The sequence below is a fragment of the Rattus norvegicus genome, chromosome 6 (genome assembly GCF_021556685.1).
Source record: "Rattus norvegicus strain SHRSP/BbbUtx chromosome 6, alternate assembly SHRSP_T2T, whole genome shotgun sequence".
In the NCBI taxonomy this organism is placed as follows: Eukaryota; Metazoa; Chordata; class Mammalia; order Rodentia; family Muridae; genus Rattus; species Rattus norvegicus.
In genome coordinates this window covers 16,052,131-16,174,026 of record NC_141539.1, presented here as the reverse complement: position 1 = coordinate 16,174,026, position 121,896 = coordinate 16,052,131, and the positions used below count along the sequence as shown (strand labels likewise).

Genomic DNA, 121,896 nt, shown 5'->3' with positions numbered 1-121,896 from the left:
ATTGGATTAGTGTGAGGGGCGTTTTGTTTGAAGGCCATCCTGACTTTAGCTGCACTGCTTTTTGTAATCTCATGGTTACTTCTTTTGAGACAGGGTCTGTATAGCCACGGTTGGCCTTGAACTCAACATCTACCTGCCTCTCAAATGCTGGGATTAAAGGAATCCACAACAATGCCCAGTGGGAAAGACTTTGAGAAACATTTTTATTTTACATTTGTTTGGCCGGCATTTAAATGCACCACGTGCGTGCAGCATCTAAGGAGACCAGAAAGAGGCGCTGGGCACCCTGGAAGTGTATGGGTGCTGGGTGGGGACTGAACCCTGGTCCTTTGCAAGAGCATTAAGTTCTTTAACCACCCGGCCATCTCTCTAGCCCAAGAAAAAAAAAACTTTTTAGGAAGTCGTGGCCATTTGACTTATGCTGCAAACCTACACAAACCGACTTCGGTTTTCTCATCCAGATAATCAGGCAACAGTGGTCCTGGGTATGGCAGTCAGTTCTTAGGAGCCACAGAACTTAAATACAGATGGCTCAACTTAATGTGTTCCTGCAGGTCTGAGGATAGACTAGGGGACCAGGGGCCAGAGTTCACAATGTGTCCAGAATGAGAGATGCGTGCAGCCACAGGTAATAACTGATGGCCCAGAGAGTGCTCCAGGAAAGAGCAGAGGTATTGAAGAACCTGGGGAATGCAGATTCTATGACCATCTCTGCAGTGCCGAGAAGATGCTCGTCCCCTCGGAGTGTCAATATGTATCTGAACTCAATTGTTTTTGCCTGAGACAGTTTCTCTCTGTAACTCTGGGTGTCCTAGAACTAAATACATAAATGAGGTTGGTTTAGAACTCCGAGATCTTCCTGCCTCTGCTTCTGGGATTAAATGTGTACCACCTGTGTCTATTTCTCAATTCTTGGCAACTTTGCTCCTCAGAGACCTCGGACACAGAATAGCCAGGAAGCAGCTGACTAAGCCACTGGGTCCTCACAACAAGCCAGACAGCTGATGAGGAAATTCTTCCTAGGATGGAGGTCACCACACTGCCACTAAAAGTTCAAGACTACAGTCCTTTGAGATGGCTTCCAGCCAGCATATAAATATTTATAGGATTTTAAAAAGCGGCAGTTCACAAGTACCAACATATACCTTATTCAGAGAAATTCTCATTTAAATGATATTGGCTTTGGTACAGGAACACACATTTACATACACAAGAGTTTAGCGTGATGGTTACTTTGTAGAAGGCCTTTCTTGCTTACTCTGAGGGAAATTCCCAACAAACATTTCTAACACTTTGCTGATGACTCACCATTTTAACTCTGTTTCAAAGTCTTACCTGTAGACTCTAACAAGCATTGGCAGAAGACAGGACCACTGTCTACTTTTAAATCTGATTACAAACCAGTATTTTGCTTATTCCCTTATGAATCACAGTAGCTGTACCAACAAAATCGTGAACCCAGAAGTCATGACCGAGAATCCATGTAGAAGGGGATGCTCTAGCCACCATGTTCATTCAAGTAAGGGGAGACCCCTTGGATTTCGGAGACCTTGAAGAAAATGTCATCAATTTGTGTTTTAGAAAAAAGGGGGAAAAAAAACAAAAAAAAAAAAAAACCCCAAACCAAAAAAAGCCCAGTGCCTAAGTGTATGTTGTTAGTGGCGATACAGTGGTGAATGGCGTATTTATACATAAAAGAATACATAGATGCTATAATCTTCAGTTGTTTATTTTTCCTAAGTACATTTTAGAAATAACATTGAGACACAGGCGCGTGCACACAGACACAGACACACAGACACACAGACACACACAGACACACACAGCTGCTTCTTTCATGAGGGGTTTTCTCTCGCTTCCTTTAGTTGCTTTATGTAAAATCCAAAGCTTTCCTGTAAAGGAGGAAAGGAGAGAGTGATGACACTTATGAGCAGGCAGAGCACAGATTTGGAGGCAGCGGTCAGTGAGCACAGGGCCGCTGCCTTGCACAGCTGAGTGCCTGCTCTTTAGGCCTGGGCATTCCTCTGGGTTTTACACAACACCAAGTTCAAAAGCCTCGAGTCCTGAGTTAATCCGAGCACCAGGGCTGAGTCATACCTCATGTAGAAACTGCCTAAGAGGGCTGGAGAGATGGCTCAGCGGCTAAGAGCACTGACTGCTCTTCCAGAAGTCCTGAGTTCAATTCCCAGCATCCACATGGTGGCTCACAACCATCTGTAATGGGATCTGATGCCCTCTTCTGGTACACTTAAAAGCATAAAATAAAAATTTAAACCTTAAAAAAAAAAAATGCCTAAGAAAGTTTGATAGAGCCACAGCTGGCTGCAGGTCTGTAACACACAGGCCACTCCACCCGAGCCAAGGCCACTGCTTAGGGCCTTAGCCTTCTCACGGAAGGTAACTAAGTATTAGCCTGTTTCCTCTTCAGTCTTAGGCACACTCAGAGCATCCTGAGGCATACATAAATCCACGGAGTACTTTCTCTCGTAATTAAGACTACTCACAGGGGGCTCAGTGAAGGGGACCGGCTCGCCCACATCCTTGAGCAAAGATGCGTAGCGCTTCAGAAAGAGGTCGTCCAGCTTCATGTTCTTTGCTGTCAAATGCTCATACAGCGCTTTAGCGGAGGCCACGTCTTTGTCTGCGACTGAAGGAGTCAGACCAGAGAGATGAGGAAGAGACCCTCTTCCTTCCCTCAACCCTTTGCTGCCCAGGCACTCCAGGGTCCAAGACAAGGGACTGAAAGCTCCCCTCGGAGGCCCTCAGAACCTACAGCTCGCCCACTCCCCCACAGCCCGCCTCCCCTGGTGCTCACTGTGAGGGGCAGGGGAAGGCGGGCATGGGAAGCTGAAGAACACCCACGATGACATCAGCTGGATCTGCTGAGGACTGGGCAGTCAGCTTCCCTGTGGAAGGGGTGCTCCTGCTGCCAGGACCCTCATTCTCTATGACTCCTGTGCAGAGCTCTAGGGCCTTGTTCTGCATCTTTATCCACCCACATCCTAATCCATCAGTGACCCCACCCCCTTTTACAGTTTTTGATACTATGTTACGTTACTTACATAAGAAGGTCTGTGATTTCAGTGTTTTTAAACACTGCAAAACTCCTTGTGGGAACAAAGAAGCTATTTACTAGTTCTGACTCTAGTGTAGTGCGCAGGTCTGAGGGTGGGACCTGCACACACTAGCATTTTATCTGCCCAGTGACAAACCTGAGACTGGCTCCCTTCTCATGTCTCACTGAGGACACTGATGGCCAACAGACTGCACTCCAGCTGGGACATGAGAACAAGCCTGGACCTCAGTGGAGCTACATGGAAGGGCCCTGAGGGAGCTCAGAGGCAGGAGGAGGCCATGCTTCTGCCCTGCAGGGCAGGCCTTGCGGAGGGAGGGGGAGCAGCTTCCTCATACGGAGTCCAGGCTGCCTGGGACATTCTGAAGGTGCCTGGGAATATTTTCAATTGTTAAAGCTCTGGAGTAATTTCATGCTTTGCAATAGTTTAAAAACATATTCTAGAGCTAAGTGAATAATTATCTGAAATTTAGGATTATTCCTCTGAGCTGAACTCCCAGTTGACTATACTTAGAAATATTTACATCACTTGAATATGCAGTAAGATTAGATTTATTACCATAGCTTTTCATGCTGCAGGAGTACACTCTGTCATTCTCACGTAACTCGGGAATCAGCTCTAACAAGGTCTTCAGAACCGGGGCCTAGGAAGATAAACAAAGGTAACAACACCTAAAAACAAACTACAGAGTGTAATACACACAGTGTAACAGAGCAGAGCCTCACATGACACACACAATGTAACAATGTAACGAAAGATCACTCACAGCACAGTCGACCCCTCAACGGGATGGCTCATTTGACTTCTGTGTATCTCAGCCTTTGATGTTAGTTTGATAAATCGTAGCCAGATAAAAATCATCATTTTTAATAATTAAAGGCATTTCATTTACATTTCTGAGTGATTTCAAAAATCGATATTGAAAAAAAAATCAAAAAACTAAACACTTGTTTTATCAACTGTTAACTTATCAAAAAGTTGTAAGATCAACTTTACAGAAATAAGTTGTATTTTAATGTAAAAAAAAAAAAATCCAGGATAAATTAGAGGCTAGAAAGCTCTGCGGCGCCTCCTGCTGGGTGCGCCACGTGCGTCTTAGTGCCTCAGTCCTGGAAGGCTCCTGCAGAAGCATGCCCTGCTTCCCGCAGAGGACAATGGGCTCCATTGAGGGAATCAGCAGCGACCTCCACATATTTCTTAGCCAAGTCCAAGCTGGCTTACTAACCCACTGTACTCCACTGCCCTGTGGTCACCACTTTCAGCATTTCAGCAGACCACACACGGACCCATCAAAGGCTCTCTTGAGCTCCTTTCTGCCCATCTCCTGAGGACCTAAGACTGAGGGTCATGTCGGGATTTGGTGCACACTAAGAAGGTTCTACCATCTAACTACCCACCAGCATCCAAAACATAAAATAGGGCCTGTTGTCTTACCCATGTACATGTCTGTGTGTGCTTGTGTGCACGTGCAGACACACACACACACACACACACACACACACACACACACACACACACACACAGAGACACACACACAATTTTTAAAAGTAGCCAAATATAGACAGGCTATGTCTTCCGTGTCTGTGGAGTTTTCAGGAAGGTTCTGAGCCATCATGGATCACGGCCATCTGACAAACCAGCTAGTAACAGAGCGCCGTACCTTTTTTGGTTTCTGAGACGTCCTGAGACAGAACACCGACAGAATTGAGGTCTGCTCGGCAATGGCGCCGCATCTCTAAAAAGTACAACAGTGTCAATGGAGGTTTTAAATAAGATGGTCAAGCCGAATCTTCCCAACTAAGGAAGCCTGCAGTGACACGGCAATGCGTCACACCCACCAGGAGCCCACCAGCCAGGTTTGTTTAGGCACAAAGGGGACGACAGAGACGAACTGTGCCAAGCCCTGGTGAGTGTGGTTCTCTGCATCAAGGATGAAGTTTGTTTAAAGAGAAAAGGGAAAAATTAAACTAATGTTTCAACCACCACAGAACAAGGCTCAGGACTGCAGAGAAAGAGGGAGGAAGGACCACCGCTCCTCACCAATTACTCTGCCAAGCATTCACAAGTGAGGTAGGGATCATAAGGTTAATTATACATTTAATAAGGTGTCAGGGAGATAACTGCTCGTTTCTTTATAAAAATTAAAATGTACAAAGCAAGTTCTCTTTAAAGTATAATTACCTACATTACGCATACAAAAGGACTGATTTCAATCTCTGCAGTTATAAAAGGCTTTCACTGCAACAGACAGCCAGTGCTTGAGAAAGACAAAAGTTAAACTAAAAAAAAGTTTATATGACAGACCAGATAAATCAAGTGTCTATCCAGTCCTAGATGCTTTAGTCAAATGAAATACGGCAAGACAATATTTTAGTTTACACTCATCGCAGATGTCATCCTCCAAGTTTCTAAGAGCGCAGTGTTTCAAAGCTTTAAAACACTGTCAATGCCAAGATGATTGCATAAAAAAAACTTTTGGGACTCGCAGAACATTTATGTTATAAACTGATGTTTTTGACATCTGGGAACCAAGTGCTCCTCACTCAGAGAAAGCACAGCACTAAGAGAAAGTGCAGCAGCTAAAGATGGAGCTGCAGTCAGATCTGCAGGAGCTCCTCGGTTGGCACCATGGCTAGAGGCAGCTCTGAGCACGGGCGCTGACAACTCTGCTTCTAGGGAAGGCATGAAGATGACGGCTCACAATGAGCTGGGAGGGCAAGCAAGGCCTCCTCTGGAGAACAGTCAGAGAGTGACTGGGTGTCTGTGCTTACAGCCCTGGGTAACCGGTTAGCTACAGGCACAGGGAGATACAGCACGGAACCGCTCATGAGAGAACAATGCAGATTCCTATACAACCACTGCATTTCCTACAAAGGAACCAACCAAACTGCAAGAACCTGAGAAAGCAGAAGCAATTTGCATTTTTATGTAACTGTTAAAGCAGAGAACGCCTCTGTGAATGGCTTAGCTTATGCTGTCAAGCTAGACAAACTTGGATCAAACCTGGAGCTCAAGCCAGTGGCTAGAGCATCCCCGTCCACATCTCCTGCTTACCACACCTCCCAGCTGGTAGGAACGTAAGTGAATGTAACAGTACTTACAATCAGAAATTGGTCCCAGGCCTCAATCTGACACAGGGAGTCTACACAAACACCGCGCTGGCGGGATCACCGTGACTGTTTGACTGCCACCTGCTGGGAAGGGGCTCCCAGCGGCGCCTGTTTGTGTACACTGCCAGTAGCAGCTCGATCACCCACCGCTCCAGCGCACTTGGCACAGCTTTATATTTAGAGCTGTTAAAGTGGCATGAATGCAGTTGTCTCCTTCCCTCCAGATTGCTGATTTAACTGAGTGTGGGCCACAGAGAGCCACATTTGTCATTTAATGTGTCTGTGACACATTAGTGAATAGAAAGCAAATTCAACTCTTAATAAACCTTGAATAAGGTACTGAGAATGTTTGAGTATTTGAGTGAGAAGCTGTACGCGAAAAGCAAACATTTCCTGCTTCTTGTTTGCAAACTGTGTTGCCATGGTGATGTGCACTATTTAGAGCATTAAAGAAATTAGGAAAGCAAAGGATTTGTCGCTTTGCATTACCCATCTTTGCAGAAACACTTGTCTCGGTTTCCTACCCAATGGTTGTCTTAATTACTAGGATTTCCAGTTCTACCTGACATCTTTAAAAGTGGCATCCTACAGTCACAGGGAGTCACAATCTGGAGTCACACTGAACTTGAGGGTTCAGCAGGAGTGTCCTCCATCCTGTCTAGTCCTCTCTCTGATCCCTCTCACGAGCCACAGCCCCGATGAGGAGTCCTTACCTCCAAGAGGGCTCTGGCCTCATCCACCTTGCCTGAATCCACAAGCTGAAGGAAGAGATCAGTGACGGGTTTGTAAAGTGCAAACTGATTGGCCAACCTCTCAGACATGATGCTTACTGCAAGAAAAACAGGTAAGAAAAAGCTTTCACTGAAATGGGTATGGCTCACCTGCCAAAGAGATCTGGGCCAACTTCACCCAAGAAAAAGTGAGCATCCACGCTCTTTAACAAGCAAAACAACTCACACTTTTCGAGCGCTGGCTCCATCTGCTCCTCTATCACTTTCCTGAATAAGTACGACAAGCCAAAGTACTGGTGTTCCACGGTCTGATTCTCTGAGGCAAGCATGTGCTCGATATTTTCTATGGCAGCATCAATTTCATTACTGTAAGGGAAAACAAAATCATGCAAATACTTCAGGATAAAAGGGACTATATTTATAAGCAACCAGATTAATAACAAGCATATCATGTATCATAACCTAGCTATACAGATATATAGTGCTATAATTTTGGCTTTATGAACCACAATGGGCACCAGAATGCGAAGCAAAGACGATACAGGACATTTGGAGATTAAAACATAAAAGAGTCACACAGCTAAAGCTGCATTTTCACAGCCGATGCCAGAGACGTTGATGAGGTGATCTATGACTGCTCTGTGCAGTTACAAAGTGGTGCCATAAATCAATTCCATGTTGAAATTAGTACATTAAGAATAAGAATTCTAATTAAAAACAAGCATCTTATGGGCTTAGGTAGAAGAATTATTAAGTGACTAAAAACATGTTTTCTAGAGCATAATATATAAATCTATACATTGCAGCTTTAAAACATTTGTCACCTAGCTCTTACACAGATTTTGATATTAAAAATCATATGTTCTTATTAAAAATGAAATTTGACACTATTTGGGAAATAGTTTAAATCTGTATATGGCTGCTTTGCCTGCCTGTCTGTATGGACATCAGGGAAAGTGTCAGTGGCCACAAGGTCGGGAGCCTCAGTGGTGCTGGGAACTAAGCCAGGGTCTGCTAAAGAGACAAGCCATCTCTCCAGCCCTCAGTAAACAGTTTAAAGTTAAAAATTAAAACATTTCCTACTAAAATTAATAGGAATAAACAGACAGAACTGCCCCTTGCAAAACCGTATTTAAATACCATATCCATACACCCAAGATTAACCACTAAAGAACATTTCCCTCAAAAGTGTTATGAATATCAACTCTAGGATCACTCTTAATACTTGTTTTTGTTTTTTTTGTTTTTTTGTTTTTTTTGAGAAAGTTTCATTGAATAGCCCAGACTGTCCTCAATTCATGATCCCCCTGCCACAGCCTTGAGCTCTGGGGTTATAGGCCTGAATCATCCTGTTCACTCTCTGACAAGTCACTGTGTGCAAGGCATCAGCGACATCAAAGACGACGGTCTGCCTGTCTCTCTATGACAGGGAGGACTCAAGTCTGAACTCCTCTTCTTGGGATGTATGTACTGACAGGAGGAAATGTTGAGCCATTTTTTTTTTTTTTAAATGCTTGCAACAGAACTCAGGATCTTATTTTTCTGACCAGGCTCTCCACCGCAAAGCTATGCATCACAACTGTGGGAACATGTATGTTTACCAAGCTTCCTGAGTCCTGAGTACTATTCTAGTGGTGTGTTGAGACGCTAAAGAATCACTAGTTGACTAGGAAAAGATTTCACTTTAACTGCTGATTAGAAAAAGAAATCACCTTCATTTTTGTAAAAGAAATGTTTTAAATAATGAGGCACATGTGTATATCTGTGTACATATTTTATACACAAAAACATATATGTATATATGAACACAAACATATAACTTGTGCATAACATACATTATACATATACACATGCATATGAGTTGGCAACGGTGGAGTATATTTTATGAATTATAAATGTTTAGTCTAAGACTGAAGAGAAGACATATTGTAATTAGTTTTAATAGTAAATAATCAACATAATAATTAGGATTGAAAATTTCCTATGATTGACATGTTTCTCAAAAGCTGCAAAGAATGGCAAAAGCATTTTAAAGGTGGTTATCGTTATCTGAAATAAGCCTTAGTCAAGAAAGCTTGGAAAACAGGGTTGGGGATTTAGCTCAGTGGTAGAGCACTTGCCTAGCAAGCGCAAGGCCCTGGGTTCGGTCCCCAGCTCCGGGGGGAAAAAAAAGAAAGCTTGGAAATACTCACTTCTTCATCTGGGCCAGAGCAATGTTGTTGATGAAGACCATTCTTGAGAGCTCAATCGCGTCGAGCCCTTTCACCATCTTCTGAATGGTCTCTATGCTTTTCACATCACCCTGCAAGGCCAGTGCCTGGATAAGGCGGGTCACGGCCAGCTCAGAAGGCACCTGTTCCAGATCCAAGGCTGCCTTCAGAGTTTCTAGAGCCACTAAAACGAAAAGTGGAGGACTGAGTTTATCCTGAAATCGACACATACTGACTTTAACACATCTTGAAAACCACCTTTTAAACAAGAGCATCAGATGGCTAAACTAAAAAAAAAAAATATATAAGTAATTCATTTTAGATCACAGAAAATACTGATACTTTATGAAGTCTATTTAAAAATGATGCACCTGACTGTGAAGTGTGAGGAAGGAGGTAGGTGTCACAGAGTTCCACCCAGAGGAACTATTTCATGACTCATCCAGGAAGTGGAGAAGTCTAAAAAACATAAGGAAGGAAGACCTTTTGTCCCCCAATATGTATTGGGGTTCTGTGTGCAGATGTGTCTGTGTGATCATGGCAGAGCCCCTGGAACAGGGGTTACAAACAGCTGTGCGCTGCCTTGTGGGTGCTGGGAATTGAACCCGGGTCCTCTGGAAGAGCAGCCAGAGCTCTCAACCACTGAGCCATCTATCTCTCCAGCACCGAAAGGAAGAACTTTAAAATATATATATATATATATATATATATATATATATATATATATCGAAAACAAAAAGCAAAAACCTTCTATACACATTAACAATTTCCTAAGTTTTACTAACTCAAAGCCCACAAAATTATCAAAAAATTTTAACATCATCTTCATTCTTGAAGATGGTCCAAACAGGACCAAATCCCCCACAAAAGCAGCCCAGCCGGAGTGTCAGGAAACTGCATATCCACACATGGCTCTCCACGAGCAGACTACCTGCGGGTATTTGCTGCCTTCAGTTTTGAAAAGAAAATAAAGCAATGGACTCTTAGGGACACAGTCACGGGTTTGCTTGCGTAAATGCTCAGAATTACAGACACTTGCTTTCAGAGAAACACGGACTGCCCTTCCACTCTACAGGCAGCCTCGCATGCTAGTGTGGGGAGTCCTGGAATCGGGGAGGCACTCATACTTAGCATAACAACCACCTTCACCACAGAAGAAAACCCCTGGAGCCTAGACAAAGCTGGGGGTCCCAGGTCCTTCCAGAATGAGAGCAGCTTATCCTCACTGGGGAAGGGAGAGGGAAGGAATTAACATCTATTAAAGCAATGAAGTAAAAGACACGATCAATTTAGTCTTCTTTACTGAATAAACTATTATAATTTCAAATTTACACACGATCCAGACCACTGTCAAATACAGAAATGGGAAAACAGATTAAAAAGTGGTGGATGTTACAAATATGTATGCACACACCAGAAACAAAACTGCCTATACTATTCTAAAATATGATGCAGGGAAAATCAGCTTAATAGTATCTTATTAAAGGGAGGTCATACACAGGCTATTATGCTCAAAACCCTTGGCATCTAAGCACACATGTAAGGAAAGAGCTTTCTGCTTAGTGGGTAAAAGTCGAGAAAAAAAAAAAAAAGGAGGAGGACAGCGTGGATTGACTCAGCATTGACTGCAGAGAGGGTGCGGGCTCAGGAGCCAGGCTCAGAGAAGCCCTGAGCTCAGGACCACTGAGGCTTGGCAGTTCAGAACGCCCAGGGTTAGAGGCCAGAGCCGGCCTAAGAGCCGGTGCTGCACCGGGAGGAACAGGAGGGTGGAGGCGAGCAGAGCAGAGCAGAGCAGTCTGTGCCCGTCCCAGGGGATACAGAAGTTCTGACATAAACCATGCGGCAGAGCGTGCCATCTCTGCGTGAATGACGGAAGGAACACCAAGGGCAACCCTCTACCCACACCCTAGTCTCCAAGTCTGTCTCGGCCTCACTCAAGTCCAACAGTTCTTGCAATTACTCTCTAGTAGGACTGAGCGGACAGCCACACAGCAGCTACTGACAGTGCCAGAGTTTTAGTTTTTCAATTTCTCTAAGATTTAATTGGTTGTTTACTGCCATAGATAAGTTTGATTAAATAAAGCTGAGGAGGCATCAAATCTGAAAGACGGAAGGAAATCAGGAACTGTCTTTGGCTACAGAGCAAATGTGAACACAGGAACAGGGCCAGAGCAGCCTGCCTTGATGAACGCTGTGCCTCCACCAGCCGTCAGCATGGTGAGGCCTGGGCAGCAAGGGCTGTGGAAGTGGAAGGAGGTGTCACTGGGTGTGTGGATCCTCTGTGTGTGCACACACCTGACAGCAGATGAGACCCCACACCACGGCACCGAGGAAGGGGTAGGTGTCAGTAAAGGGCCTGGCGACACATTTAGTTCCAAACTGAACTCTTAAATTTAATTAAGTCTTATTCTTTGTGTCTGTAGAAACTTAAAGTAGACTTTAATCCCTTCTTTGTTCCTGAGACAGCCTCACTTTGCAGTCCAGTGTCTTGGTAGTCAAGGCTGGTTCAAATCCGAGCAATCTTCCTGCCTCAGCCTCTCACATGCTAGGATTACAGTGTACACTACCATGCCCAGTCAAGTTTCAATGTCTTAAAATCTACATAAAAAAAACCTCACAAAATCATTTCCATTGATAATAAAAACCTACAAAATTTAAAAACAAGCCTATCGCATCTCCCAAAGACAATTCCAAACTGTCCAAAAGCCCGCCGGCGTGCGGACTGCCTCAGGAACAGAGTTGCGGAAAAAGTCCTTGTTAGGAAGACAGCTTAAGTACAGTAAGGAACGCTAAGACTGAGGGGGCGGGGGGGGGGGGGGGGGGGAATCGCCCAGCCAGCTTCCTCTCAGGAGACGGAAACTATTTGATGAATTGCAAAGCAAAGAGAACATTATTATCACAGCCCGGGGAAGAGACCAACACGGCAGGTAGAGCTGAGAGCGGAGCTTCTAGCCTAAGCCTCCTAAGCAGTGTTTGTTGTACTGTTGCCATACTGACTAAAATTCAGCCCTGAAAGTTAATTGAAAGCTACTTACTTAACCTCAAGAGTCGTCAGTGTCCCCCTTGAGAGCCAGTCTACCCCACTGTAAGCCATCAGCTCCCAGTCCTCCTCAAAGTCATCCCTGCCCTCCTAGTGTTGCCCTTGCCACACTCAACTCCAAACAAACGCTGCGTCTTACCACTCTAGGTATTACGAGTTATTAAAAAAGTATCAGATTAGGTTTTCCAAAAATCAATATTGCAATCATTTGGTGCACAATCTCACACACTTAACACTCAATTTAACTCATTTGCTATCTCACATACAACCAACACAACATGCAGGAAATAACTGCGGGGAATTGTTTCAGACCTCCAAAGTATGTTAATTTCCAAAGCAAAATGACTTGTGCTGTGAATTTTAACGCACTTGAAAGCCTGTACTTCCCCTCGCTCTGGAACACGAATTTTGCATGTCTGAAGAGCTGTGATTCATCTTAAGAAAGCCCATCTTGTGTTAAATGGGATGGAAACTGGACTAAGTGGTCAGATGACAGCACATTCATATTCAAGCCGTATTATAAATGCATGTACAGTAATTTACGTCTCTCAGCTACCACAAAAGGCTCTTGATAAGCAGGTAATTTGCTAAATGGACTCCTTTATCCAAGTACTCGAAGGGCGTTACAAGAAAAATCCGCAGAGGCATTAATGTGACGTAAAGGTCAAGCATTCTGACATACCTTTCAAATAATCCCGCCTAACTTGCGCGATGATGAGGAGGCTGCTGGCAGCACCGTTCAGTGTGAAGCCCTTGATGTGGGTCTCAGCGCTAAAAGAAGCAGACATTTAGAAAGGAATTACTGACATGCTTCTGATACGATAATAAATGGTTGAGCACCAAGGTGAAATTATAAAAACTACTGTTCGTATGTTAAAAATATTGCTGCAAAATATCGACCTGGAGACAGCTTTTGTGTTCTCCTGTCAATGGTTATAGAAGGATAATTTTTTTTTGCATTCTGACAGATGACAAAGTTGGAAATGAGCAACAAAAGAAACAAAGTACAAGATTTTTTTTAAACAATCGGTTCAGATTCTTGAGTACTGACATATTAGGTGACTGAAATAACCACCGCGTGCCCTTCATTGTTCCCTGTATCCCAGGCTGGGTCGGTCGGTCTCTCTCTCTCTCTCTCTCTCTCTCTCTCTCTCTCTCTCCCCTTGCCTCTCTCCCTGTCTCTCTCTCTCCCCCTCTCTCCTATATTCACCATAATTATAAAATGTAAAAACTATTCTTCCAGCAACAAAAATGAACATTTTCTTTTCAGTACTGTATACTTTACATATAAACTAATGCATATTACTAACACCATATCATTTGGTTGATAAATTTTCAAATTTCTGTCATCTAGATACAGTTTTTAAAGGTTTTAAACAGATTATGGAACCAAAACCATTGTTATGCTAAAATTTAGACTTTTACATGACCATAGACTTAAAAACAAACTAAAACCCAAGAGCAAAGACTAGCTTTACTTAGCACCAAATCCTACAGGAATAACTAAATCCAGATGAGACAGACAGACAGGCAGAAGCCCTGAAGTCTAACCGGAAGCTCTTTGTTTGCTAAACTGTTTGTACATGTCTTGTGATGAAATGTTAGCTTCCCTAATGCCCTAGAACTAACTTCCAGTTAGGAAACAGTAAGAGGTCACAAGGAGCAACGGCTGCCTTGCCAGTTTAGCAGCGACCTTACTGTCAACCCTCCATGGCCGCCAGTACACGGCAAAACACCCCTGAGCAGAGGACAAGACCAGCAGGACCACTGTTCTTATCAGCCAGACACCATGCAGCACCCACACACAGGGCCTCCCCATTTCCCGTGACCAATCAACCCCCAGAGCTGCTGCTCAGTTTGACTTCCCCTTGTCCCGTTTGTCAGTCTTCTAAGGTGACTTCTACTGCTTACAGAGCCTGCATTCTCATGAGTAAATCAGGCAGGGTCACAAGCTCACTGCTCACGCCATTACTACTATATGTAGTACACCACATTCATCTAAGAGCATTCCTCATGCTGGGTGGCAGTGGAGCATGTCATTCCAGCATTCAGGAGGCAGAAGCAGGCAGATCTCCGAGTTCAAGGTCAGCCCGGTCTACAGAGCTAGTTTCAGGACAGCCAGGGCTACACACAGAAACACTATCTCAAACAAACAAACAAACAAACAAACAAACAAACACCAGAGAGAGAATATGAGTATTACTCAAAGTCTAAAACTTTAATCCTAGTGCCTGGTCTGTAGAGAGAATGGCCACACAGTGGGACAAAGTGTCCAAACCAAACAACCACCAAACCTCAAAATAAAAACACCAATCACAAAATCCATCTGAAACCATGAGGTAGGAAATCTGATAAGAATAAGCAATAAGCTTTTTGAAAACTGCATAACATCATTTAAATACTCTTCAAAGAGCTAGCTTTGAACACACAGAGATCCATTTGCCTTCTGAATGCTAAGATTATAGGCCACTATCTGGACTTCTCAAGAAAGGTACCCAACACAGGCTTCAAGTCACCATCCTACATAAGAATGAAACATTTTAATGGCTCAAGGTTGAAGCCTGTCATATTTCTATTGCTGCAATGAAACTCCATGACCAATAAGTGGGGGAGGAGAGGGTTTATTTTGGATTACACTTTCACACTGCTGTTCACCATTGAGGGAAGTCAGAGCAGGTACCAAACTAGGAGAGGAAGAACTCTAGTCCTGGGTCTTACCTCTAAGGCCAGCAACTGTTCCAGTATTGCTGACACATGGAGCTACTCCCACTCCCCACCTGCACTTCCTGTGCTCTAAGCACCACTCCTTATCAGATGAAGCCCTCAGGTCTAGGGCAGGAGTCAGGCCCCACCAGCCTGAACCCTGGGCATGTCAGATGGCACATGAGCTAAAGGGAAGAGGCTCCTGCTGGATAATCTGAGTACCAGAAATAACTAAAACAAAACAGGTTTTGGTTTTTTTTTTCTTTTTTCTTTTTTTCGGAGCTGGGGACCTTTGTTTGCTAGGCAAGCGCTCTACCACTGAGCTAAATCCCCAACCCCACAAAACAGGTTTTTAAAACCCACACACTCGTTAAGAAAAAAACCCCACCAATTTTGGAGGTTTCGAAGACACCAAAATCTAATCATTTCATATCATTAGCTTAAAAAAAAAAGTTACAGACGGGACCAGAACCTGGAGGCAGGAGCTGATACAGAGGCCATGGAGGATGCTGCTCACTGGCTTGCCCAGCCTGCTTTCTTATAGAACACAGGACCACCAGCCCAGAGATGGCACCACCCACTATGGGCTTGGCCTGAGAAAATGTCTTACAGCTGGGTCTTATGGAGGCATTTCCTCACTCGAGGCTCTTTTCTCTCTGACGATTCTAGCTTGTGCCAAGTTGATTTAGAAGCCAGCCGAAACAATGCCATGTAACCAATACCCTGTGGAAGGCTTTGGATCTTGGATTCTCTGGGGCCCACATAACTACGGGGGAAAGCAGCTATACGTAGACCATCACAGCTAGAACGTAAGCACTCTGAACTGCACAGGGCGTCTTGTCTATCTGTGGGGTCTAAAACCCGACTCAGAAGCAGAGCACAGATGGGGGTTGCTAGGGAAGAGAGGAACCGAGGAGATGACTGTGGAGTACCAGCGAGGCAGGTAAGCTCTAGAGTGCTAGAGATAGCAGTGCCTACCGTTAATAACACTGCTAAGAGTTACCTCGTCGGTGTAATTACACACACCGAGAAGCCCAACAATGATAGCGACGATGATGATAAAGAAGGTGGGAGGAACTCGGGATGGTGATGGATATGTTTACGGCCCTGATGCTGGCGGTGGCTTCACTGGTATACACTTATCCCCAAAGTTAATGAGATGTATACATTAAATATGTATCTTTTACTATGTCAATCATATTGTAGAACGGCCTCATAAAAACCTAGAGAGGAAAGAAAGAGTGTGGGCTTGTATTTTACAGGCTGTGGTGAAAGGAGAGCTATGCTTCTAACTAGTCAGGTCAGCTCTGTGGAATAAAGATCAAGACCATGGTGGGACTGCAGAAATGTCTCACAGCAGTGATACCTGAGCGAACCCATACACAGACACCCTCAATGGCACTCACTATTCTGCACCATGATCTTTAACCACCTGAAGTGCTTTGGCATCCTCCAGGCTATCTCATTTAAAAAGTGGTCCACTCTGCCCCACTAGATAGTACACCTACAGTTTCAAACTGTGCTAGGTCAGTAGCCTTTGAGAGGTAGGCATAGCACTGAACACCTTAAGAAGCAGGGTATCATGAAACACCCATGATATACAGTACAAGTGGCCATGAGGGAATGCTACTAAAGAGTCTGAGGCCCATGACTTATCTGTTATGTGGGATCTTTGTAAAATGCACAACCCTGGGTCACTCTGAGTCAGAACCTTAGCAGTGGGCTCTGGGAAGATGGCTCAGTCGACAGGGCTCAGTATGCACAAGCCCAATCAAGGAGTTTTGCATGAGTGTATATCTGCATATGTGTACAGATATGCACAGTTGACATCTGGCTTCTTCCTCAATTGCTCTCCACCTCACTGACTGAAGCAGGGTCTCTTGAACTTGAAGCCCATCAATCACAGCCAGTCTATCCAGCCAGCTTGTCCAGTGTCTCTGTGGGTTCTAGGGTCTGAACCAGAGTCTTCATGCTTGCACAGCAAGGACTTGACCCACTGAGTCAACTCCACAGCCCCAAGATGAAGACCATTACAGTCTACTTTGGGGAAATCTTTAGAGAATTTGTAACCAACTCTCAGGATTAAATGGTTTTTGACTTTTTACATTTTCTTTCTTAACAGGTTAAGTTTCCTACTTGTACTTCTCAGTATGGATTCTTCTGTTTTCTGCAAATTACTCATTTCAGAATACCTTTGGTTATGTACAGTAGGTGGAGTGCCACAATGATTTTGTGAAAAAAATAAATTAATCCACATCCTACACCACAGGGGTTAGAGCTGACAGGACACCATTTAAAAATGTTTTAGGGCATTAATTGAGGTGTAAATAAGGTCTAGGGGTAGATTATTCAATTTACAACCAAATAAACTTAAAGTCAGACAGAGTACATTAATAGGTGCAGGGTCCGAATGTGACTGTTGGTGTCAAAACAGACACATGAACCAGTCATGGTGACAAACATGCCTTTTATCCTAGCACTCAGGAGGCAGAGGATGGCTGCAAGTTTGAGGCCAGCCTGGAAAACATAGTGAGACCTGCTTTATACAAACAACTCATAAAATTAAGTAACTTTTAATGTTACTTTTCTGGGCTGCTGAGACATTAGTGGTTAGTGTTCCTTCAGAGTGAAGGTTTTCACAGATGGACAGACACTCACAAATCTTTCACATGCATGGCTCGTGTGAAGTCATCTTTGCTCAGCAGCAAGCCAACCAGGGTGCTGTAAGCCTCACTGCTGAAGACGACATCTTGCTTTTCGGCTTTGAGGAAGATATTATATGCATCTATAAGAGAGAAAAAGATAAAAAAAAAAAGGGGGGGGGGGGAGACAATATTATTCTGAACTAGTAAAACAAAAGGTCCCAAAATACACACCCACCCACTGTTCCCAGTCCTTAGACAGGCGCTGACCATGCAGCCGCTCTTCAATTTCCTAAGACAACTACTGAAAAGAATGGAGTCTTTTCCAAATTATTTCATACGTACTTTGGGCCAATAAATTATGTTCTTCCTAACAAAAATGAAAATCAGCTCTCCTGAATTCAAAAGATTGCAAAATAAATTGCAAAATATGTGTTAAAGTCCAAATAAAGCAGAGGTGTAATCTAGATTGAGGGCGCAAAAGACTCACTTTCAAGCTGTCTTTAATCTATAAGTGGGTGGTTACAATGGTTCACACTTCAACACAATAGCATTAAAGTGAATATAGCCTATAATTCTAAAATTAGAAGATCAAATTATTTGGCTACGACAGGACTTATACAAAAACATACAATTTTCAAATATACAGATACCTAACAAGTAAACTAGGCAACATTTGTTTGAGTGATTAACAGTTTTATTTCACTTGTTCACAATAACTGTCAGTGAATGAAAGGATGTTACCAAAAGAGAAGTACCTACACTTTTCAGTCACTTACTTTTCTGAAATAAAACTGCTGTGTATAAAGAGCCAACTGGAACTACGATCCACTCATGTGTGTAAACACATCACAACAGAGGTAAGTAAAAGCAATCTACCACAGATGGCCCTCAGCCAGAGAGAAAGGCAAGGCATTAAATAGGTACACACATAATGTCAATGACCACAAGAACACTCTAGAAACATCTGATCAGGCAGAAATAGTTCTGATTGTGTGTATAAGCTAGGGAAGTTTGTATTATCCCTTCAATAACACTTAAGCAGCAATGTCCAAGTCGCATTTAAAACTGGAAATTAAATTGAGAGGAAAAAAGAAAAGATAAGGTATGAGAAATATTAGTTGTATCTTAGTTGAGATTAGGTTTGTGTGAATGAATGCAACAGTCATGCAAGTTAACAGATTTTAAATAAGCTTTCTAAAGCAGAATCCCTTTCAGTGATCACGTGACTAACTACCTTGTATCAGATTTTTTTGCCTACATGAACCAGGAACTAATAAAAGGCAGAAAAACACAAGATACTCAAGAGAGAGTTGTTAATGGCTATGCTGACTGACAGATACTGATGAACCACTCTATTTTATCACTGAGAGTGTCCCCTTACTCTTTCATATATAATATACTTGAACCAGTCTTCCGGTCTTCTCCCTCTCCTCTTCTCAGCCCTTCAGTGTTTACAACAGGTCAACCCCTGCTTTCCTGACTTGGGTCACCCCAGCCTTGGGTGTGTGACCCCCTGCACTTAACCAGGGATGTTCTATGAGCATGACCATGTTATCTACGAGCAAACACCTTTCCAGAGAGGACGTAGCCAAGAAATGACTTCCCCAGGACCCAGTAAATGCTGCCTATGCCCTCTGAGATGGAGACAAGGAGCTCAGGAGTACCTGCTCCTGCTAAGATGCCAGGTTCAATCCATCATAAACTTAAAAAAAAAGCTTAACAAAATCAGTAATATTTAGTAAAACTCAATCATTTTATATCATGGCACAGAGCAAAGCCACAAAAGAACCTGGCACTTGGTACATGGTGCGCATGATCTCTTATACGGGGCTAAGGGGGTCCTTAGTTCATCTCCTCCCAGGTGGGAACAGTGAGGTCTGAGACAATAGTTGTGGTCCCCAGTCTCCTGTGTGCCCAGGCACTGGTGGGGGTTGGGAACAGAGGGCCCAGGTCTGTGCTTCCCCTCTGGGCATCCAAGCACCAGCAGGAAGGGGACGGCAGAGGGGATGGTACACTCAGGGTATATCTATTATCTCATCAGCATGAAGACCTCCCGAGTTTTCATGTCACCTACCTGACTGCCTCTGTCTACTCAGCGGGGTGCTGTGGTTATGTGTTTCAGAGCAGGTAGACGCAGGCAGGGAGTGGCCCCACTCCCATTCTGAGATTAGCAGGGTTTGGGCTCACTCAGTCTTGGCACAAAAGTTCTCCTGTGGCAAGGCCCATTGGCCTGACAAGTCACTTTTGTTTTTGTTTGTTTTTTGGAAACAGAGTTTCTTGGTGTAGCCCTGGCTGTTCTGGAACACACTCTGTAGAGCAGGTTAGCCTTGAACCACATGGATCCACTGCCTCTGCCTCCCTGTGCTAGGATTAAAGGCATGGGCCATCACAGCCCAGCTTCTAAAATTATTCTTAACATCTTAATTCCTTTGCCCTTGTTTTCATCCTTAAATACTTATACACATCTCAAAACTTAAGGACACTGGCTTATAAATGATAACGATGTAATCATAACAAGTTACTTAGCACCACCTGTGTTGTGTTGATAAAAGTACAGAGGCCGAGTGTGTGCCTCTCACCGTGGTCTGCGGCTACTCACCCTTACTCTTCTTCAGTCTGCAGTCAGACAACAACATCTTCTCAGTCACGGTGTCTCCTGCTGAGGGTGAGGATGAACTCAGGGAAGACCTGTCATCTCCAAACCACAACTTTAAAACAAAATGACTCAGTTCAACAAAAATGGTTACATCCAGCACCCTTTGCACTATAAAAGTGAGCCAAGCTATGCCAAGCTAGACAAGTCTGTCAGGCTTACGATACTGACTCACCTCAGGAACGTCAAAAGGAACCTCCTGGTTGCTGGTTTTCAGGATCCCAGCTAACAGTCGCAGTGTCCGTTCTCGAGGGATAAGATTCTCTTCTTGCATTTTATTCCAGACAGCATCCGCTCTTTGCCAGTCACCGCTTATTTCTACAGAATGCGATTAATCAAAACTCAGTGACTGTGCCAAGCCACGCTGGTAACTGCTTAGAATGTTCTTACTCTGTGCTGAAACATGCATTACTCTGCATGCTGTTGTTAGGGAGAGGAAGCATTAGTGACTGTAGCTCAGAGGGACGAGACTTCTCTGTGTATCTTTCTAATATGAGCCACAGAAACACTTTCTCTGCCAAACAAACTGAACAAAAGCAAACACAGTAACGAACACTCCCGAGCTTCTACCCAAAGCTTTGAGAACCATGTTGATAAAAAGGTTGTTTTAAAAGTAACTGAAGGGTTGGGGATTTAGCTCAGTGGTAGAGCGCTTGCCTAGGAAGTGCAAGGCCCTGGGTTCGGTCCCCAGCTCCGAAAAAAAAAAAAAAAAAAGGTAATTGAAAAATTGCCCAATGTAAAAGTCAAAAATCAGAAACAAGTAACCCATACCCTTCATTGTTTGCCAAGGGGACAAATACATATGCATTGCCTTGGGAATACTGAACACCTCTAAAATAATTGGGAAAGTTGGGATGTATGACTTTCTTCCTACACCAGATTTGTCTTGGGTGAGGAGAATCTGCACCTCACCTGCTGCCTCCCAGAGTTCCACATTTCTTGGGACAACAGATAACACTGCTGACTAAGTTTTAAGGAAGCAAGGGGTCTCTTGTAAAGGAAAGAGGTGGAGTTTTTGTACCAATGACCTAATTACTCTCTGTGGTGATACCCAGTGTTAACAAATGACAAGATAGTAGGGCTGTCCTACTTCTGACGTCCTTCTGTTTTAACTTGCAAACTTGCATGCAAGGGATATTTTAGGGAGATGAACTGACATTTTAGGGAGAATGTGAATATTTCTATCTCTCAGCACCTAGAGGGAATGTGTCACTACTGGCATTGGTGGGATTCCCTAGACTCTGTGTCTCCAAAAGGAAAAACTAAGTTTTCTGACCACTAATAAGTACTAGAAGTACAAACTTTAAAGAAAAAACAGTGTGAAGCAGTCGCACTGAATTAGATATCCGCACTAAGGAAAAGAGATGCAAGGGGAGGACGATTTCCCATACCGAACACAGGCTGCAAGCCCCCACTGTAACAGTAGAGCTTAACTAAAGCTCAGAGGATTTTATCAATACTTGACAATTAAGCCAATCTAACTAAAACTTACCTTTATTGTTAGCTTTTGAAGCAATATTTCTTTTGAGGGTGGGGTCAAGACAGGGTTTCTTGATATAACAGTCCTGGCTGTCTGTAGGCTGGCCTTGAACTCACGGAGGTCTGCCTACTTCTGCCTCCCTATGCTGAGACTAAAGGCAAGCATCATCATGCCCAACACAAAAGCAATATTCTTGTAAGCTAACTACACCTTACCTTTATCACAATGTCCTCCTACAATGTAAAACCTAAATATTATATTTTAAAATATAAAGCTTGATTACAAAAATAATCCAAGCCCAAGAATCTTTATCGTGTAGAAGGAAACACCTGAAGTGGTTCTTGCGTGGTGAAGTCACCCGCACACTGGGCAACACAAGGAAGGTTTCTAGGCCCCAAGGTGACAGTACAGCGTACTTGGAGGACGGCTCACTTTAAAGTCCGTACAAGTATTCTAAGCAATAAAGAAAAGTTGAATGGATACCTTACAGCTATATTCTGAAAAGGCAGACTGTCTTGGGTGGGCACTGAGCTGGAGGTGCACATCTTTAATCCCAGTGCCTGGGAGGCAGAGGCAGGCAGATCTCAGAGTTCAAGGCCAGGCTATAGAGTGAGTTCCAGGACAGCCAAGGATACACCACAGAGACTCTGTCTCAAAAAACAAAAATAACAAAACAACACAAAACGAAAACTGGGAGGAGGCTGCGGGAGTGCAGAGAGATGCCTGACGACAGCACTTGCTATTCTTCCAGAACTTTCTGACAACAGATGAAGCCGTGGGGCTACATTCCTGGGTGTTTCTAAGGTACCAAACTAGGAGAGGAAGAACTCTAGTCCTGGGTCTTACCTCTAAGGCCAGCAACTGTTCCAGTATTGCTGACACATGGAGCTACTCCCACTCCCCACCTGCACTTCCTGTGCTCTAAGCACCACTCCTTATCAGATGAAGCCCTCAGGTCTAGGGCAGGAGTCAGGCCCCACCAGCCTGAACCCTGGGCATGTCAGATGGCACATGAGCTAAAGGGAAGAGGCTCCTGCTGGATAATCTGAGTACCAGAAATAACTAAAACAAAACAGGTTTTTAAAACCCATACATTCATTAAGAAAAAACCCCCACCAATTTTGGAGGTTTCAAGGACACCAAACCCTAATTATTTCATATCATTAGCTTAAAAAAAAAAAAAAAAGCCACAGTGAATGGGGATTTCCAAAACAGACAGCTGCCAAGGACATCTTTGAGCAGGGGGTCTGTGCATGGAACACACGTGACAGTTTCACGCTCAGTCAGCAAACAGTTATGCTCTGTGAGTTCCTACTGCTCAGAATATAGCCGCTGTGCTAGTGTCATAACAGAAGAGAGGAAGGCCACACAGCATGAAATATGCCTATATGTGCTGGAAAGAAAAAACATAAATAACTTGGAGTATAGTAAAACATTAGGGTTGTAAAATTATAAAAGCCACCATTGAGGCATTTTTAATGCAAAGTAACAAATCAAAGGTAGCTGTGGGTAGCCACCAAGACCAAGTTCAATCCCTTCGTGACTTCTGAGTAAAGCACGAACTGAAAAAGCATGTCAATGCACCTTCTCACATCAGAAGACCATGTCTTCTCCTCCTTCCAAAGAGCTGAGACAGAAGTGTAATGTTCGGTCTATGCCCATTGGAAAGGATGATGATGTTCAGGTTGTTCAAGGACACTACAAAGGTCAGCAGACTGGCACAGTGGTCCAAGTGTACAGGAAGAAATACGTCCTCTACATTGAATGAGTCCAGCGAGAGAAGGTACAACTGTCCACGTGGGCATCCACCCCAGCAAGGTGGGTATCCCCAGGCTAAAGCTGGACAAGGATGGCGAGAAGATCCTGGAGAGGAAAGCCAAGTCCCAACAAGTAGGAAAGGAGAGGGGCAGATACAAGGAAGAAACGATCGAGAAGATGCAGGAGTAGAAATCTCATGCACAGCTATCACTAAAGACTGCTTGAGTTAAAAAAAAAATCAAAGGTGCTTTAGCACAAATGATAAACGAACGTCTACTCTTTATATACGAAGGCAGTGAGGCTGGGCCTGCTGGTGCAAGTCTCTGATCCCAGTATTCAGGAGGCAGAGCTGTCAAAGGCCACTCTGGAGTTGAGGAGAGCCAAGGTTATAGATTGAGACTTGTCTGAATACCACAGCAAAAGAAAAGTGCCATGTACAAACTGAAGTGCCTGTCAAGTCAGGAAGGGTCTGATTTGGGGCCAATAACGGCATGAAGGGAGGTTCTGCTGAGACATGTCCCCGAGAGAGTCACTGTCACACTTATTCACTGTGAGATGTGAAGCTGCCACAACAAAACGCAGCTCTAACTATAAAAGCAAAAAGGGAACCAATCGTCACTGGCTACACTCAGCCACTTCCTTCCCCTGACTACAGCAAGAACATCTAAACACGTCAGTGTATAAACAGACTCAGCATCATTTGCCTGTGAGAATCTCCACCACTCCTCAGCCTTAAGACACACACCAGGACGTCAGTCAGGAGGGAATTAAGGGTGTGAACCAAGATTCAGTATATGGAAAACTAGAATCTACTCACAGAAACAAGATGGATAAAATAAATTCTAAGAGAGCCAACCAGTTTATTAGTACTTACAGATGATTAAAATGGAGAAAACATTGTACTGTATGTAATATGTACCTGAATAAAAAATGTAATATGCTCATAGTAAACAACAGTTTGTACATAGGCACTCACACTCCTACAAGATCCACCTGAGTATATTATAGTTAGACACTATTGGAGAGACTGAGAAAGCTACTTCACAATTTACGTGAAACAGAAGAAAAAAGAAAAACACTTCTCAAAAGAGCCTACTAAGTTCTATTGCTTTGAATTGACTTAAAAGATTTGTGTGTGTGTGTTAAATATGAGTGAAGGTTGGCATTATAGACAGAAAAGAACCACACACAAAATAAACCAACTAAAAGAAAACAAAGCTCAGAGCAGGCACTCTCCTCACGTGTGTGTGTGTGTGTGTGTGTCTGTCTGTCTGTCTGTCTGTCTGTCTGTCTCTTGACTTCTTAGAAGGGAAAAGAAGGAATTCAGTTGGTTTGGTAGCATGAACCATCAGTCTGAGTAACTTCATTTTAGTTCAGTCTCTCAGGCCTAGCACAGAACAACACAGTACAAACCAATGGCTTCCTACATGGTTCATGAAACCCTAAAGAAAAGTAGAATCATTTTATGAACTGACTGGACTCACATTCAAGATACTACGTAGCCTGAGCACTACTTAGCTTTTCACATGACCAGAGAGCACCATGCATGTACACTTTGATTGTAGAATGTCCTCATTCTCAAGAATTAAAAACTATCTAAAAGACATCTTGCTTTTCACACAGACTTCCCAATCCCAGTGTCAGCCCAATTCCTTGCTCACACGTGTAGGCTGTGTCAGGGTGCACAGCCGTCTCAGATCTGGTAGCCTTGGATGAGTGCAATAGATCTTTAACACATGGTGTCACATGCAGGTGTGGGCTTCAGGAGCACGGCACGAAGATGACTGACCAAGCAGAGGCTGGTTCACCCTCATCACTGCAGTAAGGAGGTTGGCTCTGTAGACACCACACAGCATCTAACCACACAACACAGTGCTCTGCAGGAAGGCTCGCTCGCTCGGCTAGCCTTTGCTCGCTGTGGCTCACTCGCTTGGTTAGCCTTCACTGTGGCCTCTGCTGAACACTCCACACTTGACAATCCCCAAACTTCTTCCAAGCCCAACCTTCCTTCCCTGCTGTGGCCTCTGCAGACAGGACTGCGGAGAGGAGGAGTGTGCCACTTACTGTATAGTTTCAGTAAGTTGTAGTACATCTGGTCTCTGTCACATTCAAACAGCTTCTCGGTCAGCTCCACTAACTTCTCAAGAGTTTCAACCTTAAAAAAGATGTACAGACTGATTACACCATGTAAGAAGTGTACTTCACAGTTAACACAAGAATGACCCACTGGGTAAGTGTCCCCATAGGACGGGTTACCTTTACCAAGAGACTCAGGACCAAGCACAGTAGCAGGATATGCCTACTTTACCCACAGAGCTGCACACTGACAAGTAGTTAGAACACCAAATCGTTATGCTGTGAATACTACCACAGTAACGGGACTTTACAAAACAAAGGCCCCTAGCATGAGTGACTAAGTGAGAAAAATCTGTGAAGAGCACCTGCAGCCAGGAGCACACAGGTAAGACAACCTTGTCCCTGGACTGTGTGCACTGCCAATGGACTGATGGAGTGAGCTGAGAGAAGGATCACCTCTCGACACCACACAGCACACTCATCACACAGCACACTCACTGCCAGCTTACTTGCACCAGTACAAGAAGGGCAGGCGAAAACCTCCAGGGCTCAGACCAGCACTCTTAGGTCTTCTAATGTGCCCCAGGGACATCAAGCAGGCTGGCATTTGTCTGGAGAAGCACTGAGGGAACACTGTGTCCACAAGGACCTCTCGTAAACTCTCAATGTTAATGATGCTCACATGTTCCTAAGTGTTAGGTGCTTCAGACAGCAGAACTCAAATACCAACCTGATTATTGGCAATGCATCTATCACAAAACCACTGAAGTCGTGTAGGCCGAGCTCTAATGCCTGGAGTCTGTAAAACAGAACCACCATTCAATGCGTAAGACTCAGCTCAATCATCTCGTGGAGACAGTATATTCCATCTAATGAACTTGTTACCACACATATGTGCTAAAAAGTCTTATACTGTGACCCCCCACAGATATCACAGGCGTTTAATGAGGTTAGGTTCAAGCACCCAACAGAATTCATATTTAACACAAGACTTCAGAATTCATATTTTACAAGACTTAGGTTATCCCAAGATGCTGCTTCCCAGCTCAATATTCATTCAGGAAGAATAACTCAATCAACCCAAGAATATGTAAAGATAAACTCCTAAATGCCCATGCACACTCACACCATAGCACATGATCAAGGGCCCGCCTTCCCCCCATTCACTACAACATCCCAACAGACTCAGTAGATATGATGTACTAATTTGCCAAGTTGAATAACAAACAAGTCTTAGTCTTAATAAACACCAGCGGCTTTCAATTTTAGAAGACACATACTTTGATAAACGTATTCTACCAATCACTGGATATACTGCCTAGAATCTAAAATTAGCTGAATACATAACATTAGTTCAGTCTCGGTTTATTTTAATAACTGAGATGCATGTTAGTTAGATGGTCAATCAGGAATTCTGAGGGCTTAGCCAACAACACTGGCTTCAAGCACACGTTTCACAATGTTGGGTCCTGGAATAAAAGACAAACCATTTCATCATAATTCCAAGGATTTGTACCTGTAATGATAGCATTTGCATCATCTGTAAGAGGGTTTCACCATGGAACACTACTTTTCAATCACAGCATGGAGATAAGACAACTACATACTCATCTGCCCTGGCTGCGTGCCAAGTTAGAGGATGTCCCTGCCGCCCTCTCTCTCCACTGCTGCTGAGGAAGCCAGGTGTCCCCTGAGTGCCAGGGCTTATTTATAAACCCGAGGAATTTTGGTATTTTCAGAAATGGGGTATTGCTATGTGCCCTGACTGACCTCTAACCCCCAGGCTCAACCCACCCTCCTACCTAGGCTGTACTGGACAACGGCTGGACTACAGGAATGCACCATTACCCCTGCACCCCAGTAATTCTAGTCAAAAACAAGCACTGCACAATGGTAATGAAGAGAGTAGCATCTTGTAGCTTGGGTAGCAGGGCAGAAATTGTAGAGTTTAAATTGTGAGCACTCATTTTTTACTACATAAGTATCTATATTCTGGGGTATAAAATCAAATGGAGTAAACTGACCTTATCTTAAAACACACTTTCAAATGTTAACCTCTACATCTAGACTGTATCCAAAGATTCCCTCATATCTACAGTGCCACACACATCACAGCGGGTATGAAATCAACATCAATGTACATAGAGAGCCCTTGAAAAAGAACAAATAATCCTCTTTAGAACATGGCAAAATGCAAGAGCCACATTCACTTACAACTCCCAATGTTATTACAGATCCAAATCCACAAGATCTGAACAGCACAACTCCACGGTAACTCTTCCTGCTTGGGGCTGATTAATCCCTGCTGCTAGCAGGACAGCGGGCTTAAACACTAGATCTCCCCTATGTTTCATTTTGAAATTGAGAACTGTTTTCATATATAAATCTCAATCATCAAAAGAACATCTAGGTCAGATTAACTAAATCTCCTAGGCTGCTGGACCGGCAACGCTTCTGGCTTCCCTCTGAGCATCTTACTGAATGTTAAACACCGCAGTTGAAAGCAGCAATAAAAAATGCAGCAGAAACACAGGGAGAAATAACTGAGTCCTAATTGGGATGTTAAATATAACATCAAAGGCCAGCTAATGCACATTCAAATAAGAAGGTAACTTCATTCTTTCTGATTCTCCTTGCATATAATTTATTTAATGGAGGGCAAGGCTAAATAGTCTGATAGAAAGACTGCCATGTTTGTCTCTACGCACGTTACTGCATTATGGAGCACGGCTCTGCAGTTCTAATGCAACACTCAGCTCAACCGCATAGGCAGAGTTAAACAAGATATTGTCATTTCTCAATACTTCATTCCATCACTTCATGGGCACAATAAACATCTATGCATGCTAATAAAGATAAATGTAAAATAATTCTCAAGTGAGAAGACATGAAAATTCCTCTACTGTTTTTCAGACTTTACTTCATATAAACTTAAATTTGACTGAAACAGTAAAATTTTATTTGCTTTGGTTTTTCTTGCCAATACCAATGGGCTCCCCTAGAAGCTACTTCAACTATGCATCCCTCCAGCTAGGCTAGACACAGGAGGACAGTGACACCATGATACTCAGTGGGCCTTCTGGCCTTTGTCCCTTTCTCTAGAACCTTAAGATATACATTTAAAGATCAGGTCTCTCTCTCTCTCTCTCTCTCTCTCTCTCTCTCTCTCTCTCTCACACACACACACACACACACACACACACACACACACACACACACACACACGCTATGAGAATGGAATAAAGATCAGGTATATAAAGTGCAACATGCTGCTGAGCAGGTCAGAGGACAGTCTACCATCAATCAACAGCCATGGTCCTCTTCACAGGGGAAGGGAATGGAAGAGAATACTAAGGCAACTTCTAATTACACGTCAGGGGGACATGCATACATCTGAAAGCCAGACACAACACTAGCTTTTTAGCACAATGCATACATAAGGCAGACAAGGGGATAAAACTTTATGTCCAAGGGTTGGGGATTTAGCTCAGTGGTAGAGCGCTTGCCTAGCAAGAGCAAGGCCCTGGGTTCGGTCCCCAGCTCCGAAAAAAAGAAAAACAAAAAACAAAAAACAAAACAAAACAAACAAACAAACAAACAAAAAACAACTTTATGTCCATCAAGTAAAGAACAAAGTGTAACAACAACTGCACTGGACTCCAAATTCTAGTGTCTTACCCTGACGCCATCAAATGAAAGTTTCTGGCTGCACAGGATAGGACATTGACCTCTGATTCAATATAAAACGAAGGAAATGAGATGAGGAGACGGGAAGACAAAGTAAGAGAAGGCTGCTTTGATAATTCAAAGTTGGGGTGCGGCTAGAGAGTACGGAGATAGTCAGGGGCTGTGCTGAAAAAAGTTCCCACAGGAAGAGGGAACTGCCCTGATCATAGTCTAGAACCTATAATCTCAACTTCAATCTCTTTGCCCTGTTTCTCAGAGTTGTTTGCGAGGCTCAGGTGAAGATGTGCCTGAACGTCACTTAAGCATGACAGAGTCGGCTGCAGTCACTCGGTCTAGCTGGTGACACAGGTCTGAGTCCCAGGGTTTTGTTTGCAGTCCTGGACCCATTGCCAAGCAGTGAGCTACAATTGACCACTCGAGGGCTCAGGATGAAGTTAAATGGCAGACTTCTTCACAGAAACCCTTAAGAGATAGGTAAAATTTCACACCATTATGTAACCTTTCCCACTCCGTGTCATCTCTCCCGGAATTTAAATCTTGAAGTGGATCTCACAAAACACATTTTATCTTATGCTCTTAACTATGACTGTTTCGGAAAGTAAATGAAGTACTCAACCTCTAAAGGAACGAAGTAACATTTTGTTTTTCTTTACAGAAAAATACCATCTTATTTGATCATAATTTCTAAATAGGAATTCTAGGCTAAGACCTGGAGACCCGGTTGCTACTCAAATCTCTAGTGTGGTAAACCAGAAAGGGTGTGGGGTTCACCCATACGGACACATCTGTCTGATGAACTCACTGCCAAGAACCCACCTAAAGAAGATGGTCCAAAACCCGAAGATGGATGTGAGGATGTGAACGAAGGTGACAACTCTAGTCCCACAGTGGGAAAGTTTCTCAAGGGAGAGACAGACCAAATGTCTTCCTTTCTACACTGGAGCAATGTGACCATTCAGATTCTTAAGAGAAGTCTCTAATGGATTCCATGCAGGGAATGAAGAACAGTTGATTCCAGTGAAGTACTAAGCAAGATACATGAGCCCACTAATTCCGGTCTTATACAAATAAAATAACCCATTGAATTCAAGGTCCAGAAGGGTCACAGAAATGACTAGATGGGCAAGTATTCAAATTGAGCCTTCATAGCTGACACCCTTTAAAATCAGACCTGTAGTTTATACTTGGCTCTGGACGGGGGTGGAGGTTGGGGCAGGTTGGGGCTGGGAATATGACTGACCATTTGCATAAGGTATGGAATACACTTTACAGACTCTACCTTCCTGATATAACCAAGGAAGCGGTAGCATGTTCTCAGTGGTATGGTTTCTTTCAGACTGTGCCGTAGGCTGAAGTGAAGTCTGCGGAGAGTACGGTGCTAAGTGGGACAGGAGCTCACCACAGGGAAGGACACTGAGCAGGTGCTGACCGATGCATGGGTATCTAGGGCCGATGCCACACTGCCTGTGTTATTTAGGAACTATTCTAAGAGGTACAACCAAGAGGGAGCACTGTCCTTCCTCGTGCAGGGTCTCTGTGCTGCTGGCCTCCTTGGCCTAAATTACTTTAGGTTGTCAGTTCCCAGTTCACCTTTACTTCTCACCCAGACACCAATTCCTTAGGAAGACCCAGTCTGAAATAGCCCTCTTCCCGATAGCAATATATTCTGAAAAGGCTCATCTCACTGATGAGACCATGAGACATGATCAGTACTTAAGGAAGGAAAGAGAAACTGGCCAAAATGGGAAGGTGCTTGGATACTATCAATCACCTTAGCAAGAGGTTTCAGATGGCAGCTAAGGCCGGCCTGCCTGCCACTCACGGGAGGAGACGCTGCACACATCCGAGTCAGCCTCTGTTAATCCACATGACCTTCTGTGTCATTACCCTGAGTATATCAAGAAAAACATCCTATGCCAACAACCCTGAAATCCTCATTAATCTCACTGTCTCAGTCACCCCGCCCCCATAACCTACCCAGAATCCTTCTGTGTACACCCAGAATCTGTTATTCTTTGAATTAGCCCCATCTCCTTATTCTGTCCTGAGGGTTTCTAACGTCTGGAAGTAATTTACTCTGCCAAAGAGTCCTTTCCAGAGCAAAGGAAGAGCCTCCGTCCTCCTGTGCAGACCCTCCTTCTGCACCCCAAGCTTGTCTATGCTTCAACAGCATTGGTTCCTCCACACCGCAGGGTGAGGGATGGCTCTCCTACAGCTCAGGGCCCCCATTCCTCAAGCCAGGGAACACTTTCCTGCTGTAGACACCTCTCTCACACAGATCTGTCAGCTCCTAAAAAAGTCTTACTACACTTTTCCATTCTTTTTCCCTTAGAAGAAAACAATTTCCAAAGGTACACAGTAAAAATTTAGAAAATATCTAAGATGTGTTAAAAACCAGCTTGAGTTCACCTCCTATAATGACCTGTGTACAGAAATACAAGTCTATGTTAAAAGACTACATAGCACAAAGCATAAGTGTACACACCAGATCATTTTATAAACAAAATAGGGCATGTTGTTTATAAATTCAATGTTGTTTATAAGATCACTTTAACTTTAATAACAAAGTGTTAGAAATTCTCACCATAACTTAACCTCCATAGCCACAAAACAATTAATGTAAACAAAACAGACCTGTCCTTCGGTCTCAGCAATGGGATGGACCTTTAAAGCCATTCTCACCTACCACATCCCAGTCCCTTCTTGTCGCTGCCATTACAGTGGTTCTATGGCTATTTTTAGTTTTTCTGTGTATGCACACATGTGTGTACTGAAGTGTGAATGTCTACACTTGCTTGTATGTGTGGAGGCCAGAGGCTCACTCCAGATGTTCCCCCATTTCTGAGAATGTGTCTCTCTCTGAACCTGAAACTCACTGATTAGCTAGAGAGGCTGTTTGGCCTCATGTCAGCCTTCTAATTATGGAGTTTCAGGCACATGGTACAGGAGTGCTGCGGATAGGAACTCAGGTCTTCACGTCTGCAAGGAAAGCACTTGATCCACTGAATCATGTCCTGGGCCCCTACACAGAATTCTTTAATTCATCGAGCAATTCTATACACATGCACTGTTTTTTAAGTCATTCCTAATTGAGCCATGCGGCCACAGTTCTAAAGTATTAAAAGCTGGCCTTCTCCTGCCATTTATGTGACACTCAGGGACCTCACATTAAGCTTTACGTTGAAATCATGTAGAATAAAAGAGACAAAAAAATCCCTACCTTTGAGAGGCAAAGAAAATTAAAATTATTGTTCACGTACCATCCATAATCCAGGAAATGCACAAGCTGCTTTACACACATTAGTGATTGGGTCTTAGAGACAGATATTACATCCCCTCTTACAGATCAAACAGCTTAGGAAAGTTTAATAGATGCCAAAAGGAAACTGGCTCTCATGCCTCTGGCCTTTTTTACTGGGTTCTGCTTACCCTACAGAGGGAGGGCACAGATAGCCACAGCTACTGTGCTACAGAGGGAGGGCACAGATAGCCACAGATATTGTGCTACAGAGGAAGGGCACAGATAGCCACAGCTACTGTGCTACAGAGGGAGGGCACAGATAGCCACAGCTACTGTGCTACAGAGGGAGGGCAGAGATTCCTCAGCCAGCAGCCCACAGACACTGCCACAGACAGAGCAGGAGACAGTGCTCCCACCTTCAGACCTGCTGGACCATTTTCTAGACAACACAAAATAACTGAGTGCTAGAAGTACCATCTAGGACACCGGCAGGTATGTAGACAGAAAAAAGAAACCAAGTTGTGAATTTCACAATCTCCTGTGCTGTGGGGCTGGGGAGCAGGCTTGGAGCAAGAGTGGGGTAGGGCATGTTCAAAACCCTGAAATCTCATCCCAAGATCAAGGGAGCAGGCTTGCTACCCACACAACTCAAGGTCTGCATGTCCCAGACCACTGTGCCCCATGCACCCCCCGCCCCTGCCTTTGCCCCACTGGAGGCATGGGGCACTGGACCCTTATAAGGTCATGTCTACCAGCACATGGAATCCCTACTCATGCAAATGAGGTGTCCCCTGGCACTGGCCAATGATGTACACTCACCCTGAGAGGCTCTAGTCAGTCTTACAACCAAGCCTGTACGGGCAGGAGGAGTACCACACTGCAACCGTTCTACACTGCTCTCTTTTCTGAAAACACTGGAAGACATAAGCCAGGCATGGAGGGAGGTCCATGCCGTTAATCCCAGCACTTGGGAGGTGGAGGCAGGTGGATCTCTTTAAGCTCCAGGAACCAGAGCTACAAAGTGAGACACTGTCTGGAGGAAAAACCAAAGGAAACTGAAGACACAGTAAGGATGTTCTGGTCTGGCATCTACACCTTCAGCCCCACAATCCGGCATGTACAGTTCTGTTTATGTGAAAATAAGGAGACTAAGAGCCAACCTGGAACCCTGGACACTTTTAGAAAAAGACAGAGAGAGGTGGCAGGAAAACATGACTTGGAGCAACAAAATTCCTTAGGTGTTCATTACAGTTTGAAGACACGGTGCCCGCCCTGCTGCACCACGTGACTTCCTGAGAGCCTTCTCTTCCAGACACAGGGCTGTTTGGTAATTAAATTAACCACCACATGGACAGACTCCACATTAGCCTTTACCTTATGAATTTCAGTAAGAAACACCGAGTAAAGCCTAGATAATATACTAATCCTACAGAGGCCAGGTTTGTCACCTACTTCCTATAAGCTGCTTACATAGTAGGGACAAAAATAAGGAAGAAAGAAAATTTAAATTAAATGCCAGACCATTGCAGACAGTACTTGTTTGGTTGATTAACTTGTAGACAAGCATTACAAATAAATCTGAGCCTGGTCTTCAGTAAATTGAATTTTATTGCTTTTAAGAACAAAGAATTCTTTTGCAAAGAGGATTAGCAACCTTACGCCCAGGAATACCAATTTAATTTAATTGTTTTACAATTCAAGATTTAATATGCGAATATCATTTTGATATATAACTGAATTCAGCAAAGTGAGGAAACACTCGATAAACAAGCAGACTGCCTTTTCTGAGCTGTAATTATACTCAACAAAGCTGGCCAAGCCACATGCTTTCTACTATTACTGGGACCAAATTCTATTAACATGAATCAGAGCAAGGATAATTAAAGGTTAAAATTTTTAAATGTATTCCAATCAAGCGTCTAAATAGCTGTATTTTAGAATAGCAGAGTTAAAACTCATACCTCAATAATCTTCTTGGCCTCTTTGTAGTTTCCCGTCTGCAGGAAAGCAAAGAAGAGGTCGTAGAGCATCGACATCTCGCCCTGCTCTTGGCTGACAAAGTCCATCGCTGGGCAGCAGGGAAGGAAACCACACAGACCATGAGAAAGCATAAGACAGCGTCATGTAATTCTACACAGGTAAGAGAGCAGATACGGAGGCTAACAGAGTGTGGTTCTGTCTAATGTACAGTCACAGTCCTTATCTGACTGCATATACTGAAGACTAGCCTTAAAGAGAACCATGAAGGGAGGTTAGAAATTATATATCCAGAGAGGCACATCGGCAACAAGTGGAGTGCACATGAAATATGAGAAGGGCAACATCCCCAAAGCAACAGATCTCGGAAACCAGGGGTTTCTTCAACGCTTGGAATCACTTCCTTTCAGAAGTGTAACAGTTTCTCTGGAGGTATTTTCTAGTCTTAAATTTTCCTTTCACAGCTCAACATTCAGATTAAAGATGCAAGAAGGAAAAGATATTTGCTACCAACCTTTCTGGATTAAGTCAGTCTCGCCTTTTTCTATTAGCTTACATAAGACATCATGAATCCTGGGTAATACTTTATATTTTTCATGGCAGGCAATGCTGGCTTCAAGAGCAGCAGGTAAATCATCCCTTGAAAAATAAATTGAAAATGAAGAAAAAAATGTATCAAATTCTGTTGAGGCTCTCAAACACAACAGAGCTGAACCTGTCAGCAGCTGAACTTACTTAAGACATAAACCCCAATGCTGAAGGAGAAAACCCAAAATAACCCTACCTGTTCAGCTAACAGTTCACCCCCTCCCCGCTTGGTCTCCTACTTGCCTCCAAAACAGTGTTTGGGGAAGGGAGGACGATCCGAAAGAAGGCAGTCTCTAATTTCATACAGTCTCTAATATATACAGTGTGGATAATGAATTGCTATCAGGCTGCTGGTCCTAAAAGGACTACTGCCATTACATTTCCTTCCCCATACTTAGGGACTTTTGCTTCAGATTGGAAAGCTTTACTCTGCACTCAGGCATGTGCAAGCATTTAGCAATGCTATCATAGGGTTTTTCATCCTACGCCCTACGGGGGAGAGTACAGAACCGTCCTAGGCTTCAAATGTACAAAACCATACCTCCTCAAACTCCAATATTCTTACCCAGCAGTGAGTTGTACAATCCTAAACACTGTGTCTTCAGGATGGAAAAACTCGAAAAACTGCTTCATACTAAGTCATGACACTTTTCTAAATGTAGTACTTAACAAGTCATAGTTTCTTATGAGCTTTGAAAGGTATTTCTGTGGGTCTTCAAAAGTACTTGTATTCCCTTTGAAATGACAAGTGACAGTGTGAAGAAGAGCCCCAGAACAACCAGAGATGTCAGACACTTAAGTTCCATGGCTGGGTCTCCTCCTCTTTTTTCTTTTCTTTTCTTTTCCTTCCCTTCCTTTTTTTTTTTTTTTTTTAAAAGAGAAGAGCCAATGAGGCCCCTAGAACCATGGCTTTGCCTGAAGAACAGACAGCAGCACTGGAGGCACATTCCTGAGCCTCCCATTCTCACCCAGGCGCTTCCCTACACAGACTGTGACCTCACCACTGCTTATAGGGCAATTATGTGTTGTAAGAGATTACCCATTGAGAGAGAGAGAGAGAGAGAGAGAGAGAGAGAGAGAGAGAGAGCGCGACGCGAGCGCACGCATGAGTCTGGAGAGATGGCTCAGCAGTTAAGAATAGTGGCTTCAATTCCCAGCACCCACATGGTAGCTCAGAATTACCTACACATGTAGACAAACACACCAACACACATAAAATAAAAATAAATGTTTTTCAAAAGAGAGCATGAGATATATTTTAAAAGCATAGTTCAAGATATGGACAGAAAGTACAGCTCATGACACTTAGCGACAGTCCTCTGGACAGTGCATTCTCTCACACACCACTGACTGTTCTCACAGAAGAAGGAAGGCCTTTTACAATCTACTGCGAAAAGCCTTACATTTTGTCCATCCCACAAATGTTATGTTGCCCTAGATTAGACTCCTGTGTTATGTAGAGTAAGATTTTTAACTGTCCTAAGAAAGTACACAGCAGTGTGCACGGTGAGCGGCTGACACGGTGAGAAAGGAGCCCTCGGTAAAGGGAAGTCTGCCGTACAGCACCGAGCCCTGTTTACAGTGCATCTGGCACCCCACAGAGTCATTTGAATTTTTGTCATTTGGGGTGAAGACTAAATTGCAGGTTAATTTCAAACGGAAAGCAGATGCTGCAGGCTAGATTACTGTCACACGGAGCAGATGCTACAGGAGTTACGGCACACGCTACACGCTACACGCTTCATGTAATCAGCATTTCCCTTTGCTTTAGACACGGGCTTAGGTGCTGCCTTTCTGCAAGTCCCCTTCAGAGAAAACTGGGGACACACTTGGAAAGAAAAACTAAGACATACCATTTTTTTAAATGGCAAAATCTGCTTTTTCAGATTGACTCCCAAACTAGAACAGTACTGTCTCAACTGTATTTCCCTACATTAGGTCAAAACGATCAATAAATGAATGAATAATTATTCTGTCAATCAAAGCGACATGTTAATAGTCCTTAGTCTCCAAATAAGTGCTTCTAAAGATTATACAAACTCCAAACAACAGGAAAGACAAGAACAGAAAAACATGGAAATAACTCATATATTTGTTACTAACTTTAGACACCAATGTTACCACTCCTTAGGCTGCTGACAGAATAAATCCGATCTACAGACCACTCCCTACAAGTTGGACTGAAGACAGAAATAACGGAGATGACAGTTGGTCCCCTGCTGCTGCTATTTTCCATTTGCACCTTGCAGGTGCTTGGTGTCACTTAAAGATCTGCCTTCCTAAAGTCCTTTACGTCATGGTGATCTCTCTGGTGGAGCCTGGAAACGGGTGCTGGAATTAACAATCTCCGTTCCCAGGACTCCAGGTTCCGACCCTCACTGAGGAGTGTGGTACACACAGCAAACAGGGATGGTCCACTTCGTCTCAGCTGACCGGGCCGCCTGCCGCTCAACACCACTCCTGTCAAAATGAAAGCACCAGGAGCAGCAAACAGCAAAAGAAAAGGGGAGGCAAATCCTTCCTAGACACAATGTGACATGGCACACTGCCCGACAACCGGCACTCCACAGGCCCTGCGACCTAAAAGTACTCCACAACTTCCTTATTCACTTGGTACATCAAAAATGACTAGAAAATGCAATTTAAAATAATAGTTGTTTGAAAAAACTTTTAATCTGTTAAATCTATATTCAAAACCTTTAGTCTGTTATCTCAAGTCTGTTTGGTCCCTAGGGTTTTGTATAGAATTATAAAGTTTATTCCACAAAAACAAATTCCAGTCATTGTTTTCTCACAAACCAGGTAACACTAACACACACACACACACACACACACACACACACACACACACACACGCACGCACGCACGCACGCACACACAAATATATCTGCACTATCTTTAAAGACTAGAAACTCTATTAAAAATATATTTGAGGGACCACATAAAATAACTCTTATAACTAAAACCGTATGTTAATAAAGAGCAGTGGATTTTGAAAAGCAGTGTTCTGAATAACTCATAGTTAAAAGTGTTATCAAATATGTGAAACAAAGATAAAACTAGAGAAAAGGTGATTCTGTAATTCTAATTTTCAGGATACATATTCATAATAGAAATACAAACATCTAGAAGTAATTTGAAAACTTAAGAAAGCATTGTCTTTATTAACCATTGTGTCCCATACACTATTTATTTTAGAGTCTGTATTTCATTTTTAAGAAAATATGACTACACATATAAACTAATATAAACTATATATTTTCGTTAGTGTACAGAATTTTAAAAGGGCTGTGATACTTGCTAGCATGGCGAATCTACTGTTGTCCATTCTAGTCTTGAATAGGAAGTTAAGGTGTGCTACAGTATCAACAACAGAAAAACATACACTAGATCCGGTATAAGCGTGCATAGAAAGTTCTCCCTGAGGGGCTGGGGATTTAGTTCAGTGGTAGAGCGCTTACCTAGGAAGCGCAAGGCCCTGGGTTCGGTCCCCAGCTCCGAAAAAAAGAACCAAAAAAAAAAAAAAAAAAAAAAAAAAGAAAGAAAGTTCTCCCCGAGATAGCAAGAGGCAAGTTCTCATGGAAGGCTTCATGATGTTGTCACACACAAGCTGCACACCATTCTGACCTCCGGCAACTAGAAGACAACTGCCAATTCACATCTTTAGCTTGACTTGGTCTCCTCACACATCTATAGGTAATAAATTTCAAATCCAAGGTAGATACATAATTGAAGCAACAAAAAAATGACAAATATTGTTTTTTAATTGGAATAAAGTACTTCAACATTACATATGAATTACTAGTGAAGCAGCAGTTTCCTGAAGGGCTTATTGACTGACCAGCTCTTAAATCTCAACTCACTAGGGATAAGGAGATCAGGATGGAGATGGGAGGCATCAAATACAAACAAACAAAAGGCCAAACCCTAAAAGCACCCAGTGTTAGGATTGGGGGAAGATCGGTCAGGAGACGGTCGCCTTCACACAACTGTCGGTCAGCAGGACCAGCACCTTGAAGAGCTGAATAAATGGAGTTTTTTTGTTTTGTTTTTCTCCCATTCATCATCTATAAATGAGAAATCTTCAAGGAGACTGGTGTTGCAATTACAACTAATCCTCCCCAAAAAATTAACTGTGTTGAAGGCTTTGTAATTTCCCTAGGTACAATTTAGCTGTCACTTACTTTAAAATTTACTCAAACATGCGTTGGGAACAGCACTAACTTCACATGTCAAGTGCTTTCCAGCCAATTGAGTCTAAACTGGAAGTCGGTGTTAAACAACTGAGTGATTAGACAAGATAGCTCACTTCCCTGCTCTTTTGTTCAGAGTAAAATGCCACATTTACATTATCAGGCTCAACGGGATCTTCTGACAGAGGGAGAAAAGCGCTTCCTGCACACTGTCCGCAAGAAGCACGCGAAGCCTGTCATTTACCAATCATCCTTCAAAGAGCAATAGCCAGGAATGTAACTTAATTACGACCCAATGATCCTTGACGAAAAATCATCTTATCACTGTCCTGTCCCCCTAGGGCAAATGAAACACTTTTTGTCCTTTGGCACTGATGATGCTAAATTCTTAATTGCAATAATGGAGTAAAAGAGCCAAACCTCCTTAATTTCCTTTCAATATATAAAGAGTTTTACTCTGGAAGGCACACATTCCCACATATAATAAAAGTATCCAGTACAAATGAAGATGCTCAAATTGAAGGGGAGTGTTTACCAAAGAATAACCAGCATTTTGCAAGTGTGTCTCCCATTTATGTAAGATATACATAACTAGGCTACGCCATTTCAAAATTTAAATTTTTATGAGTTCATCTTAAGGAGATATAAGGACATTTATGATGAACTCTTATTAACTTCCCAAGAGCTCTGGGAAGAGAAGTAAACGCCATCTGTACATCTCTAGATTACAGTACAAATCAGCACACCAAAGACTCCTTAATAGAAAGCAGGGATCACAGCTCTCTACATATCCGTCCCCACAGAATCCAGTGCAGCAGCCTCCGACACTTTCCACAAGCACTGAAGCCCAACGGCTCATGTGAGACGAGCGAATCCGAGTCGGCATCTCACAGTCTTTTTCACCTCCTTCTCTAGACTCTAGCGGGAGGACTACTCAAAAGCTCCTCTAACTCATCTAAAACACGTCTTTCTCCTTTAATAAAAGAGGACCTCTGTCATCTCCTGAGTCAATTCGGAGTATAATAAGATATGTAAAATTCACAATAAAACAAAAAACATTTATAGGAACATTCAATTAGACTACATACAGATAAAAGGCTTAAAGATTGCAAAAATAGGAAGCACATGAAAAATTTAGTTCTATTTCCTTTTTGGTCAATGTTAAGTATTATCATGTGGATAATGTAAAACCAGGTTAGTTTACCAAATTCTTTATAATTACATTAATCTATGGTTTCCCTTGTCAAATGCATATAAACAAAATCACAAAGTAACATTATTTCTAAAACCACAAAGCACTTTTACAGTATGAGTAACATAGTAACAAGTAAGCTAACATAGTATTGTTTCAAACCTCTAGGTTTTATCCAAATATTGGAAGTCAGATCAACATGCAGGTCGGCAGACCCTGGACTTGCATTAGAACTGTAATGAAAATGACAGTCCCTTTAGTGATGCCCTGAAAAGATGCTACCCTTTAAATGAAATGAGCAAGATCTCTAAGACGATGTTCTGAAGTTTTTTATAGTCTTACCCCAAGTTTAAATAAGGCTCATTTTGCAGATGAGCTCATAACCTACAGAGTCAATTATGTGATATTACTGAAAATCGAATGTTATGAAATCAGATATTGTGGTCACCTGGGGAGCTTGGTAGAGTTAACCCTGGTACTTGTCACGATTCTGAATTAGTTAGCTTTCTTTCATCGGTCAGACAAAACATAATTGAGCAAGCTTCCAAGTCAGTGTTTTATCCCAGTTTTTCCTGATGGAATGCTACCAGAGGAGTTTGGGGGTGGGGGGTGGGGGGGTAGCACTTTAAATATGACGCTTCCTTTGTTCCATTTTTTATTATTTTCATGAATCTAGGACAGTCAACATAATGGTTTTGGTATGATAGATCAAACAGAAAGACCTTGACTGTCTCTATAAACACACACACACACACACACACACACACACACACACACACACACACACACACAGAATAATACAAAAACGAAGAAAACCTCACACAAGTGAAAACAGAAGGTAATAACTCCTGTAAGTATCTGGACATAACGGCGCCATTTAAAAAAGGTCCTGACTTAGATTTCCTCAAAGACAGCCAAACGCAACGGAGACAGCATCTGCTGGCTGTAAGCAAGGGCCAAGCAGCATACTGCTTCTTGGTTCAGAAGCCCCATCTGCAGACCTCTTTCGGAAAACTTTCACGTCTCCTCCATCTTCAAAGTGGCCCTGTGTGTAAGATACTTTTCTGCTGTGGCCTCATTTCTTTGTTAGTTATTTGGTTTTGCCCAGTGGCGCAGGAGGGCCTAACTCTTCTGGGCACTGGGCCCATTTCTTTCAAATCCCCGTGCAGAGTTCCACATGCGATTTGCAGAGATAGACCTTTTAAACAGTCAAGAAAAGCCACTAGGAAGCATATTAATTATAGGATTTCTAGTTAAAGTTGCTGTGAGTCTGAGAACTAGGAAGAAGCAATTGTTTGCATCACTGTTTCTTGAACAGATGTGAAGTGAAGATCTGTACGGTATCTAGCTTGAGAATTTATGAGCAGATGGCCAAGCAGCTATTTGGGGTCTGTGCAGGTCCAAATGTACAAACACACATTTTCTAATAGGAAGCTAGTTAGAAGAGCTTGTCAGCTCTATATTTAAAAGCCAACACTGTCAGTATTACCCACAGTCACTATACTACCTAATAAAACCAAACCCCCAGAAATGACGACAGGCAATGAGAACAAGTAGAGGATGAAAAGTCAGTTTTGTTGTAACACTGATAGGACAATATCACAGAAAAATTAGGAAATCCTGATCACAAAATAAGCAGAGTATAAACTACATTAAGCCATGGAATAAATTACAAGCAGGCAAGGTGTGGGAAATTAAAACAAATCTACAAGAAAAGGTAAGGGGTGACTGATCAACCTTACAGAAATGTCTCCTTGTTAGAAAGAACACTGACTTGCTCTGCAAATAATGCCTTAAATTGGGCACCAACCAAAAAGGGCATTTGCAAAAGAAAAATTTCAATCTCAGAAAATCTTGACTTATCAACAAAATTCATTTTTCCATAAAAAGAAACACTTGTCAGAGCTGGAGGAATGTCCTGGTGTGTGTGGTTAAACAGCAAATAGAGGAGGAGCACCAGGTCTGTTTACTTCCTGGGTAACAGTCATGGGTGCAGGAAGAGAACTCCAGAGGGTCCTAGTTTCTTATAGTCATTCGTAAGCAGCACTTATTAAGACTCAAAGGCTAGAGGAAACTTGTGTTTATATACTCAATTTTTTAGAGTTCTCACACTAAAGCTCTGGCTGGCCTAGGACTCGGAGATGTGCCAGCCTCTGCTTCTCACCTCCCATGTGCTGGGATTAAAGGCACGCACCACCACGTCTGTCTTGTTTTTAGATTTTGGAGTTAAGGCGTTGCTCTGTAGCTAAGGCTGGCCTAGAACTTACTACATAACTCAGACTGGTCTGAACTTGCTATCAGCCTCCAGCCCCAACCTCCAGAGTGCTGGGATTATAGGTGTGTGCCACCACACCCAACCACAGATAAAATTTCATATAAGACCATTATATGCTCTTTACAAAACAACTGTCACTGGAGACCTTCACTGATAGGTAAAAGGCAGCACTTGGGCTTCTGGTGTGTGAAAGGATACCTAGTCTACCTCAGTTCCTTTATATAGCAAATCACCAGAGTACTTGCAGAGTAAACCCCAGAACAATCAGGCGCATGCATTCTGCTAATTCCACCATCCCAAATCCAAAGTGCAAAGCGCTTACTTTTCCAGGTGCACAGTGACCAATGGGAAGCTTATGTTGCTGGATGGCTTTGCCAACCCAAGAGTCACGATGGCTTCATGCAACTGTTTTACTGTCTCAATTTCACCTCTTAAAGCTGCACCATTCAGGATGTGGAAGAAGGACAAGACTGCTGCATCTTTGATAACAACATCCTTCTCTTTCATCTCCTTTAGAATGTTAATAGCATCTACAATGAAGTAACACAAAAGACCCTTAGGTAATTTCATGTAGGGAAAACAAACTGCTATTAGAACAGCATTTCAAGCCCAGCAGGAATGTAAATTCTAGTGTATAATGCCGATTTCGAGTTAATTACTACTTGCATTTCTAAACGAGACTACAATTATAAATCCACAATAGCATGGTTTTATCATTTCCCTGCAACTTTGACTACAAATTATAGATAGAGACCGCGTGCCCACTCTGCACCACGGAGCCCTGTATGGTCTGCCCTGTAGCTGGAAGATCCTCCTAATGGATGCTTTTATCGCGCAGAGCTAACATCTGCTAAATCACACCATTGTTTCTTCGGCAGATGGCTTGTCAGGAGGCCAGATAATAAAGATGTGTTTACACTGTATCTTCAGCCAGACTAATGGTCTGATACCGATACGGCCTGTTTGCTATGTCGATACTAATTAGCCAAGCAGAGCCAATGAAAGCTTTCCAAAAGACTGCATGCTAATACATTAGATTCATTAAGCTTCATTAGGAAGGTACAAACAAACATTTTAGGATATGGAATAAGTGCGTTTTTATGATGTTTCTTCTCAAATATTATACAGACAAAATGTTTTAATCACTTTATAAAAACTGATTTTAAAAAACAGACTAATTTGTGTTAGAAAGACTTCCTACGAAAAATATCAACATTCAACATTCAAATCAAGTAAGTTCCCATTCTGTCTCTCCTGAAAATAAAAGAGAGGAAATGTTAAGGAGAAACTTCCGGTATAAAGCTAATAAGAATACCAGGAACAACATGGACTGACCCTGGACTCTGACCTCATAGGTAGCAATGAATATCCTAGTAAGATCACCAGTGTAAGGGGAGGCCCTTGGTCCTGCTAAGACTGAACCCCCAGTGAACGTGATTGTTGGGGGAAGGGCGGCAATGGGGGGAGGGTGGGGAGGGAAAAAAAAAAAGAATACCAGGAACAAGCAACAGGAAGACTGGTATCAAGTGCAATTAATTATTTTATAAGGGTTAGTAATTTTCCAACAAGGAAATTAGAGCATGCAAATCATTCAGTAATCAAATTCCCTTTTCACCTAAAATATCCATCTAGTTAATGTTACTAAAGGTTAAGACTAAGCTGCACAGTTCAGATCCTTATCTATCAGGTTGTGTTTGCAGGTTTTAGGTTCAGCCTTCAGATCTTTTTAAGCAAAAACAAAGCCATTAGTGCAGGCACATAAGCAAACTATGCCATAAGTCATGATCTTCAAACTCAATCCAAACAGCAATGCTAATAAAACGCTGCAGAAATGCGAAAGGCACTGAGCTGTGCAAATGTAAAGGACAAGCCTGTCACTCCATTAAAGCTAATGGCCTGAGCAGTCCACACAGCGCTAGTTGGATTCACATGCAAATGTGTATGCAAAGTGTCCAAGCACTTTGTAGAGCATGATATACCATTAGTATCAGTTCACATGTGCTTCCAGTGGCGAGGACTGGCATCGCCTATCTCCTCCATGTCCTGGGGCTCACTTACCTTGCACTCTGCCATGCTTTCCCAATACTTTTACCAGGGCTACATACTTGGCAGTGTCAAGAACAGCTGAAGGATCTAAGCGGTCACTATAAAATAAGCCAGGGTTACAGGGAGTCAGTTAACTGAAAAGAGACCAGTTATGGTCAATTGATTACTTTCTAAAAGCTAATCAAACAGTCTGAATTGTTTCGATACTGCCTTGACACATAACATGTTTGCAACCATGTACCAATTCAAAGTTAATTACAGCCATAAATGCAGAAATAAAAATGCAGAACCATATACATTGCCTTGCTGCACAGGAAAATACTGAAGACTCACTTTGCCTTTACAGCTCTTTCCATGATTCTAGCTTTCACTGCAAACGTTCAAATACCTAAATTACTTCTTTCCATATTAGAAATCTATTAGTAAGGAAAAACAAAAGATTCTTGGAACAGACAGGATTCTGTGTGCAACACTATACAGAAAGGGAAATGTGCTACAGCTTCTTGGAAAGCCGCCCTCACACTCCCTGGCTGGGAGAACTAGAATGTTTTACTAAACAGAAAAGACCCTGCAGAAAGCATGACATCATTAACTAGAGAGCCCTTCTAGCATGACACTTAAACACTGAATACAAAAGAATTTTTAAAATTCAGTAAGAGAAGTATTCTATCCACACACTGCACCAAGGGCACTTTACTCTGTGCTGGTTGGTTCCAGCCGCCGAGGCACTTACAATTCTTGTTTCAAGTTCAGTGCATCTTCTGCATTATCATGTCGACAGCACAAATTTATTAAAGCTGCATAGCCTCCAATAACCATGTCTGACTCGTATTTTGCTTTCACTTCAAGGGCCTTTTGCATATTCTACAATAAAAGGATTTAGTGAAAAAGAAAAAGATATATAAGGTAAAATACCATGTTTTTTGTTGTGCTGTTCAAGTTTCTAAAAAGTCAACACTATTTTAAAAACTAAATGGTTTCACACTCTTAACTCTGCCCCTAGGGGTGTGTGTGTGGTTGGTGTGTGTGTGTGTGTGTGTGTGTGTGTGTGTGTGTGTGTGTGTGTGCAAGGCTTAAAAGATGTCTTCTGAATAACTACATTGAAGCAGAAACTTTAAAATGTAGTGATAGGGCACAAACTGCAGATACACCAATGCAAACACGAGGTGCGGCTGCAGGCCTGCTGGAGAAGGCAAGGGACCCTTTATCGCAGAAAGCTTTTCCTAGCAGGAAAATGGAATCTCAATCCCCGCATTAACAAGCTCGTTATATTTGACTTGCAAATGACTACTGCGTGTATCAGTTGCTTGACAATCTGGATATGAGAGACCGGAGCCATGGCTTGAAAGGACATTTGGCATGTATGATAAACCTATCACGCTGGTACTATCATTCACTTTGCAGATTATCATAAACAGACTACAGCAACCCGAAAACATGCCATTCAAGGTGTCACTGAAATTAGTTAGCCTTTCACTTAATTGAACTGTTCTCAAGCATGACAGATAATAATAAAGTATAAAATTCATAAACATTATACTTGGTTCTACTTACTGTGGTCTATATAGACTATCTCCCCCAAAGCGTATGTGAAAAGGAAAGAAGCATCAGGGTTACCTCCTCAGAACAGAGCAGCAAGATGAGCTGCTTCAGGGGGTCTCCTACAGGATGGCCTTCAGCTTTAAGCTTCTCAAGGGTTGACTCCAAATCAGATGAGGTAAACTGGGAGGTCTACACGGGAAGAACAAAAGTTTACTATGGAAAGAAAATACAGTCCTTGTCATTCTGCCCTGTGAGCTGCCTCGCTTCTCTGTCATAAATGCTCCAAGAGATTTTAACCTCAGGTCTGTGGATGGGGAGAGTTCATAACTCTCTCCTAGATCATATGCTAACATCCTAGACTTACTGGTTCTTCTGAGATGGTGAGTAGTTTGACCAACTCAGAGATAGACAGGGTAACTATTTGGAATTCTCATCAGAAGAATTTAAAAAAAATAATTAAGATATTACTTACTTTTCGAGAATCTATCTTCTCTCTGTCAACCAGAACCTTAACATCCTAAAATTGGGATTCAAATTAATACAGAATTAGAAAACATAGGAAAAATGTTACTGAATATCAAAGGCACATTTTGCAGGCCCCCACCTCATTTCAATGCTACCTTTTCTAAAGCTTTGCGGGAATCCTATTCATACTGCATTAATCACTGTAATTAATGGTTTAGATGCACTCTTTAATATGTAAACACTTGCTACCAGCAAGCAATATAAGCTTTATTTATGGTTGTTTTGGGAAAAGAAAAAATTTGACCCTTCAAGTTACATTTAAGGAACATTTAAAAAAGTCTCTACATTATATAAATAAAGTAATTAACAAAGTTCGATGGATTAGACTCACACACCTTAATCAATTCAGGAACATGGTAGTTATCCAGCAAATTACAAATGCCTTTGTAGATGTTTTCAGAAACTTTAACATTCTGTGAGATGGAAAGGGAGGGGGGGAAAGAAAACACTAAGTTTGAGACAACCAACCTGAAATTTGTCTAACAGAAACTACCCAGACATAATTTAAGTCTCTAACTCTCGCGTGTCATTGAGAAGCGGTCTGGCTGTACTTAAAAGCAGCGTTGGAAACCTAATAGATACATGTCAGGCGAGACAGGCAGTGCGTAGCAAAAGTGAAACGGTACCATTTCTCGAAGCTGATGGAAGTATTGTCTCAAGCGCTCCTCCTTGGCCTGCACCTCTGAGTCACTCATGCTGTCAATCAAGTTATAAAGAAAATAGCCAACAGCTTCTGTGGAAAAAACAAGAGAAAGCATTCTACTGAAATTACCGAGACTGTCATGTTATCAAGATTAATTTATAAGAAATCACTTTGGTGTGCGATGTCACCCTGATGAGAGGCTCTGAGGTGGCAACAGTGATCACTGAGGCATAGACTGTGGTGTGGGAGCGCATCTCTAACTGCTGAGTGAAAGGAATATTAATTATGTTCAGACCGAGTGACAGCTTCTCAGTACTGAATCTTACTTCAATCTATTTTCTCCAACACTCTGTGACAGAAGTGGTCCTGCCCAGGTCTCACCCTCCCCCATCCAAAGCACAGGTAGTGAGTGTAAATAAATGTCTTCACATAGTTCTATACTAATTTTTTGTGGACAATATTTTGAAAATTAGAAACGACTGATAAATACTGAGCATAGAAAGTTAAAATAGTGTTAATGAGCAGATACAGTAATCCCATGGAGAGCTGCCTATTAGCCAATGAAAAACCAAGATTAACAAAGATGTTTTGTAACAACAGTAATTTTCTTATGCATTCAAGCATAAAAATTCATAGGGCCATGTGTCAATGCCTAGAAGAGGAGGTTTGAACTTTCAAGAGGGGCAGGAAGGGCACTTTCTTATAGGAAACTATATAGTCCTGACTTCATTAAATCATGAATTACGTCTTTTAGTTATTAAGTTATATTTAAGCGAAAAATCAAATACCTTTCCTACTTTGCATAAAGTTAACCACACATGCAAAACACTGAAATCATACAGACACGGAGATACACTGGTTTTTAACCCTATTGTGACGGATGCTACAGGGGCTCTGATTTATACCTCAAGGACTCCACATTCTGTCTTAAAAAATATATAATAAATCCACACACAATAGATCTCTCAAAATGTACTTATCTGTATAGATTATTATAACCAAATGTTTCAAATTTCCACTTTCACAATCACAGTGTTTACTGCTATAATTCTTCCAGCCCATCATTGCACAGAAGAGTGGATGTATGGATAAGTTACAATCATCTACATAGAAACGCTACCCGTTGGTCCTGGAGGTTTTTGGCAATAACGGTCATCCTTGTACAGCAATTCTGTTATCTGGTAAGGCAGGAAATCCATGCATTGCAGCAAGAGAAGCAAAAAACAAAACAAAACAAAACACAAGTACAATATGAGATTGGATTTTTGAATAGCAAAGCTCCCCCAGTGAAGGATTGTTCTCTTTCAGGGGAATCCCACCCCACCCCACCCACCACACAGATCATTCAGTTTTTAAATAGTACACTTGTTTTCTAAAAATAATAAAAAAATTTAAGAAAAACTGTATTATTATGAAACATCACAAAGAAAGGCTCTAATGTGATGTTTAAATTTGAATTTGGACACTGAAAACTAATTTTCATAAACAGAAAATCTCTTACAAGACGGTAAAGCATTGTTTCTCATCACAGTACTCAGAGTCTACTCAAAATGGATCAATTGCTCCCTTTTTGGGTAAAATATTAGGAAAATAATAAGTAAAATGTGCTAAACCCGGAAATAATATGCACTTTGTGTTTCTCAGTGACATTTTTTCATTCACTTCAATGATTTTAAAATGAGTCGAAGATTCAAATGTATTTGAACTCAAATTCTTATCTACTCAATACATAAATTTTTAACATAAAAATATCCACCAAGTATACACTTTACCATTAAAATTAATATACATCCCTGGTACTGACTTGTAGCCATCAATCGTGTTTGACCCTATATACAAATGCTCAGGCTGAAGGCAGATCAGAAGCATACAGCAGCTGTCTGAAACAGTCAGGACCAGACGCCGGCTGCTGTGTGTGGCCCACAGCTGAGCCTGCCTAGCACATAGCATTCGTGTTAACAAAAGCCAAGCTCCAATTGCTTCTACTATTGTGAAGGGTGTCTTCACCTAATGCAATCCAAAGGCAATATTAAAGAGAGTCAGCCTTCTGTAAGCTCTCTATAAAGCAACACATACAAAAAAGACTACTAGTAAATTCTCCAGAACTGTAGCTGCACACGGGATGTGATACAACTGTGGTATTTAGAAACAATTTTCCACAGACTTATTTAGTGAATACACCAATAAATGTCTCCTTGGTCAAGGAACTGTTTGTCTACATAACCCAACTAAATACTAAAATTAAGTATCGATTCTTAATGGCAGTTGCAGTAATGCTGGGCAGAGAAATGGATACAACTATACCTAAAAAACATACTTGGGCCTGATTTGCTTAGCATGTATAAGTCTCTGGGCTCACTTTTACACCAAACATACAAAACCTAACAGACTTAAACTGGAAAGCTTAGCTAATAGTGTCCATCCAGATCTTCTTGATCTAATGTTTTTTCATGCAATCATTAATAACCAGTTGACTTCTTTCAAAGCTATCAAGCAGTATTGGATTGGTCTGCATACCATTTACAGACAGAAATAAAAACCAACAGAGACACACATGAATATATCAAGAAAGCTGGGGAGCAATGAGCTCAGTGAAACAGCGCTCACTGAGAAAACGTCAAGACCCGTCCCAGCACCACCAAAAGATTACCAAGCCTGCAATATCAAATGCCACCACCACAATTCTAGCATTTCTGTCTTGAAAGATGAAAACCTTAGTAAGAATGTAATAGTAAGTCAAGGACTAATTGAGTAGCATTTGCCTGTTTTAAAACTACCAATCCATTAATGAACCCTTAATCCATTAGCTTGTAATAATATATCAGAAATGTGTGAGACTATTAAAACTTGGTTTTGATAGCTTTCCCCACATCACACTGTGTTTGCGGTATTAGGAATACGTACCTTGCTCCAAAGATCTATATTCATCGACCTGCAGAGGGCAGCAGAGGATCAGAAATAAGCCCAGAGGTTCAAGAAACAGTAATTATATTATGTAAACTGTTAAAAAAAAATCAATACCTTTAACAAGTAAATAAATAATGAATTGAACTACTCAAAAAAGCTATTAAAAAAAAAGCAACTTTAAATTTTTCAAAATTAACTTTGGCTTGGATAGGGACCACTTAAAAAGCCACCTACCTCTACATGTTGGGGTCCAAATCTGAAAGAGTAGGCTTATCTGCATGGGCCCCAAGTATCTGACTCACTTGTAATATGGAGAAGGTGACAGCCTTGCCTGAGTGATCAAGACTGGCATCACCCCCAGGTGCTAACAATGGGTAGCTAGGTCTCTGGATGCAACTCCCTAAAAGGGCAAGCTAGCACAGGACACACGGAAGCTTCAGGGAACTGCTGTGAGGTTCTCCTGTAACAAATTGCTAGTGTCTGTCATAAGACAAAGTTATTGCAGACCAGAGAAAATTTAAAGTAAATGGCAACTAATATTCATCCCTGAATAGGACTTTGTACAAAAGAGGAATAAGGCATGAAAAAGGACAGAAACTTTAAAATGGAGTCATAAACTGTATGTTAGCTAAAACTGGCCCAGGAATGCTTAACTTTCTGAGGTTACAGGAAAGAATAGCCTTGTCCCTTTGGATTGCATACTGAAATACGGAACGGCGGAAAATGGCCTGGTGATCAAGCTCAAATAACTCTGAACCCACCCCCTTCTCTCTCTCTGTCACACACACACACACACACACACACACACACACACACACACACACACACACAGAGTAATGAACATAGAAGCAGTACAAATGATGAGACAAGATACTGCACTCTAGAGGTTATAATACATGTGGATTCTTTGTATTATAAAACCTGAAATCAATTCAATGAAACAAAGAAAAACTTAGACTTAAAGATGGCTTGTTTCAATTTAGACACACCATTTTCAATACAGGACTACCAATGAATGAGGGCTTCCACACCGGCTGAGCTTTGATCTCAGGCCCAGCTGCACATACTCAGCTTCTGTGGTAATTCTACAATATTAAGAAAGCCTGTGTCTTAGGAAGATACAGAAGGATGCCCTCTACTACACACAAAGAAACAAGAAAAATATCTGGTGTGGAAGCAGAGATCCCTACGGGATAAAGGTCAAAGGGCAAGCAAGGCGAAGGGACAGCTTCTGTGCACAGCACCGGACTGTCCACATGACAGACATCAGCAGCACCCACACCTTTTTAGTGTAAGGCACTGATGGTTGATCTGTCTATCTCGGATGTAGACCACTGCCTTCTGTCTCCATGCCGTGTACTAGAAGCTCATAACTATGCTCATGGAAGCCTTTTCTTCGTGTCTGAGGAAGGCCAGGAGAGCTTGCAGAGATGCCTGCCTGTATTTGGAACCAGACTCCCCAAAGGTCTGACCCTTCTGCTTCTTCTTCTTCTTTTTTTTTTTTTTTTCCGGAGCTGGGGACCGAACCCAGGGCCTTGCGCTTGCTAGGCAAGAGCTCTACCACTGAGCTAAATCCCCAACCCCGACCCTTCTGCTTCTTAGGACTAACTCTTGAGCTCTTCCACTTCCCCCAGAAAAGGCTCAAGTCTGCCCTGCCCCAGAGCCTGTCAAATCCGTTTCCAGGGAGCTGGCACCAGAGCTGCACTATTTCCTTCCACGTCAGGACAGCATGTGGCTTCAGGAAAGCAACACAGAACTACGGAAGACCTGCAGAGAACTTACAGGACCACTGACACGGTGTTCCTAGACTCAGGGTGTTATATGATACACTCAACTTTGAAAGACTCCTCTGAATGTGTAATACATTTCACAACTAAAAAGTTCACAACTAAGAAAACCCTGGAACCATTTTGAACCCAGATAGCAAGGCTATGAACCTTGCTGTTTGCCATCTGTTAAGTTAACAAATAACTCTTGCTTCTGTTTTGCTGACAAAGAAAATAAATTTCTGAAAAGGCAGAACTTGTAAAGGACAGGGTTTTTTTTTTTTTGTTTTTTTTTTTCTATACTATCTTCAATTTAAGTCTGTCTTAATTAAGAATGGGTTTGTTTTGAAGAACAGGACTGAAAAACACACTGGCACTATTTCTGTTGCAGATTGACGGTAGGTTTTAAGCAAGCTTTTTCTAGATCGATAATGGAATTTGGAAGGACAATTTGTAAGAAAACATTAACATTTTGTTATGGAGTTAAAGGTCATGAGATGTCTGGTGACAAGGACCATGATGCTAATAGCTCTACACCAGCTCCTCTTTTAGAGTCTGTGTGGTAAAACAAGGAAGGGAGCTAGAGCAGACAGACTTTCTGACAGCCAAGAGGAGTAATAATGAGACGTAAGACAAAACTAAGGCCGTGACCCCGGCTTATTTCCCCATCACTTCTTCTGCTTAAGCCTTTGGCTCATTTCCTATACCAATTAGGAAGTAACTCATTAGGAACAAATGTCATCTCTCAGATCTCGTGAGGTCAGGATATCATTGAAGGCATCTTACTACCATTTACAGACAGGATTTGAAAATCTGGCATTAACTTGATGACTCCAGTAAGGCTAGTGTCTGGTCTTACACAGTTTAGGTTCAAAATCCGGATCTTTCATTTTAACACATGGCCAGCGACCCTCCCAAACAACAAGTTTAGATTGCTGTGAGTAAGTCAGAAAATCTCTCCTGACCACGGAGCTCTTCGTACGAAACCCTGGCCTGCCACCTCGCCAGTTCTCCAACAACTCTGCAACGTGCTACTGACTTCAGTGCAGATGCTACCTCGTGCAAAGGCTCAGGGTTTTGGAGGGCTCTCAATTATACACCAAGGGACCCTCTCTCTTAACGACATGCCAAAGGACCCCCCCTTCACGTACACTTTGCTTTCCTGTTGGTGAGAGGTGATGAGAGGGAAGGAGTCTTACTCTCTCTAAACACAACTGCACTCTACAGTGGACGGAGAACTCACTACCAGTCACTTCCAACCGTGACTTATTTACCTGTCTGACGACAGGGCCACACTTAGCCCAAAAAGATATGCTGACTGCTGATTCTCCTGCCTCCACCTTCAGAGGGTTGAGATCTCAGGCACAGATCACCCTGCTCCATTCACTTCATGTAGTGCCAGGAACTGAACCCACGAAAACATTCGTGCTAGGCAAGCAATCTACCAACCACGTCCTCCGTGTAGCGTCACTTTTTTTGAAACTTTAAAGTAGAAAATCTTTTTATAATAAACAAAAAGAGGCATTAAACTTAAATGACTGAACCTTAAGTGACTCTGCCTATGTATGTTAGTAAACAATTTATAAAGTTGAAAACCATATATAGAGACACCTAAACAATAAATGTTTTGTTTTTTGGTTAAAAAAAAAAAAAAAAAAGACATCACAGCACGTCTTAGGCTGCTGATCGTTCCCTAACAAGTGTCAGAAGGCCCAGAGCCACAGCCAGGCTGCTTGCGTCAGGAACTGTCAGACTGGTGATGCTCAACAGCCCTTTCCTGAGGGTCTCTCGTCTTAAACACCGCTCTTAAAAGATGTAAGAAAATAATGTTTCTCAAGATTACTATGAGATGGGCCTGGGAATGTATCTCAGGTGGCAGCACATACAGTGTAAGGGGTATGCTACCTGTAATCCCAGCATCCAAGGTGGGAGGAAGATCACAAGTTCAAGGCCATCCTCAGCTACATGGGAAGCTTAAGGTCTGCCTGGGCTTCAGAAGACTGTATACGGTGGGCCAGAGATGGAGACACGACCAGTCAGACGGCTCAGCAAGTAAAGGCTGCTCACTGCACCAGCCTGTGGCACATGTCTGATCCTCAGAGAGTAAGGTGAAGGGAGAAAACCAACATTTCTGAACTCCACATGCACTGTCCCCTACCCAACAATAATAATATATTTTTAAAAAGAAAATGTGTGGGTTAGACTTTTAACAACTCTCCACACAAGGCAGAGTCACCTGAAAAGAGGAAAGCCCAACTGAGAAATGCCTTCAGCTTGGCTTGTGGACAAACGGGGGCCTTTTTCTCTTTTGACGGTGGCTGACATGGAAGGACCTGGCTCCCCTGAGTAAGTGATCCTAGAGAGCTGTAAGAAAGGAAACTGAGCGAGTCACGGAGAACGAGTCATCGAGAAGCATTGCTACCATCTCTGCTTCAGTTCCTGCGCCCAGACCTTTCATCATGGAGTGAAATAAACTCAATAAACTCTTTCCTCTCCAAGTTGTTTCTGATCACAGTATTTTATAACAGCAATAGAAACTTAATACAGAACAAGAAAAACAAAACCCTATAGCCAACCAGACTGGGAACAATGGGTTTCATTAAGCCGCATGATAAAATGTGCCTCCATATCCCCATGGGTTTATCCAAAGTAACTTAGAAATCTAGTTACAATGGTCTGTGATTTCTGGATGTCTGATTGACTTACTTTTGGGAATAAGTCGCTTCTACTAAGCCTTTTATGTTAAGATAGGCACTTCATACGTTAACAGCATGGCTACCCACACATGAGCCAAGTATTACACTCTGCCATTTTGCCCTAGTCACTAAAAAAATTCTAAATTTGCTCACATACAACACAAATCTCCAAAGTACACAAAATAGGCAGCTTCACCACTATACAAAATGTTCTGAAGAGATTTTAAAATATATTGCTATTTATTCTGTCAACACATTAAAGACGACTATATTAATGCTGACATGAAGGACTCTAATTACCTTCATGTAATTTAATTTAAATTTGTTAAGTTTTGGGGTGAAGTAGAAATAAAGGAGTGACCCTAAGTTATAAATGTTTTCTGACCATGTCCATATTCTTATGGATATGCTGTTACTCCAACCTCAAACGTTATTGCATCTACAGCAAGCCACTGATAGAAAAGACCATGACTCAGAATTAATCAGCAGGGTCTGGGAAAACAAAACAGGCAGATAGCGTCTTCCAGGGAGGGCCAAGAGCTGTAAGCCTTCAGTCAGTTCAGCCTCTGCCCCAGGTACATAGCAGCACATACCATTTAGGATTTTTTGCTCGTGCCATATTGGCCTAGCTTTACGATGCAAGTACTTCCACGAGGCTAGGACTTTTGAAAAATGCCATTTAAACCAGCTAAAACATATTGAGATCAATAGACACACTGAGGACTCAGAGTGAGGGAAAGCCAGTTTTTGTCGTTCATCAAGGACAAAGTGAATGTCTTTTACACTTCATTACCAACATAGGAAACATTACTTCTTTAAACCGGGTTCTACTGCAGTTTTTCCTACTCAGTTACATCCTATGCTCTAAAATCCTATAATCATTCTGTAAGTGTGTATATGTGTGTAATGCAGCTCACATGCAGAGGTCTAAAGACAAGTTCTGTGGTGTTGTTAGTTCCAGGGACTAAGTCTGGCCATTGGGCTTTCCAATGTCTTTACCCACTGAAGCATTTCACTTTTTCAGATTTGGTCTTTTTTCCCCAAAGTGTGTGTGTGTGGGGGGTATGGGGTGGGTGTGTGTGTGTGTGTGTGTGTGTGTGTGTGTGTGTGTGTGGTATGTGTGTACTTGTGGGTGTGCATGCCCATGTATGTATACCCACAGAGCCCAGAGGCCACTGCAGGAATCTTTTTCAATCACTTTCCACTGTTTTTTTCGGGACAGAATGCTCACTGACCCCAGAGTTCACTAATCAGGCTAGGCTGGCCAGCCAATGAGCTTTAGGGATTTGTCTCTCACCTCCCAGCACTGGGAGTGCATCAGCTGCCATCACACTCAGCTTTGCACACATACATGAGCCTGGGGGAAAGTTGGGTTCTCCTTGTCCCAGGTAGGATCTGGAGATTGAATTCAGATGTCAGGCTTGGCAGCAGCGACTCTACATAAGGCCATCTTACTAGCACAACGAACACCTTAGACAAGAGTATCTAAGCACACACTGTGTGAGCAGAAGACAGTACAGGTTAAGTACCTTAGGAGACACTGATACTCTGAATGACAGCATATGCTACAACATCCAGTGGCACTATGTCTACAACTTAGAGTAGTTCAGCAAAAAGAAACCAACTTGTATCTGCACATTCAGCAGGAACTGGAACGGCAGTTAGTACACTGTGTAATCGTGGAATAGGGAGGCAATAATTCCCACTTCTTTGATTTTTCAGTGACTATTTAAAAAGTAACAACATTTGGAGGGTACTAAGATATGGTGTGAGTTTCTCCACAAGGGTCCACATAATGGAAGCTTGGCTCTCACTATGGCCTAAGGTAAGACTCCACGGAGGTCTTTCATCATTGGGCAATTGCCCTGGAAAGGAGTTATAGTAGTTCTCCGGAACTTCTTACTAGAACAAGTTGTTAAGAGAGTGAGCCCAAACCCCTGGGCTGCTCTGTGGCTTCCTCTCACTTTTGCTCCTCATGCTGTGAGGTGACATACTGTGTTCCAGCCCAAATACTCTCACCAGACCAAATCAACACCAGCACACACGTCTGAACCTCGCAAAAGAAGCTCACCTCTCCACAAGGTTTGCCTGCTTCTGTATCTCAATGTAGTAATGGACAACAAGGGAAAGTTCATTAATTGTCCTTAACATGTAATGGTAAGGTAGTAACATGTACAGAATAAAGCCACTAACACTGAATGCAGAGACAGGGATCTGAGCATGCATGCAGTTTCTGTCTGTGCATCTTTTAGGAAAGGAGTGGGAAGGATACCCTAACCCAACTCAGCCTAACCCTTCAAAGGCCAGAGCCTGTCTCAGAAGCAGTTTCCATCATTAGTAGGTCACAAGGACAAGGGAAATCAGTCCAATGACAGAGAATATTTAGGCTAATAATCTTACCTCCTAAAGCCTAGAATTAGGCTGCCTCTCAAAGAATTAAACGAGAAAGGCAATGCATTCGATTCCACTGCAAAAGAAAAACAATTGTCAAAACATCTCAGGCCAAGCAAACAAAATGACCCAGACTGAGCCACAGTGATTCGGTGACTTGGTTTACCTACCTTCTCCCTCTCAACTGGGAAACAAGACGCCCCACATAGTTACCTGACAAGGCAGTACACTTGTAACAAACACCCTTCAAAGCAGTTCTGCATAAAGTAGCAAGTTCATAATTATTCCTTAATATAAATAGTAATAAACTGCCCTGCTTATGTAACTGAAAGTGTATTTACTAGACACTGACACTGACATTGACACTGACACTGTAAGGACATTAGCAAGGTGATTTTCATCCTTCCCAAAGAGAAAACAAAGTTATTTTGCAAGAGTTGTGATAGAGCCCAGTGAACCATTCAGTTTTTGATCCATTTTCCACCGTGACCACTGTCTGCATTCACACTAAAGCAGCAGCCAGCTGCAAGAAGACAGGCCTCACGTCTGCCACATCACCCTTCCCCGCTCCTCCGTCCCTCCCCCTCTGCCTCCCTCTACCTGGAATGCTTCAATGCCGATCAGCAAGCTTCACTTTTCACGTAAAGCTTGCCATGGGGGCTGGGGATTTAGCTCAGTGGTAGAGCGCTTACCTAGGAAGCACAAGGCCCTGGGTTCGGTCCCCAGCTCCGAAAAAAAGAACCCAAAAAAAAAAAAAAAAAAAAAGCTTGCCATAAATACTTAAAAAAAAGGTACGGTTTAGACATGACGGAAGGCCACTGCTGGCATTTTCTGAACTTGGTTTGTGCTTACAGCTGTATTAAAATGGTCTAATTAATTGAACCCTTATTCTGTATGTAACATGGCTGTTGCATGGCAGAACGAATGGACTGAGAGAAATCCAAATAGAGTCAAGTCCTGAGCATGATAAATCCTGTATAAAGAGTACGATACTTGACTTAATTTTTAAAAGGCTATGGAAAGAAAATAATTTTTAATTTAAACTCATACATAAAATTTTTTCTCCCACATAAGTGTTTTAAACCAATTATAAAACCCTTGGACAAGAAACTTAAGTTTTCCATTAACCTCACAGCATTTAAATATTTCACTGAAATATCTAAAAATCATTTGCAGTATGACCAAATGTGAAATCGACACAACACACGCGTCTCAGCACCCTGCCGTGCCTACAAATGAGAGACTGTGTCCCACACAAATCTGACCCAGAGGAAACATCTGTTCCTCTTCACCGTGTGATGTTCTCGTGCATACCTAAGGGCTGCCACAGACAGACACCAGCAGTTAAGGCTCCTCAAAGACCTCGGTCTAAGGAAAGTCTGATAAGAATAAGCTCAGATATTATGTGGTCTTAACTCTTTGGCATCTTTCCTTTTAAAATGTAATAAATAGCTTCTTACAAAAATACTTTGGGGCTGGAGAGATGGCTTAGCCAGTTAAGAGCACTGGCTGCTATTCCAGAGGACTTGGGGTTCAATTTCCAGCACCCATGTGACAGCTCACAATTGTCTGTAACAACAGTTCCAGAAGAATCTGCCACCTTCATACAACCCTGTGTGCACGCACAGTGTGTGTGTGTGTGTGTGTGTGTGTGTGTGTGTGCACCCAAGACTATAATGCTCAGAAAATAAAATAAAAATAAACTTAAAAAAATTGATGCTATAAGAATAGTATTTCAAAGAATATTGCCAAATGTCTTTTCCTTAAAAGGTGGCCAGACATATCCAAGCAAGCTGGACGGCTGCTGACTCGAAGCATCGAAGCATCGTGTCAACAGACTGGGACGAACTTGACACTTCCTCGTGAGTGTGAGGATGAAATGGGAGGAACATCCAGTAGGAGGGGAAGGCCCCCAGGGTGTGCCCCTCACAGCTCACACTCCTCTACTGCCACTGCTTTCCTCTTGTCACCTGAACATCCACACACTATGTACACAGTCACTGACTACTGTCCACACTGGATGCTGAGTGTCACCTACCAACAGCCTCTAGTGTGAATGCCAGAGCACTCTACAGGGCTTCTCCCTGTGCAGTCTGAATGCACAACACTCACAGTTTAAGATCAACACTGCCCTGTGCCAGGCACAGGCAAACCTTTAATCCTGGCATTAAGGAGGCAGGAGACAGGCAAATCTGTGAGTTTAAGGTCAACTAAATCAGCCCTATCTTGCAAAACTCCCCAAATAAACTCACAAAAACCTTTTCCCACAATCTGAATGCCTAACAAATAATGTCATGAACATGTTAAAAAACAAAGACTTTAAGAAATATTTATTTACTCAAAATAAAATATAAGATATGCAGAAAAAGACAAAGTTAAAATCGGATTTGTTTCTGGCTGTTTGCTTCCCACCATGCCTTTCTGTCAGTGGAACTGCCTTTATGCAAAGGAGAGAGCCTTTTCAATGCTCAGCAGGCGCTGGCTGTGCTGTTACCTAAAGCTGGGAAGCCGCTTCCCGTCACTCACCACGTCTCCTGGGATTTCCACAGTCCAACCTTAAAATGACCTCCAAAGTAGCTGCAAGCTCAGGGCGTGACCTGGCTTCTCGGTCCAGCCTTAAGGAAACCTGAAATGGTCTTGCTCACACTGCCTGACTGCCGTGTGCATACTGAAGTCAGCACCAAGCCTATGTCTTATGGAGAATACTTACAAAATGACAAAATGTTCTGTAAATTCCCATTTATTGCTTCATTTCTCACTTCGGCTTGAGCGAATGTAGTACTTTTAGGCAGACATTTATTTTCCTGGGGATAAAGCACACATTGATGGTAATACACTTCAATAACAGCTAACAATATTTTGATATGCCACTCCAATTTCCTATGACTCATATTTTTATCATTGTGTACCAAGATAATCTATTATCTCTTTAAAAGATAATCTTCTAGGCAGGTATGCTGGAGCACGTCTTTAATCCCTTATTCAGGAGGCAGAGGCAGGCAGATCTCTGAGTTCCAGGCCAGCCTGGTCTTCAGGTCTACACAGAAAAACCCTGCCTTGAAAAAAACACACAAAACAACCCAAACCAAAAAGGCCTTCTTAAAGTACACATGGCTCAGTAACTGAGATTTGGGGGCGGTGTCATGCACGTGTGCACGCACGCACGCACTCACGCACACACACACACACACACACTTCAAGCCGAGTGCAGCTCCTGAAGAAGCATTAACAGCACAGGCGGTCTGCTTACATTTTACTCAATACAGAAATCCTCTCATCTACGAGGTTTCAGCACAGAACATGTGGGAGCTTAAAAGAAATATGCATTTCCATGTTATGGTCATGGATCTTCTGTCTGCATGATGTCTGTCTAACACGTGTGCCTTGTGCTTGCAGAGCCCAGAAGAGGTCAGGTCCACTGGAACTGACTGTGGGTGCTAAGAACCAAACCTGGCTCCTTGAAGCAGCAGCTCTTAACCACTGAGCAGTCAGTGCTCTTAACCACTCCCACTAAAACAGTATTTTGATATGATGCATGCAGCAAAGATCAAATTGATTTAACTATAAATGGCTGGTTTATCGCCTGTCCCAACATTAATTGATTTAAAAGTATATGAACCAAAATTTAGTTCAAGTATTTTTTATATAGTGCAGTGTTACAAACCACCTTGATAATTTAAGGCAAAGAATAAAAATAAATTATGACATATATATAAAATAAAATGTCACACAAGTATTAAAATGACTTGCAGAATTACATATTACTATAGATAGACAGCAAATAAAATTGTAAAAGAATGAATAATAGCCACCTTTTCAAAGAACACACTCAGGTATGAGAAGAAAAATGTTAAGAAAAAATGATTATCTAAAAACTAAGACTAGGGCTGGGGATTTAGCTCAGTGGTAGAGCGCTTACCTAGGAAGCGCAAGGCCCTGGGTTCGGTCCCCAGCTCCGGAAAAAAAAAGAACCAAAAAAAAAAAAAAAAAAACTAAGACTATCTCAAGGAACCATTATGGATGAGTTAAACAGTCACTGACTAGTAGTAGTCTCTGATTATCAGTGAATGACATAATCTTAAACTGATAAATATTTTATATGTAGCTAATAATTAAAAAAAAAACCTTAGCAATACTATGGTATTTAACATTTAAGCATTTAACAGTAGAGTTGTTTCTAAGCCAATAATATTTAACACTGAAATTTTAACAATGAAACTAAAAGGTAATTGAAATTATAACATAGGCAATCAAAGCTCAAGCAAATTTAGGTCTAATTTTCCCCTAAAAGAGGTCAACAGTTATGAGAAAACAAGAGTAACCCTGAGACAGCAATGGACCCTCAGGCTGTACTTCTGCCAAGAATAAAGTATGCAGAAAGTCACTGCTTACAAATAGTTTCTAACTGTAGAAGGTTAACATCCTCTTTGGAGGTCTACAGAAGAGGGCTGGGGACAGAGCTCACTTGTCAGGGTCACTTCGCTGGCAAACACCAAGCCCTGGGCTTGAGCCCTAGCACAGCATCAACACTCAACATGACAACATGAGCCCACTTGCCATCGAATGGGAGTTGGTGCCAGAAGGTCACAGTGCCACGTGAGGCCCTATTCTCCCCAAACAGGAAGTGTGGAAGGTAAAGACCTTCAAGATACAACTCCCAACTTTAAAATGATTATAGGTATGAAGTTGTTTCAAAGAAAGAAAGGAACATTCTGACAAAAATCAAGACAGTGTAAGGAACAGTCTGCTCTAAAGCTCTTTCAGGCACAATCTACACGACAGATCTGGGGTGCAGACTCACTCTTCCTAACTGTACATACAGCACTTCGCCTTGAAATTAGAAAAGGCAATCCTTGTAATTTTTTTCCTATTTAATGTGTATGAGTGTTTGCCAGCATTCGTGTCTATGTACCATATGTGCCTAATGCCTGTGGAGGCCAGAAAAAGGGTCAGCTCTCCTGGTACTGGACTTAGACAGGTATCAATTAGACAGAGCTACCACTTGGGAATCAAATCTGGATCTTCTTAAAGAGTAGTTAGGGCTCCTACTGCCAAGCCATCTCTCCAGAGGTCAGCTCTTCAAATGACACTCATTCGCGCCAACCCTATGCTGGTCAAGAAGCTTGGCAGAAAAACAATGTGTCAAAGTCCAAATACGATTATGTTTCAAATGCAGAATAATAAATATCCCATTAATGTAGTTAGGAAAATTAATGAGAACAGTTTCCAGGATAAGAATGAGGAGTGATTCTTTAATGTTTTGTCTATCAACACAGAAGAAAGGTGCTCTTTGATCTTCTTATGTTAACTGTCACATTTACTGACTGGTATATTTATAAAGCCTTACAACTGTACAACAAGACCGCTTCCAGCTCTCCACTCCACGGTGCTGTCCTGATAATGAAGCATTAGGAAGAAGGACTGAGTGTATTCTTCAATTAGCCATGAAAAGCACACTTGTACCCACCTGCAGAGCAGCTCGAGCCGACTGCACACTACCGAAGCAGGGAAACACATAATTTATGTATGTTTCCTGATCGGGATCCACTCCCATTTCCTTCATGATTTTAAGAATATCTATTATTCCTATGAGATAAAACACAGCAAGGCAGTTGATAAAGAACTCAGAATTCAGGGAAGTCACAGGTTTAGTCTGACTTTCCTCTAAATCATGAGAAAGTTTCCTCAGCACTTTTGTCTACAAAACAAAACACTGCAGCAATCAAGATGATCCACACCTAGGGAAACAGACGTGACCTACCTGCACCACTCCCACCCTCTAAAACTGTCTATCACGGCTGCTATGATCAGTCAAACACGCTCACTTTGTATGGAAACAAAATTCTTTTTTAAAAATAGGACACCTCTACTGCTACTACCCCTGGACTCAGCAAGCACTTCACTCTCAGGGCTGCCCCTCCATACAACGTCCCTCCATAGTCTTTGTTGCTGTTGAGATAGGGTCTCGCTATGTTGCTCTGGCTATCCTGGAACTCACTGTAGACCAGGCTGGCTCCAATTCACTTGTCCCCACCTCCAGAGTGCTGGGGTTGAAGGTGTGCGTCACTCTGCCCGGCCCAGTCTTCGCATTCTTATTTTTATGCTTCCAAGTTAATGCATTAAAGGACGTTTGGGTCCCGATGCTGAGCTTTCCTCTCATTTATGTCTGAATGCTGAAAATAGGTTATACTATAAGTAATGACTTTTCTATTTGTACCACAGAAAAGTATGAAGGTTTCAAAGGAATCTTTTGGAGGCTGGTGATAGTGAAATTCTTCCCTCAAATTCAACAGGAATGCAGTAATCCCGTTACTGAAGACCCAGTTCAATTCTACCTGACCTGCTTCCTAGGCCTCTCCTCACTGAGTGAGTGCTCCTGGGCAGCTGCTGTCCCAGCTTTCACTCGCTTACAGACTAGATGCCGCCGGGAGGAAGCAGGCTCACTTCGCCAGTGAGAGTATCTGATTTCTGGCCTTACATGTCCTTGTAGAAACCACCGAAAACCTACGGCCCTGACTGTCACTGCAGGACTGCACAGGACACTTTCCTATCTCCAGGATGGCCAGAAGAGGAGGTCTAAAGCGGGCAGATGCTTTTCAAAAGCTGGGGGATGACTGACACCTGTACTACTGAGGAGTCAGTACCTCTAACAAAGCACAGGCGTCTGTGCTTTCCAAATAAAACTTGGACTGACTTAAAAATCTTGGTACTGAGAAGATATCCTTAATATAAAATCTGGTGTCTAATTTGCAAAGGACAACTGGGATGTGAATAAAACAATGTGACAGTCCCTGAGCAGGGATAGCAGGAAGCAATATTTCAACAGACAGAAGTCATTCTGAAAGCAGACATACTGACAGCCCCCTTCGGCTCTCAGTTCCCTTGACAGTATCATGTGAGCTTTCAAACGCATCCCGAAAACCTCAGTGCTGAGATCCAAAGGAAAGATACATGTAAGGTAAGCCCGTCTTCCACAAGTCCAACTCACACTAGCTAAAAACGGCCGGGTTCTTGGCCATGTTCTTTGATGTTTCCTAACTGTTAATACATAGTACCCAACTCAACTGTAGACATTACCATATGTACAATCAGGAAACTTACCTGCTACACAGACACACAGACATCTCAACAGTATTTTCCTACTTGGGTAAAGGTAAATAGTACCAGCACGTCCAAACTCCCTGTGATAAGAAACACTAGAGCAAAGGTTCCTCCTGCTTCCTCCGCACTGGAGGTGTACAAAGAGTTAATCAACTCACGTATTGTTTTCACAAAGACTTTTCTAAAAAGGATTTAGAGACTTTTATAACCAGAAACAATTAGGGAATACTTGTTTCGTTATTTCCTCTAAACCAGAAGACGACTGTACATTTAAAATAAAATTGCATGTGAAAGTCTGCTAAAAGCACTTTTTTGTTGTTTGTGCGCTGTTTGTCACCCAGTGTCACACTAACAACTCTGCATCTCATTCCACAGCACATTACACTGTGAGATAAAATGAAAAAAGACCATTTTTGTTTCCCCAAGGGGGAGGTACTTCTGTTAAAAGCCTCTTTTATGAGACTATTCTTTCTGATTACCAGTAATGCAAACCAAAGAATTAGATACTGTGCTCTAAAATTTAATATTTGTTCCATTTTATTCCTATCCTATAGACATCCCATGTGTACGGGAAAAGCATGCTAAATGCCTAAATGTACTTAAGAAGCTAAAAGACGGAGCCTCCGGTCCTTCCATCAGCAGGCTGTCAGGAACTACAAGTCTGTGCCTTTCCTGCTGCAGGGGCCCACAGAGGAAACAGACACTCTCTGCTTAGGAACTCCACTGTAGATATGTAACTTTACTACTGCTAGAGAAGCTGTTCCCAACTACACTCGTGGCTCGGAATGGAAGAGACAAACTATGAGATAAATGAAGGTGGGAAAAACCACCTCAGTCTGACTTAACAGTCCCAGTTTCTCAAGATCTCATTCTCAGAAGGAAGTGTGCTTTTAAAGAATTCAAACAGGCTGACTAGTTATGACCCCATAAAAGACAAACCTCACCTTGAACATTTTTTGTTTTCTGATGTCCAACAAGCAACGGCCAGAAATAGTGAGTTCGGATAGGAAACCCTTCATCCCTCAGAGCCTCCATCACTGCTTTTGCCAAAGCTGTAAAAGAAATCCCCAAACATGTCACCAAGCTACCTCAGAGGCACTACCTGACGCTGGTCTTCACTCAGAGAATACAGTACCAGTCTTATTGGCTTGAAGAGCACAGTGCAGGGTGAACTGCAGTGAAGAGCTGTGCACCTTGGCGTCCCTCAGTCTCTTACAGTAGTCTATCAGCTTCTCAGCAGGCTGCGGGAAAAGACACCCAATCAACAGATGGGCAGAGCCTGACCACTTGACTTGCTTCAGTACTCAATCCCTTTGGTAATGAAATCGCAATTTCTCTTTTCTATCCAGATATCTTCAACATTAAAAGTTTTATGTTGTTTAAACCACTCTAATCTCATGAATTTTCTCCTGTCTCAGTGCTAACCACTATCTACAAAGTGGAAACAAGCAAAATACCGTATCCATAGTCACACAGTGCCGCAAAAAGAAACTGCCAAAACTACTTGAGGTCTCATCCCTGGCCAGGGGTAATGCCAGTAAAACCTGGAACGCCGTGTCTTCTAACTTCTCAGTGACTAAAAGCAAAATGAGGTTCATTGCATCTGCGAAGAAAACAAAGACATCTATTGTTACAAACCTGAGGAAATAGGGCCGGCAACACGGCTCAGCAGAGAAAGACACTTGCTGCCAAGTTCTATGACCTGACTCCATCCTTGGAAAGATCTGATTCCTGCGAGTGGCCCTCTCTGACCTGCACACATGCCATGCAGTGTATGAACACCCAAACATTGTTGAATAAACAAAAATGTTTCCGTTTTTAAAGAAAGAAATCAGGAACAGCAAACACCACAAAGTTCCCTCTGAGTCTCTCTAAGACAATCAGTCCTGCTCTCATCACCCGGGCACTCGCTCGCTGTTCACCCCCAAGACCCTTAGGGAAGGGAGGGCCCTGGTTCCATGGAAGGAACAGGAATCTGAGTATTAAGAAAGGCATGTAGATAAACATTCTTAAATACCTGGAATAGATCTTCTCTCATAGGTAATCTTCTCCAAAATTTCTGAGACATACTGAGGATATCCAGCTTTACTAAAGCTAACAATAATTTGCAAGAAATCACGGTCCATAAAGTAATGATCCGATTTTTCCACTTTCTCCAGAATCTAAAGATGATTGTAGTAATTAGAATGAAAAAATAGAAATATTAATACTAAATAAACAAGACTCAGTTGCCCAATCCAACAGTAACTGTCACATATCAACATCTAACTAAGAGTTCTCGTGGAATATTACTCCTTTTTTAAAGATTTACTTATTCTATATGAGTACACCATAGCTGTCCTCGCACACACCAGAAGAGGGCATGGATCCCATTACAGATGGTTGTTAGCCACCATGTGGTTGCTGGGAATTGAACTCATGACCTCTGGAAGAGCAGTCGGTGCTCTTAACCGCTGAGCCATCTCTCCAGCCCAGAATATTACTCTTTACAACAAGAAATCTTTAAAATAGACACAAGCTATGTTTTTTGCTTCACATAAAATATAACACAAGTTCATTTAATGACCTCAATATTGACTTGCAGCGTGTAACCATACCTGCTTAACATGGTCAATGTCACCCTTCTCAGCATGTGCGTTCAACAAGGCCAGATACGTGTCTGGCCCAGGCTCAATGCCAGCCTGTTTCATCACTGTGAGAATATTCTCTGCACTCTCCATATCCCTGTAAATTATTTCAAAGAAAACATAAGGTTACTGAATACAATCACTCAGTCTAAAGTATGAGGCCTAAGTTTATTATATCAATTCTTTTAAATACTTGGAACTACACCCAGATGGACAACACTCATTAAACTGGTTATATATTTCTGCAATCCTAGATATCATGGCAAGCATCTGAAATATTTACAGTAACCTCACTCCTTTATGTAAAATTATAAGCATTAATTAAGAATCCCTCTTCCACTAGGAATGCAAGGACACAGCTTTACCTAAGAACAACAGAATAGACTACTCACTTGAGAAAGATAAAAACACTTCCTAGATCAGTGACCTATGTAACTATCTCAGACCAAGTCCAATTTTTAACATTAATTCTAAATTCTGTGTAACAAACTTCAGGAGAAGTCATAAAAATCTCAGTATGCTCCACCTCATATCAGGGTTTGGAAGACGACTAAACAGGCTCCGTGAGTTCTCTCCAATAACCTCCTAGGACCTAAGTACGGAAAGGGGGGCGGGGCAGAGCACACAGGACACATGACAGTTACCCAGCTCTGGCGTGCCCTGTGACGAGCGCACTGAACACAGCCTCTGTGATTGGAAGGTCCCTCGTTTTCATAAATCCAAGGATCTTGCTGCAATAGAGAAGGACATTTATCAGAGACTTGCTATGACATGCATACAAACTTCAAATTGTTATTTTTGTTTAGCCTAACAACATGTCCTTGTTAAAGCAAAAACAAACCAACAGAGGGAAAAACAGTCCTCTTCTCGGGAAATTATATTCCTTGCAGTATAGTAATTTGCATACTGCTGTTAAAGCTACTAAGCAATCTAGAAGTGTGGCTGGGTGATGGGCGCATGCCTGGCATGTGCGAGGCCCTGGGTTCATCAATCCTGAGCACTGGGCGGGAAGGAACATCAATACACTGAGTTAAAAAAATGATTGTATATTTCAATCCACTCCTTATTTCTTAAGCTTCAATTTAAAATGGCAATGAAATTTATGTAAGCAGAGAAATATTGGAACTAATTTTACCTCAATCAATGGGCAATAAAAATTCCTGCTTTTATAAACAAACATGTTTTAAAGGGCTAATGAAAGTTCCCTTAGGACATTGGTTTTTAAAAGGCAAATTCAGCTTTGCATTAACAATTTATGCTTCTGTTCTGAATAGCAACTTTTACTTCTTTCCCTTTTATACAATAATATCATTTTATTTAAATCATTTTACTAAATTTGCTACATTAAAATACTTCCGAAATAATGACCTCTATAAAGAACAATTTTTTTTAAAAAGTAGGTACATCTTAGGATTATACAATTTATAAATCTACTTGTGTAAACCTACATTTAGAGATGATGAGATAGATAGGCTGTCGGGAAAAGGAGCTCATGGCCAAGCCTAACAACTGAACCCAGAACCCACATGGTAGCCAGAGCCGACTCCTGCAAGCCATGCTGGATTTCCAGGCTCGTGCACACACAGATACACAGAAGCACAAAATAAGTGAATGAAAGTGAAACTAAAAGGTGGCCCGCCTTCATAAAACACACACCTGGCGCCTTCAATGTCCCCAACACTACAATAGGCAGCGATCAGCCTCTGGTATGTCACCTGCAACGAGATGGGCCACTTAACATTCGAGTGCACAAACATTTTTCTGGAAAGTAAGAAGTGGACATGGCTGCTTGGACCACAGCAGCAGCTACCTACTCGGTTCGGTTGAATGTTTGCTCCCTCCATCTTTGCCAGGAAGTCAGTAGGTGAGAATCGGTATTCATTTTGAAGATATACTTTAAGTAAAGCATTATAATGACTGACATCGTACACAGTGCCTAGAGATGAAATTTAAGCACATGTTTAGAAGAGCGTTCAGCATTTGGTAGTATAGTTAAACTCTGCAGACACTAATGGGTGCCTACTTATGAAACAGTACTGTCTTCCTGTGAGAACTCACTGACAATACCTTTTTGTATTTAAAAGTAACAAAAGCAGTCTGGAGAGATGCCTTAGCAGTTAAGAGCATGGTCTGCTCTTCCAAAGGTCAGGAGTTCAATTCCCAGCAACCACATGGCGGCTCACAACCATCTGTAAGGGGATCTGATGCCCTCTTCTGGCCTGCAGGTTTACATGCAGATGTAGCACTCACACATTGATTGAATGAATGAATCTATGGCAGAGGCATTGTGCAATCTTTCTTTCAGCCTGCTAGCATTATTTAGCCATATTCTAACAGCCTTGTCTTCTTCCTATGTAGATACTGCCTACGGTGACATGTTAGGACAGTCAGTCAGCCTACTCTACCCACAAATGACACCATGGTCATCCTATCAGTTTAACTAAGAGTGGGGTCCAATTTTTTGGCAGTGCAGTATGACTCTGACCTACAACTGTCCTTACAGGCAGGTACCACCAGAGGGGGTTGAATCTCTTCAGTACTGTAATGTTTTTAGTAGAGGAACAATGTCAGATTTGTAACATGATGACCACAGAATGTCCTAAAATGTATTTTTACAAGCATCAACACTTCTTTTAAAAACCTCAACTTAAAGGGTGGGAAAGACGGCTCACAGGGTGGACAGCTTTAGACCTAACATGTTGAAGCAATTTCCTTCTACTCTTCACGTACTTAAAAATCAGGAATAATACCCATTATCAAGTGGCTTTTTAACTATTTATTTTTTAATATTAAAATTTTTTATTTTTTTTTTAAGACAGAGTCTCACTATGGAGACCAGGCTGGCCTCAAATTCATGGAATGCCACCTGCCTCTGTCTCCCAAGTGTTGGGATTAAGGACATATACCACTATATCCCAGTCAGTTCAAAATTTTTAAGTATAAAAAAGGTAGTTAGCCAGGTGTGGTAGCATAATTTAGTTCCAACACTAAAGGCAACCATCCTCTAAGAACAAGATCCATGTTTGCCATGGCAACAGCCTATCTCAACAGAGCAACAGAGAAACCAGAAGGTATTGAGTAAAAATTATACCGTGCTTGTCATCCTTCCAGACCAGAACTATTTCAATATAGTGGATAACCCACACAGGAAAACGCACTGCCTGTGGGTGATGGCACGCTGTGTACACCGTCCAACTCCTTAATTTTTGTGTCTGGTTCAGCAATATGTACAGATTCTTGCAGTCACAGACTCCAGCTCCTGCTATTTATAAGGAGCTAAGCTACGGCAGAGCCTGCTTGTGTGAGTGCGCTCCCTGTGCTCCAGGACTGTGGGGTGAGTTATAACCACAGCCCCAATGCCTGTTCTCTCACTTATCAAAATTCTAATTCATGATATGAAAATTACTTTACTCTTAGTGCCCCTAGATGTCACTATAACTCACTAAATAAATATACTGCAAAAAAAGGACTGAATCAAGAAGACATGATAAAATAAGTTTATACAAATACTTACGTGAAGAACACTTTCAGTGGAACAGAAAAAAATACGCCTATGCCTTTACACAGGCCAAGTACTAAAATAACCATACCTAACTGCTGAAGTTTGTCCCATATCTTATGAGCAAATTCTGTCCTCTCTGCAAGACTCAGTTCGGGCAGGAGCGAGCCGCAGCTGCGCAGCAGAAGCAAGGCCTGGTTACTCCCTGGGCTCCCTGTGCAGAAACAGGTGACGGGTCAGGTGACAGCCCAACAGCTCCGAGGCAACGCCAAAGCTTAATCTGCAGCTTATAAGTGGTTTGCAAATCTTCAGGCTTTTCGAGATCAAGAAGAATATCCCTTAATTATCCACAGCCTCCTGGCTCAACAAAGACAAGGCCGTACCCAAACACCGCCCGATCCACATCATCAGTACACATTACAATTTAAAGTTCTAACAGTGTCTGCTTTAAGAAGCCTAAGGTTATGAAACTTCGTAATCTGTAAAACTAATGAGTCCAAAGAAAGCAAATTTTTAAGCGTATCTGCTACACGCCAAAGGCTAAGCATCTCGGTATCATGAAGATGACAAAAGGCACATAAGGACTCATCATTATCAAACTCAAGCTCATCTCCATGTCCCTGAAAATGACTTTAAGACGAAACAAAAATAAGTGTGCACTGTATAATTCTATCTATAAGTCCATCCAGAGCAAGCGCCTAAGAGGGCAGAAACTAAACATGCACTGTATAGCTCTATCTATAAGTCCATCCAGAGCAAGCACCTAAGAGGGCAGGCAGAAAATAGCTTGTGTGTGCCTAGGACTGGAAAGGGTGAGAAGGGCTGGGGAGGGTGACCATGGAAAAGTTGTGACAGATGAACAGCTCTGAGTGGATGGGAGGTTCTGGTCCTTGAGTGCATGTGACTGTGACTGTCATAGAAGCTCTGCTCCATACCAAAGGGACACCCCTAACAGGCTCTGGGAGTGTATAGAATTTCTTCAACTGCACACAAAATTATACGTGTTGGTTCGCTGCAGTTGTGATGTGAGGGAAAGCCTGGGAATAAAGGGTCTGCAGCTCCTGTCCCACTATCCAAGATCAAAGTGACCTGGTGCCTGTCAGTCTTCACTGAGGTCACCTCAGGAAAAGCTGATACCACACAAAGAAAGAAGAGAAAGCCTGGTGTCTTCTACCTCAGCTGACCACTGAGAGCAACTCTAGAAACCAGAGGAAGCAAACAGACGTTTTTGTTTGTTGACTCTGAAATGAACTCTAAACAAAATATTCTCGTGTTACTTCAAATTCTGCCTGGATGAATTGGAAGCATAGCAGGATCAGAGTCACAGCTGACATCAGAACTGATGCTGAATAGCAAATGATGCTCTCCCCAGTGAGCTTCCAGGAACCGTTACAAGCTTCGACTTCCTACCGAGAAACTCTCAATACCTGAGCGGCACGTGCTCTCAAAGACTTTCTGCAGAAGCCCCTTGGTAATGCGGCCCGTTCTCCGGACAGAATTATCCAGTCTCATTAGGGCCCAATCAAACTGACTGCCACTCCTTCTCACAGGAGCAGGCTCCTCTGGAAGATCCTTTTTTTCAGCGACGATGGCATACAACCTGGCTTGGCTCAGCAGCTCTCTGTGAAATGAAATAGAATTAGTAATAAACTAAGCAAACTGCTGTCTACACAGGCACTGCTTGTGTGACCCGTCCACACCAGCTCCGACAGTCACCACACACAAACTGCAAAGCCTGGAGCAAAGTGTACACTGAAGCAAATCAATCAATCAATCAATCAATCAATCAATCTCTCTCTCTCACACACACATACACACACACACACACACACACACACACACACACACACACACACACAAACACACACACTGCTTCTGAGTGGATTGATAACCTTCAACATGAAGTCATCTCAAACTAAGAAGCTAAAATTATTTTCCCTTAATGAAGGAAAAATGAGGCAGCTCATAACGCACTCTTCTCATTCATGTGAGTGAGACAAAGGCCAAGGCAGCCTCCAAACTCTAAACTACCTTCAGGGTTTTGTCTGGGCATAAGTTTATTATGGCCATAACTTGGTTACGTCATTATGAACATAACTAGGTCCGAGGCACCCGCTTTCATGACTCTGAGTCAACACGCTGTTTGAATGCTTCCCTCGGTCTTTAAAGTAATAACTGTCAAAAATAAAACTGCACTCTGGCTTAAACAGTTTTAAAGATGTCATAAGCTAAAATTAGAATAATACATGTTTCTACAGAATAAGCAATCTTTTTTCTTTTTTCTTTTTTCTTTTTTTTGGAAATAGGGACTCATTCAGTCCAGGCTGGCCTGGAACTTCCAAAAGAACCAACAATAACTTTGAACTTGTAGTTTTCCTGCTTTTCCCTCTGCTGGGCTAGCAGGCCTGCACCACAGTTTACTCGGTGCAGGGATGGGGCCCGTGCTAATGAAGCCCCCAAAAATCTGAGCTACTGATATCTCCAGAAGAAACTCTTTAAATCAATATTTGATAATGCAGCTTAATATACAATTGAATGTTCATAAACATGTTATCAGTGGTGCTTCATGTTATAGGAATTAATGCTGTACTTGATGACAAACCAAGAAAAAAAAATCCCTAGATGTAAAAATTACTGTCATAAATCTTTGATTTTGACAGGCTTTCTGTGAATTCAATATCTTACCTTTTAACATATGCAATTCTTGGGGATCTACTCCAAATATCTTATTTTCAGCTGCCATTGTTATACTAAGTATTATGCCTAAAAATGTTAACTCAAGAAATACTTCCAGAATAACCACATTCTCTGGATTGTAGACCACCTTTTACCAGCGGTGGTGAGCTAAGTGCGTAAGTCAGTAATGGAGCACTCGCTTAGTGTGCAAAAGGCCCTAGGTCTGATCTCACTGTCCCCAAAGCCACCGTTTTCCTGCATCACAAACTGACTGTATGTGAAGTGGCATCAAAAGCTGTGTCACATGCAAACCAGAGTCTGTAACTAATACTGTTGTAGAAATTACACCAGTGACCAGAGACAATCACAACACCTGACCATCATATATACAGAAATAAATCAGAAACTATGGGGGTGGGGAGGGATATCGCCAAGTAAGGTGATATCCTCTGCACATCATGTGCACGAGTGAGAGTGAGAGAGTGAGAGAATGAGAGAGTGTGAGAGAGTGTGAGAGAGAGAGAGAGAGGGAGGGAGAGGTGGGTGTTATCACCCACAGACCAGAGAAGATGCATATTGCCCCCTATGGTTATCCATTACTATAATAATCATCAAAAACTACTGATAACTCAGAACACGTGCACTGATTCATACAATGCAGAACTTTTTGCGCAGTAGAGGTGAACTTGCTGACTTCTATGCCACTCAAATCAGATGACTATTGATGAGCACACCCACGACTTCTTTTTACATCCTGGCTGCAGTTTACCCATTTCCCCTCCCTCCTCTCCTAGTCCCCGCCTCCCGTAACTCCCCCATCACACCTGTTTCTCTTCAGGAGAGGGCGGGCTAGATATTCTCCAGCCTCTGGCATACCAAGTTGCAGTAAGACTAGCACCTCCTCTTCTCTTAGAGCTAGAAAAGGCAGCCCAGTAGGAGGAAAGGGTTCCAAAGGCAGCAGGCGACAGCAGAGACAGCCCCTGCTCCCACTGTTAGGAGTCCCACGGGAAGACCAAGCTATACAACTGCAACGTATGTGTGGAGGGCCGAGGGCAATGCCATGCAGTCCCTGGTTAATGGAGCTTTAAATGATAGTATACATTACCACCACCACCACTGCCGCCACCACCACCTCCACCACCACCACAGTCCAGGGCTTCCCATATGCAAAGGAAACACTCTATCCTGACCTGAACTCCAGCCAGAACTGACTTTTAAGTCAACTCTGGCACACCTAGAAGAAAACAGGAGCTTCCTATCACAAGCAATGGGCATGTTGTCACAAAAAGGAGAGACATGCTCATGGTTGGTCAAGCTGGGTCCACACAAGTTAGGCGCTCACCATTCAGGCCTGCAGAAGCTGATGCATCCTGCCTCTAAATTCTAATGCCCCAACTGATGTAACCATAGAAGGAGACTGTATCAGCTCACGCGACTACCAATGGCAGTTCTAAGTAAACATATTTCAGCTACCCGTGAATTGTCTCCAGCAAAATTTGGAAGTTTTGTTGTGGGGTTGGGGATTTAGCTCAGTGGTAGAGCGCTTGCCTAGCAAGCGCAAGGCCCTGGGTTCGGTCCCCAGCTCCGAAAAAAAGAAAAAAGAAAAAAGAAAAAAAAAAGTTTTGTTGTTGCTGCCTTTTTTGTTAATAATGGTGGGGGAGAGTATCCATATTCTGGAATACATAAATACATGAATGAATGAATGAATGAATGAATGAATGAATATGTGAACCAGAGGATAAACTTGAACCACTCAATCATTTCTAGGCCTGTACCATATTTTTTAAAGAATGATTTTTAGAAAAGCACAGCTCACACACATACACCTTCCTCTCCAGTTTCCCCAACCACTGAGCCACATTAGTGTCCTGCATTTGCTAGAATGACAAAATTTCCTTGCTAGTTTTCTATCAACTTGACACAAACTAGAGTTATCTGGAAGGAGGGAACCTCAATTGAGAAAACACCTCCATCAGATCCTACTGGAAGGCATTTTCTTAATTAGTGATCAATGTGGGTTGGTCCAGCACATAGTGAGTGGTGCTATCCGTGGGCAAGTGGCCCCGGGTTCTATAAGAAAGCAGGCTGAGCAAGCCATGGGAGCAAGCCATTAAGCAGCACCCCTCCATGGCCTCTGCATCAGCTCCTGCCTCCAGGTTCCTGACTTGCTTAACTGACCTGTCCTGACTTCCTTCAGTGATGGACAATGGATGTGGAAGTGAGAACCAAATAAACCCTTTCCTCCCCAACTTGCTTTTGGCCAAGGTGTTTCACTGCAGCAGTAGAAACCCTAAGACCCTGGTTGACACTGGCAGTTCTGCTCACTCTGGTACAGAGGCCCACGCTGACAGGCCCATTTGATGCCTACAATATAGTGTGTGGCCACTGTTACAGGACCCTGCAGAATGATGTCCCACCCACCACCATTCTGGGCTTCCTCCTAAATCTATGGCAAATGTCAATCACTCTACGGTTCCAGATTGTCTTTTCCAGACTGCCATCCAGCTGCAGTGACGCGTGGCCACTTCAGAACGGCTCCGTCTGTAAGGGACATCTCTCGTTCCTCCACAGCTTTTCACAGTATGGTAGTTCATTTCTTTACGCACGTGTATTTCACAGTGTAGGGAAACTTACTTTATCCACTTACATACTGAAGGCTATCCTGGGTTTTGCCGATTTTGAATGAAGCTGATATACATATCTGTTTTTTAAGAACATAAATGCTGAACTCATCTGGGTAAATACTTTGTAAATGGTTATAAAACTAGCTTTTAGAATCGCTGTACAAAGTTTATTCCTATGGCTACCAATGAGAGCTGTTTCTCTGTAACCCTGCCAGCATTTGGTTTCCAGTTCAGGTTTAAGTGGCCATTCTTCCAGGAGTGGTGGGTCCTCGGTGTCTTCATTCACGCTGACTCGTGAAGTCTCAGATATTTTTCATAGTCATGTGCAATCTCAGTCCTCTCCAGTGATGGACTGCTCAGGATTTCTGCCCAATTACGAGCTGGATCATATATTCTAATTGTAGATTTTTAAAATAATTGCCATGTTTTTGTTTCAAGAGTTACTCTTTGGGCTGGAGAGATGGCTCAGAGGTTAAGAGCACTGACTGCTCTTCCACCGGAGTTCAATTCCCAGCAACCACATGGCGGCTCACAACCATCTGTAATGAGATCTGATGCCCTCTTCTGGCCTGCAGGTGTACACGCAGGTAGAATGCTATACACATAATAAATAAATCTTTAAAAAAAAGGTACTCTTTCCTTTTATTGGACATGTACCAAGCTGCTCTACATAGTCTTCAAACTCTTTCAATCCTTCTCTCCTTCCCTGGTGTATGACATGGCTGAAAGTCACTTGGGAACTACCAGGGTTAAAGATAAAGATAAAAATATTGGGGAAAAAAGTATGTTATTAATAACTACATTTTAATGCATGCTAAGTAGCAGTAAATTATTATGATAGCCCCCATCTTACACATGAGAAAAACTGACAAATACTTCCCAGATCACAGAAACGCTAGTTACAAATGTAACGGCAGAACCAACATTTGCACTGGGTGGTCCTGTCTGACACGTCCCGTCCCACGTGAGACATCAGGCATCAGCAGCATCGCCAGCCCAGCTGCAATCCAGGAGCCTCACTGCATAATGGTGGAAATTAGACCAGAGAAGAACAACTAGATAACGGGAGTCCCTAATGCCAGGGAGGGTTCTACATGAACCTGTGCAGTACAGAGCAGTTCCTATGCAGCTACACACACCACTTGTTCTGCTACACCGTACTATGAACAGATCTCTCATGTCGTATGAGCTTTCACTCCCACTCAACCGTCCTCTGTGAGCCTCTTGTTCTGCTACACTGTCAGTGAGGTGAACTGCAGACACTACAGTATGTTATTCCGTCCACCAGCACTGCGCCCCCTTTCGTGATTCTCCACAGCTGTACACACACACACACACACACACACACACACGCTACACTGGATCCCAGACCTAAGATGTCAGCGCGGCTGCTTCACTGCCTGACCGCATACCCTTCACATAACGTCTGTGGACTTCTACTCATGTCTCTGAGGCCCTTTCTGGAACCAGAGCACAAAAACGTTCACACATGTGCCAGACACATCTTTTCCCAAACCATCTTTCTTCATGCTATTTAGGACCCTGAATATTTTTTTACATTTGTCACAGAAACGTATCAAGTTCATTGACTGCACTGTGTATTAGTGTTCAAACTTTCAGTCGTACTATAGAGAAGAGGCGCGAGGGCCACTGATAAAGTAGCAAGTCTCCACTTTGGATCACTGTAAAGACAGTAACAGATGTCTGAGCTAGAAGGCACAGTGGACACACTCATCCTAACATTCAGGCAGCTGGGGCAGGCAGATGCAGGAGCGGGTCATCCTCAGCACCATATCAAAAAGTCCGTAGGCCAAGTAAGCAACACAGGGCAGGACGTGTGGGCACGGAGGCTTTCAGTGAGAAATAAGCCCTGTAGTCTTGTGCATTCGAGGCTGGTGCTGCAATCTGTGGAGGTTTAGGTGGTCTGGCCTTGCTGGAGCTAGGACATCACTAGGGGTGGGCTTGAGAGCTTAAGTCTCGGCCTACTTCTTGTCTGCTCTCTGATCCCTGCCTGCAGTAAAGGCTGTGAGCTCTCAGCTTCCTGCTACCATGCCTCCTTCCCACCATGCCTCATCCCCAGAACCAAGAGCCAGAATGAAGTCTCCTCCTCAAGATTTCTTTCCATCCACCATGTTTTCACACAGCCGTGCAAGTCACAGTGGGTGTGGCTCAGCGGTTAAGAGCAATGTCTGCTCTAAAGGTCCTGAGTGCAATTCTCAGCAACCACACGGTGGCTCACAACCATCTGTAATGGGATCTGATGCCCTCTTCTGGTGTGTCTGCAGACATATACATTAAATAAATATTTTTTTATAGTGATACAAGCGAGGCGGGGAGAGGTGAGAAGAGATCAGAGGCAAACAGCTGCAGTTTTATCCTAGATACCCTTCAAAGTCAAAAATGTTTTTAAGTAGAGGCTGTGGCATGATCATTTGTACTAACAAACACCCCTCCATAGCTGCCAGAGGAGCTTCAAGAATTACAGCAGACCCCTAAGAAGAAGAGAACGCCGTGAGACTGACTTTAGCTTCCACCACAGGGGCAGTGAAGGAGAGAAGAGTCATTCCCAAGGCCCACCTGAGGTCTCATTGATAGGCCATAGCATAACAAACAAAGAGAATGCCACAGGAAGAAACTGTGGAAAGGCATGCCTGCTGCCTACTGCTGCATGCAAGTGTGCCCTCACAGACATAACCGGAGGCTCTCTGGACTGTGGTAAGAGCACTCACTGGCCTGGATCCAACCTGAGATTTTGGCTGAACTGTTAGAACTTCCTCCACTATGTTTGAACGTTGTCCTCTCCAAACCTGGTACTGATCTCAACTGCCAGCATAACGGACGGCAAGTTGCAGCTGTCAGGGAGTCTTCCAAGAAGGGATTCCCTGCTCTTCTGCCTTTCACCATCAGATGACACTCAGACAAGAAGGCCAGGCTGGAGAGATGGTCAATAAGGTAACTGCGGCTTGCACCAAGGCTGATAACCAAAGTTTAATCCCTGGGACCCACATGGTAAAAGAACAGAACCAATTCCTGCAAGCTGTCCTCTAACACATGCTACATGCAAGCCAGAGTGTGTGCACATGCCTGTATGTGCTTTTGCATCTGCGTGGTGGCTCACACCTTTAAACTCATTAACTGGGAGGAACAGTCTAAGCCAGCCTAGTCAAATTGCAAATTATAGGCCACTAAGGCCTTATCTCAAAATACATGAAGGGAGGGAAAATAAAGAGCAGAGGACTTAGGAAGATGGCTCCATTGCCATGAGGACCCAAGTTTGATTCCCAGCACCCACACTTGGCAGCTCAGAAATGTCTCTAACTTCAGCTCTGAGAGGACAGGAGTCTTCTGGCCTCTATAGATGCTGGTGTGTGTGAGCGCACAGACACAGACACACAGACACATAGCAGAGACAGACAGACAAATACAGACACAGAAAGATACAGACACACAGAGACACAAAGACACATACATTTTTAAGTAACAAAAAGGAAGGCCTGCGCCAATGCCCACTTCTTTAATACTGTACTTGTAGGCCTCCAAAACTTTGAAAACTATTTTTTCTGTTCCTAATAAATTACTCAGCCTCAGATGCTCTCCCTTTAAGCCTAAACTGTAAGAGGATGGGGAAGAGAGACAGCTCTGGGTTGGTTGAGAGCGCTGCTGCTCGTCCAGGCACCAGGCTCAGTTCCCAGCACCCACGTGACAACTCACGACCAGCTGCAACTCCAGCTCAGGGGCTCTGACACCCTCCTCTGGCCTCCGTGGGCACCAGGCACACTCGTGGTACGCAGATCTACGCAGGGAAATGCTCAAATACACAAAACTAAACCAAACTCAGTTTTTACCAAGAGGAAACAGCAGTCCCTTACAAGAGCATTACCTGTTAGAGTAACTGAGATCATAGAGTAAGTCTCACAACACACTTCTAGGATGGTATCTACACTACATGTAGACAGGCTTCTCCATTTCAGCAGGTTTACTTCTTAGGAGATTTTAAAAATCACATCTAGCTCTTTTCATATTAACATTTTGCTTAAGACAAATAAAGTTATAAAAATATTAATTTAAGGGTTTCAGAGATGGCTCAGTGGATAACAGCATGGCTGCTTTCTAGTGGCTAAGCAAGCATCTGTAACTCGTTCCAGGGAGTCCGATGTCCTCTTCTGGTCTCCGTGAGTACTACACGCACAGGGTGAACAAATACACATGTAGGCAAAGCACCCACTTACATAAATAAACCAATTTATTAAATGTCAGTTTAAACCTAAAGCCAATACAAACAGAATATTAAATATATAAATAGTAAGTACTCAGAATGGGCCCAACAAGTAAAAATCTGCAGGCAAAACACAATGCCCTAGGTTTGGACAACACTTAAGAAAATGTCTCTAATGGGCCTGGTAAGTATGCTTAGTAAATGTAACCGAAACACTTCCTGAAGTATTTCTCCTCTCTTCAGTCAATCAGAAGAAATCCTAGCACCCTGTCAAAGCCCTGTTCAGCTCTCAGCTGTGCTGTGACAGCCGCATGACCTAGAGAAAGGCAGTCAGTCCATATTAGCTTTTTCACTGGAGTAAAACATCTGCTAGGGTTAGAGATCAGCTCAGTGGTGAAGCCCTAACTCAACATACAGAAGACCTGGGCTGCTCCCCTCCAACAAACACGCGCGCGCGGGCGCGCGCACACACACACACACACACACACACACACACACACACACACACACACACACACACACACACGACAACCTTGTGAAAGTGGCCGCTCTCTTGTTATGGAAAGCAACAGTAAACGTGTAATTTTTAAACACTTTGTAGAACTAAGTTGTAATAAATTTTCTCCTTGCAGTATTACTATAACAACACTATTCTCCGAAGTCTTTCCAAACTCAGCTTTCTCCCAACATGGCTTCATGCCACTAGCATCCCTTCTGTACTTGCCCCAGCTGCTCTGTCCTGACACAGCCATCTCTTTCCCTCTTCCCATCCCTCTGTGCCAGGCTTCTCTCTCCCATATCATAGCTATGGCAGGAAGTGCTGGCAAATGCTTTAGCCAGATAGATGTGAAACCAGACAAGGCATTTTTGAGAATCTGTGTGATTAGAATGGCAGGGATTCCGATTGTAGATTCTGAAGCTCTCATCTGGATTTATATGCATTATGTACAACATGTGTATGGAGTGGAACAAATGGCTCAGCCACAAAGAGCACACGCTGATCTTGCAGAGCACCTAAAAAGTTCCGTTGCCAGGAGCCACTCAGAAGGCTCACAACCACCTGTAATCCAACTCCAAGTCATAGGACACTTTGCAGGAGGCTGTACTTATCTCTGTACGCACACGTATACACACACACACACACACACACACACACACACACACACACACACACATACTTCATTAAAAGTAAAATCTCTTCTAAATGAGTGTTCTGTTAGTCATCCCCTTCAGTATCCAGAACATATTCAAGAATAGCTCAAGGGGGGCTGGGGATTTAGCTCAGTGGTAGAGCGCTTACCTAGGAAGCGCAAGGCCCTGGGTTCGGTCCCCAGCTCCGAAAAAAAGAACCCAAAAAAAAAAAAAAAAAAAAAGAATAGCTCAAGGGCTAGAGAGATGGCTCAGTGGTTAAGAGCACTGACTGCTCTTCCAGAGGTCCTGATTTCAAATCCCAGCAACCACATGGTGGCTCACAACCATCTGTAATGGAACCTGATGTCCTCTTTTGAAGACAGCTACAGTGTACATATATAATAAATAAACAAATCTTTTAAAAAAAAAAAGACAGAAATACTAAAAGGAAAACTGAAGAGCAAGAAATATACAGAAGTGCATGTTTCTGTGTGCTTTGTTTTGGAACAGATCAAGCAACTCTAATAATTTCACTCCATAATGCCTATTAGTCCAACTCAGAACAGCAGAGCTGGAAAGCAAGACTAAGGTGGAGATGCAGCACCACGCCTCAGGACCACAATGCAGCACAGGGGACTAAGTGCCCTTTTCAGTCTCATCTCATTCCACCGTTCTACTTGTTCGTTGAGTGAATGTTTGACAGCTACTCCATGAACACGAGTAGAGGGGGAGCCAGCACAGTGTGAGAAGTCCTTTAAGGACTAACAACAGGTCTACAGTATCACATGTAATAGCAATTGGCTGTTTTGGCCTCTGAAGGCACCACACACACAAACACATACAACAAAAAGATATTTTTTGAAATGGTTAAGATTCTGGTCATATGGTACACACCTTTTACTTCAGCACTTGGGAGGAAGAAGCAAGTGGTTCCCTCTGAGTTCAAGGGCAGCATGACACAACTCCCAAAACACCCAGGGCTATATATACAGACACTGTCTCAAAAAAAAAAAAAAAAAAAAAAAGAGTAGCGAGACACGGAGGCCTCAGGCATGGTGTGAAAACAGTGAGAGTAAGTGAGAAGTCAGCAAAGGAGACAGGAGACCATGGGCAAGAGAGAGACCAAGTGGGAAGCTTCTAGAGGAACTAGAATCCTGAGAAAGGTTGTTTTCCAGACAGGCTTAGAAGTTGTGGGATAGGAGACTGGCAGGAAAGTGTTCAAAGTCCAGAGAGAGAAAACAAATACTACTTCACTGCCTGCCATGACCTGAACACAGCATTTCGACAAGACCATGTCCTGTGCTCGAATAGTCTCCTTTCTACCGAAGAAACACACATGTGGGTCACACCGTAGACAAGACCCTGGCAGTCATGATCCTGCTTAGTTTTTCTATTGATCTTTTGTATGTGCGTCCATACATGTGAAGGCCAGAGGACAATTGTGGGAGCCATTCTCTCCTTCCATGTGGGTCCTGAGGTCAAACTAAGGTCATCAGGCTTACAGAGAAAGTGCCTTTTCTTGATGAACTATGGTGCCTGCTCACAAGGCCATTTTTTGGATCTTGGATCGATTGTGGTAAGAGAAAACTTCCGAAGAGACAGCTGGTGCTGAATAACAAAACAAGCCTTACAAAGACACCCAGCACCCTCCCTTACAGACTAAAGAGATCCAGCGGAACTTAGCCAAAGGTCCAAGGAAGTAGAACCCAGGTCTGATGAACACCCAGACCAACAGCCTGTCACTGAAATTCGACTTCTGCCAAACGTAACAGCAAACATCAGTGACAGCACCGCAGCAGCACTGTCACTGGAGGAAAGCAAAAGGAACTGGCACCACGGTCTCTGAAGACATAAAGCCAGGGGCATGATTTCTGAAGGTTCACTGCTCAAGCTTACCCCAAAAGTACAGGCCCTGTATACAAATAAGCATCACGCCAAAGATGTGCAACCGAGTTGCTGGGACGTCATACAGCAGTTCCTTCATCTAATTATATGCAGGGCCCGGGCTGGCCCATGCAGACAGTTACTTCTATTACAGTGGTAACCAGTTAAGACACATCAAGTCCTGTATCTCATGAATAGGCCTAACCTTACACTGTGCCCACCTATGTACCTAAAGAAACTTAAGGCCTGGGCTGTTGAGTCATTTGTCCAATGGCATAATGCGAATAAACAGAAGCACCCTTAGTCCATGGCTCCCCGCTCCAGAACATACTTCCTAAATCTTTTTGCTAGACCCAAAAGTTCTTCTGGGGGTGGTTCAACTGTCAATTTCTCTCTGGTACTAAAACCTAAGCCCCCATCTTCCTTCATCTGGTCAACACACTCATAACCTCAATCCAGACCGGCATACTCGCAAAAATACTTGCACTAACTAGAAATTTAACTTGTTTTTGCAGTAACTACATAGATCCCCAACAAGCGCCTTGCGTGTGTCCACTAATCCATTATTGTGACCATCTCCAACCCATGATGCCTGTGTAAATATTGAAGGAAATTTTCATTCAACAAAAGGCAGGCAAAAACCCGACCCGGGCATAATCAAATGTAAAGTTCTAAACTATCCCTGGGTCACTCAAAAATTCAAACCCTATCCCCAAGAAAAGTAAAATGAAAAACAGAAGCCTCCTAAGACTACATACTAGCAGGTATGTCCAGTGTGGGAGAGCACCCAGGAAGGGTACTTCTAAGGAATGGCACAACACCTGCCCCCACATCAGCACCACCCCCTAAAGCCCTTGGGCTTCCCGGGCCGCCCGAGCAGGTGGCAACCTCAAGCAGCGAGGCGGAAGCCAGCCATGCCCTCGACCATGACCTTCTCAAGACATTCAACCTTGTCACCCTGAACTACTGGCAAAGCACGGGCGTTCGCGCCTGAGCTGCCGGGACAACGGAATTGGAGCGAATGAGCAGGACACCGGCCCGTCCGCCGTAGCCGGTCAGGAGGAAGGGTCCAGTACTCACCCTGCAGCCGGCCGGCCACCAGCGGCCGCCACCCGGACGACAGAGGGCAGCCTGCCGGGGCCGCCCGCAGGGAGGCGCAGGGACAGCGGGAGGCGCGGGACCGCCGCTGCCCCTAGCAGCCAACGCGCGGGTCTCAGCAGGGCTGACATGGTTCACCGTAGTCAAGGCAGGATGCACGCTCCTGCAGAGGACCTGGAGGAACACGTGACGACGGGGTCGCCCCCTAGTGGGACAAACCAAGTCCCGAGAGCGCCTAGCCTAGGGGGAGGCGGAGCTCCGCCATGGCTCACGGGAGAGGCAGGCCGAGCTCCTGGGATCATCTGAATCCGCCTTTTGTTTTACAATGTGTCGTTTTTGTGCTCTGCTCTCAGTGTTCCTGTTTCCGTGTCCAGCGCCCCGGCTTTTAGAGAGCTCGGCCACATCACCCCTCCATTTTGCAGTTGGTAGAGCCCCTAGAGGTCGACTCCGCCCATGCGCGCGCAAGGGTTTGTGGGGGGCCAACTAGGAGCTACACCGAAGGTTGCTGGGAAGGGCCGACCGCGCAGGTCCCGGAGTGCCTGCGATGTTCCAGCCCTGCACCTAGGTTACCGCCGAACTGCTACCCTAGCTGCTCAGTGACGTAGTTCCTGCCGTAGCTCTCAGAAACGCCTGCCAGAAGAAACCTTGACGAAGGAGACTAGAGGCTGTGGACCTCCAAGTTAACTATATGCAATTCGTGTGATTGGGGAGAGGGTAGACGAATATAGGCAATGCCTCGCTTCGTAAGATAAATGCATTTTAACAAAGATCGTATAATTTTAAATGTCAAGGTCGAAGTTTCTCTTTCTTGATGCCCTGCTCCTCCTTTCAGTTAATGCACCGCTACAAGCAACTAAGGTAGTGGTGCAATTGTCTGCAGCTAGTAAAACAAGTTCTCGCTCTCACCAGGGTATGCTGAAGGGGTTCCCTATGCCTTCGTGTGAATCCGGGAACAGGCATCCATTCTCTACTTAGCTATTCCTTGACCACTACCAACCAGGTGAACAGTCAAATTCTCCCTCTGGAAGTTTTCCCATCTGGCTGTTTCTCCTCCTTAGACAACAAACTTCTAAGCTCACAGAATGTGGCCTCTTTTGTAGCGAAAGCTCCTCAGTTGAAGACACTCCGGACGTTGAGCGTTTATTGAATGGATATACGTGTAGAGTTAACTTGGCTTATCTTTCTGTTGGAGAAGCTAATCCCACCCCCTCACACCCCAGATGAGTTTGCTTTAAGTTACCCTATTGGGCGCTATGACAGGATATAATCCATGCTTTCAGCATTAGTACTACTTATTGAGCACATATTTTGTGCTATTTGGGATGCTGGGGATATAACATAGGAAAAAAATCTCAGCTTAGACAAAATTCCGTACATTTAAAGAAACAGATAAGAGTTTTAATGTAAATAAAAGATTAAAGGTGGGTTACCATCTGTGGTGATTAATCTTGATATGATTTAGGATCACCTAGGAAACTGGCCTTTGGGCAAGTGAGGGAGTTTTTACACTGGATTAGTTGAAGTAGCAAAACCGCCCTGAGGGTGAGTAGCACCACTGGATGAGTGACAGGGCTGAGTCATAAAGGAGAAAGCGCTGGGCACCTCTATTGGCTGCTTCCTGACAGCTCCTGCTGCCTATACCCACCAAGAGCCAAAATAAGCCTTTCTCCCTTAAGTTGCTCTTCTAGGAAAAGTAAAGGAAAATCATCGGAAGAGAAACCCAAAGGAGGAAGTGAGGATGCTGGAGGAAAGAGCCAGCTCTTGTTCCAGTTTCAGAAAACAGCAAATTCAAAACCCTAAAGTGGAGAAAACTAAAAAGGCCCGGATGGAAAGAATGAGCAGGAGTTGGGTGGGACAGGGAGGTCAGACTGGTATTTGGCAGTCAGGTACTGCAGGGTGTTACCTTGAATGACCTTTGCACCCCCAGGGAGCTGAGTGTCAGGACTTAGACTGTTATATAAATGAGATAAAAAGCTGTTAGGGAATTTGATGTGTAGCTGTGATACAAATTCACTTGTTTTTAAAAAAAAATACCTATTTTACTATGTGTGTGAGTGTTTTGCCTGCCTGTATATGTGTGACCACAAGTATGTCTGGTGCCCTTGAAGGTCAAGGAGAGGCATTCGGATCTCCTGGGAGTGCAGTTCCAAATGCAAGCGGCTGTGTGGGAAATGAACCAACCAGTACATGCAGCTTTTAAAAAGAATGCAGACAGTCCAGGCATTTGCCACACTCAAGGAAGGCTAGGGGTTTGGGTCGAAAGTGAAATGAGGCTGGTGGAAGTAATTGTGACTGCTCCTGAAAACTCTACTCCTAGGTTGTAATGCATGCTTTTAATTGTCATCGTGATGGAACTTAGAATCAATCACCTTTGGAGGCAAGCCTTTGGAAAGCCTCCTTGGTGTTAGGATTTTAGGTGAGAAACCTACCCTGAGTGTATGTGTGAGTATGGGGGGTTATGTAGGGGGTGTGTGTATGTGAATGTGAGGTTTGTGTGGGGGGTATGTGAGTGTGAGTGTGTGTGTGTGTGTGTGTGTGTGTGTGTGTGTGTGTGTGTGTGTGTGTTCCATGGACTGGAGTCCCGGAGTAGATAAAAAGAACAGAGTGAGTGAAGTTCCAGTATTTCATCTCTCTCTTCCAACTGCAGATGCAATGGGACCAGCATCCTCCTGTTTACAGAGCCATGACTTCTCAAAGCAGGAGCCAAAACAAATCCTTCCTTCCTTTCATTGTTTCTGTCTAGTATTATGCCACAACAACCAGCAAAGTAATGTGCCAGCCAACACCCCATCATTGCCCCAGTCTGTGTTAGCTACTTTTAACTGTGACACAATGTTGCACATGAACGCCTCCAAGGAAGAGAGGTGTCCATTTTGGCTCATAGTTTCAGAGGTCTCAGTGGATGTTTTCCTTGCCTGCCTCACTTGAGCAGAACATTGTAGTGGCCACAATGTGGAGAAGAGGGGGTTCTTTACTTCATATGGGACAGGAAGTAGAGACAAGAGAAGGGACTGGTGACCAGGTATAACTTTCAAAGGCAATGACTTAGTGACCTACTTTCTTCCTGTAAGTCAGTGGTTCTCAGCCTTCCTAATGCTGGGATGCTTTAACCCAGTTCCTCATGGTGTGGCGACCCCCAGCCATATAATTATTTAGTGGCTACTTCATTCTGTAATTTTTCTACTGTTAAGAATCATAATGTAAGAATTTGATGTCCAAGACACCTGCTATGTGACTCTTTGAGGGCCATTCAATCCTGTAGGGGTCTCAACCCCCAGGCTGAGAGCCGCTGCCCTAAGCCCTGTCTCCTGAAGCTTCTACCATCCCCCAAGATAACAGCACCAGCTAGCGGCACAGCTTGTAAGGTGTATTCCATGTGTAAGCGAGTATCCCACCCTTGGACCTTGGCCATGGCCATCTCAGAATATAAAATTCATATAATCCAGTCCCAGCTCACAAAGTCACGGCTGAATCTCAGTGTAAACCCTTGCTGTGGTTGAGCTCTGATGCTAAGGTCGAAGTCTGGCATTACTGGAAAGCCCCAAACTTAGTGCAATATGGCAGACTCCCTTGGTCAGCGACTCTTCCTCTTCCCAACTTGGGAGATCTCAGACCCCACATCTTCTTCTTGCAGAATGTCACATAGCCTTGGTCAGATTACAGGTTCAACTTACTTCCTCCAGGTAAGAACCCATTCGGCTAGCGCTGGAGATTCCTGGATTGCCTCCCCATGCTAATGAGGCATCTCAGTACCTGAGCCTTCAGCCAATGACCTTTGCCCACCCTGGACATCCCTTCCCCCATCCCTATAATTATATATCTTTTGATTCATCCCAAATAAAGTTCATCTGTCTTCCCAAAGCTGATCCCAGAATGTGTGTTCATTTCTGTTTGTACTCACAGGCCCTCTGAAACCCTGTTCATCGACTCTGCTCCCTTAGACCTTGCAGCTGGTGGCCATTGACCCCTAGGAGAAGGGAGACCCACAACTTAGCTGTAATCACCTTTTAAAAAATTAAAGATAAAAACAAATTACAACATATAGGGTAAACATCTCCATTCCCAAATGAAGCAATGGGACCTCAGAAAAGAGGGATGGGACTAAAGAAAGAGCAAAACCCAGCAGGACAAACACTAAATGCTACAACTCTACATCCAGCACCAAGACGTGCTATCACAAGACCCAGTAGTCTTGAGCAGAACCAGCACTTGGCCTTGCTATTTACAAGTTCAGGGAAAGATGGGGGGAAGTAGGGAAGGAGAGAAAGAAAGGAAGGGAGATGGGAGGATCATCATAGAACATGGTTTGCCCATTTTCAGTCCAGACCTTGCCAGTGTCTTCAAAGGATACACTAGGCATACTTAAGAAGTTGGGCACAGCTGAAGAGAAGTCCAGAGGGATAGTCCTTGGTCTCCCCTTGCTTATTCTGAACCATGTAAAACTCTCAGGTGTTGGTAAGCTGGAGCTCCAATTTCCAGCGTCTGGAACAGTGTGAGTAGAGTTACTGAGAAAAACAGCTTAGAAGTCAAACTTTGCAAAAGTCTGAACTCTGTGGTTTTCTGTTGTGTAAAACCAGACGCCCTGGTTAGTTTGTATTTTCAACTTGACACAACCAAGAGCCATCTGGGAAGAGGGAGTCTCAACTGAGACATGTCAGGATCAGATGGGCTTATGGCAATATCCACTGGGAATCCCTTGATTGCTGATCGATGTGCAAGAGCCCAGGGCGTTGTGGCAGTAGCTCCCCTGGGCAGATGGTCTTTGGTTGTGTAACAAAATTAGCTGAGCAACCTCAAGCATGAGCATGCTAGTATATGCATTCTCCACCATTTCTACTTCAGCTCCTGCCCATCAGACTGAATCCTGAGAGAAACCAGATAAGCCCTTTCTTACTTGTTGCCTTCTGAAGAACTCTGCCCCGGCCCTCATGCTGCTGCCACCTAATTGATACTGTAACTGTGTCTTAAAAAGTCCATTCCAGGGGCTGGGGATTTAGCTCAGCGGTAGAGCGCTTGCCTAGCAAGCGCAAGGCCCTGGGTTCGGTCCCCAGCTCCGGAAAAAAAAGAAACAGGAAGAAAAAAAAGTCCATTCCATCTTTCTATCAGACAGGCTGCTTCAGGATGGTGGGGAACATCGTCAGACCGGTGACCGTGGGCCCACGGTCACACTTCTCTGGCTGTGAAACGAGTCCCGTGGTAAGAAGCAATACTGTGTGGAAATACCATGATGGTGGATGAGGCATTCTGTAAGTCCAAGGACGGAGGTTTTGGCAGAAGCATTACCTGCAAGAAAGGCAAATCCATAGCCAGAATAAATATCTACTCCAGTAAGAACAAAACATTGTCCTTTCTACAGAGGGACCGGTCCAAAGTAGTCAACCTGCCACTAGGTTGCTGGCTGGTCACCTCCAGGAATGGTGCTAAATGTTGGTCTCTGCTGTTGGCAGAGCTGGCATTCAGCAGCAGCTAGAGCAAGATCAACCTTGTGAGTGGAAGTTCATGTTTGAACCCAAGCATAACCCCCATCTCGGCACCATTGTTCATGTGCCCATTGAGCAATGACAGGGACGGCTGGGGAAAGAGGATGACTGTCCAAAGAACAGGCCATCTTATCCACTTGATTATTGAACTCCTTCTCAGCTAAACTCACCTTTCGGTGAGCATCTACATGGGACACAAATATCTTCACATCCTATGCCCATTTGGAGAGATCCATCCACATACTTCTTCCTCAGATAGCTTTCTCACCAATTTTCCAATCTTGATCTTTCCAAGTCACTAACCATCCAGCCAATCCATTGGCTGCAGCCTATGAGTCAGTGAACAATTGTATGTCTGGCTATTTCTTCTTCCAAACAAACTGTAATACCATGTGTACTGCCTGATGTTCTACCCACTGTGAAGATTTTCCTTCACCTGTGTCTTTCAGGGAAAGGGGTTGTAATGCTGCAGCTGTTCACTTCTGGGTGGTGGCGGCATAACATGCAGATCTGTCAGTAAACCAGGTCCTTCTCTTCTCTTCAGTCAACTGATCATGGAGAGCACCCCATGAGGCTATAGGTGCATGCTTGGCAGCAGATGGCATTGTAACAGGAGTAGAGACCATAGGCATTTGAGCAACTTCTTTATATAACTTGCTTGTGCCTTCAGGACCTGCTCAGGCCTGATCACGTATATACCACTTCCATTTGATAATAGACTGCTGCCATGCACGTCCTACTTTATGACTTGGAGGGTCTGATAACACCCAACTCATCATGGGTAGCTCAGGTCGCATGGTAACTTGGTGTCCTATTGTCAAACGTTCAGTTTCCACTAAGGCCCAATATTAGGCCAAGAGCTGTTTGTCAAAGAGAGAATAGTTGTCTGCAGAGGATGGTAGCACTTTGCTTCAAAACCCCAAAGGTCTCTTCTGTGATTCACCTACAGAGGCCTGCCAAAGGCTCCAAATGGCATCTCTATCTGCCACCAACACCTCAAGTATCATGGGGTCCAATGGTAGAGCAGCCTGCACAGCAGCCTGGACCAGATGAAGAGCCTTCTCCTGTTCCAGACCCCACACAAAGCTAGCAGCTTTCCGAGTCACTTGGTAAATGGGTCTAAGTAACACGCCCTAGTGAGGAATGTGCTGTCTCCAGAATCCACATAGACCCACGAAACACTGTGCTTCTTTCTTGGTGGTTGGAGGGGTCAAGTAACTTACCTTTAACCTTAGAAAGGATATCTCTGTATACCCCACACCACTGGACTCCTAAGAATTTCACTGAGGTAGACAGTCCTTGAATTTTGGCTGGATTTATTTTCCATCCTCTGATATGCATATGAGTTTCCCAAAGTGGTTGCTACTTCCTGCTCACTTGGTCCAATCAGCATAATCTCATCAATATAGTGCACCATATGCCATTTTGTGGAAGAGACAATCAAGATTCCTTCTAACTAAGTTATGACACAGAACAGGAGAGTTAAATATTCTTGAGGCAAAACTGTAAAGGTATACTGCTGGCCTTGCCAACTGAAAGCAAATTGCTTCTGGTGGTCCTTATGGACAGGTACTGAGAAGAAGGAATTTGCTAGATCAATATCTGCATACCAGGTACCAGTAGCTTCCCCAACACTAAGGGCTGGCACAAGGAAAAGGGCAAGAACAAAACTCTTCAAATGTGCTGGTGCCCCTCTCACCAGTTTGGTCTTAATAGGATTCATGAAGCACATATCTTCTGGGTCTTCCCATTGTGAAGGATTAGGTTTTACACAACATATCCGCTCTAGTATGGCAATTTCCCTGAGTCTTAAAATTCCCTTCCAACCCTCCATCCCTACCCTATACTTGAGTCAGGGACAGCAAAGTGGGTGCAACTCCCAGAAATGTTCACCCAGAGCAACGAAAAAAATCCTAAACCCAATAGTTTCTGAGGTATTGTGACTATGTCTAAGAATAGAAACAATGTTTCATAAAGTATACAAATCCTCCCAAAGGAAAGGAAGTTTCAGACTAAGGATCCAGCTGAGTTGGTAGAGAACTTGCCTACTGTGTGGGCAGGCCTGGTTTGAGCCCCAGCACCACACGAATTGAGTGTAGTAGTGTAAATTTATAATCTCAGCATTTAGAGTCGAAGACAAGGGGATAAGACGTTTAAGGGCATCTTCATCCACATAGCAAATTCAAGGCTAGCCTGCACTACATGAGACCCTTCCTCAAAAACAAAAAAAGAATGAAAGAAAATATCATTAAAGAATATTTGTGGTTGGGGATTTAGCTCAGTGGTAGAGCGCTTGCCTAGCAAGCACAAGGCCCTGGGTTCGGTCCCCAGCTCCAAAAAAAAAAAAAAAGAATATTTGTACTTCATGTTATATGTCATAACCTTGGATATTGACTCACCTACTATGTCTCATTTTTTTAATGCTGATTGATCTTTGTGTGAACAAACTACTTGTAACAAGACATTTCATTTGAGACAAAGTCTCACTGTGTAGCCCTGTGGTCTGAAACTCCTTGTGTAAACCAGGTTGGTCTCTAATTCACATGGATCTGAATGCTTCCCGACTGCTGGGATTGAAGGCTGATCTATTATGCCGGACTAGAAGATATTCTTGAGACCTTCAAGGCAGTCTGACTGTGATAGCTAGTTTTACATCAGCCCAACATAAGCTAGAGACATCTGAAAGGAGGGAACCTCAATTGAGGAAATGTCCCCATAAGACCCAGTTTTAAGGCATTTTCTTAATCAGTAAGCCTGGTAGGGAGCAGCACATGTTATTAATCCCAGCACTCAGAGGCAGAGGCAGGTGGATCTCTGAGTTCAAGGCCAGCCTGGTTTACAGAGCAAGTTCCAGAACAGCCAGGGATACACAGAGAAACCCTGTCTTGAAACACACACACACACACACACACACACACACACACACACACACAGAGAGAGAGAGAGAGAGAGAGAGAGAGAGAGAGAGAGAGAGAGAGAGAGAGAGAGAGAGAGAGATTCTGAGCTGAGAGGAGGATGTTTTACACCCTAAAGGGAAATTTGCAAAATAGAAAATATTAATCTTGTTTGGCTTTGATCAATTAAACTTGTTTCTTGCCTTATAGTAGATTTCAAGACTCCCAAAGAATCAGAAAACAACGCTTATCACCCATAGTTTCACGTTGGCCTTTTGGAGTCTCCTCTGGTCTTCACACAAACACGTCCACAGTGTGAGTGCAGATGCAAGTGATGGCCTGGATTTAAATGCCTGTTTTGCTCAGAAGCCTTAGCATATTTTAAGTGGCAGATCTCATGTTTAGCCAGGACTGGGTTTTCTCTTCAGGCAACTTAGCTGATGAGTCAAGGGCCTTCTTCCATCTGCGACAACATTTTTCAGATCCAAGTTTATTCATGTATGTAATTCTCAATTATTCAAAAAAATATTCTGCTCAGCCCCTTGTTTGCATACAGCCCCAGGATTCTCCTCGAGAGCGGAGGCCCACGCCGTCGTAGTCGCTGCCTTCAGCCACCCTTCTGTCAAACAGATTCTTCCATAAGTGCACAAAGCAGGAAGACAGATGCAGGGTCATTTACTAGAAGAAAATAAGCCATGCTGGCAACAAGGAGTTGACGCTGATATTTTCCCAGTGCCTCCAAGTGTGAAGGCTGGCAAGTCTATGTGTTTCCCATAGGGCAGATAGTGTCTGGGTAAATCAATACAGAATGTTGCTCAAACATAATGGGCATATCAGTGTACTACACAACTGACTCCCTCCAAGACAGGAACTGGTGGTACAACACTAGAAATCAACTTTAGGAAGTCCCTGTTGAGAAAAATTGTTAACTACTAAAATGTGATGTGTTTCTTAGTCTCCTGTTTCATTGAACTTTTTGTTTCTATGAGCTAGACAACATATTTAATTTTCTGAATCTATGTAATGTGAACTTTCTGTTATTCTATGAATTAAAAAAGTAATTCTCCATTGGGCGGTGGCAGCGCATGCCTTTGAACCCAACACTGGGGAAGCAGAGGCAGGCGGACCTCTGTGAGTTCAAGGGCAGCCTAGTCTACAGAGTTCCAGGACACAAAGAAACCTTGTCTTCGAGAAAAAAAAAACAACCAACAACAATTATTATTATTATTTTATTTTTATGCAATTTTCCTTCTGATAATTTCAGTAAGTTTAAGAGAAAAAAAGACCAAAAGATTTTGCTTGGCCTTAGCAAATAATATGTGAAAGGCCAGTGTGCTTGCCCAGCGTGAGGGCCTAGGTTCAATCCTCATGAACAGAAAGGAAATTGTTTATCATTGCAATAAGTGTCAAGATCCTGACATACAAACTTATGTAGGCCTAACTAATGCATCTATTGCCTTGGTTAAAGTAGTGATCTATAAATAAAATCTGGTCTAGTCAAAGTTCTGCAGGAGCTAGTAAGGAAAGCATTTCCATCACGTCTGTGTTGCTGTGAAGAGGCACCGTGACCAAGATCACAGTTAGAAAAGAAAGCGTTTGACTGGGGACTTGCTTATTTCTTTAGAGATGTCCAAGGTCATTATGGTAGGAAGCAGATGGGTATAACATTGGAGCTTTCCAAGGGCTTTACATCCTGGTTCATAAGCAGCAGGGGAGACAGGAGAGAGAGAGAGAGAGAGAGAGAGAGAGAGAGAGAGAGAGAGAGAGAGAGAGAGAGAGAGAGAGAGCACTGTAGGTTTGGCATGGGATTTTTGTCTCAAGTTCCACCCCCAGAGACACACCATCTTCAACAAGGCCAAACCTCCTGATCCTTCCCAAACAGCTCTACTAACCAGGGGCCAAGCACTCAAACACATGAACCTATGGAGCCATTCTTATTTAAGCCACAACAGAGGGTATTTTAGGTAAGGGCTCTACCATAGAGATACAGTCCCTGGGGAGAGCATTTTAATGTTTAAGGTCATTGTACCCGAAGACCTACCTACAGACGGTCCCTTGTCTACTATGTGAGGAGAATCCATTTTCAAGGGTAGATACCGAGGTCAATATATAAGAAGATGCAGGAAGAAATCAAGAGGGAGGGAAAAGAGGGGGATTCCAGTTGGGGGGGGGAGAGATATTCTAACGATCTACTTTTATTCTCTGGATAGAGATCTTGTAGTAACTGAATTCCAGTCTCGGACTGTCCAGGAAAATGGGGCAATATATTCCTGGTGTTTCCGCCATTCAATTTGAGTGGGACTTTTCTGTTTCCATCTGAAAGAGCTCTGACTAAGGTGGACTTGATATGGTGAGATAGACTGCTAGACTGTGCTAACCCACACTAGAGTCTTAGAGGATTCCTTAGATTAATTAAAAAAAAAGCCAGCATATAAAGTATGTGTTTACACGCACACACTCACGCACAGGCACACACACGCACACATGCACACACACGCACATGCACACACACACGCACATGCACACACGTCACTTATTTAGCTTGTCTCATGCTTACAACACACTGCCTTCTCCCCGCTAAGCACACATTCCACCACCGGGCTACATCTTCAGCCCCCTCCCGCTTGCTTTCCTACTCCTTTTTGGTCTCCAGCAGGGATCTGGGGAAAGGACCAAGGTGCTCTCTCTGCTATCATCTGAAAGCAGAAGGAGAATGTCACCTTTGTGGCATTTCACAGTGTGTGATCGCTGCCCTCCATCACCATTGCCATCTTCACCACAGGGCAGCTGTGACTCCTCACCAGAGGCCCTTGAGCTGAAGCCTGAGGACATCCCTTCAGAGAAGGCGTAGGAAGGGTGATTGGATGCTCACTCGAGATCTTGGCCACCCTCTTATGTGCCCCCTGCCAGCGATGTGTAATTATGATCTGATTGCATGTGGCCCTAGGGTCCCAGGAGATGCTGGAGGATACGGAAGGCAAGAAGGTGACGGCAGGTGGGGACACTGCCTGTGAAATGATGGGGAAGTTGACTTTTGTAGGATACAACTGTTTGAGGTCATCTGATAGTAACCCCACCACGCCCCTGCTTTATAAGTAATCCTAATAAACTCATGGGCCTGCCAAAGTTCACTTTGGTGGACTCACACTTTCTCTGTTGTTGGTGACCTCTCTGGTGTGAATAGGTGCTTGTTTGTGTCTCCTCAGGAAAAGTTCACACAACATGCCTCGGTTACACAGTTGCCCAGTCTATCTCAGATCAGTGATGGTCTGATAACTCAGACCATGGAGGCGTCCCAGATGAATCCTCTGCCTTAAGTATAAATTTGTGTGATGTTAAAATCACAAGATTTACAGCTGGAATTCAAGAGAAATCAACGAATAGAGAGATGCCTCAAGAGGTTGTCTCCCAAGCCTTTCTTTTCTGTACTGTTTTCCTGATCAAAGTGATAACTCTCCCCTCGGGCAAGCATCATGCTCTAAGATGCAACCTGAGATCTTGGGACAGGTTCGTGCTGCCTCCCTCTCTCACTAATTCATAGGTTGTCTTTCCAGAGAGATACTGGGTTTCGGCTTGGAGGGCTGTTGCAGTGTGTGTTCAGAACACTGAGGAGTCACAAATCGTGACTGGGCAGAGGGAAAAAGCAGTCAAATGAAAATTGATTTATTACTGAGGTCTCGAAGTCGGAAGAGCTTCAGATGTGAGAAACCCTCTCCAAACTGCCCTCAGCTAAGCCACCTGGGTCATTATATCCCCTCACTGAGCGGTTGTCCTCAGCGACAAAGTACGGCCATGGGTCAGGTGAGACTTAAGTCAGTTGGTTCCCAGTTAATAATGTCAGCTAAGATTCACCAGCTTCCAGCACTCTCAGCTGCTATAGAAATGAGGACCTCAGGCCTCAAGGGGGATTCTGTGTGGTAAATAACAACCTCTACTCATAGGTCTATCGAGGGAGTGTCTCCAGACTAATTCAGAGAATGTAGCTTGACAAGGTCTTGACGTTGGTTACCATCTCCTGTTAACCCAGTTGACTGGAGTCTGAAGGGAAAAGTGAGAACTTTGCAGCCAGAGAAGTTCTGACCCTTGTAGACACAGTCTTGAGATTCTACAAAGCTAGCAAGCCTTGAGCTCTCTGAAGACATGACTAAGAATCTTCCTCTAGTAGTTTAAGGAAATCATTTCATCACGTAAAACCATTATAGCCAGATTGCAGATCAAGATAGTGACTCCTGCTGGGCAGTGTAGCACACACCTTTGATCCCAGCATTCAGGAAGCAGAAACAGACGGATCTTTCCGAGTTCGAGGACAATCTGAACTACCAAGTGAGTTCCGGAACAGCCAGAGCTACTCAGTGAAACCCTGTCTCAAAAAACTAAAAGGAGAGAGACAGAGAGACAGAGACACACAGAAAGAGTCAGAGACACACAGAGAGACAGAGACAGAGAGACTCCTAGGTGACTTGGAAAGGACTCTATAATTCCTGCCCAACAGGAAGCCCTCAGGACCATACTGTTGGTTATTTTCCACCTTTGCCATTCTTAAATGTGATTTAAATTGTGATTATTTGATTTTCTTTCCACTTCTATGCCTTAAGCATGTTTAGTAGGAACAATCTATAATTTAGACGTAGGCTATTAGGTCCTGATGAGTCTCATCCAGTCTTGAATGGGAAGAATGCAAACCACCTGTAATTAGAGAACACAGTAGGATGTAAAAGTGGTGTTTCTATCTTTAGGTTGTCTCCCACTCGCTGGAGGGTAAGTGGTATTTTTCTAATTGTATGTGATTCAGTTGAATTGTGTTAAAAAACACTTTTGGAATTAATTATGGAGGAAAGATAGGGAGTTATCGTTGCATATTGGAAGTCAAAGGACTGGGTTAGTCTTTTTTAATTGATGTTGAACAATGATTTCCATGCAGACACACTGTATACGTGCAGTGAATGTATCGGCGTGTGTCCACCTGTACACACATGTCCGATGCATGCTAGAGGTTGACAATGAGTGTTCTCCTCACTGTTTTCTTTGAGACAGGGTCTCTCTGTCACTAAAGTTAAAGCTCACTGGTTCTGCTATGCTGACCAGCAACGAGGCCCCAGACCTGCCTGTCTCTGCCTCTTCAACACTGGATTACAGATGTGTGCAGCTCCAATCAGCTTTTTTTTTTTTTTAAGATTTATTCATTTATTATATATAAGTACACTGTAGCTGTCTTCAGATACACCAGAAGAGGGCATCAGATCCCATTACAGATGGGTGTGAGCCACCATGTGGTTGCTGGGAATTGAACTCAGGACCTCTGGAAGAACAGTCAGTGCTTTTTTTTTTTTTTTTTTTTTTTTTTTTTTTGGTTCTTTTTTTCGGAGCTGGGGACCGAACCCAGGGCCTTGCGCTTCCTAGGCAAGCGCTCTACCACTGAGCTAAATCCCCAGCCCCCAGTCAGTGCTCTTAACCACTGAGCCATCTCTCCAGCCCTCTGATCAGCTTTTTACGTGGGCGTTGGGCCTCATACTTTCAAAACAAGCACTTTACCTGAGTGAACCATCTCTCCCCAGCTTGTAGATAGACACCTCCTCTCCTTTCTTTTGAGAGAGGGTTTCTCTGTGTAGCCTTGGAATTTGCTTTGTAGACCAGACTGGTCCCAGACTCAGAGATCTGCCGGTCTCCACCTCCGAGGCACTGGGATGAACTGCATGCGCCACCACGCTGGTTTAGACATACGTCTTATTTCTGGCGTCACGGAGATCAGTCTGTGATACGGGCCTAGTCTGTGTGAATCCTACCCTTTTGGCTAGAGGCACTGTTTCAGGAACCTAAACCAAGCCAAACAGAATAATCCATCTGACGTTTCTATCTGCACCTAGGGGGAAGGAACGATGTCTACTCTTCAAGTCCCAAGGCACGAAGATGCAAACAGTGATTGCTGCTGATGACCCTCCTGGCTCCTGCTCGAGTCCCCTCCGAAACCTGCTGTACTAAGAGAACAAGGGCATAGCCTCAGTCAGAGCCACGGAGAGAAGGGGCTGGGATACCATCCCAGTGGCAGGTTCTCGTAGATTTCTTTAAGAGATTGTTTTGCAGTTCCTAGCAGGGAAAGGTCTGGCATGAGGAGTTTAGGCCAGAGCTATCGTGCTCTCCTTTAAATCCATTCCTTTAACATCTTGCTTCTAAGCACGAGTATGAGAATTCATTCAGCATTGTTACGTGAGTTAATCTGCACTCTCTTGTTATTGTAAACTCATTTTGTTGGTTAGAACTTCGTTATGGTTTTTAACTGATATGCTGTGGGCTGAGGAGATGGCTCAGCTCAGAAAAGCACTTATCATGAAACCCCATGATGTGAGATCCATCCCCAAATCCCACAGGCCACTTAAAGGTAGAAAGAGAGAGCCAACTCCACTTAGTTGTCCTCTGATCTTCACATGCACACACACACACACCTACACTTGCACACTCATGCACCCATACAAACATGTGTGCACACACACCAAATAATTAAGTTGAAACTAATAGTTCAAAAAATATTCCACATTAAAAGTTAAGATGCAGTGTAGGCAAAGTAACAAACCTGCCAACTAAGTGACTTAGATACCAGACTTTCAAAGACAAAATGTCCCATAAGCTTCTGTGTTCCACAGTACTACTGTCTCCCCAGACAGAGCCACATGCTTTAGCGGACTGTCTTCAACTTCTGCAGCTCCTGTGACGTATACTTTAGATAAATTCCCCAGGAATGAATGTTACACAATAAACTGGATCTTTGCTGAGTACCTTACATACATTATTTAGTTTTCCTAACTAAATCACACTCAGTGGGATGGGATGGGATGCCCATGCAACCTGCGGCAGTGTCTGAGGTGCTGGGCCCAGGCCTTGTATGGTAATACCCAGGGAGCGTGGCCCTCAGGTCAGCTTGGTGGGTGTCAGCTGTGGTCATGTTATTGTTTGGATCGACTGGCATAAAAGAGACTGGTAGAGTGGCCAGAGCACATAGGGTCTATCACAGGCCTGACTCTTTAAGGAAGATGAGGATTATTCCATAACAATGTATTGATTGGACCAGATGGAGAGTTTCTAGAATATTTTGGCCAAACTATGAAAAATGCTGGTTCGATGGTGTGGTGGTTATGAATACACTTAGCCCACAGGGAGTGGTACTGTTAGGAGGTATGGCCTTGCTGGAGGAGGTGTGTCACTGTGGGGTGGGCTTTAAGTTCTCCTATGCTCAGGCTTCACCCATTACAGAAGAGACCCTCCTCCTTCTCCTCCCCCTCCTCCTCCCCCCTCCTCCTCCTTTTCCTCTTCTTCCTCCCCCTTCCTCCTCTTCCTCCTCCTCCTCCTCCCCCTCCTCTTCCTCCTCTTCCTCCTCCTCCTTCTCTCTTCCCCCCCTCCTCCCCCTCTTCTTCCTCCTCTTCCTCCTCCCCCTCTTCTTCCTCCTCTTCCTCCTCCCCCTCCTCTTCCTCCTCCTCTTCCTCCTCCCCCTCTTCTTCCTCCTCTTCCTCCTCTTCTTCCTCCTCCCCCTCCTCCTCTTCCTCTTCCTCCTCTTCCTCCTCCTCTTCCTCCTCCCCCTCCTCCTCTTCCTCTTCCTCCTCTTCCTCCTCCTCTTCCTCCTCCTCCTCCTCCTCTTCCTCCTCCTCCTCCTCCTAGTTGCCTAAGGATGCCAGTCTTCTGTTTGCTTTCAGAACAAGTTATAGAACTCTCAGTTCCTCCTGTGTCAGGCCTGCCTGGGCACTGCCATGCTTCCAAGTGGACTGAAGCTCAAGACTTATAATCCAATCCAATGTTGTCTTTTATAAGAGTTGCCTTGGTCATGGTGTCTCTTCACAGCAATGGAAACCTAGTTAGCTAGGACAAGTCGTTACACATGTGGGGTCTCACAGGATAAAAGAGGGATTCGGAGTGACATCACAAGGTGCAGTACTCTCTTGCTACAGAGGAAGGATCTCCCACAGGAGCCGGTATATAGCACAACCTACAGCAGTGACCTCCATACCCCGAGAACATGTTTTCAGATGGTTTGTTATCCTCGAGGTCAGCCAAAATTCTCTGCAGTTTATAGCCAGTCTGCCATGGAGCTGCTAAGAGTCCAAAGGACCCGGGTGAGCATGGTCAGTGGAGAGCAGTCCTCGCAGAAGCAGTAGAAGCACCCCAGAAACGGCCTCAGAGGATGTTGCTGCCTTGCTAGTGCCTTGGACCTTGCTCATATCAATTAGGAGCTAAATTCTACAGAAAGGATGTCACTTCCACAGTGTTCTCACTTTCCTCCGTTTGAGAGCTTGGGTGCTGGCTGATAGGTAAGCAGGCTCTGTGCCATTCAAAGTTAATCTTGATACTTGGAAGAAAAATCAGTCTCCCTTGTAAAGGAATCTCATTGAAGGGTTTGCATTTCATTTCCCATCAGCAGAGGCTGATGACTACCAAAGAGGGGAGAAAAAAACTATTATTTAGTTTTAACTGTTGGATTCTTGTGTGTGTGTGTGTGTGTGTGTGTGTGTGTGTGTTTAAATAGCTAAGCGATTTGTCATGTTTTCAAAGGAAATAAGGATACTGATCAGGACTGTGAGAGAGTTTGTGTCTTCATGTTCTATGTTGTACTGCATAAGATAAATATGTCATCAATTTTTTTTTTGGTTCTTTTTTTCGAAGCTGGGGACCGAACCCAGGGCCTTGTGCTTCCTAGGCAAGTGCTCTGCCACTGAGCCAAATCCCCAACCCAAATATGTCATCAATTTTACAAAGGAAAAACAAAAATGTTATGAAGTAGATCCTGTTATTAAACCCAGTTTGAAACAAATGGAAGCAGAGGTTCCATTTATTAAGTATTGATCTTAGAGCCTGTGTTTTTGGTGTTCTGTTCAGAAAGTTGTCTCCTGTGCCAATGCACTCAGGGCAATTCCCCACTTTCTCTTCTACAAGTTTTAGTGTATCCACTTTTATGTCAAAGTCTTTGATCCATTTGGACTTGAGTTTTGCACAGGGTGATAGATAAGGATCTGTGTGCATTCTTCTACATGCAGGCATCCATTTAGACCAGCACCATCTGTTGAAGATGCTTGCTTTTTTTTCTATTGCATAGTTCTGGGTTCTTCATCAAAAATCAAGTGAATATAGGTGTGTGGCATCTCATAAAACTGGAAAGCTTCTGTAAAGCAAAGGACACCGTCAATAGGACCAAATGGTAGCCTATAGAACGTGAAAAGATTTTTACCAACTCCACATCTCACAGAGGGCTGGCATCCAAACTATATAAAGAACTCAAGAAACTAGACATCAACAAAGCATGTAACACAATTTAAAAATGGGGTACGGATTTAAACAGAGAATCTCCAACAGACAACTGTGTAATGGTCGAGAAGAACTTAAAGAAACAATCAACACCCATCTTACGCCAGTCAAAATGACTAAGACCAAAAATTCAAGTGACAGCACATGCTGGCAAAGATGTGGAGCGAAGGGAGCACTGCTCCATTGTTGGTGGGAGCACAAACTTATACAACCACTCTGGAAATCAATTCGGTGGTTTCTCAGAAAATTGGGAAGAGTTCTACCTCAAGACCCAGCTATACTTCTCTGGGCATGTAACCAAAGGATGCTCCACGGTCCCACAAGGTCACTTGCTCCACTATGTTCACAGCAGCTTTATTAGTAATAGCCAGGAACTGGACAAGCTAGATGTCACTCAACCAAAGAATTGATAAAGAAAATGCACATTTATACAATAGAATCCTACCCAGCCAGTCAAAGCGATGGCATTATGAAATTTGCCAACAACTGGATGGAACTAGAAAAGGTCATCCTGAGTGAGGTAATCCAGCCCCAGAAACATACACATGGCATGTGCTCACCATTGGTCACAAAATACAGGATGACCAAGCTACAAACCACAGACCCTAAGTAACAAGCTAAGTAACAAGGAGGGTCCAAGATGGGGATGTGTAAGTCTCACTGAGAAAAGAAAACAGATTAGACATTAGATAGATTAGACAGCTGGATGGAGGGAGGGCACAGGGTGAGGGAGGGGTGGGATTGGGGGCATGAGTGATGAGGTGGGAGAGAGAGGAGGGAAAGAGTACTGGGAGAGACAACTGGATTGGGGGGCATCTGAAACCCTCAGGAATCTATGAGGGTGACCCTAACTGAGTCTCCTAGCAATGGAGGATGTAGAGCCTGAACCAGCCAGCTCCTGTAACCAGGCAAGACTTCTAATGGAGGGATTGGTACACCAACCCAGTCATAAAACCTTAGACTCACTATTTGTCCTGTCTACAGGCTGAGCAGGGGGCAGAAACAGAGCAGAATTTGCAGGATAGGTGAACCAAAGGCTGACGCAGCTTGAGACCCATGCCATGAAAGGGAGCCCACCCATCACTATTGATGATAGCAGACAGGAGCCTAGCATGATTGTCAATCAGAGAGATTTCACCCAGCAACTGATGGACACCGATGCACAGACCCACAGTCAAACATTAAATGGAGCTTGGGGAATGCTGTGCAAAAGGGAGAGGAAGAATTGAAGAAGCTAGAGAGGTCAAGGACACCTCAAGAAAACCTACAGAATCAACTAACTTGAGCCAATAGGAGCCCACAGAGACTGAACTGCCAACCAGAGGGTATGAATGGTGTCCGGGGCCACCCGGCCTGCTTATGCCTTTCTTTGCCCGAGCTAGGTGTTTTCCACTTCATGGGCCCTTGTTTCCAGGTAACATATGTGGGGGTTACCACCAGCCAAGAATACTGGAGACTTCCTGGCAGCTTGCTTCTGCACGAGAATGAGTTTCACTCTATTGTTAGTTAGAAACTTCAGGAAATTGAAACTTATTGTAGGTAAGAAGTTTTTGGGAAATCAAAACTTATGCCATTGGTTTCTGATGTAACATATGTTTATTGCCACTCTGACTACCAATTTGTGTTGTGTGATTTTTCTGCTTATAAGCAAGTGCTTTTTGCTTGATTAAACGACTTGATCAGAACACTGTCTTGTCTCTATTTCTCGAGCCTCTAGTCCCATCCATCCCACTCCCCTCTCCAGGGTCTCTGTTGATGTTCCCTTGGGCTGGGACAGCATGGGACAGACCTAGGCCCTTTGCACATATGTTAAAGGTTGTGCAGTCTGGTCTTCAGGTGGGACTCCCAATGTGGAAGAGGGGCTGTCTCTGACTGCATTGCAGACCCTCCCAGAGGACAGCAGCAGACCTTCAGAGATTTTTTTTTTCCTTTTGCCAAAGCTCTTGTTTCCTAGAAATCAACATGCCAGGACAAAATCGCTTATCCCAGAGCCCCTGATGGAAATGACATTCTAATTATCCTCCAAAGGTAAATCATGAAATGTGTTTCAAAACTCATTTGTCGAGCCTCTGAGCATTCAGAGAAAAAGAGTCCTTTACCTGGCACCACTGAAGTAAGCCTGGTACCCAGAGACTCTGAAGGCTTGATTGCACTGGATTATATAGTGAGTCATTACTAACTTAACCCCCAGGAGGTGTCCCATGACTGTTGGGTTCAGCCTCCATGGCTATGCTGCCCAGAGCAGATCTGGCAAAGACTCCCCTCTCAGCACAAGGGGACTGCCCAACCTCGCAGCAAAGTCCACAGTGTGGTGCTTGCCCTCAGAGCCAGGAAGTACCTGAGGTCTTAGGAGACTGGAAATGTGTTTTTTTCTTGTCGTAACTGGCAGAGTGAGCCTCTGGACTTTTTAAGTACTAGTCATTACTGCCCGCCCCAGTGATGCTAATCTGTCCGTGTTTCAGGCTCAGGACATTTTCCAGTTGCTTCTGCCATAACAATCTCTGACATCTCAGTGCCTCCGATGTCCCCTGCGAATCTGTGAAGCTCCGAGGTGCCGGCAGGATGTCACAAAAACTGATTACTGACCCGTCTTCTTCCTCTCTCATCTCTCAAAGTCAGCCAAAGCCCCAAAGCTTCATTTGGAGTGAGGCTTTTGTTTGGTATGTTCACATCTGAACTAAGACAAACTGTTATTGCTTAAAAAAAAAAATCACTAGACAAGACTCCGATTCTGAATTTAAGGCTTTTATAACATAGTCTGAGGGACTTCAACTGACAGTGACCATATTAAAGGAAAATACATACTAAAAGAAAGAGCTATGAGGTTGACAGAAAGCAAACAAGTCATAGTTGAGTGGATGATTGTGAGGGGACCAGGGTGGTCCTGGGAACTCTTGACGTGAGTGTGAGAAGGCCGGCAATTCAGGGGAGGCTGCTTGACGGGTACAAAGCTCTGGGTTCAATTCCCAACTCTACCAAAAATGATAACAATAACAATAAGAAGTGGGCGGTAGAGGGCTGTGGAGACGGACGCCTTAGTCAGTGAAGGGCGGGCAAGTGTTGATCCCCAGAGCCCACATTTCAAAAGCGCGCACACACACACACACACACACACACACACACACACACACACACACACTGGATTCGATGTGGGACTTATCATGACATCTTACCCTCGTCCTTTTTCCTGGAAGCTGAGCTCACGAGTCTTGCTGTCTGGGGTATAGTTTGGCGCCATGGGAGGGAGGGCGTGTCTTTTCATTCCTTCTTTCTCAGCGTCCCCACCCTTCCCATTTGTTAACGTGACACGAAGCCAAGCTGAACAGTAGAGCTGGTGGGTGATTGTTAAAAGCCTAGGCCTTTTATTTAATTGTCAGAAAACCCAAAGCTCTTGGGTGCTGGTAAGGTGCCAGATTGACTATTCATAAGCAAATGCCTGAGAACGGACCAAGGATTGCCTCATTAGCATGCGATGTCCCCGCTGGATCCTGGTTAGCAAGACCAGAGGGGCAACAGGAAGAGTCAGTGGGAACAATATCAGAATGAAAACAGGCCAGCTCCCCTATACCACGCTGTGAAACCCTACGCTCACAGTATATCCTTCTCCTCAGTGCCCGGCATGCTGCAGTAACACAGGAGATACACAAGTTGGTGATTCTACTCCCTCGCATCTGCACTCACCCTTCCTTCCTCTCGCGAGCCTTGTGTTCGAGGCTGACCCTTGCATTTATATCAGACCCCACCTCCTCCTCTTGCCCACTGAATCTCCCCCTTCTTCCCACTGTATGCTAGTTTGCCCCTCCCTGCTGAAAGAGCCCTGTCAGCATGCATTGTTATATACCTTCTATCTGAGAAATAAAATCAGGGAAGGTTCTGCGGCTCCTTCCGGTAAACTCCCCAGCCAGGTTTACAATGAAATGCTTGAGAGTAAGCTATTATAATCAGGTGTTTGTTCCCTTCCCACCATTCTGCTTACCAGTTAGACTTCATGTAGCCAAACCCATGAGTACCCTTTCTGGGTGTATTTCATAGGATCTCCTGCTTTTCCAACCTCTGAACATTGCGGGATTTTTTTTTTCTACACGTGCTCATCTCCCACACTCCTGTGACTTTATGGGGCGACAGTGAGGATGCCTACCTCACTTCTCCCTTGAGGTCCAACCTCCAGTCCCTGCCTGGATGGTCTCTTTCCTGGCTCATTCACTGTCCCAGTTAAGCCTAAAAGTTACCTAGTGTCCTCCTTTCTCCAACAGGAAGTGTATCCAAAACACCACCCTGTCAACTCCACCATGAGGACATATTGTATCTTACCCCTGTGTCATCCCTTCCGCTCTCCTGCCCGCTCTTGCCTGGGCAAGTAGAAAGCTCCTGGTTGCTCAACTGGAGTCTGTTTGACACCCACAGCAGCCAAAGTCCTATTTTATTTCCCTCTTGGGAATGGGTGGGTGGGGGTGGGGGTAGCACTGAAACAAGTTGTCATGGAGCCAAACTGGTTTTGAACTTGCTTTGTAGCTGAGGATGATCTTGAACTCTTGAACCTCCTACTGCTTTCCAAGTGTTAGGATTGTAAGTATATTGCCACCATATTCAGTTTCTAATTAATACTTTAAAAATATAAACCTGATTAACATTTCCTGCTGGTCAAAGTGTGTTGTAGCTTTGCCACCACACTTAAAAAAAAGAAAAATCCTTGGTCACCACATGTCTTAGTTTATGTCCTATTGCTGTGAAAAGGCACCATGACCATGACAGCTCTTATAAAGGAAAGCATTTGACTGGGGCTGGGTTACAGGTTCAGAGTTTAGTCCATTATCGTCATGGTGGGAAGCATGGCGAATTGAAAGCAGACGTGGTACTGGAGAAGGAGCTGAAAGTTCTGTACCCAGATCCACAGGCAGCAGAAGAGTGAGCCACCAGGTCTGGCATGGGTTTCTGAAATCTCAAAGCCCACGCCTCAGTAACAAGGCCACGCCCACCTCAGCAAGGTCACACCTACTAATCCTTCCAAATAGCGCCACTTCCTGTTGACCAAGCATTCACGTTTAATCAGTGAGGCTACAGAGAACCAGCACTCCATGACTGTGTGGGACATAGCATGGCTGGTCCCTGCCCTGTCTCCATCCCAGCAACTTGTCTCTCAGGTTGACCTTTCAGATGGCAGATTGCCATTTGTCATTAATCATAACTTCATGCCATTTATATTGAGCTGCTCTGTGTGAGCCAGTGACTAGTTAGACCCCTAACATAGATAGTCTGTGTGCATGTACACACGTGTGTGCGTGTGTTCCTGCACATATATCCAGAGGTTAGGGTCTTGTGTTTTTCTCAGTTCGTCTCTACTTTCTTTCCTGAGACAGGGTCTCTTGCTGAACTTGAAGTTTACTCCTTGGACTGGCTGGCCAGCGAGCCCTAGGAACCCTCAGCTCTGAGATTACAAGCGTATCTACCTGGCTTTTTACATGGGTGCTGGGATCTGAACTCGGGACCTCATGCTTGTACAGCAGGCATTGCACTGAGATGTCTCCCAGCTCCAACATAGTTAAGCTTTAATCTAAAGAGTCACAGCCTCCATGCGGGTCCAGGGAGGCTTAGGTATTCTGTTCAGAGTAGCCTAACTAGGGAGTGGCACTGCCAGAACGTTTATGGCTTTAAATCTGAGTTCCTTTCTTCACGTCGGATCACCTCCTTTGTTTAGTTTATCTTTATTATTTTATTTTTTCATTCTTTTGAAACAAAGTCTTACTCTATGGGGGTCCTGGTTGCCCAAAACTCACTATGCAAAAGCAAAACATCAAATTGGCCTAAAACTCATGGAGATCCACCTGCCTCTTCCTCCCAATTGCTGGATTTAAAGGCATGTGTCACCAGGCAGGGCTAGACAATGTAATCTCTTCTAAATATAATGATTTTCCTGGGAAGTTTTATCTTTTTATAGGGTGGGGGAGTACTGGGCAGTTGTCCAAGGATTGTTGAGGAACTTTATCCTGTGTGAAACTTTCTGGTCTAAAGAGCAGCGAGGAGGTTACCAGCATCGAATCACCTGAGTGACAGAGCCTGCAGGTTTGGGAAAACCAGCCCCTGGCAAACGGCTGTGGTGAAGTCTCTCTTTTGTCTCCAAATGCTAATAGTTCTGGATTCAAAATCTTTTTTTCTCTTTGACTGGACCCGGATATAATAAAACAAGAAACTTACAGCATATAATTTGGCATTTTACTGGTATGGGAAGCTCACAAAAATTTTGTTCTCCCTGACAAGGCTCAGCTAATTCTATCAAAATAAATCTCTGGAGGAAAAAAAGCTCTCTTTGAAAGACTATGAGAAGCCCTTTCAAGAACAAAAATAACACTTAAAACCGATAGTCTGTTTCTTCTTTTTCTTCTTTTTCAGAAGAAATCCTGCCCTTTCTGATAATAGGAAATAAAGAATGTCATGGAAAATGTGTCAGCATTCAGCACGCTGTGGAGCAGTGGAAATTTCCTCACACTGCATGTTGAATTTTAAAGGGCTAGGGGTGCAGATTGTGCAGCAGTCACATTTCCTCACCCATGTGTCATTTGCCAGTGGCCAGGGCTGTGGCTCTGTGCACTGTTACTCCTCAGCTGGGGAGCATGCTAAAGTCTGTTCTCATTGCAGTAATATCTGAGGTAGGACCGTGAGGGAAGAGGAGACCATGCAAGTGAGGTGGGGTCCTTAAAAGAAGGGGCCGGATTGCAGCTTGCCTCTTCTGTACCACACGAGAATGGTGTAAGAAGACAGTGTAGTCTTTAACCCAGGTGATGAGCTTCACTGGACCTTGGCTTGCCTGTCTTCCCAATCTCAGGCTTCCGGCCTGTAGATCTGTGAGAGGAATTCTTTTCACAAGGCATAATGACATATTTTTGGTTTTTTGGGTTTTTTGTTCTGTTTTGTTTTTTTGAGACAGGGTTTTTCTTTTTTAATATTTTATTTATTTATTTATTTAATGTATGCAAGTACACTGTCTCTGCCTTCAGATATACCAGAAGAGGGCATCAGATCTCATTACAGATGGTTGTGAGCCACCATGTGGTTGCTGGGAATTGAACTCAGGACCTCTGGAAGAGCAGTCAGTGCTCTTAACCACTGAGCCATCTCTCCAGCCCCGAGACAGGGTTTTTCTATGTTGCCTTGGCTGTCCTGGAATTTACTTTTAGGCCAGGCTGACTTCAAACTCACGGAGATCCTCCTGCCTCTCCTGAGTGCAGGCTGGTATTAAAGGCCTGAGTTCCTACCACCCAGCCATGGCACATTTTAAAATCCTGACTGAAGAATAAGATAGGAGGGTTGTGAGTTCGAAGCCATCCTGAGGTACTTAAGTATGCTCTATACCAAAAGAAAGTAGAATGAGAAGGAGAAGGGAAGGGAAGAAAGGGAAAACTACATTCTGTTATTCATAAGATACCTATAGTCTCTAGCATTTTGTGGTAGCATCCCAAACTGGGCGTAGTGGATTACACAGTGTCTTTCCAGGGGAAAATTCTGTTTTTTAGTGTTTATGAATCTTCTCTGTATGCAATACAGAAATCACAATTTTTTTCTGCCCTGAGATAAAAGTAATAAGTTAGTCTTGAGAAAAAATGGGATATGTTTGACTTTGGCAGCTGGGCTGATCATCATGGTCCCAGAGTTTAAAAAAAATAAACAACCGAGTCTGTCAAGCAGCACTGGTTCAGCACCACGGACAGCGCCTCCTGCAAGCCAGCAACTGACCAAGCCAGCCCAGTGGAGTGCTTCAGAGAATTTTAAAGACCCTTCTCTCTATTAGGCTCTTCTCAGTTAGATTCCCAGTGGGGGAGAGAGAGTCTATCCCCCATCCCCTTAGTGTTCACATGCACACACACACAACTCAAAGCTTCCAGAAAACTCATACTAACTCTGCTTACAGAAATTGAGAATGCTGAGAGGAAGATGTGAAGGTTTTAAAGTGCACCCTACTGAACTCAGCCTTCCCAGAGAAGGTACCGAGACATGGAGTCAAGATTACCATGATGTTGGACATCTTAAGACCAGCTAGTTCCCACTGATTGGAAACTCAAAGCTTGCTTCTTGCTGAGGTCAAAGATATATTAAGGATCAAAAAGTCCTGAAGAGGTTTGGTTGCCTAATTCTAAGAGTGAAGTTTAGCTGATCTTGTTTTGGTCTGTTTACTTCTCATTTCTTCTCTGTAAACTTCTTTTAAAGGCTGAGTGTAGGGCTGGTGAGATGGTTCAGCAAGTAAACGTGCCTGCTGTCAAGCCTGGCAAACTGAGTTCAGTCCCGGAACCTGTGTGGTGGAAGGAGAGAAACAACTCCCACTAAGTTGTCCTCTGACTTCCACATGCCTGCTGTAACACACACACACACACACACACACACACACACACACACACACACACACAGAGAGAGAGAGAGAGAGAGAGAGAGAGAGAGAGAGAGGCATCAATATATCAATATTATAACTTCTAAAAAGATTTATTATATGTTATGTGTATGTGTGTCTGGCCTGCATCTGTGTACCACATGGCTCCTGAGGAAGGAGGCCAGAAGATGATGTCAGATACCCTGGAACTGGAGTTACAGACTAGTGTCAGCCACTCTATGGGTGCTGGGTATTGAACCTGGGTCCTCTGGAAGAGCAGTCAGTGCTCTTAACCACTAAGATATCTCTCTAGACCCTGTTATAACATTTTTTAAACAAAATAGAATATAAGTCTCAACTTCGATTTCAGCCTAAGTAACATCCCAGGGCTGGAGACAGGGTGGACTATTTGCAGAGGGGATTAAAGGAAAGAACACATTGAAGCCTGTAAATGCATTTAAGTTGGTAGCACATCTCCTAGAAAGTGGTGGTCGTGTGTTATGGGGAGTCACTGGGGACATTAACACAGCTCTCGGTGGTCTTGTGTTATGGGGAGTCACTGGGGGCATTAACACAGCTCTCGGAGGACCCGTTTCTGATTGAACTCTCAGTGCTTAGGCAGGCTTTGGGGTTTTCTTTGTCTCAGGGAGGCATCTTTAGACATCCCCTCTCTCAGCAGGCTTCTTGCCCACCAAGAGTCCTCCTTTCTTCATACAGTGGTGTGTCCAGCTCAGACTTCAGGGGCTCTCATGCTTGTTTTCCATGGCTCTCTGCTTAGCCAGCTTTAAACCCTCCACACATTTGTTTCTTCCTGACGACCTCACCATCTCTTAAGGCCTTTGTTTCTCGGGCTTTTCCTAATTCACCAATGGAAGAAGAGACTTTATGGTACCTCCCCTGCATAGCCTTGCTTTGAACTCGGGTTGTCTTGTCTGCACTAGATTGCTAACCCCTCCAGAGAAGTGCTGTCACTTGTGTTCTTTGTAAGGAAAACTCCCAGATATCTGTCTCTATCTGATCACTGGCTCATCAGTGAGACCTTGCACACCGGCCTCGAAGGCTGAGGGCTTCTAGAAGTAAAGGAGAAACAGCACTGGAGCAGGTGGCCGCTGGCAACCCTCCTCTCTCCTCCATTGTGGATTCCTTTGTAGCAGAGAGAACGCTCTGCCGACTCTCCATTTAATCATCACTATGGGTTTTGAGGCTCTTAAACATTAACTTTGCCCTGATGGCTGTCTAAAGTGCCACTTGACAACAGTGTACAGGTATTTTACATAACTACTGTATACCGGAGGTGTCTTCAATAGAAGGTAGTGATCAAAATCGGGATCCTAATTATATCCCGTCAGTGTTTCCATTATAAGCTCCCTCCGGAAGGGTTTGTTTCTCGTTTGTTTAATTTGTATCAGGCTTCAGCTTGACATGCAAGTTCTCAGTCCTGCTACAATGGAGGGAATCTTTGTCTGCCTCGGTACATACATTTTAATCAGTGCAGTGATTCCGAGTGTGGAAGGCTGCGTTACTCTGCTGGGGAAGTCACCCCAGCCAGTGCCGGACACTCCTAGGACATAGTGTCACGTCATATTCCAAGAGTGACTCTGATGGTCTGGGCTGTGGTACTTCTGTGAACCCTCCTGGGTACTGGGCATGGTGGCTGTGTTTGAATCTTCTTCAGAAAAAAAAAAAAAAAAAGATCCCTGAGCGTCTCCCAGGAGGGATGCCCATCTTGTTACCTGCTGACCGTGACAAGTCACGAGTCCTCAGAACCGAAGGCTGTTTTCCTTGTTAAGAGCAAATATTTTATTTTCTTTCCTCTGGGGTTTTTTTTTTTAACCTTTGGAATACCAAAAATTTCTATTCTATTGAGAAATTTCCTGCTTGGAAATTCTATCCAAAGACTATTGGCGTCGCTTCCATCGATTACTTATTCCTTAGGTACCAAGGGAAAGGATTTGATATTCCATGGGCTCAGCAAATGCTTATTGAACAAGCAAGCTAGACACAGGCCCTCACCGACAGTAGGAAAAAGAAGTGTTATTCAAAGAGAACCACAATGAGGGTTCGGACCAAGAGAGGGTTAAAGGTGATTTCCCCGAGGAAATTTGTTGTGAGCTAAGATCTGAGGATGAGGAGGAAATGGGAAAGAATAACCCAGCAGCGAGAGTCCCTGAGGCTGAGAGCATGCCTGTGGTGTGCTGAGAACGTGCATAGCCCAGAGCAGAGGCTTTTAAACACAGCCCTTCTTTCTTTAGTGAAATCACTAAGGAACACTCGCAAGATGAAATGAAAAGGTGATAACCAGAAAAATGCAGAGTGGCTTTATCACACTTAGCATTATAAATAATAATGCTCATAAAAATCTAAATAAATAGGAGTTTGGAGTAGAGCTCCATGGCGGAGCATGTGCTTAGCATGTGCATGGCCCTGGGCCCACATGTCATTTACTTGTGTATGTAGAGGGGGTGTTCACATCCATGATACACATGTGGAGGTTAGAGGACAGCCACATAGAATCAAATTCAGGTTGTCAGGCTTGGGGCGAAGGGCCTTTACCCACTAAGCCATCTCACCAGCCCCCATAATGTACCTTTAAAAGGATTAAAAAGATGTCTCCTGCACCTGTTGCTGAATTTCCCAGTGACACCACAACCACTGTTGAGACGCTTGTTCCTGCATACTGTAATAAACTGGACAGCTATCTTTGCACACTTCCTCCCAACAATCAGGATAGCTGGGTTTCCAGATCCACCTTTACTCATAGCAGATAAAAGTGGATTTTATTTAATTTCACTTTCGAAAGTCTTTTTTCCTTAGGAAGCAATGACCATGCAAATATAAAGTCGTTAAATCAAGGTTGAGGGGCTGGAGAGGTGGTTCAGCAGTTAAGAGCACTTCCCGTTCTTTCAGAGGACTGGCATTCCCACCTCAGCACCATGAAGCTCCCAACGAATCACCTCTTCTACTGAGGGCAAAGGGAAGGGCCAGTGTCTCCTGAACCTCCCTATGAACAAGAATCCCAAAATGCACACAGTGAAGGGTGACGCCTAAGACTTCCCCAGGGGCTGAGAGACTCTGCATAATTGTCATGATCTGCAAGAAGAGCTCTCCCTGGAGTATAGACAGAGCAGATCATGTTTCTAAAGGCTAGACCCTCCTGATGTTGCAGCAGGGGCCTGTGAGCCTGAGTTTGTCCTCCTGCAGCCATGGAACTCACCCTAAACTTAGGTATTGACTCTGTCTCTCCCTAAGCCTCTCTGTCCTCTCTGTAGTATTTTTTTTTTTTTAAGCACTGTCTTGGTGTAACATTTGCTTGTCTGTCAATGGAATTAGGAATTTTGTTTTTATTCACTCTGTAGGATGATGAGTGATTTACAAAACGGTAAGGGCAAAACCATTGCTGTTTAATCAATTAATGTTTCTCTGATTGAAAGATCCATTCTAAGATCTGGGCTGCCCTGGTAGATATTTCTGCTTGAACATTTCATGACAAACATGATTTAGTTCATCCGTTCTTCTGCCTCAGCCCAAACTCTACCTCCTTCCAATATGTTAGTTTTTCCCATATGAGCACAAGCCTCTTCTTATGGCTTTTCTTCAAACTAATTGTTTCTCTCAGCCCTACCTCCTAATTTCATCATAAAGATTCTAGGGTTCAACATAGGAGTTTTAGGTAAACATATTTAGTGGTTAGTAAGCTGTCAGCTAAAAAAGATGATCATAAAGGAACGTGGGAGGTGGAGTGGTGTTAACCTCTGTTATCCAAGGCACAGTGTCACTGCAAACTAATATGCCACTTCCATATAAATTCGTCCCCACTCTTAAGTGACTGTCTATGTCTGGGTGTGGCGGCACACACCTTTGATCCCAGCACTCGGGAAGCAGAGGCAGGCAGATCTCTGTGAGTTTGAGACCAGCCTGGTCTACAGAGAGATTTCCAGGACAGACAAGGCTCTGAAGTAAGACCCAGTCTTTAAAAAAAAAAAAAAAAACTGCAAAATGATTGTATTGTCTCCCATGGCCCCTGCAATCGGGAACACACTTGCCATTAGAGCAGTGGAGGGCTGAGAGGCAGCTGAGATGAAAATCTTTTCCCACCTGCTGCTATGGGACTCCCTAGTCACCAGAGACTTCTTCAGAAATGACACCTCTCCTGTCACAGATTGGGGTTCTATCAGAACCCCAGAAGTAGGTTCAAAGCTTAAGTACAGCAGTCAGTGGGTCTCCAGGCATTGTACTCATGATCACACCCTGTGGCAGGGAGAAGGAATTCAGGTCTGACACCAGAGTGATTCTACAGAATCGTCCCAACAAAGTTGCTCCAAATTGAGTCAGCCTTAATGCTCCCCTGTCAGTCTACTGCTCCCAAAGGATATGTGATCTTAGTGGGGAGAGTCTTCTTCATTCAGGGCAATCCTACTAGTGAGTAACAGCTAGCTATCTCCAGCAGCTGTCGAATACACTCTTCATTACTAAGGGGGGGATCTAGACAATCCAACACAATATCCATTATAGCTCCCAAAAGTTGTGGAGGTCCAGATGAAGTGGTTAAGAGCACAAACTGCTCTTGCGGATAACCAGGATTCAGGTCAGCTCCCAACATCCACATCGGGCAGCTCACAGCTGCTTGTCACACAGTTGCAGAGCTTCCTCCTTTGGCCTCCACTGGCACCTGTACTCTATGCATGTAAAGTAAAATGAAATAAGTCTTAAAAAACAAAAACAAAAACAAAACCCTTAGCTAAATGACAGTGGTTTCTTCCAATCCACTTTTTTTTTTTTTTTTGGTTCTTTTTTTTTCGGAGCTGGGGACCGAACCCAGGGCCTTGCGCTTCCTAGGTAAGCGCTCTACCACTGAGCTAAACCCCCAGCCCCTCCAATCCACTTTTGTGGTCAATCCATTTATGCCTCTCATTTTACTGAAACAGTAGAAGATTCCCTCATAGGAGCTGACATGCAAAAGGAAGGACGATATAGTCTGGAAAAGTAAACCACATGACTGGAGGGACGGGTACAAAGGAGAGAAACGAACTCATGATTGACTCAGGCTGGTAGTTGATTGGGAAAGGCAACAGAATCCCAGGAAGGATCTGTTGGGAGTTATTAATAAGGGCTGGTAAGACGGTACCACATTAGTTTTGGGACAGATATAAAGGTCATCCATAATTCCTCTTCTAGACTCTGTATGAGTTTCTCAGACATATTGGGAAGTTATTGTGGAAAAAAGGATAAAACTTGCCCTTGCCCCTTGGCCAGCCACATTCCCCAAGCCGGCTCTCAGAATCCCACTGTTCCAACCACAGGCCCTCCAGTTCACCATGAAGAAGTAAGAAAACATCATTGTAGAATGAGGATAATATCCCCAGTCTCTGCTCACCCTAGAGGCTTATTTTGAAAAATCACAGTGATTTAACTTGTTAGCAGTTTAATTCACTTTAAAAAGATTAACCAGACTAATTATTCATCAGATTTCACCACCTTTGTCAGCCTCAATAAGGATCTTTTGTTACAGTGATTAATATGTTTTAATTGTAGCTTCTCTCAGGGCAATAATTCGATCGCACAGTATTTGCCGAATCCATGGAAATCTTGAAAATGCTTTGACAGCTGAGCTATTCTTGGGAAACGAAGGGAAAGGAATATATGTACCTAACAAAAAGTGTTTTATAGTGTATCATTAATATGGATTTTTCTCTCCCTGACAGAACTTGCTCTGCCTCAGTCCATGGAGCTGCTTGCTGGGCGGTCAATTTTCCATCCAGGAAGATCAAGATGGCAGGATCAATTTAGTCCAGGTGACTGGATGGTCTCCCATCTGTGTCCTCACGTATCCGCCAGTGACAGTAATAGCCACAGCGGATGCACATAGATCGCACAGACAGTCAATCTATTAATCAGTGTCCATAAATAACCATCCAATTAGGAGCCCGGGCCTTGCATTATCTATCCAATTCTCTGCATAATACCATATCTCCATTCATTAATCCTTAACTGTGCAAGCTAAAGATGTTTGTAGAAACTGGACCAGAAACAAGTGATACAGGCTATTATTAATTTCCATTTAAAATGTGGTTTAATATTATTTTGAAGTCACAGTGGCTCTAAAATTTTGGAGGCAGACATTGAGTTGATTCTTGGCTTTATATTAAGTAGCTAAGAGATATTGGGATAAATTAGTAACATTTCCCCACTCTGAGCCATATTTCCCCATCTGAGAAAGACCCAACTCAGAGTCAGGACTTAAGCCACTGATCGTAAAGACAGTGTGGTCTACACTAAGTACTGATTCACTTTCCATGAAACCATAGACCTTCACATTTAAGAATCCCATTGCCGGGGCTGGGGATTTAGCTCAGTGGTAGAGCGCTTACCTAGGAAGCGCAAGGCCCTGGGTTCTGTCCCCAGCTCCAAAAAAAAAAAAAAAAAAAAAAAAAAAGAAACCCATTGCCTGGAAAGGCAGCTCAGAGAATAAAGCCCTTGCCGCATAAATGTGAGGACCAGAGTTCAGATCTCCAGCACCCACCCACAAACTGGGCCAACAACCAGTCTACCTTCAGCCCTAAAGCGATGGAGACAGGGTGTTCCCAAGGCAAGCAAGCAAGCTAGCTCATTGCCACATCCAAAAACACAATGGTTGCTCCACCATATGGAGCTGGGTAGTCAAACAATGCTCGTCTGAACACTAAAGATGCCAAGAAGCTCGTAGCTGCCCAGCCTACAGAGCTCGATACCTCATCAGCTCCAGGTTGGCACTGAAGGGATAGAGGATTTCTGGAGAGACACTGGTCTTCCAAGGAGCTGGATCTGATGTTTGTAAAAGATGGAGTCTGTGGTTCTGCTAGTCCAACAATGGCTGTCTACCAATGCAGCCTCCGAGAGTTTGGTAGTCATTCAATCCACGGGGCTGGATGTCTCAACTGCTCTTCAGTACACACCAAAATCCCAAAGAAGTGGACTCTAATGACAGTGAAAAACTGGACTTGCCAGTGAAAGCGAGAAGGAAAGGGGAGCGAGCTTCCTTCTTCTATGTCCTTTGTGTATAGGCTGCCAGCAGTAGGTGTGGCCCAGATTAAAGGTGGGTCCCCCAACTTCAAAAAAGCTGGATTAAAAGTAGGTCTTCCCATTTGAAGTTAATTCTCTTCTCTTCTCTTCTCTTCTCTTCTCTCTCTCTTCCTCCCTCTCTCTCTCTCTCTCTCTTTCTTTTTTGTTGTTGTTCAAGACAGTTTCTCTGTATATCCCTGGCTGTCCTGGAACTAGCTCTGTAGACCAAGCTGGCCTCAAACTCACTGAGATCCTCCTGTCTCTGATGCCTCTTGGGTACTAGGATTAAGGCACGCACCTGAATAATTTAATTAGGAAAAGATCCCTCACAGGTGTTCCCAGCTGCTTGCTTTTTGGTTAACTCTAGATGAAGTCAGGTTGACAACCAGGGATACCCACCACAGCTACCTAATTGGCAAGCTCCAGGTTCGGTGAGAGACTCTGACTTGGTCAGCAAAGTGGTAAAGCTACGGAGGGAGATACCTGATGCCAACCTGTGGCCTCAGTATGTACATGCACTCACACCGTTGTGCTTATACACATGCAGATATCCATGCACACATGCTTACACACCACACACATACATGCCTGCATGCTTGCAAAAAAAAAAAAACAGTAAATCAGGGCTAGGAAATGGCTCAATAAAGCACTTGTCCTGTTATCTATCAGGACTTTGGAGTTTGGAGCCACAGAACCCACATGAAAGGCTGGGCGTGGTACAGTGCACAGGTAATTCCAGCAAAGGTGAGGTGGGAGGTGGAGACAGGCAGATGCCTGCAAGCTGGTGGGACTGGTAGCCTTTCCTACATGAAGTTTCAGGCCAATGAGAAACCATGTCTCAAATAAGAGGCAAGAGATGCCTAAATAGAACTAGGCGAAATTATCTGCTGATCTACACATGAGCCTTGCACACATTTATACCAGCATGTGCACATAAACACATATGCCCAAGGCAGGCATATGGAACTAGGAATGGGCTCTTTCACCTGTAATCCCAGAATTTGGGAGGCAGAGTCAGGAGGATCATAATTTCAGGTTAACCTGGGCAACATAGGGAGCCTTGTCTAAAAAACAGACAAGCCAGAGAGATGTATGCACCTCAGCACTGGAATCTTCTTTATAACTCTAAGACTGGTAGGGAACATGGAGATGTGGAGAGTTGGAAACATAGTAGCAACTTCATTATTTGTTGACAGTGATGCCAACTTTAAACTAAGCATATTTAATTTGCAGGACAAACCTCAGAGGTTAATGACTACATAGTCCCTATTGCCCCCTTTATAGCTGAAAACAGAGAATCCAACAGACACCAGGTGATTTGTTTTAACAAACGCAAACCCAGGTGTGCCTGAGTCCAGAATCTGTGTTTTAACTGTATGGTAGTCTGACAAAATGCTGTCTTAGAAAAAGGACGGTTGCCAGGGATGGTAACACAGGTAGACCTGCAATCCCAGGACCCAGGAGGAGAGGCAGGAGAGTTGCTCTAAGTTCGAGGTCATCCTGGTCTAGGCAGGGAGTTCTAGGTTACAGGGTTATACAGAAAAACATAAAAATAATAAAAAGTGAAAGAAAACTCGAGTTTTTAGTGAGACCCATGAGCTCTGTATGTTCAGCAGTGGCAATTATAATAGCCATGGCTCAGGCATGCAGCTCAAAGTTTCCTTGCCTTCAGAGCTGGAGGTTGGGCACTCTCAGGTCTCTGCACATGGTATGATCTCTGACAATAAAAAAATGTTCTCAATGGTCAGATCTTAAGGAAACCTCCTCAGGTGTTCACCATACACATTTGCGTAGAGAAGGCTCAGGGAAAAAAAAAACCCACGGTAGCAGCAAATTGCTGTTATAAACCTCAATTCCTCAACTTAATTTTGACCACAGAAATTTCTTTATAGCTGTGATCATTAAGAAGCTATTAAGACTCATTAAATGCCTACCACAGCCAAATTCGTTTGGTGCTTAGGCCATCCCGTATGAAGTCTCAGAACTTTGCATGGACTTACTCAAGTTCCAATAACCGTATGAGGCAGGTGTTTTCAGAATACTCTCTTGAGGTAGATACTTTCACAGATCACTGTTTTAAATGGTAGCGCTTGGACCTGAACAGAGGCTGCCTCCCCAGAGCCTGGATTTGCTCATCTTCCGTGGAAGAGCTAGCTTACGATGATATGCTTTTTTTCCCCTAAGTTAAACCTGGGACAGATATGCCAGACATAATTGCCCTTTTGTTCTATTGCCCCAACTAAGGGGAAATAACCAGACACATCCCAAACAATCAAGACAATCAGATCTGTTTATCTGATCTCAAAATGTGGCAATTTAATCCTTGGGTACTTTCGTTTTCCAGTTATAGACATCTACTTATATTTCATATCATAGAATACTGTGGTTTCAGTCTGTGTGCGCTTCCGAAATTTCTTTGTTGGACCCTTGATTCTTCAGTGGAGCTTGAAAGGAGTGGAGCCCTCACGCGAATGGATGCTTTTTAATGGAGATGGGTTATCTACAGTGGCGACTCAGTCCCCCCACTTTCTCTTTAGCTTCCTACCACAAGCTGCAGTGGCTTGAGGCCCTCACCAAGAGCTGAGAAGACTCTAGTGCCCTTCCTTGCACGTCCTAAACTCTCTGAGTACTGAGTTCAAATACGCCTTTACTTGTGATATTACCCGGTCTCAGGCATGCTATTATAGCAACAGAAACAGACATGACGTCATATTCTCTTGTCGTCCCTTTCCTTGAGAGATAATCATGCTTTTCCTCTTAGCCACATGGACCAGAATCAGACAATTAAGAATTTTTACTCAGAAAGAATCAGACCCAGGTTGGAGAGATGGTTCAGAGTTCATACTGCTCTTCCAAAAGACCGGAATTCAGTTCCCAGCATCCACATCAGGGACGCGTTCCTGCTCTAAGGGGTCCATTACCTTCCTGTGGTTTCTGCAGTCACCCACACAGGTGGCTGGCTCTTGGGAAAGGAAGAAGGGAAAAGGGGAGGGAGGGAGGGAGGGAGAGAGGAAAGGAGGGAGAGAGGAAGGACGACCAACAGGTGAAAGATTATTTATTATATAAATATTTTCTCATTTAACCAGAGATGCTGCAGTCTAGAAAAGGGACCAGAAGAGAAAAAACCAGGGCCTGCAATCTGTACGAACCCACGAAAGCTTTCAGAGACCGGCAGCCACTGCTTTTCTTTGATCCTCTCTCCCTACAGAGTGGCACTATTTTTTTTTTAAAAGCATACTTTTCCAAGTTGTTACATTAACAAATTTGCACTGGTTTCTTGATCCTTGTCATCTAAAGGCTACCTTGTTGGCGGACAGCGAACTTTTCCTTCATGCCAGGCCTGCTGCTATGTCTAATGTCACAAATGTCTGCTCACATTAGCTCCCAGAGACTGGAGAAGGTTCCGCATGGGGCCTTTCCGGCAAGTTGATTTGACAGAATGAGTCCCCATGCTAGCTCATGGCACTTATCCGTTAGTCAGACTTCCCCGGGGATCAGAATTTAGAGTGCACCATATTCGGTTTCCAAATCAACTGCTGTCCCCTCAGGAAGCCCTGCATTGCATTATTAAAAGAGATGCCTTCAACCACAGTGCCATACTTAAACATTCATCTACATTTAGGAGAGAAAAAAACAGACGGACAGTCTGGGGAGAGACAGCAGACCCGTTCCCCATTTCAGCACTCTGTTAACCCTTTCACCCCAGGCTTCTCGCCTTTTTCCATGCTTACTGAAGAGCTCTGGAACTTTCTCAGGGAAGCACGAGCTCTTGTTCATTTTTAAGTGATCTTTATTCACAAAGGAATGTTTCTGCACGGCTATGTTTGCCTACGCCTTGTAAGGTTAGGGCCTGAGGTCCCCATGCCTCTTTAAAAGTTCCCATTGCACAGTGCTCAGTTAATCCCCGATGTTTAGCTGAAAAAAAAAATGATGGCTTTGATTGCCTGTTTATGTGTGTGTGTAAAACTCATATATATTAATTCATATATTATATATGAATTAGTTTTTGCATGAATGAGTCAAGGGTTGGGGAGTCTAATGCCAGAACTTCAGAACTTTCTAATTTTTAAAGGTAAAATGTGTTCCTTAGACCTTTATCTGTGCAAACAAGAAATTGGCATGATTGTCGGAGAAAAGAGGAGGTTCTTTTAAAAGCTGCATGTTGATATAAATATGAAAATGGATTAAACTGTGCTTCCAATTTCCAAACACATGTACTTCAATGAATATTAAATGGCAACTCCTATCACCATATGACTTATTTACTCACAAGAGTTTTTATCAACAGGGGCCTGGAGTTGCCTCTGGAGCGTGAAAGACTCCTGTAATTGAGTTTAGAGTGGGAAATCCACTAAACAGGCCACGGCCCCAGAGACACCCCGAACCCCACCTGCCAGCTGGTGTTAGATCACAGCTCAAGTAAGGCATGGCGGGCTGCTCCTGCTTAAATATTGCTGAGACCAGAAAGAGAGAGAGAGAGAGAGAGAGAGAGAGAGAGAGAGAGAGAGAGAGACTGAGACAGGCTAGGGGCAAATCATGGAGGTGGGCAGGATGGGAAGACCTCTTCCAACAGCTGCCCCGTGTCGTCTGGAATCAGTCTAAAGCTCAGCCTGGGGCTGGGGGAGCTGGCTGGGCCTCCATCAGTAAGGCGTCATTTCTTCATTTCAGCACTGCATCCTGCGGGGCAGGCAGAGCAGCCCTGAAATCAAGGGTCAGAACTCCATGGAGGCTTATGATGTGGCAAGCAGAAGGAAACGGTCTGCATCCCAAAACAGTGATGAGTTTCTGATGAAGAAACAGGTCTCAACTAGACAGTTGGGAATGCCTTAATGGGCTAG

General features: G+C 43.7%; 1 protein-coding gene and 1 pseudogene across 1 annotated transcript; one reads left to right on the top strand and one right to left on the bottom strand.

The window, feature by feature from the left end:
• Positions 1-1,713: 1,713 nt before the first annotated feature.
• Positions 1,714-84,196, bottom strand: Lrpprc (leucine-rich pentatricopeptide repeat containing). Its single transcript, NM_001008519.2, is given in 38 exon segments — positions 1,714-1,892; positions 2,505-2,647; positions 3,633-3,717; positions 4,735-4,809; positions 6,898-7,013; positions 7,142-7,281; positions 9,108-9,309; positions 12,848-12,936; positions 17,527-17,653; positions 20,113-20,221; positions 20,342-20,484; positions 25,469-25,559; positions 26,211-26,279; positions 34,370-34,476; positions 34,900-35,024; positions 42,956-43,163; positions 44,692-44,777; positions 45,413-45,543; positions 46,297-46,410; positions 46,694-46,738; positions 47,082-47,159; positions 47,373-47,479; positions 48,510-48,567; positions 50,294-50,321; positions 57,159-57,225; positions 59,860-59,953; positions 62,617-62,735; positions 65,195-65,302; positions 65,386-65,491; positions 65,708-65,853; positions 66,268-66,412; positions 66,848-66,974; positions 67,522-67,608; positions 68,534-68,592; positions 68,692-68,813; positions 70,468-70,590; positions 71,804-71,997; positions 83,988-84,196. Coding segments are annotated over 38 exon segments (4,179 nt in total). The 5' UTR covers positions 84,137-84,196; the 3' UTR covers positions 1,714-1,835.
• Rpl26-ps12 (ribosomal protein L26, pseudogene 12) lies at positions 21,872-23,593 on the top strand (annotated as a pseudogene).
• Positions 84,197-121,896: the final 37,700 nt, after the last annotated feature.